We start from the raw sequence: 136182 nt of genomic DNA on the forward strand, positions 1-136182 counted from the left end.
CAACCCCCAAACAAATTATTTGTGGTATATCTGGTAAATTGAAACAGATAAAACCACGTCGTTTCAGGGTAAATTATTTGCTATTTGTTTGGTTTGGTCCAACATTAATTCTGCCATTTTTTTCCAGGTATATGCAATAAAATCAAAGGACTAGATTTATAGAAGAACCTATACATTGCATTCAGAGATGTTTTTGCCATTTCTACTCAAGCTGGAAATGTAGTGAAAACTTGAAATTCTTATGTGAAATATTTCTTCTCTGAATGAACAGTGAAATACATCTTAAACCTTTCCAGTGATGTTATTACTCTTACATTTCAATCTTTCAAATGCTTTCTATTGCAGTTAAGTATTTACATGAAGTTATTTCATTTCAAAGCTTACCATATTAGGCTGTTATAATTTCTATATCCTGCAGGCCTGGTGGTCCTTAAAATTATGCCATATTAACGGCATTGTAATAACTGTATACTAAGGTGTCATATTAATTTCAAGCCATTTTTTCTGTAGAAACATGAATTTATTTTGCATCTGTTTGATAACATTAGGTTCCTACTTAATTCTGTTTCTAAGACCTACAGATATAATCTTCCTTTTCATTTACAAATCAGTAGGATATATATTTCCCACTTTAGTCTTTAATTCCCCTCTCCAATTTAAATAGATGTCAACAGGCAAAACAATATTGTGTGCAACACAACATCCATTTTAACAGTGAGTATCTTTGTCATTATCCCATAATAAAGACAGTGCATTTATTTGATAAGTATACCTAATAGTACTTCTATGTGCTAGCTAAACTGCATTGCTTATTCTTAAAAAAATCAATTAAGTTAAATATCAATAAATAACTGCTTTCCGCTGTTCTTGGGAGAAGACAAAAGGCTCAGAAGAAAAAATAGCTCGAAATTATCAAATCTGGGGAATTTCATACAAACTGGAGCATATGAAGGAGATCAACCTTATGCCCCAATGTTAGGACGTCTTCCCTGAGAAATGGGATATGTTCGGGCACATGTGTGGGATGTGACTCAGTTCTCTCATTGATCCTGGAAGCATCCTGACCAGGAGCTGCTGAATAGAAGGACTGTAGCTGGGTGATGGCATGGGGCTCCCCTCTGTCCCTGCCACCTTATGAATTCATCTCAGAAATCCAAACAATTTGTTTAAAAATATACAGGAAAGAAATATTTCAACATTCCTATAATGCTGTCCTCATTGTTTTAAATGTCCATAATCTTCAGTGAGTGCATTTCAAATTCACAAACAATTTTGCATTGACTGAATGTTTATTTTGGCAAAGAAACAATTTATGACAAACGATTCACTACTAATACATCAATTTTAACATGGCCTTCTGAAGGAGGTGAGCACATCCACCTAAATGAGCCAGGAACGAAAATATTTGCAGCAGGAAGGAAGTTCGGACCACAGCCAAGATCCAAACCTCTCAGCTCAGGCTCATCTTCAGTCAGCAACAAAACGTGATCTCAAACCTATATGGAGCATGAATATTTCCTTGAAATTCCCATTGGATGGAGAGGATGAAGGCTGAGCCCAGAAATCCAACAGATTTGTTTGAGGGGGTCTCTCCATCCGATTTGGTCTGAGCATTTTGCTGCCAGGCAGAGGTGCAGTCCTAATGCTGGAGTCCTAATGACAAGGTGCACCCTGCTCTGAACGGCGAGACAGCACTAGTCTCCTCTGCCTGCAGATGCCTGGTGGCATTCCTCCTTTGCAGCGGGTGGTAAAGGATGTGTCACTGTATTGAAGGGGACCTACAGACTTGCCCTTTCCAGTAGGCAGGGAAGTCGGCTGGGCACAGAGATGGCCACGACAGGCAAGTCACACAGCATTAGGAGCAAGAAGCTGGCTTGCAAGGAAGGGAGTCAGGGAAGTCAGTTGCTTTGCAAAGCAACTTCTGGGAATGGGAAGGAATATCTGAAAGGAAGAGGAGGGATTGTTTTGGGTTGTTGAAAATGAGTAACTAGGACTTATGAGAAGGCAAATGAAAATACAAACCAGCTACAAAAATATTTCTTAAAATTCAGACTGGTCTGGCAATGATGCTGTTGGCTCCAGTGGGGAGTAGGAGCAGTTTCTCTCTCTTATTACGTTGACTAGTATTTACAGCCCAGAGCTCCTGGTTTTATTCTGTGCTTTACACCCTATGGCTATGCAAACTATGGCATATTACTCCACCTTGCCTCTCTCACTACAAACTACTTCATATTCACTGCTGCTCCAGGACCACTAGAAAAGCAATGTAGATGTCATGCAGGGTAAAATCTTGGCTCCCACTGAAGTCAATGAAAGTTTTACTCTCTGACTTTAAAAGCATGTAGTGAACCATTGCCCTTAGCTCTACTTTTCCCATAAAAGAGGGTTTTTTCATTTTTCAGGAGCCCATTGAACAGATGATCTAATGGCTATAGTACAGCTGTTTAAGCATGGACAAATTCCCATCAGCACTAACTACCAGTGCAGCTGAAACAGCTGTGACACCACTGGAAGTGCCAGTAAGGATAAGGAGGGATAATTAGCATGGTGGTAAAAATGCCAGCAGTTTACAGAACATCACCTCCACTTGGGCCCTCATCACTGTAACTCTGGGTTTTGCTGAGCCAACAGTAGCAATGATGAGATAGTTTTTGCTCCTATTCCTCTTTGGAGACCCAGCCAGGACAGGCAGACTGTAACATTATGAGTGCCTCCTTTCCCTCTTTGAACATGTCTGTGCTGAGCCAGCAGGAACTTGGCCTTGAGTGTGCACCATTACCTTCACAGAAGGGAAGGAAATATGACAAATTAATGCCAAAACAACATTATTTCAGTCACATGCAGTATTTTCTGCATGTTTTATTCCGTCTGGTATAATACTGTTTATGTCTTGAAATCCGTGCTATGAAACATACAGAATGTACATTACGGGAGAATTCCCACTGCTGCTACAACCTCAACCTCTCCATTTCCAGATGCTTGGAACTGTACATCTACCACCTGCACGCTGCATTAGTGCCAGGTTTGCATTAAGGAACAACTGTTTTTATTTCACTACTCTTGAAAATAGATTTTAAACTGACTGGCCTCATCCTGCACCCGCCAGAGTCAAATAATACTATGTCCCATTTTTTAATGACAGCAAAAGCCATCCCATATCAACAAAATGTATCTGTGTCTGAAAGACTGGTGAATGCAGGTAAATAGTAAATGCAGTCAGATGCTCCAGCTAGACAGATTTTTGTGCTTGGATGGAACCCACTGATTTCAAATGAGGTTTCATGCACCTGCTTGCCTGGAGCAGCTTATAGGATTGGGGTCAGAGTTTCAGCTAGCAGGGGAAGCCTTCCTTTCACCCCTGCCTCCATTTTTTTCTTATGCTCATCATGTTTATATCATTTTAAATAGCACTAATGCAGCCTGATCCCTCTAAACTATGTCATACTGGCAGAAGGAGAAGAAAATGCCTGTCTGTGCTCTCCTCCTTTCTACTGTCTTTTTATAATTGGCTAGGCATGATGACCTCTGTGAGAGTGCTGCATTTATTTTGGTAGATTTGGCTGCTAATTCATATATACTAGAATTGAAAGACATGATCTGAATTTCAAATGTCTCTCCATTAATAATTTGTTATCTTAATAAATATTTGTGATTTTTTATCTGACATAGATGACATGTTTATTATTACAATTATGCTTATTGTTCATGATTTAGATTGGTCTCTATTATTTTGGACTGTTTTCATTTATCTGTAGGCAGTTCATGCTGTTTTATATATTCTGTCACAGTTGGTTGTGTTTTGCCTTCTTATGCTGATCTCTGTAAAAAACACAGCACATAAGAAATTAAAAAACAAAGAGAACGTTTCCAAAATCATCAGTACCACATCCATCCAGCAGTAATTTAAATGTGTATGAAAGAGAGTACAAAGCTAAACAGATGGGAAGCTTTTAAACAAATGATAATTTAAGACATCAGCATGTAACTCTGGCTACTTTAGTATCCAGACCTGAAACTAAGAAAGAGTCAATGGAAAGAGTGGCACTGCCTTTTGACCAAGCTCCAGGAACATACGGGCTCCTGCACAGTTATGTCCTTGGAGAGAGGACTGTGTCTGCCCGTGTGGCCTCGATCCCTCATTCAGTTATGTGGTGCTGTCTTTCTTCCTCATTACTACATGGTAACAATATTAGGTACTGCTGGAGCAAAGCTGTGCCACAAAGTTATGCTACAGGATGCTGTGAATGCTAAAAGTTCAGACAGGTTCAGGGGGAGACCAGCCAAGTTGACAGGAGAGAAATCTGTTGGGGGTCATTTAATGCAAGGCTATAACCTTTGGCTCAGGAAGTCAGTCTGAAGGACAATTTGGGGGAAGTATCACTTTGTGCTGGTCCCACTCTAAGTCTCTTTCCTAGGCATTTGATTTTGGCCCTTTTTGTTTATTTATATGTTCTGAAAGTCTTACATTGTGGATTTCAACCTCACTTTTGAGTTTTAAGTCTTCCTTTCAGCCATATTCAGCATGTCTCTGTTACACCTATTCGTCCATTCTGCCCTGTTTGCTGAGATGCTCCAGGTGCCTCCTCCCCTCACACCTCCTGCCTCCCCTGCCATTCCTGTCTCTTTACAACTTCCACATCAGCCCCATCTGCAGACCACACACCAGCCCTCCTCCCCTGCCTTGGTTCTGCTCACCCTGGTTACTAGCGGCCATGCTCAGTTCCCTGTTCCTTATCAACTCTGCACCAGTATCCCTCTGTTTCATGCTTCCCAATTCACATCAGGTTCTCTCCTCCCCATCCGCTATTACTGTTTCCAGCTCCTAAGCCCTCCCTCCGGGTTGAAACTTCTCATCCTTCTCCGTTTCTCTCTCTCCTCTCCCAAGGTGAGCACTGCAGAGATGGAAGGAGTAACTGAGCTGTCATCTATGCATGGCATGGAAAGAGGGAGCAGAGCTGCTGTGAGCTGTGGAGATTTATTGCTTCTTCCCCTCCTTTAAAAATGGGTGTTGTGTTTGAGAAGATACTTCTGCCTGTTATCTGCAAAGGCCTGAAAGACTGCTTCTACATAGGGACATGGGTAAACATAGCAGCCAGCAAATCAGAAGGGAACTTCTCTCTGGCCAAGTTAAAATGTTGTAAGGTTTCAGCCACTTGCCTGGTCACCAGGATTGGCTTCAGCCATTGCCAAAATCCCGTCACTTGTGAAGAAACTGGCAAGGCAGAATCACTTTCGCCCACAGCCTGTGTGTAATCACCACACAATTCAGCTCTTAAACTGATGTGCACAATGCAAAAACTAGAGCTGCAGTGTGCCGCTCTCTGACCCATCTCCTGCTCCCTACAGCTGGGCCTCCCAAAAGAGAGCATGGCCTTTTGTGTCCTTTGGAAGAGGCTGTGCAGGCAGAGGTCCTACTGCACAGACTCAGTTGCAGGTATGTGGAGGGCAGTAGCTGTCAGAAGCAATTCCGCTAAGTTTGTCAAAGAAAAATCAGAAGCAAGTTCTTCTGGTTTTGAGTCACAGGATCATTTTTGCCTCTTTATTTTCCCCTTAAAAAAATTTTTTTTAGACACTAAAATAAAATCCAGAATTTTTTATCACAAATCAACATGTCTCAGCACAGGCAATTCTGTTTATAAGCAGATTTGAAGGCAAAGGTTAACCGGAGCAGAAGCTTAACCCCCAAAATGGGCAATGAGAGATAGGAACACATCTGAGCAGTGACCTCTTCAGCATACAGACATTTGGCCTGCCTCTAGTATGACCACACTGTGCATCAGCAAGTCTGAAGGATCACCTCAACGTAAAAGCCAAAAAAATGACCCAAGTTTTGAAAAAAAGGCATCATTTAAAGAGTTCAGTCTGTTTAGCTTGCTAAAAATAATATCATCAGGTGATCTGATCAGTCACCTTCAGGGAGAGAAAAGCTTTAGGACTAAAGAGCTCTTTAGCGTAATGGAGAAGAGCATAAATACTCCTGGCTGGAAAGTAAAAAGTGAGAAATTAAAGTGAGAAACATACTCCAACTTGTCAACAATTACACGAATTAACTGTTGGGACAAAATATCAAGGAAGGGAGTGAGTTCTCTGCCTTTTATTATCTTCATAGTAGTACAAGAGGCATTTCTGGAGATATGCTGTTCTTAAACACAAGTTCCTATTTCAGTAGCTGCATGCGATTATATGGTATGTAGCATGTCAGGCTTGATGCCTTATTGGTTTGTCCTGGTTCTAATTTCCCTGAAAAGCCAGCATCTGCTTGTACCTGTTATGTAAACAGGCATGAGGACTGAAGAAGCCACTCTTCCAAGGTTAAACAGGAGGCCTTTGAGGGTCTGTAATCAGAAGCATTGAAGTCAGTGGCATTGCTCCTCTACTTCACACCATCTTGAACCTCAGCCAAGTCAGTATCTGCTTACCCTTGTTAAGCAGATGGATAAACTGAAGCTAAGACCCAATAAAGTGCATTGCCCAGGATCACACAGGAGGCTATTGAGGATCTGCAATCTTGCTCCTGCACTTCACACGAGGATTGAATAAGGCAAAAGGAGTCCTCCAACATCCTTGTTTTTAGTGTTTCACTGAAAAGGCAGGTGGTATGGTCTGCAGTCTCACCTACGTTACTTAAACAGAGATCTGCAACAGGGTGAACTCACTCCTGTTGGGGCTGTTGAATGGTTAATTCATACTGATATCACAAATCAGGAGCAAAGGGAAAATATCTTGTTCTATAAATCAAACAAAGAGCTGAGATGTGGTAAGGACAAATACTTCAGTTTCTTTCATTGCTTTTTTTTCTTCTGTTCGGTGAAGCACAGCTAAGCTGACATAAATATTTTAAAACAGTTGTTCATCAGTAAAAAAGGTACAAATTCTGTATTGTAGCCTTAGCTGAGATGTGTACTTTTCACACATTTTAAAATCTGGCCTATATTTGTACTGTGCTATTGCAACCTTGCAGTATTTACAGCAAATTAAAGAGGATCGAGGTCCCTCTTTAGAATGCACCTTCCTTTTTAATGTCGCTAAATGTTACATTATCTCCTGTCTATTTTATGAAATGAAGCTTTGCCCACTTAATTGATTAATTCTAGTGAGCAAAAGCTAGGCAGAGACATTTTTTCAGGCAGTCAGGTTTTTGTTTGAACTGACAGTTGTTCAGTCTTTTGTAAATACTGCAGTAAAATGAAAAAATGGAATGTGAGCTTGATTCTCCAAATCTCATCTGACCAGCCCCACTGAATTACATGGGGATTTTCAGATAGGACAAGTTTGTGTGATCTGGGCTTGCATAAGATACAGAGAAAATAAATATATGAAGAAATGGAATAATGTTAACTCTGAACTCATACTCCATCCAGAAGCTTTTTCCACAGTGGCAGAGATCAAATACTGTCAAGAAAACAAAAAACATGCATGAACAGTATACATCTCAGCTGAGGCCACAATATACCATTTTTACTGATGAACAACTGTTTTAAAATATTTATGTCAGCTTAGCTGTGCTTCACCGAACAGAAGAAAAAAAAGCAATGAAAGAAACTGAAGTATTTGTCCTTACCACATCTCAGCTCTTTGTTTGATTTATAGAACAAGATATTTTCCCTTTGCTCCTGATTTGTGATATCAGTATGAATTAACCATTCAACAGCCCCAACAGGAGTGAGTTCACCCTGTTGCAGATCTCTGTTTAAGTAACGTAGGTGAGACTGCAGACCATACCACCTGCCTTTTCAGTGAAACACTAAAAACAAGGATGTTGGAGGACTCCTTTTGCCTTATTCAATCCTTGTGTGAAGTGCAGGAGCAAGATTGCAGATCCTCAATAGCCTCCTGTGTGATCCTGGGCAATGCACTTTATTTGGTCTTAGCTTCAGTTTATCCATCTACTTAACAAGGGAAAGCAGATATTGACTTGGCTGAGGTTCAAGATGGTGAAACAACTCCCATTGATCTGAATAGTTTTGGATGAGGCCTTAAGCAAAGAAGTCCGAGTGAAAGAAGCATTCAGGAGATGCATATTATTTTTTCCATCCATGAATTATACATGAGTACATTATAATTGTCTTGATTCTATCCTCTATTTTGAAATTATTCATCTAATTCCTGCAGAAAATTTTTGGTTTGTAGGCTGTTTGAAAGCAGTTTTTGAGAATCTCTGCTCAAGCAGCTGCTAACTTCCAGAATTGGGTGAAAGAGCCTCAGCTTCCCACAGAAATCAGAATGGAGGGTGTACACCAGACCGTGTTCCTTTCTTCTCCTCCCTCCCAGCTATTACTCTAATTCTGTCTTTTTAATATGATTTGTTTTATACTCCTTTGTGCCTCCATCTTATGAACTGGGTGAGATTGGATCCAGTGGGAAACAATGGATGCAGTGATTTCACTAGTCCACCATGGTTTTAAGAGGGACAGGAAGAAGAGGAGAAAACGTTAGGTTAATTAAAGTTGGTTGGACAACATTATATCTGTCATGCCTTGAGTTCTAAGAACTTGGCTGTTGTCAAGTAATAATAATAATCTTTGTTGTATTTAGGTGTGTTTGTACATAATTCTCATTGTCCTAAAAGAAAAAGAACAGAAATACACTTGTCTCATACAATGTAATAAACCCTTATTATAACCTTATAAACTTACAATAAGATCATAAACTCATAGCTGGGAACGTAAGCTTTATATCTTAAACTGATAGCACTTTAGGTACTGAACTAGCAGGAGAAAGCTGTTACCTTGAAAGGCCTGGGACAGGAATGGGGAGGAGAGGTGGATCAGTGCAAGGGATGGAGAGGAGCCTGCCTGGATTTCTTGAGTTGTGAGGAGCTCCTGCCCAGGAGAAGGAAATGGAGTGCAACTGAGAGGAAGGAAATTCTTTGGAACAGAATTTCAAAGGGAAAAATATGGAAAATCTCTACCTGTCAAAAGGCTGGAGAGATTTGTTGCCATCAAGTTTCAGTAAGCTGTTGCAAATTTAAGAGGGGTTAGAATCTCTCAAAAAGAGATACAAGAACATTTTGCAGTAACACTGTTCTGCAAATGAAATATGTGAAGATGTTACTACCTCCCTGATAGTGTATGCTTATTAATATAGTTTTATTTATGGATTCACTCTACTCTGACTGAATAAAATAGCTAAATAAATATAAAATTCAATCATGTAGTATCAGACCTTTTCGTTAAATCCTGGGGCTTGATTCATTTGCATTGTTTTGTTTCTATAATGCATACTCATTTTAATTATTACTGCTGCACTTTAATTGTAATTGTCCGTGCAATGCCCAAGCACCTTCCTAAGTGGATAAGGGAAGCACTTTATTCCATAATAACATCATTAATCCATTATTATTCATTATTATTTCTCAGGAATGGATTGAAAAGAATAAGGACTTTGAAAAATACAATACCAACAAATTATCTATGGCAAAAATAATTTTAATAGAATTCATACTTTCGTCATCTTCACCATTGTTTCCCTCTAGACACCGTCTCTCCTAAAGAGGGAAGCAGCAGCATTTAATGACCTGAAGATTCGGCTAAATGCCAGAGATGCTTGAAATCAGAGATCTGCCCCCCCCACCCCACCCCCTGCTTCCTGCGTGGCCTTGGACATATCATTTAACCATTCTGTGTCCCTGTTTCCCTATTTCTTTGGCTACAAGAGATGTAGGATGGCTACAATCCTAACATTCACCTTTTACAGAACAGTAAAGCTTACTTCACTAATGTGCAGAGCTTTGCAAATGATATATGCTAGGTATTGTGGCAGTGTAATCAAAGGGACACAATGATGGCTGGATAAAAGAGGAGGCGTTTCCTAGCTATGCAGGATTCTTGCTTATCCAGCTAAAGAAGACATTCAATTTCTTCTAATATCCTTTCAAATCCCTCTTGAATGAATACCCTCTCTTCATTGACTTTTTCTTATTACTGAAGATTATACACCTCTGTTACCTCTTGAAATTTTTAAGTAGATCCCTGCATACTCTTTTGTGTTATGTACACAAGCATTCTGCTGGGTTTTCCTTTGGCACATGCTGTTTGTAAAACCTGGAAGGTCAGGGGCTGATCTTACCATTTTTGGCCACCAGTCACCACACCTGCACAAAAAATTGTCTGGTTTCTTTCTGATTCTCGCAGCCTGTTTGTCACCAGTCAATGGCTGTAGGTCCCTGCCCATTTAATTTATGACAAAGATTCTTCAGAAGAAACGAGGCTAATGAGGCTGGTGAAGCAAATGAAAGGTGCAACAAAAGTGAATGAATAAATTGGGTTCATTCTGCATGGTAAAATTCACACCTTTCAATGGGCATTCAAGCATTATAACACAGGACTTCCAAGCTGTTTTGCACCATTCCCAATCATCCAAAACAGGATGATTTTTCATTTTAGCTAGTATTCTCTTCAGAATACATGCCACAGCCTGTCTTACTATTTCTACATAGGCGAGCACTATGTTTATGACTCTTATTTCTCCATTATTTTTGTCCAGCTGAGCTGTAAAGGAACATTATGTCCACTCTGCACACGGGTAGCCTGAACAGTTAAAACAGCCTTGTCTATTCTGCAAGAGAAGTAATCCCCACCTTACGTCTCTCCTAACAAGGATAAGGTAGCTCTTTTCTATGTGTCTGTGTGTTTGTGTATGCGCGTGCGCGCGTGCATGTACACACACGAGTGTACCCACAGCTATTCCTGGTCCTTTCTCAGCATGTACTAATGCCAAATTTACATTATTTCTCTTGGTCTCCCCAGATTCCATTTCTCTAAGACCAAAATGCTGCTGCTCAGTAATGTCTCTGAAACGAGACAGCATACAGCACAATTTCCCAAATGATTATTTCCACTCTTCCCCCCAAATATATTAGATGCTTTCACCTCCCCTGTTTCTCTGTGCATGCCTCTTTTCACATTCTCTTATGACCATTTTTCTCACCTTGCTAAACAATGCTTGCTCCTGCTTAGTCAGTCCTCCATCACAAGGCATTAATGCCACACTACAGAATGAGATGGAGGAAGGTCTCCTTTAAAATTTTCCAAGTAAAATCTTAAGTGTGTGAGACTTGAAGGCTCTTATTCCTCGGAGTTCACTCCAAGGTCTTCCCCCAACTCACAAGGGACATACGGCAATGTTTCATGATCCCCCAAAGCCATCTCTAACTGCTTGCAAGAGAACTGTGAAAAGCAGCTCTTTTTTGGAAGAAATCTGTGAACAACTTCTAATCCTGGTGATCCTGTTTGCATCAGTTTACATTTCCAAGGCTATCTGTGAACAGAAAAGGCTAGAAATACACCTTTCGGCTCATCTGAAACAGATTCTCTTTTACACTTCTCAGTCCTTCACTTCGGGAAATCCTTGACAGCGGTGCAGGTTTAGCTGATCTGAAAAGGCAAACCCTCAAAATCACCTGCTTAAAAACAGTTGCTTTTCATTCTGTGAACTTGCACTTTTTGTGGGGGCAGTTAAACCTACTGACATGCATGCCTGAAATCAGGTTTGACTGCTTGTTGCTCCTCCTGGTTCTTCTGGGCCAACAGTGATTGGAAAGGATGCTTTCCTTCCCTTTTCAGAAATCGTCAAACTTGTTTATGGATCCGTACAGGACTTCCTGCAAGTAAGTTTATTACTCTTAGCCAGGGTATTTTTTAATGACTATTATAGAAAGCACCCAGATTTCTCAGATGTCCCATAGTTTCTAAGTTTGCGAGCTTTTAAGGCGGTGGATAAGGAAGGGTGAGGGGAAGGTATTTCTTCAGAAATGAACATAATCTGCATGGAAACTAAGACCAAGGGTCCTGCCTGTCTTTTCTGTGGTGTTATTTCCATAGCCTTCTCCCCTCCCTTATGCCACAGTAAGTCTTGTTTTCTTCCTAAGAAGTTAAAGGAGACCAAAGATTCAAAGGAGAGGCAAACTTGTGAGGAAGCAGCACATTCCTCTAACACTCATTTTCCTTGATAACTCCTTCCCTGGGGTGTGTATTTAGTCCTGCCTTCTGCATGTTAACAGGGTGAGTGAAATAAAGGAGTGTTATCTAGACAGCAGACAAAACCAGCCAAAATTATTCTTAAAAAAAAAAAAAAGAAAGAAACCACTAAGTCATCCTGGGGAAAAAAAATTTAAAAAGCATAGTAACATCTAGAAATGCCGTTCAGGGAGGACAGGGGAAAACGCGCTGAAGAGGCTGCAACGAGCCCTGACGGGGCCACGGCCGGGGCGCCTGAGGCGGCGCCCGCTCCCGCCTCTCGCCGCCGCTTCACCCCCGCGCAAGCCCCAGGTGGCCGCAGCGGCACCGTCTGCCTCCGAGGGGCCCCGGACAGTTTCTCTCCAAAAAGCCCCACGAGCAGCCCCGTCCCGAGTGAGACCCGCCCGCGCTCCGGCCGCAGCTCGGCGCCGGGACCCCGCCATTGCCCCCGCCCCGGCTCCCCTCCGCGCCTGCGCAGCACGAGGGGGCGGGGCCTCCGCTGTGGCTCCCGCGCCCCCCCTTCCCCCGGCCTCGCCGTGCGTGGCGCGCGGGGGCAGGGGCAGGCGCGCGAGCCGTCTCGCCACCCGCGCGCGTGCGTGAGTGACTGCGCGGACGAGCGGCCATTGGGCGCGCGCGACCTTTAGGGGCGCGCGGCCGTTGGGCTCGCGCGCCCGCGCGCGTGTGTGTGCGTGCATGGGGCGGTAAGGCGCCTTCCCGCAGCCCGCGCCGCTCTCGCCGGAGCGCCGGCGGCCGGGCAGGGCAGGGGGGCCCGGGCCGGGAGCAGGGGCATGGAGAGCCTGCTGGAGAACCCGGTGCGCGCCGTGCTCTACCTGAAGGAGCTCACCGCCATCGTGCAGAACCAGCAGAGCCTCATCCACACCCAGCGCCAGCGCATCGACGAGCTGGAGCGGCGCCTGGACGAGCTGAGCACCGAGAACCGCAGCCTCCGCGGGCAGCAGCCGCCCCCCGCCGAGCCGCCGGCGGCCCCCGCGCCGCCCCAGGGCCCCCAGCCCGAGCAGCCCCCGCCGCCGCCGGGCCAGCCCGACCCGCTCCAGCACCACCAACAGCTCCCGGCGCAGCAGCAGCAGCAACAGCCCCCGGGCAAGCAGGCACCGGCGGGCCCCGGCGGCGGCGGCGGCCGGGCTCCCGGGCACCAGCACCCCCCGCTGCAGCCCCACCAGCACCCCGCGGAGAAGGACGGCAGGGAGAAGGGCTGCTGCGCCGCTCTGCTCCAGCACAAGCCCCCCCAGGCCATCGGCAAAGGCGTCCTGAGCAGGAGACCGGAGTAAGTGAGAAGGGAGAAGGAGGCGGGCTGGGGGCGGTGGTGGGGGAAAGCAGCACAGCGGGCTCTTTCCGGGCCACAGTCCAAGGGAGAAGTGGTTTATAACCCCCTGCAGCCTCGCACGGAGAGAGGCAGTGTGTGGGTGGGTGGGGAATCCCTCCCTCGATGCATTCTCACGGAGAGCAGACAGAGTGCAAAGAGGAGCCAGGATGCTGCTTCCAAGAGGCATTTGCCTCCTAATTCACCGCTTTTATTTTAATGTGCAAGCGTCTGTGGCCTGTTTGAACCCACTCGGGCTGTTCACCCACGGTGCCTACACACAGCATTATGCCCTACTTGTCTGTCGTAAATGAGTCTTTGATCAAAGATGAGTGTGGTGTAGCCCAGACAGGGAGAAGAAGCTTTGTAAAGGACAGTGGCATTGTGGCAGTTGCTGTTTGCCTTAAATTGCTGGTATCTGACAAAGAAAAAAAATCTTCACAGAAAGGAGTTGGGATTTTCTTACCCTTACTCATGTAAGGGTATAGCATATGCACTATATTGCATGTGATGCATGCATGTTTGTAGAGATACAGATGCTGCACATATGTTTGACATTTAGGATGCATACTCTACTTGTGTTGGTTGTCTTTTCTTTTCTTTTCTTTTTTTTTCTTGTGAGTGGCACCTACCGGTGATCCAGCTCTTAAAAGGACAAAGTATTTTTTGCTGGCCCTTCTTCTTTAGTGAAGAAAGCATGACTACTAGTACTGAATACTGATAATGCTCTGTGTGCATGCATGTATAGTAAACAAGGACTAGCATTCCAGTGCTATAGGGGGTGGAAGAGGCTACTACTGAAGAGTCACATTTTTTTGCATTACTTGTCCTGCATGTGACGTCAGTACACCAGCTGGTAAATACAACTGCACTCAGTATTATATTTGCCTTTGCTTAGGCACTTTGAAAGTAAGGGAATGTTTTCTGGTTGAAAGCCAGAGTTAATGAAGTTAGGAAGAGAAGGAGCACAGTTTCTGATCTGGTCTCTCTTGTGTAAGAGCAAAGGTCATATAAGTAGCAAAGCTAGATCTGCATTTCTTTCCTAGAATGAACTCTATTGTTTTGGCTATAGTAATATCAAAACAAATGAAGAAGGCAGCACACTCTATAGCCCAGAACATGTTCTTTGTCTCTTTCGACACTTTAGATAAAAGGGCCTCTTCTATCTCATGTTTGTTTTGAATACAAAAGCATAGCTAGAACATAGAGTTAGATTTTCAGCTGCTGTAAGTAGAGTTATGCCACTTGATATCAGCTAAGCATCTATCATGATTCTGTGAAAATCAGTGGAAAAATTACTATTGAAAGAAATACTATTAAAGGTATACATCCAGTCCAAGGCATGCTTGAATCCCAAAAGACAGATCCATACTCCTAAAATACTGCACTGCAAGGACTTAATTTTGCAAGTACAACTTAGAGGATCTGAGTGGGCTACTCAGAGTGTTAATTCAAGTAGTAAGCATTTGCAGGATCCGGCCTTTATTCATCACGCAATAGATGAAGTTTTAAAAAGACACAGGGCCTGATCTTGAACTCAAGCCCATTGTTTTAAATCCAGAATAGCTTAGGTTAAGTCACGCAGGTCAAAACAGTAAGAAATCCATATAAAAACGCATAATCAACCTCACTGTTTTTTAAATAGTGTGTCCCTGCAGTGAAGGCACTGTTAGAAATATCGTATCAGCAAGGGCTTTCCTTTCATCTGAACAGAGTTTCTAACATACGTCATTATAGAGGCTGAAGAATCAATTTCTATGCACAAATCTAAATACCTCCTTCTTATCTGAGCCTTTTTGCAGTGGGGTTTGATTAGGGGAATAAAATTGTAGATTTTTTCTTCATACTAAGATGCACAGGAGAACTGTATTAAGAACACAGCTGATATCTGATATATCATAGCATAATCTATATATATCAGATAGATAGATAAATATAGGTAGCCTTTTTGTGGAAAGTCGGGGCTACTGCCAGGGATAACAGAGCAATCCCTGCAGTGATCTTTATTCAGGAAGATTAAAATAGACTGCTTCTGTTTCCTTCTATAGCTTAGGCAAACCAAAGTCTTTGTATAGAAAAGGAAATATGAGAAATGCAAAACAGTCTGCATTTTTCACTCCTGCAGGTTCCTGGGTTTTTTTTTCATTGATTGTATACACTGGGTTTCATCCTCTCTCATCTCTGACTGTTAGAAGGAAATCAAAGAGACCGTAAAATCTAACTTAAAGGCAACTTGGATGTGAAGGATATTTCACCTCCTTTTGACAGCATGCCCAGTATCGCTTATGATCCAACTGGCCAACCTGAGAGTTATGTTTTGGCTTTTCTGTGACAGCAGGGGACAGATGCTTTAACATACCTACACAGAATAGGTGACTGCACTCCCTTCCTCCCTCCTCACATCTATACTCATATTTGACACTGTATTATAAACCCTGAAATTCAACTCTGAATTTTTACCTCTTAGCAAAGAACTTAGGAACTGACTAATAATCACTACAGAAAATGGCCACTCTAAGCAGAACAGAAATGAAATTTTAGCATGTCAGGATGCGGAGGCTGAAAGCAGGGGTTAAAGCAGCACCCACGCAGCACCTGGCTGTCACTGCCCAGCAGTGGAATTTCCTCTATCTCTCAGAAAACAAGAGGTTCTAGACAGCATGTTTAAATGTACGTGTGATGTCCCCTCTCACCTCAGACACCACGCAGTGATTTTGTTCATTTTCAGCCAGGATTGAGGTTTTTTTGCAGCCCAGCTCACCTCAAGCCCTGGATAGAAGTGAAGAGCTGAGCCCTTGGACACATGTGACTATTCATGTCAGCCAGGGCAGTCTTCTGTAGGGGGCTTGCAGGAAAAAAACAACAAAAGCTTCTATTTTTTTTGAAGTTCAGTCTTACTTTCTTTGTTAGTTTTCATAAAACGACTAAATTTTTTTTTTAAGCCTACATTTTTTAAAGAGAACAAAAATCACATGCCTAGGTTATAAGTCCTTCTCTAAAGAGGGAGGAATTCTGGAGTTATGCGGAAGCCCACTAATTGTTGCTACATGCCATTGTGTGAGAAAGGTAGCACTGAGCTTACCTATGAGAGGAAAGATAGGGCAAAAGGTATTTGAACAGATCCTCAGCAAGAATTAGGCTGATTATTATTCCATGGCATCTGTCTCTTTCTACCTTAGGAATCTATTGCATAAGTGCCTCACAGCTTTAAAAACAAAAAATAAGGTCATTCGTCATGGAATGTTTTGCTTCAAAAATACAGGTTGCCAAATTAGCATAGCTTAGATCACCCTTATTAGGCAGCCTGTTATCTTAAGGGACCACCCCAAAGTATCGTCAAATGCTGTGAGTATAAATTTTCCTTTCATTCTTTATCAGAAAACTACCTTCTTTGCCAATCCTCAATACCCTTCACTGAGTATCAGAGAAATGCCACAGGGTTGAATTTAGCAGATTAAGTCTAAATGGCCCAAATCCTGCAGTCATTTTATCAGTGAAACTCTTTAAAGGGGAGCTCTGCCTATGGAAGATTTTCAACCTGTGCATTAGCTGGAAAACTCACTTTGATAAATACAGTTAGAATAACAACTAAATACATTGTAGTTCCTTCCATCAAAAGGCATGGGTGCAATTTACTAATATTCTGTGTGGCAGTAAAGTCTTTTTTTTAACCATGTCACCAACAGTGAAAAAAGGAGTAGAAACATTATTTATCTATCATGACATAAAGAATCTAAGCACTTCCTTTAAATTATTAGTCTGTGTTTGTATTACAAGATCATCTCCTGATGCAAGAACAAACTCTTAAAACTCTTGGAAGACATTTTCTAAAATCACATTTTCCCAGAGGTCTTAAAACTCATTTGTATTTGTACTGGGCTGAAACCTATTTTATTTTATTTTGTATTGGTTCTAGATAACATTTTTTATCTTAGTGAAGAGGGCATGGTTTAAAAGACTTGATGTTAGAGTCGCTTAGTCTCTGTTGTGGTCTGAAGCTGTTTGCTATATTTTTGTTTAATTTCAAAAGCTCAATTATGTAACTTTAAAATGAAGATATTGTATATGCAGAGGTGCCGTTTTCCATAATTTTTCTTTTTAACTATGCATTAATGTTCTATTCTATGGATTATCTCCAGGGTAAAGGCATTAGACAAAATTCCACCGATTTCAATGGGTACCAACAATTACTGTAAATATTATGGCTTGCTATTAACATATTTTGCTGTATTTGCGCATTGCACCAGCACAAAAAAAAAAAAAAAAAAAAAAAAAAAGGCCAGAACAATCGTGAATTGCTTGTGCACCCCCAAATATCCACTTCTTTCACTTTAGATGCACAAGGAACGCTACGTTTGCCCTCTGCTTTCATTCTTTTGGATTCACATTTCCCCCAACCTATTTCAGGGCTTAACTCCTTTGAGCTTTCACATACCAGAAATAGTTGCATTGGTGCTGCCCTGGGTGCTGCAAATCCCTGCGAGCAATGTGCAGTTTCGGCATTAAAAGTTATATGGAGTAGAGTGCTGTAAGCTGGCTTCAAATGACAGAGGTTTGCATTGGCATAGCTACACAGGTGCTAAAGCCCTGCTTAGATCAGATTGAAATAAAGAGCATAGGAAAAGGGAAAAAGAAAGCAGACTGTGACAACCTCCCATTTTAAGTTATATTCATCCATACTGGTTCCATTCACCTTTTAATTAGCTGAAGACATACATTATGACATGAACACACTCGCGTTATATCTGCATCAGGGCCTGTAAAATCCCAGGCAAAGGAATATGGAATTAATGATTCATAACGATATTGTAAGAAATACCAGATGAAGCAGAAAAGGAAAAAGCCTTAGTTTAGGAAGGGTTCAGGATGAAACTGTAGCTGCAAAAAGACTTATAAAACTGCCTATTAAAGATGGAATGAGGAATCCACCTACAAGGAGAGCACCTCAATATGATGCTATGTAAAACCCTGGCCAGAACAACACAGTGTCAATGTCTAAAAGTGGTATTGTGGGAAATCTCACTGGCTGGATGAGAACCTCAGGAAGTAATAACAAGGAAGGAATCTATATGAAATACTGACTAAATGTGCTTTGGACAGATACCATAGGATTCTGTGTCCTGACTTCAGTTAGAGCAGTACCTGTAGTAACAAAGACTCATACTGATTGATCTTTTAAGAAGAAAAGCCAAGGCTGAAAGCAACAGCAAAAAAGGTGAAATTTTTAACGCTTAAATGAGGAGGGATGCAAATACATTTTTTTGTTTTTCTCACAAGATAGTGCAGTTCTTGTTTTTATGTCACTCAGCTGCGTGATCTGTTACAGCCAGGCTGTTCTTCTCTGGTGGTAAGGGTATATTTCTTGCATATGCTTGGATTGGCCCATTTGGTGTCACTTCCCAGGCAGATCTGAGGTTAAGTTGCACGCAATGACTTTAAGAGCAATGGGCTCACATGAGAACACTGTTAGCAAGCAAAAGAATTCATGTATGGCTATTTGGAAATGGTATAAAAGGAAAACGGCCCCAAACGAATGGGTATTAACATCACCTTTGAGAATTCCTGCCAGGGACTCAGTGCCAGGTGACTCTTAGGCCAGCTGTCCTGTTCTTTGCAGCATGTACGGTGTGGGAGGATACCCACTGTTCTGAGATTGCAACAAGTGGCTGATACTTACCTGTCCTTCAGAAAACCACATGTGCACAGGAATATACAGTTTAGGCATATACACTTCAATTTATGCATGCAGCCAGTTGCTACTTATATGAAACACAGGCTGTGTGTGTTCCCACCACACCATACATGATATTATTTACACTTTTGGTCAGGGTAATCCAGAGAAACCTAGTCTTGGGATGCACTTCTAGTCCTTGGATGATGTCAGACCAGAGCCTGTCAGCAAGCAATTTGGTCATTTGTTAATTTTGTCTTCTATATACTCATTCAAAAAAGTGTCTGCATGATAAAATGAAGTATGCTCCTGCAAGCATGAATACCTATAGACACAGAGATGTGTTGGATTGCAGTGATTTCCCTGCCATGGCCTTTTAATATTTTTCCTTCTCTCTTGGAATCCAAGTAGAAGGAGTAAAGAAGAGCTACTGTCTCTCTATCTTAATGTTTCTGAACCTTAAGTTTGTTTGTCCTCTGCTTTTCCTGTTATCTTTCCTGTAAGTGCCTAGTTATGTTGCTTTTTTTCTCTTTCTTTCTTAGTTCAGCAATGATTTATTTCCCTCTTTTTTAAATCTCTAGTATGAAACCTTCTTTTGTTTCTCCCTTAGGAAAACATTATAGAAAGCCAGAAATATTCCTCTGTGCAACAGATGGAAAATACTTCATTTGTTACAAAATTACCTGTAGCCTGTGATCATTACTTAGTCTGCAACCATGGAACCACATAAGAGCAGATGCGCAAAAGAGAAAAGAGACATTTATGAAGTCAGAGCCTGAAATGTGACTTCTTTTTCTTTTTCATGCAAATTTTTGAAATTATATATATATATATATATTTTCCCAAAAGAGATGTGTCCTGACACAAACTAGTTTAACAATATTCTATTATTCATCTGTTTTGGAGTTTGTTATTTCAGCCAGCTAAACTCTAGATGAGAAAATGAAAGTCTCGACTATTGGATTTGTTCTGTGCACTGGCTGTGTTTAAGAGGCAGTAAGATCTCTCAGCTAGAGCATTACACTGGCAGTCTTAAGATCAAAGTTCAGTTCTTCCTCAATGTAATTTTAACAGACTTTTGATGCTGGACAGTCCCTTTTTTCTCTGTGTGTTTTAAGATCTGTAACAAAGCAGTTGAAGATACATTGTTACAGATAAGAGTGGACAGACAGATCATGAACTATCCTTTTTATAAATTTCAACATAAGAAGCAGCATAGAGCCCCTGTCATTACTTGCAATGTGTACTGCAAGGCAGTATGTATATCTGCACATATAAGAGAGAATGTGTTTGCATGTACATTTGTCTACAGTATCTAAGAGAAAAGTGAAACAGCACCTAGTTTCTGTGCTTTTTATGCACAGAAAAGCAAATCTTCAGCTGGAGAAAATCAGTGTATCGTTACTGACGTCAGTACAGCCAAGGCAATTTACATCACCTGAGGATCTGTACCGGATTTTGTGCATCTGTCCTCACACACAAATACACAAACATCCACTAGTGTAAATGAGTGTTGACAATAGCAAAGAATAGCAGCTCATCGCAGAAATAACAGCCAACAATGAGAAAACCATCAAACAACATTTTGATTCTTTGTGTTACAATGTTTTGTTATGGTATTTTAATTTAAGGTGGTAGGAATTTTGTTGCTGCAGGGTTATAAAGACATATTTGTTCTGTTTGAAAATGCTTTTCTGTTCTCTACCTTGAGTACGCACTTTCAGTCTGCTTCTTATGCAGGTATTATTTTTATAGCTTTTCCTAAGATTATGTTCATTTATCAGCTGTTATTTTCATGTGCTCTGAAGTTGTAACTTTCTGAGGGGGATAGGAAGGGTTCAGTATTTTCTGTGGTTAGTTCCATCTAAGAAGCAATATTTTGGCTAAACTGAACTGATTTTTAATATGAAATGAAAGATGGTAAACTTCCTTATCTTGCCTGCCCTCTTCCAACTGAAAACAAGGGGGCCTGTGAGCTGCAGAACTAACAAAGCTTGGCTTCCAGAAGATTTGTGTCATCGCTACGTTTTCTGATGTCAGAACAAGATATGAGTTCTGATCTAAGCTTTTTCTGGTATTGAGGCTTTTATAACATCTCTTTCCAGTATGGAGTCTTCTGTGTGGAGTACTGGTTCAATTCACTCTGCAACCTTTCCCTCAGGGGAGACTCTACGAAGATCTCTCTGTTCTACCCAGCCACCTATTTTCATGGAACTCATAAGAAGTTAATGTATCTGAGATCACTATTACTTTGTTAAACTTTGTTGAAACTACACATTGGGATCCATAGTTAGAGAGTAGGAACCAACATATAGACACACACACGCATAGAAGGAACAAGGAAATATATGGTTACAGAAAACACATTTTCCTTAGGAAACCAGGCAAAAAGACCAAACCCCAGATATTTTTTAAAATTAGCTCACCCATACTCTACTCCACTCCAAATATGGGAATGTTTCATGGAGTTGGCTTTCTGTGTGTAATCACCTCTTAAAAGTCTTGGAATATTAAAGTTACAAAGAGCTGGGAAATGATGGCAGGAATTCAGTGGGCAGCCAGGTGAGTCTCTTGCTCTTTCTGGCTTCACATATGAATTTGGTGGATCATCTTAACCCACATGCTAAAAATTGCATGGGCATGAGCTGCTGCTGAGACAGTTACTACAAGAAAGGTTAATTTATATTTACTGAAACACACTAAAACATTGTGTCATTCTCAAGAGTAGTAGAAACTTGACACTGAAAACATTACAGAGGCTTGAGGTTTTCTTCACCTTTTGCTGCACTCAGATGTGTGTTCAAATTCTGAGCTTTCTATTAAAAAACAAAACCTTCCTATCAATCTGTTAGTCTCTCTGACATCCATTTCCAGGCAGTCCTCCAAAGCGGTTCACACTGCTGTAATGGGAGAGTCGCTCTCACAGCACCTTTTTCAGTGTCCAGCATCCTGGTATTGCTGTGCCCAAGTGGAGCCCTGTTCCCGAGGAACATTCTTGGATCCGTCTCCTGGAGAGATGTGGTTGTGGCCCTGAGGTCCTTAGTTGTCTCTACACAAGATAGCATTTACTGAAAGGCGGGTACCTGTCCAGATTTATAGGGATTATTATCTTTCTTTCTGTTTTGCTTACGGAATCACGCTCAGCCCTTGCTTTTGCTCCTCCATGAAGAACGCTGTTTCTGTCTTTGTTGGGCTGTTCCAGGAAACATTTTAGCTCTGCAGTCAGTTCTGAAGACTCACAAATGTCCTTGTCTTTCATTTGCTGGTTTTTAATTTGCAAATCCATTCCCAGAAGGACACCAGTAGATTGCCTGTGTCTGCCTAGGCACACATATGGCCCCCTTCACCATAGTAACTGAGTATCTGGATTTGTCCTGAGGGTCCATGCTGATTTCCATGTACAGTGGACCACTGACCTTGCCATCTGAACTTGCAAAGGATCTGAGGAATCTCCTGTCTTTTCTCTGAACACTCCATGGTTCCCAGGCCAAAGACTTCCCTTTAAATGGTTTTCTTCTATAATGATTGTGATTATTTGTGATAATAAATGTATATCCAGGCAAACTCCTCAAGTAGATAGACTACATGGACCAGTAATATGCACTAGTTTACAGTCTGTGTAGGTCTAAGAGCCAGATTCTGGCAAACCTGAGCAACTGAATTGCCTTAATTAAGTGGCTTCAAAGTTGGAGAGATATGAGATTACTCCTGTATACAACATCTGATGTTATAGATCTTCTTGAGCTGACTTCTGTCCCACCACTGGAGCTAGTTAGTTTGAGTTAGTTATTAGCCTGTCAGATTCCCTGCATACTTGCAATGGCAGTCATTTGGGATGGCACAGCCAATTGCTGTAATGCTTCCCCCAAGAATTCTTTATTGGTCATTTGGGAAAAGACTGAGCTCCTTGATAGCTGCAGTGACATCCACTGCTGGTTCCTCATTTCTGCCAAGAAAGAACTGAGATTCTCATCTTTGTCAAGCTGAATACATAAATACTGACTTCACTAGACATGCTCTGACTGGAATGATTATTCTATCTTTATTCTCTCATTTACTGTGGCTCTTACACAGCCAAGAAGATGGAGAATCCAGGACCAGATTGTATCCTTGATGAGTAAAAAGAGTTGGCAAAGAATTCTGGTCTCAGACATTTAAAGGTACTTAGCTTCCTGAAGGTGAAAGAACAAATCCATTCCTTTTTAAGGGGTGGTTAGATTTGGGTGCCTTTTTTTTTCCTGCTAAACTCTGTTTGACTTCAACAAGTCATTTTACAGGTAGGCAGGAGACAGGAAACAACTACTGATAGGATAGGAGGGGAAGAAGAGGATGAGAGTCATCTACAGTGTGTCTCCACTTTCTGTTTATGGCAGCCTTCAGGCTGGCCTTAGTTCTATGTTAACCTGCTCTTCAAACCCCAAGCCTGAAAGCATGGCTGTAGTATTGCCTCAGGACTGCATCCCAGGCATGCACACAACTGCATGCTCTCCCAAGCCTGTGCAGCAGTCATAAAATAGAGTGTACCATACTTGTGGGTTCTGTGGGGGTTACCTGTGCAGGGAGATACAGGTTGGTGGAAAAGGGGACAGCAGTGGGGAGGAGTTAAAAGGGGATGGTGAAAGGACCCACTGAAAGCTGAAGAATACATAAATGCCAGGCATCCCCATAACCTCATCCTGCAGAAGTCGTGAAGTGCTTGAATGCCTGGTTCATTTATGTGTGCTACTGTAATGACATTTTAATGTAGTTGGGAGAAGGGAGGGAAGGAATGACAGGGGGCTTTGTTCTATTTTTATGAGCCTTCCTACTCAGGAGAAATTACTAACGAACACCACACACAACATTACCTTTAACAGGTACTGACTGGTTGAAGCCACCTCCCCAGTCAGCAACTCCTGTGCTTGAAGAAGGAGCTCCCTACTGCATGCCCAGAGTGTATGTGACTAGCTCTCATCACAGCAGGATGGCAGCTTGTCAGATCTCATAAACAAATGCAGTTTGGCCTGGTCAGACAGTCTGGGAGATCAAGAAATACCTAGAGTGCTGGGAGAGGACACTGGGGTAGATCTGCAGATACTATCTCTTTCAGAATGTCCCAGCCTAGCATTAACATCTGTTTTTCAGATTACATGTCAGAGACTTAAAACACCTGTGTCCCTTCCCAGAATACACATGTAGAAAGCAAGGACATTATCCCTGTTCAGATGCTGGCCTGAATCTGTTGTCATATTCCTCTCACTGTTTTGCCTAATGACGATAGGTCCCATTCTCTATTGCCTTCCCCTTGTCAAGTTATTTACCCTTGTGTGGCATGGGTTTGAGATACTAGAAAATCATCACTGAGCAATTCACATCCTAGTACCTCAAGCACAAATGATAACATGACTTACAAAACAGTGAAGAATCAGGCCCATTCTTCTGCTGCAGTTTTATACAAGGCTTCATTGCAGGCTGCTATGGGCAGCTGTTGTATCTAACTCCAGGAACGGCTGCGTTTCAGAGATGAGCACATATACACAGTAATGTTACATTTTCTAAAGTGCTTTGGGGAATAATGCACTTATTCACAAGTGAGGTATTTGCAGAGTGTGTCTCTACCAATATCTAAAAGTGCAGACAAGTAGCAAGTGTGTAAGCTTTTCTTCTAACATATTTCTCACCATTGCAAGATCTTACTGCAGCATGGATGACAGAAAAACCATATAAGAAAAAATAATATTACCACTATCTCTTCTACATTACTGTTTATCAGCAGACCCTTCAGTGCTTTACAAAGAAGGTCCTACAGAAGAGGATAAGAGATGGAAAATGTTCTGCTTGAGTTCACCCAACAAGCCAAAGCTGAGAATAAAACCTGTGGCCCAGGGCACTGATCTGTCAAGTAAGCTACAGTGCCTTGAAAGAAGAAGACAAACAGAACAAGAAGTGTTAAATGTTACAAGGTCAACTTCTATGGCATAAATAACATTGCTCTAACTCCTAAAATCTGATTCACTTCCTGGACAGCTTTATGTTAGGAAGAGTTTTGCCCAAATAAAGATGCTAGAACTTGGTCAAAAATCTATAACATCTCTTCATGATTGGTGTCAGTCAGATATACTAGAAAGAAGGAGTGGCAGAGGCTGGAGATAAAGTTGAATCTTGAATTTGAGGGGGAATTGAAACACATGCTCTCAGGTAGACAGGACTGTGAATACGTATTGCACATAAGTCCAGCAAGGTTCGCAAAGGCAGCCAGCCCTTGTACTAATGAGCAAGAAAATATCACCAAATCCAAGAGATACATAAGTTGATGTTGCCTGTTTTGTTTCTTGCAGCAGTGAACCAGTTACAGGTTGCAGAGAATGATGTGGGGAGGGAGTAGCGAGAGGAGGTAGGTTAAGGGTCTACTGTCTCTGCTGTTTTGGTCTGATTTGATGAGAGAGAGCTCAGCAAGCACATGGAAGGCACCAAAAATCATTCCTCTTGTGAGAGCAAAAGGAAAAGCCTCCCACAGAGGTAGGCACTGCATGTGAGCTAGGGAAGTGGAAAGTAATTATCACAGCTGTGCATGTGAATAAGTTGACAGAGTGCCTTCTCCAAAAGCCACTGCCTAGCAAGATGAAGTCCCTTCTTCCCACAGCTGTATTATCCCTCTCCCTTTCTCCTATCAAATATAGAGCCTGCTGTCTCCATCCCCTTCCACCCCAACACAAACACACCAGTACATGCAAACACTAAGTCCTGCGTACAGTCTCCAAATCTTGCTCCGTGACACCCTTCCTGCCTTGGCCAAGGAGAGCTCTTGCTTCACTGGTACGCATGGCTTAATGGATTCTGGATTGAAGTTTACATTTCCAGTAAAAAGAAGAGCATTTGCCCTGTTCCTCCATCCTTCCTGTTTGTTGTACAGTGCCTGATGCTACAGCATGTTTCGCTGGATCAGTCTGACTTGCTGTAATTGACCCTTTGGGCAGGGACTTGTCTCGTAACCTGATGCTTTGATAGGGATCCTCCATCCTGAGGACTGGATTGAGGATTGGCCTCAAATTAAAATGACTCAGCATCTCAGAGGATCAGGACCTCACTCATCTTTCCATCTCCCAGCACCATTTTTTATTTCTCCATTCTTATTTTATTTGCTGCTGTTTTGAATTCCCTGGGGTAAAGAGTAACTGGAAGCACTGTTCCCTTGGGATGCAGTACAGCACCAGTTGGAGATACGTCACAAAAAATAGCTAAAATATTTTTCATGACATTTCCCTATTATTACTCCTTTTGTTAAAGTCATGAAGAAAATTTAGGACCTGTGTGGCTCCTGAGAGCAACAGGAGCATTTGCAGATACTGACCAGAATGAAATTGGCTTAAAGGGAGAGCATTTAGATCCTCTCTCCAAATTTCACTGGCTCCTTCCAGCCAGCACTCTACTTAGCTGGCCCTTGTTCCTCTTTCTGACTGGTAGTTGCACCCTCCTTTTCCCCTGCAACCATCATTCTACAGCTCTGCTGCCCAGAAGCCAGTGGTGCAGATGCCACTGCATCATGAAGGCAGTATAGGAATATAACACTGCTTAGAACAAGGCTTTGATGAAGGTTTCAGCTGCGAGATTCCAAAATGGCTGTTGGTGGGAGGGCTGAGAACATGGCATGAAGAGCAAACAGGAAGGGGGAAGTGGGATGTGAATGATACACCTGTATCCACAAGAGAATACATCTCCCTTCCACACATCCCTTTGACATACATTTGTGTACAGATAGGTGATGTTGGCTAGGAATGAGGGGTATAAAAGTATATAAAAGTATATACTCACTCACTTCTGGCTAGATGAGCAGTCTGAGATGTGCTTCATGTCACATATATCCAGTTTTTATACCTGATGGTTTTTATTCCTGATAGGCTTCAGGAACCCTATGAATTAAAAAAATCAACAGTAACGAAACACTGAAGGGGAGGGTTGCCCAGTGACTTTTAAAAGAACTTATATTTAGTTGTGTTGTTTAGTGGTGTGGTGATGACTATAGAAAAATCAGTTCTTTTGACCTGTGTTTTGTAGTCCAAAGAATAAATGACCACATTCTGAAACTGGGACTCAGAAAGCTGCAGAGATGGCTTTAGAAGAAGCTCTGAATAAGCAGAAAGGAAGTCATGCTGCAAGAAGGAGACAACTAAGTGGAGGCTTCAAGCAAGAGGAAGTCAAGATTGCAAAAACACAGGTGGGAGTGCTCAGGAGGCGAGCAAAATGCTGACTTCTGCACCTGTAACCCAGTTCCTGCTAGTACACAGAAACAAACAGGCAAAGGTACATATTACAGAACTGAGACTGCTGAAATCAAATGTAGGCTTTCTGATCTCAGCCTCAACTGTCAGACCACAGGCCATGGAGCAAAAAGATTGTATCAACATTCCTTGCCACTCCATTTCTGAGTGGCTGTAGCAAGCAATGTGGCAGGTGCTATGAGATCTTCAACAGTTTTGTTTCAATACAAACAGTAGGAGTGTTTTTATGGGAATTAACCCCATAGCAGGGGATGCTCCTATTTCAATGGAAACAGTACATTTTGTCTACAGGACGCACCATGCTACTACCACTACCCTCTGCTAGATGGGAAGAGCTTTGGAGGCAGCAAGTTCATGCATTGGCTGTCATGCCTACAGGCTGCCTTGGATCTGCCTTAAGTTGAATTGCAGTGAGTTTAGTCAGCTTTGTTCACCAGAGCCACTGTGCAAATCCAGAACTGGATTTGCAAGGTAGGAGTTGCTGGGCAGAACTGAGATGATTGCAGGAGGTCTGCATTTAGAGGAAGAGACACTGCGAACTAGAGGAAGAGATGCTGTAGAACTCAAATGCAGGACCAGTGCTGCGCAAAGAACTAGGAGATGCTGTATGACCAGCAATGCTGGTGAAATAGGTGAAGGAACAATACTGGAATAGCATGAGAAAGCATAAATCAGGATTCTAATGCATCAGCAGAACTGTGTGGATGATCCACACCAGAATAACAAGGCAACTTTCTGCATCAGCAGCAGAGCTGCATGAATGAATAGATCTGGGCTAGGAAAAGTCTGGTGCGCTGGCAGCTGCACAGCTGCTCAGGACGAGGCTAGCAGAGGCACTGCAGGTGAGGAGAAACTGCAGAGCTGCACAAAGGAAGTCTGCTTGTGCTCTGCTTGGCACCAGGCAGTAGCCATTAATCTTCCACTTCCCCAAGCACTGATATTCATATAAATTATGAAAAAAAAAAGTTCCTCAAATGCATCAGAAAAGGTTCTTTAGCTTTCATATTTATGAACTTAGATAAAGGAGAACTTGATGTGAATCTGGAAAAGTGACATCTCAATTTTATCTTGCCCATCATGATGATGAGTGCGAGTGTGATCTGATTACTTGCTACTGACCCCTCCCTTTCCCTCTTCCTTTGTAAAGTTCTGCTTCTCAGAGAACTACTTTTCACTGAACAGTTCAGGCTGTTCCTTGTCATCTCAGCCTAGTGATTTCCAGTAGCACCAGGCCAGAAATCGCTTCATTTGCTAACAGATATTCAAGTTAATAATAGCAAGCCCATCCATCCACTGAGGATATTTCTAGCCTGTTTTGCAAGATGGGAATGCTGCTTTAATGGCACAAAGCTGGCATGCAAGTGGGAATGCTGGTGCCAATTGGTGTAGCAGTATGTTGACACAAAGTCCATTCACCTTGAGAACTTTTGATGCTCCACATGGCTTACCAAATCATAATTACAATAATGGAGAGAGCATAGCAATTCCATAGGTAGCGGAAAATCAGGTAGATTTCTACCCGAGTAGAAAGACTTGATGCCTTTCCACAACACAGGATTTCTGGGTATGCATTCATTGACTGTCTGGGGATTAGACTTTGAAGAATCCAAACCAATTTTCTTGATCAGGCTTTTGTTGTTAGTGTTTTAATTATTAACTACAAAAGAATAGATTTTCAAGAAAAAATAAATCAGATCAAGCCACCTCCCAAGCAGCATTCAAACCAGTCTCCAAAAAAGATTTTCTGCAGAATTAACTAACCGTAGATGCAAACAAGAATACTATTCACATATTCTGTCTGTTCCCAATGTCTTCTAGACACTTGGTGTGTAATTCCTCTTTTGTTTACCTTGGAAAATATTGAGAGTAACCATTGAAGGCAATGAAACCAGTCCAGTGGAAGCCCACGGCCATGAAGAGACATAAGTGAGGAGAGAGCAGAGGCCCTTGGAATTCTAATGAGCCCACAGGCAACAGAGGCAGATTTAATTAAACCTTTAGTAGCTGGTTGAACAGTTAATAGGGAAGGCTGTTTCAGTCTTGGTAGAGATATAAGCTGCATTGCTAACTAAAAAATACCTTGAATAAACAAATAAGGAGAAGGGTAGCGCTGTAGTCAACGATGTCTGTTGTCTCTAAGAGAACAATTGGCTGTAGTAATGGACATGGCATGAGTCCCAATGCCACAGCAGCTGTTCCGTGCAGTGCTGCATATCTCAAGATTCATGCCCATTCCAGTCCTATCACAAGCGAGATAAAAATGAATCGAGAAATGATTTTTTTTACTTTTAATTTACCTTTTTAAGCCCCAATGTATTTTTATTTTCCAGACACTCAAAGCATGATGTCTTCATTCCCCCTATTTCCTCCTTTTTGTTGGTGAATGCAGTTGAGAAAGTTGGAGAATCACAAATAGGAATGTCATGTGAAGCTAACTCTCAAAGCACTGCTTTCCTTCCATACTTCAGTATTTCATTTTTCTTAAAAAAAGTGCAAGAAGACCCCCCAAGAAAATGATCATCACCAAAAACCTCCCAAAACAGAACAAAAATTATCCTACCCTCCTCCCCAGTTCCCTCATTATCCACTGTCAAGACCAAAAGCCCTACCACGTTGCTTTCAGTAAAGATCTGGTATATACAATATAAAAAAAAGGTGGTAAGACTGAATAAAAATAGTGAGAGGAAAGGGAGTGTTAATATAAAACCACACAGTGTCATCTCAAGGCAGCTTTCATAAATGCTGAAGAAGCAAAAAGCAAAATGCTTCATTTTGCCTTGCATTTCCCCAGAAAGCATTTACAGGGGCATGCATGAGTGCAGCAGTCAGCCTGTTATAATACATGCATAGTTTTTAGTAAATCTAATCGGTTGCCTTCATTTTATCCTCTCCTTTAACAAACTGAGGGTCTGTCTAAAGACTGTCTAAAGCTTTCCCAAGGAGAGATAATAAAGAGAACATTGATACAAGAACTCGTTAAGACAAATGAGTTTCAGGAAAGTGATTTATGTCGGTGAATTTATGTAAAGGATCTTGTAATCACTCCAACCCTGGCACCGTCTGACAGTTGTTTTTAGGAAGGAAGTTAAACAGAAGAGTGACTGCTGCATAGCCCTCTCCCTCAGAAGGCTGGGTTAATGAAACAAAATAAAACAAAATAAAAAAACCCAGCAAACAACTGGAAAGAGAAAATGAGGTAGAAACTAATGCTATCAACTGATCAGACCTGTTGCATTTCAGAGGTTCATGCCATCCAGAAGTCACAAAGCCTCAGCACATTCTGCAAGATGGCATATGAACCCTTCAAGTTGCTGCTCTTGGGCCAGATGGCAGTATTGCTGGAGCATGTTGAGCAATCTATTCTCAGATGCCAGCATTATTGTTTTATGGAGAGCTAAGGGTGATGTGGCAAGTTTCCCATTCTCAAACGTGCTAGTATTGCTTGGTCCTGGAGGTTCTCATTTGCCTCACAGCCCGTTGTATTTCATGTGGAGCCCATCAGTGGAGGAGCCTGCAGATGATACATCATTCAGAAGCAGCCTCCATATGGGTTTGAATTTCAATTCTATAAGTTTGTACAATTCCCCATTTTCTTTCTTCCTGCCTCTATCTTCAATCTCCTTCTATTATTAACAGTTCCTCATCTTTTCTTTCACTGGAGCACTCCTTGGATTGATGTATAAGCCCTAACTTATTTAGTCACCAAGGCAGAACTGGAACTTCCAAATCACATGATAATACTCCACATCCTATTCTTGTGCTTCCATCATCCTCTATTCCTTTTGTTTTTCTCCTGGCTCCTTGCAGGTTTTTCTTGTTATGAATCTGCCATCAGTCAAAAAGAGCACGTCATCAGAAAGATGGAGGATTTTTATTTCATCTGAGGTCAAACAATAAATGTAAGTGCCTTTCCCTTGATATTTGTGAGACGCTGAGGCTGCCATGGTCTTCCTGGGCCATCACAAGCAAGAAATAGGCTTAGGAAAGGGAATGGAGTGCAGACGCCTCCTAATTTCATCCTGACGCTTGGAGCTCTCAGTACCAGCTGTTACAAAAACATATAAACCAATAGGCCAGAAGGGACCAACTGAGTCACTGATTCTAGTTCCTTGCAAAACCAAGCAACCATGCATTAGATATCTTACAACAAAAATCCACCAAACTTTTATTCTATATGCATCGCAAGCTGCAAAACACTTTCCAACAAACTTGGCAGCCACTAGCAAAAGACCGAAGGCCACAACTAGAAAATGTAACAGAAAGAAATCAAAGGAAATCAAGAATATCACATGAGTCCTAAATTACTGCAGAAGTACGGTACGGTAAGTAAAACTCAATGATCCTAGAAAGCAGGCCATGCTGTCCACTGGAGAGGGGGATGACTAGAGGATAATGAGAGACTGAAGAATGGAGTGAAAGAATATTGCAAATGCTTTGGGTTTAGAATCTCCCCAAAAGAGAAAGTGACACAGACATACTTACACGTAATTAAACTCCTCCCTCCCCAACCACAACACCTCAGGGATCCTAAGATTCCATTAAGGAACCTAAGTCTGTATCTAGGCATTCACACAATTTTGTTCAGAGTGCTTGGCACATAGAAAGACCAAACTGTTGAGTTGCACTGAGCTGGCCTGCATCTGCCATGTCTGCATAGACACTACCAAACAGTGTGTATTGTATGAAGAAAAAAAAGCCTAGAGTGATTCAAAACAGCATCACTCCTTCTCTACTTGCAAGTGTCTCATTAGCACCTCTTGCCCTCAGCTGCATTTTAGATTCCAAAAGTTGAGAAGGAGCTAGTCTAGTTACAGAAATATTTCCAGAGGTTTAGGAGTTTAGCTCTGGGTTATGGAGAAGAGTGTAGGACAGAGGGAGCCAAATAATTTATCTTTCTGATTTTAAGGATCACGAAGGAAAATGTAAGCCTATGACACTGAACTGTTGAGTAAGAGATATTGACGAATATCCTGCCAAGATCTAATATCTTACCCATTCCAGCTAGTCACTGTTGGATTTCCAGAATCAGTGATGTAATGTGGAACTGTGCACACCCGTGAAAGTTTAGCTCACTCCTTAGTCTCTTTGCTATGTAATTTTGCTAAGGAATGTCTGGCGTGCAGTTCCCTTGTGTGCATGGCCCTTAGTAGTGCCCAGCCCTGCAGATCTTCGACAGATCAGCATCCCTTTCACACAACCTTGAGGTACCTCCTATTCCCTAGCCAAAGCAGTCATGAAATTCTCTGCTTCCATCCACATCTTTAACAAGGCTTTTCAGGAATATTTCCCCCCTTAGGCATAAGACTCTGTGAATTAAAGAATTCAAAGGATAAGTAATTGGAAACAGTTCCATCAAATAAGGGTCATAGACGTGGAATTTCCTTCTTGCCCTGAGGGACACTGTACTTCATTTCCAAGTCAAAAGAATATTAATTTACATTTAAAGAACCCTTCTTTATCCTGAGCACTCACACTGATTGTTACTTGCCACTGAGACGCAGTTGCCTCTGGGACAGAAGGCAGCAATGTCCCTGTGATCAGCTTTGCCATTTCTCCCAGAAAAACTGTTGTGCAGGTGTTAGGCTAGACCAACTGATACCAGGGCATTAGTTGGTGCTTATGAGCATAGTGATTTCTGTTAACCAAATGCAATTTGACAGAAGACTCCAGCTTTAGACATGAAAGCACGAAACAATAAAAAAATCCTTTTTGTTTTACTAGCAGATCAAGTGGTCAGGACTTCAGCATTACATCTTGCTGGGGGCCCTGGAAGTTGTAGCACCATGCCACAGCACTGGTTCAGTGGTGACTCAGATGGAAGAATACCACCCACTCTTCAGCAGCACCCCCTTCAGTTTTTCTTGGATGTCTCCAAATCAACTGCAGGCCTAGGCTGACCCACTTAGCTTATAATAGTTGACGTAAGTGCAGCCTAAGGAAGCATAGCTGCAGGCCACAGTGTGTTGCTAAACAGACTCTTGTTTCAATTCAGCGAAGAAACTCTAGCAACTGCAATGAAAACCTGTCACAGTCTGTTTGCTTTTGAATTACCCTGAATCCAACTTTGCCATGAATTTTATCCTCTTAAATACAAGGATCTTGCTCCAATTCTTTTTAAAGGAGAGACGCACACCCTTGCAGATGGCGAGAATACAACACAGGCAAAGCCCAGTCTTCTTCCCAAAACATTTCCACCTGCCAGTCTTGAACCAAATGAGCCTAAATTTATACCTATTTTCAACATTTTCCCCATTTTTCTTCCATAAAGGATTTTCATGCTCCAAGTCCCTGCTGGTGACAGAAAACTAAGTTATCAAAAAAAAGTGAAGGGGTAATTTCCCCTAGTGTAACCAGATCAACGTCAACAATTTAGTCTGAAGTGAAAAAAAAAGCTGGTGAAAAGGGATAAAGAATCAAACAGAATCTTACAGAGGCAAGAAACTAAAAGCAATAGGATGACATACACTTCTGGGAACTCAAATAATATGGACTGTATGCTTGTTCTGGGACAACAGAATTAGCTTAAAGAAACCAGTCATGTTTCCAGGAATATTGGTTTCTGAAGACATGCTGCCATCATTTGTGGGATTTTCAGCATACCTGCAATCCATGGTCGAGCAGGACAGCTCTTCAGTTCCTACCCCAAATGGATTAGTGATCTGAGCACTTTGCTCCAAACCCTGACCCAGGAGAATGGGGTTCAGTTCTAAGGCAAAGGAAACTAACTTCTCAGGAGCTCACTGTGGAGCAGCAAATCTCTGATTTGACATTTGAAGGGCAGCGTTCCCATCTGCTCTGAATGAATGTATATTAATGTAAAGACTCAGGACTTCTAAAGTCACCAAGAGATTTCACGTGCTTAGTTTCCATTAACACTCATGGAAAAGGATCCTCCTAGGCAGACTTGAAGTCCTAGATAATCTTCTAGTACATTTTGCAAAAGTAAGGATTTGTTTAGATATTCCTGGCTCAGAACTCCTCCTTACACAGCTGTGCAGCATACTGACTGCCAAATCCCACCTAAGAGATGGCTAAACATCAATGTCTCTCTCCTTTTCACACCCTCCTCCCCCCATGAAGTACTTAAGGGATTAACGGAAGCATTAAGAAAGTTGCTTATTTTTCCTATTCCAAACAGCTGCTCTGCTTTCATTGTACAAAAAATATCAGTAGTTCCATGCATGGCAAAGCATCGTCGCTGTCTTCCTTGCCCAGCTATGCTCCTTACACGGATTGGGGACCCAAGACATGAGTTTAGCATCAAGACATTAGTTTTTCTCCCTCCAACACATCTCCAGCAATCAGATTTCTAACATTCCCTCCTCCCCAAAGCAAATGCAATCACATATGTATACATGGTCACCACTGCTGCATGAGAAAGAGCATATGACATGTCCCAGATCAATGAATAGTGTTGCAACATCTTCTTCACAGTTACAGTGTGAAAGCAGACATCATAATGCCAGCTCACAGCATAGATGGGGGTTGTTTTCACAGATAGTATTGAACTGTATTAACATCATTTTGCAGAGAGATCATTATCTCAGATGAATTTCAGTCACCCTAAACCGAGCTGGATCACATTACTAAATGAGGAAGAACGTACTGCACTTGTTCCATTATGATTGAATTGTACTACCAGAAAAATTCCATCCAGTGGCTAGCCTCAAAGAAGATAGCTTTTCCTTTTAAGAAGTAACACAGCTTGGTTAGGATTCAAAAGTCTTTTTCACTGAGCATATGCATAAGGAGTTCTTGTAATCCCTCTCTTGCACCATTTGAGGATATTTATGAACACTAAAACTGGCTAAGAAACCACCCACACATTTTCAGTTTAAGATAAAGTCTCATGAGAACCTGTATCTTTCAGTAAAATGTAACACCTAAGAATCAGCAAACAGGCTTTGGTTCCTATTTTTTCCATTGAAAGATGCTTAAAAAAAGTTGACCAGCATGAAAAACCTGGAAGTTTTCCTTCTGGGCCAGAAAAGCCCTTGTTGCCAGGAGAATGTCTGGACTCTAACAATTTCTGACCGGTTGTCATCTGATCAGTTGTCGTTCAGACAGAAACTTGACTTCTTGTGTTTCAACCGGAACTGATGTTGGTCATGGCATCTCTGGAGCAAGCTGTCAGAAAAAGACTCAACAATTATTACTCTAATTGTACCATTTAGAGGCCAAGGAAACTTCCTACTCATTATTCCAATAATAGCAACAATGCCTTTTGAAAGGGGATTAGCTGAAATTTCAAGTGTGCCAATCCTCCTCAGCTCTGAAAGCTCTTCCATTGATGCCAAGCAACAAGATTAGTCTGCAGGAGGAGGGAGCCTGCATAGCAGTGAAGTGGTATAGTGCACACAAGATTTTCAGGATTGATGACATTAGTTGCAGTGGGCTGAAAGCTCCTAGCTATTCAATATGAACAGGCACAGTTATAGGAAGATGGCCTAACTACAGGCAGGCTCCATAGAGGAACCTATGCTTGTGGGATCTGCAATAGTTAACAACCTTCTCAAACTTAACGCCAAAGCAGAGACATATTGTTAGAACAACACAGAAGGAGGGAAAATGACTGCTTTTCCATCCTGCATGCATTGTATGGCTGGTGCCTCTCATGTTCTGTCCTCTTATAGGAAAATGTTTTGGGATCAGTCACAGAAAGGGAGGGGGGCTGTATTTTGTCTATATTGTTTGATTAGGAGAGAATGTCTCAAATGCTTGTATGAAGGTTTGTAGATATTTGTTCCTGTTCACTGGCTGAGCCTTCCATTTTGCTGGGCCTCCATTTTATTTTTTCCTTTCCGTACAGTGGCTATTAGTGATAATCAGTTAGTAAAAGAGATAATATTATTGCCTGTTAGGCCATGTTGCAACTCTTCAGTCTGATTATTTTATTCTTTGTAAAATCAAACCAAATTAAATATCTTGCTTATGCTGTACTTCCCACCTCATGACATGTCTTCCGCCTGAATGGAAGCGGACAAGATGTGAGAACTCAACTAAATTGTTAATGTGTGCCTTGGGGAAAGAGGCAGTTACCATTTTTAATGATCCCATGAAATAGACCCAAATTCTAGGCATGTCCTTTGCCTTTAGTTTTCTTCCTGTATATAAATGCCATCTGAAAAACAAATATGAGCACATTCCTTCTTTGCAGTTTAGTAGGAGAGATGGAGAATGATTGGTTTAAGGAGGCCTGGAGACTGGAGGAAATAAACCCAGCGACACCTATGCATTCTCATGGAGATTCTCTTTCAACTCAGGAAGGAGAGGGTTATTTTTCCAGAGGAACACAATGGGGGCTCCATTTCTCTACTCCCCACATACAAGCAGGTGTTTAGCCAGGTGCTGCTGTGCCCATTTGTATACTGCTGCAAGACTTTTATAAGCTTTAGTAGTAATTTCAACAGAAAGGTGTTGCTTATTTGCTCTGTTGACAAATAACTGGAGGTTGTCACCGTATTAGTGAGGATAGATGTTTGCATTTGAAAAGGAGGAGACTGGTTAGAATACTTGTAAAGTTAGCCTGTTAGTAACAACTGGGCAGTGCAGGTCAGGTCGATTTCTGTTCCTTTGGTTTATCAGTGACATGAGCCATTTCATTCCAGCCCATTTTGTGTTGCCTTCACTACTTGTAACTAATGGTTTGGTTTGCTCAACCTGGAAGGGTCAGGTTTATACCATTCAGGTTCAAGGCCCCTTTTTTGGTTGTGTGAGCTCATTTGCTATTCCAATGACAGATTACATAGCATCTGCAGCCCTGGCAGAGCAAAGATTGTACTCAATTCAGACAGACACAGCATACTGCTTCGGAGACAGACATATTCTTTGTGACCACAATTTAGGTAGGCTATGTAGAAGAGCACCAGGATTCAGGTGCCATTCTTTTCAAGGAAAGGTACTTGCTTCTGTTCCTTAGGGCTGCGATCCAATAAAGGAATTTACAATGACTTTTGGGGGAACATCTGGCCAGGTGAGCTGCTTGGCAGAAGTGACTCACACTATGTTTTCTAGAAAATTTTGCCATCATTTAAAGAGGTTTTTTGCTTTGCAAATTATCACAAATCAGAAGGGAAAGCAGCACAGGAGGGCTAGACTGCAAGCTTTAGCAGTTAAACATAGGTTGTTTCTATCTTTTAATCAGTGCACACATTCCCTCCCTCTCCCCCCACACACTTCTTGAATTTGTTGTGCTTGTTCCTTCCTCCCCAGTGAAATTAATCCTTTTGGCTCCTGCTCAACATGGTGTTAAGTGCCTACTTAAGTCTTTGCAGCAGTTTGAGCTGGTGAATACAGAGGAAGCTTAGAAACCAGGATTGAGGCATAGAAAAGTAGGAGCTTCTTTCTACAGACTTGCTTGCTGTGTGACATTGGACAAATTGTACCACCTTGCTTTACCTCAGCTTCCCCCTATGTGAGCAGAGAAGTGTTACTCACCTCTATGCCTGGGGGTAGCACGAGGTGTCTGCTAGTGGGGTTTTATAAAGAGCTTTGAGACTGCTGCCTTTGAAAGATGAGGGGTCTTGCTACAACAAGAGCTGGATGACTGGACGTGTTTGACAGCACTTTGTGGAGCAAAGAAATGAGTGCGACTGTGCTTTGTTGCCACAAAGAGGAGACGGTTTCAGAGACAGCTTTTGAAGCTGAATTCTATACATCATTTTAATGCAAGAATATAGTTTAATTTAGACACATACAAGACACTACAACTTCAAAAACTAGAATAGAGGCTGAATCAGGCAGCCATGCTGGAACATTCCTGAGCAACTGGCACTGCCCCAGAGCCAGCATTGAGTTTTGGGTCTTGAAAGCCTCTGAAGGAAAGAGACATATACTGTGCCTAACAACCCCATTTCCTCTTCCAGTCGGGTTAGGTGGTGCAGTTTGAGGTATAAACACTGTTTGGTGAGAGACCTCTTGGGATGGTAGTTTTAAATTGCTTAGTCACATTCCTATATTTCTAGCACCTTGAAGAAAGCATAGTGATTGAGACATATAGGTAACAACACAACTTCATACCTCAAGAAGTGTTCTCTTGTAGGTTAAACAAAGAAGGACCTTGAATTGAATTGCCTTGGAAAACTCAAGGAAAACAAAAACAGTAAGAGTGTTCTGCTAGTCTCTTATGGAGAAATAATAAAATTCCCAGTATTTAAATATGTTTTGATGATTAAATCTGTAGCTGGATAAGGCATTCCAAATGCAATAGGACAATTTTCCAGGGAGAATATTAAGAAGAAGAATTGGAAGCTGAAATTCAGAGCCAGCCTAGTGTTTCTGCAGGTAAGTTTTTTGCATTCAGAGCTCATTTGGAGAGGGAGAGAGACATAGGTTCAAGTCCCTGCAGATTCAGAGCAAAGGTTTCCGAACTCTCCAGTCACTCTGAATTAGGTAGAACAGGAACACAGCTCACTCAGTTTCCCACATGGCCTGTCAACAACTGGAAAAGCCTGTTTTGCAGGTCAGTCAAGACAATCAGAGGTCTCCTTTTGGCCTTCTGGCACACACATGGGAGGACAATGTAAGACAAGAGATGAGATAGCTAAACATAGAGATCATTCCTGCTGCTCTTTACCCTTCAAAGGGAATTTAGTCCTAGTGAGAAGTTCAGAATCGACGTTACTGAAGTCTGAGTTTTTCTGTTTACCTCAGAAAAGAAACACAGCACAGTCTGTGGCAGCTCAGGCTTCCACAGAATGCCTCAACAAATCATCTTCAGTCTTCACCTGACGGGAGCATACCTCAGGAGCATGGGGATAGTATCCTTGCAGCATATTACCACTTTGTTCTTTCAAAGCATCTTCAGCCCCAGGATCTCAAAAGGCTTAACAAATTTTCTTAAATGATGTGACTAGCATCTTGAGAAGGTTCACTGATCTCAGTGAGAAGATGGGACAGCTCAGAACCACTGCATTTTTTCTGTAAATGAAACACACACCTACTTCTGCTTCAAGCTGGGCCTATTCTTAGCATCAACTTAAAGGGATACAGTAAGTCATATAGCACTTTGTAATACTGGCACTCAGACTCTGTAGGGATAAGTGGGACAGTTCACACGTCTCTTGCTGTTGCTTCAATCTTTTTGTGGCTTTTGCCGGTCATATGTTGAGGATTATCTGTGAGCCATGGATTTTTCAGAACTGCATGCCTACACACATAATCTCTCTATAAATGCACATTCAAGTAGTATTCAACATAGAACCACCACGGCCTCCGAAAATCAGGCCATTGATTCTGCTACCTGTAGAAAAATGCTCCCATTTGAAAATGTTTAGGAACAAATGTAAAAAGAAATGAGATAGAGAGGACAACACAGGCATTAATAGGGGAGTTAGCTATATGAGAAGCCATATTGTTTACTGATTTTCCTGCTTGAAATGGCAGTAAGTGACATTTCTCATTCAGTAGACAAGAATAGGAAGAAAGAGCCTTCCTTTGAATGCAGATAGTTAGCATTTGAGTCAAGACGTCCCTTAAAAGCTGAATTGGCTAGGATTCACTGCATGAGACTTGAAATCAGATCCTATATGAAATCAGTGGAAAGACTGTTTAGCAGGAGTTGGAGGAGATCCCAGCTGAAAAACAATCAGATTCCATTTCAACCCTTACTCTTGGCCAGCTGCTTCTTTTGTATTAGCTGGGAAAGATTAAAAAGTTTGGAAACAGTATTTGTGTGCCATCTTACCCCAGTTCGGGGGCATTTCCTCGCTCTCTGTATCAGAAGTGCTAACAGACAGTTTAATAAGATCCAGGTCTGGAGGTTTTCAAGAGTGTGATCATGCAGAACTGCATGCTGGCCAGGGAGCAGTCTATTTCAATTAAACCCATTCTGCTTTGAGAAAATTCTAGCGACCAAGGATGATTAGATGTGGAATTGAGGCCTACAAGGAAGTAGGTGTTCAAAGACATTGCAAGCCCTTTTCTAGCTAGCATATTGATAACAGTTGCGACGTGTTTCCTCTGAAAAGAGTAAGAACTACACAGAGGGCTGCCTACTCCTCCTTTATGTTCCAACTCTATAAAGAGGTTCACCTGTGCATCACTGTTTAGCTGTGGGTCTTCTGGAATCCTTCCAAGCTTTTTATTTATGGGGAATCTTCTAGTATTGTTATGTTTTGCTTATGTTTGACTTATAAGGAGTCTTCTAATATGGTTACCCTTCACCAGAATCTCTCATCCTGTCTCAGAACTGAGCGTATGCACATAAATAAGGAAGTACCTATGCGACAACATTGTGTGGAAAGTTCTCATGCCCCTTCTGGGAAAACAGCACACTGCAATACCTCTCTGAAGTGCCTGTACACTAATGCATGCAGCATGGGAAACAAACAGGAGGAATTAGAAGTCTGTGTGCAGCTATGGGGCTACAATCTAATTGGGATCATGGAGGTGTGGTGGGACAGTTTACACAACTGGAGTGCTGCAATGGATGGATACAGGCTCTTTAGGAAGGACAAGCCAGGAAGGCAAGGAGAGGGAGTCGCCCTTTATGTGAGAGAACAGTTGGAATGCATGGAGGTCTGCCAAGGCGTAGGTGAGGGGGCAGCTGAGAGCTTATAGGTCAGGATTAGTGGGCAGACCAACATACATGATGCTGTAGTGGGGGTCTGCTATACAGCCCTGATCAGGAAGAAGAAATAGATGAGGCCTTCTTCAGACAACTGGAAGAAGGCCTCATGTTCGCAGGCCCCTGTCCTTGTAGGAGACTTTAAATACCCCGATATCTGCTGGAGGGATAACACAGCAGGGCACAAGCAATCCAGGAGGTTCCTGGACTGCACTGATGTCAGTTTCCTAATAGAGGTGATCAAGGAACTGACAAGGAGAGGAGGTCTGCTTGACCTCATATTTACAAACAAGGAAGAACTTGTTGGGCATGTGAAGGTTGGGGGAAGTCTTGGCTGCAGTGACCAGGAAACAGTGGAGTTTGGGATCCTGTGAGGAGGGAGTAAGGCAAAAAGCAGGATCACAACCAGATTTTTGCCTGTTCAGGGACCTGCTTGGAAGAATCCCATGGGATACAGCCCTATAGAGAAGAGGGGTACAAGAGAACTGGTTGGTATTCTAGGATCTCCTCCTCCAAGGTCAATAATGGCCCATGCCTACGAGCAGGAAATCAAGCAAAGACAGCAAGAGGCCTGCATAGATGAACAAGGAGATTCTGACTAAACTCAAACATAAAAAGGAAGTGCACAAGAGGTGGAAGCAGGGATGGGTGATCCAGGAGGAATATAGATACAGTGTCCGAGCACTCAAGGATGGAGTTATGAAAGCTAAAGCCCATATGGAGTTTAATTTGGTGAGGTAAGTGAAGGACAACAAGAAGGGCTTCTGCAGCTACATAAGCAGCAAAAGGAAGGCTACATAAAATGTGGGCCTGTTGCTAAATGGGGCAGGGGTCCTGGTGACAAAGGATGCAGAAAAGGCTGAACTACTGAATGCCTTTTTCACCTGTCTTTTCTAGTAAGACTGGCCTTCAGAAATCCCAGGCCCCTGAGACCAGAACGGAGGTCTGGAGCAAGGAAGACTTATCCTTGGTGGAGGAGGATCAGGTTAGGGGACATTTAAACAAGCTAGACATACACGAACCCACGGGACTTGATGGGATGTACCCATAAGTGCTGAGGGAGATGGCCAATGTTGGTGTGAAGCCACTATCACCTTTGAAAGGTCATGACACTTGGGAGAGGTGCCTGAGGACCAGAAGAGAGTAAATATCACTTCCATCTTCAAGAAGGGCAAGAAGGAGAATCTGGGGAAGTACGGGCTGGTCAGCCTCACCTTGATCCCTGGGAAAGTGATGGAGCAACTAATCCTGGAAACCAATTCCAGACATAAGAAGGGCAAGAAGATGACTGGGAGTAGTCAGCATGGATTTATGAAGGGGATATTGTATTTAACCAACCTGACAGCCTTCTACAGTGAGATGACTGACTCAGAGAACGAGGGGAGAGCAGTGGATGTTGTTTATCTTCACTTCAGCAAGGCTTTTGACATGGTCTCCCATAACATACTCATAGACAAGCTGATGAAGTATGGGTGAGATAGTAGATGGTGAGGTGGACTGGGAACTGGCTCTGCTCCCAGGCTCAGAGGGTTGTCATCAACAGCACAAAGTCCAGCTGGAGGCCAGACACTAGTGGTGTCCCGCAGGGGTCAGTACTGGGTCCAATACTGTTGAACATCTTCATTAATGACCTGGATGATGGGACCAAGTGCAGCCTCAGCAAGTTAGTGGATAATCCAAAGCTGGGAGGAGTGGCTAATACACCAGAGGGTTGTGCTGCCATTCAGAGTGACCTTGACAGGCTGGATAGATGGGCAGAGAGGAACCTCATGAAGTTCAACAAAGGGAAATGGAAAGTCCCGCAGCTGGGGAGGAATAATCCCATGCGCTAGGTACAGGCTGGGGGCTGACCTGCTGGTGGAAAGCAGCTTTGCAGAGAAGGACCTGGAGGTCCTGGTGGACACCAGCTTGACCATGAGCTAGCAATGTGCCCTTGCAGCAAAGAAGGCTAGTGGCATCCTGGGCTGCATAAAGCAGAGCATTGCCAGCAGGCTGAGGAAGGTGATACTTCCCCTTCGCTCAGCCCTGGTGAGGCCGTATCTGGAGTGCAGTGTCCAGGTCTGGGATCCCCAGTAGCAGAGAGATATGGACCTACCGGAGCAAGTCCAGCGATGGGCTGTGAAGATGATTAAGGGACTGGAGCATCTGTCATATGAGAAGAGGCAGAGAGAGCTGGGACTGCTGTGCCTGGAGAAGAGAAAGCTAAGGGGTGATCTTATCAATGTGTATAAATATCTGAAAGGAGGGTGTACACTTCTCAGTGGTGCACAGTAACAGGACGCACAATGGCTAAGGTTGGAAGGGACCTCTGGAGTTCATCTAGTCCAACCTCCCTGCTCAAGCAGGGTCTTCTAGTACAGGTTGCCCAGGACTGTGTCCAGACGGCAGGATAGGAGTCAATGGGTACAAATTTAAACACTTGAAATTCCATCTGAACATAAGAAAAAGCTTTTTCACTGTGAGGGTGATCAAATCCTGGAATAGGTTGCCAGAGAGTGCAGAGGTTCCATACTTGGAGATATTCAAAACCTGCTCTAGCTGACCCTACTTGAGTAGAGGATTGGACTAGATGATCTCCAGAGGTCCCTTCCAACTTCAGCAATTCTGTGATTCTGTGACTGTTGATTAGTGGATTGCGTGGAAACATTACCATGGCACCTAGGAAGTTCTCTAATAAAGCTGGACAAACTGATTCTAGAATAAGAAATATTGCAAAGTTCATTGAATACATTATTCACTGATTTTAATTTTTTTTTACTCAGCTAAAGAGTGAATAAGAACAAATTATAAAATGATTCAATTAATGTTATTTGCCTAGCTACTAAATAAGAACAGAATCCCAGTTCTCCTGATATAAAAAGTTGACCTTCCCTTTAACCTGGTTGATTAGATAGGAGCTGCAAGTCTCCAAGCCAGATCTACCTGTGCATAGGCTGTGGAAATGCCATTGATGCCAATAAATTTATAATAGGTTTATATTTTGCCCTGAATGTCCTTTATTCTGACAGGCATTTACAGCCTTGTAAACAATGAAACCTGACTACTCCACATAACATCTTTACAGTGGCACTTAAACCATGCAATTGGGTCATTGCATACAGTACCACCCAGTGGCTGAAGCAGCAAATACCTCTATTTTTCCCGCTTGGTGCCTACTACACAATTCAGCACTGTTTTGCACAGGCTTAAGCTGTCATGTGACAGTAGTCACCATGAAGTGTCAATGAATGCCAGAAGAGAATGGTCCATTCCAAGTGCAACCTAGCCATCAGACTCCAACCTATAATGCAACCTGTTTTTTCAAGATGGGAAATTCTGTGTCCATCCAACTAAGAATGGGTCACTGCATGGAAAATCCCATTAGTGAAGTGGAGCTGTAGCAAGTGGGAATGGAATCAAAGCCCTGCCATCATAAGACCTGAAGAAAAAGACAGCCTCTTACATTTAAGTTATTTGAAGAATATTACATTGATAAGAAATGAAAAATTATTGCTATTCTAAGACCTTGCAAGTTCCAAAATAACATCCCTCTGGAATTTCCCAGGATATTGTTCCAGTGAGCCTTTTCTGTGCTGAGTCAAAACTTTGGCAATTTGATCTTCGTTGTCTGAGTATTATACAGTGCAGAAACAGCTGGTACATGGGGAAGATAATTGTTAATGCAGTGATTGTTCCTAGAGATTTAGAGCTCCTACTAACTGAGTACATAGAAATAGCATTTGAGATATCTTAGGAATTCCAGTTACTGTGTCCATTTACTTTGGAAAAGAGAGATGGTGATGAGCATTATGGGGTTTTCGACATGCCTATAAGGATGGATGAATTGAATTGTTCTGCACAGGCATGCAAAAAACAAGCAAACACACCCTCAGCTCCACAATAACATCAATTACCATGAGCCTGGGTATTTGGAAGCTGTGCTTCAAATAATGGAGTAGAGCAGAGAGAGAATAAATCAGACACAGGCATGTATCACCTTGCCCTTTACAGATAGAGAGTCATGGAGTGATGTAGCAAAGCAGTCCCTCTGCCAGTTACTAGAAGCTAATGTTACGAGAGGATGAAAAAGGCATTAGAATCTGCCCTTTTCTTTGAAAAGAGAAACCTGAAACTTCTTATATACTTACTGCCCCCAGTTCCCCTTCCCTCCCATGCTTCCTTGAATGAGGGAGCCTGGCACCAGCAGAAGGAATTCCACAGCAGCACAATTAAAAAATGCTCTCAGTGAGAGAAGCTTCTGACTTGTAAAAATCAATTCCATTTCTTTTCATTATTCAGATTTATTCAAAGTGCTAATATCTCAGGACTCTAATGCACTGCTCCCTCCTCCCACATACAGATGCACAGCAGTACTTTTAATAATATCTCTTTGGTAATTTGGTAAATAGTACATAATACCTCCTTACTTGCAAAAGCAAAGTCCCTCCCAACAGAAACCACCTCCCAGAGTACACATATTCTGTAGTGACCATTGTTATAGTTGGTCCCTTGCCAAGGTATCTTTTGCTTATGATGATTCAGATCCCAACAAAGTTCACCATGTACTGAACCTCGTCCCAGTTGTATTGCGGGCATAACTGCTGCCACACAGACTTGAGAGAGAAATCTGTCACCTTCAAACTTAATTTGAAAAAATGGCGAGTAGAAGTAGAAACGAACAAATCAACTAAGTATGAGTTTATATAGTTTGAGTAAGTACCAACTAGAGTGGTCGTTGAAGCAATCAATATTCAGCTAAGAAAGTGTATAAACTGTTATGAGAGGTACAACAAGAAGGAAAATAAAATGCTGCATGAAGTAGGTTTAGTTTGAGCCGGGAGGTCTGTTAGATGATGGAGAGGTCAGCTGAGGAACATGGAGGTATTGACAGCGCCATTCTAATCTAGCTTGGACGTGCTGTTGGCAGGTATATTGAAGTAGTCAAGACCAGGGTGAAGTGAGAAAAAAGGAGGTGCTTTTTTAGTTAAAACAGAAGGCAAGCGTATAAAAAGTGAATTTGTTTCTCAGTATTATTTACTTGTTGGCTTTGCAAGTAAAGCAGAACAATTTTTGTCTCAAATGGAAAGAGGATGCCCCTTCCTCACCCCATTCAGAAGTTTTTGTCAGTTTGCTGTGAGGCTGGAGATTATTCGGTATTCTTGCCCTGCAAAATGAATCACTGCTGATGTTTTTTATCAGGTGCTTGCTGACTGTCTAGCAAGAATTTCACTGTATAAATGGTCCCTGGATCTCTGTTCAAAATGGCCTTGGAGGCCTCAGCCTGCTGAGACTATGTAGTAGGCAGCAGCTGCAGCCCAGATTCTACCTTTCTCGAGGGCACACAGGGAGCAGCCCAGGACAGTATCCCTGCTTCTTTGCACATTTCAAGAACATTTTCACTGTGTGAACATGCTGGTCTCTGCCAACTATGTAGGGAATCAGCTACTAATCCTTTAGAAGAAGAAATAGAAGCTGTTGGAAGACAGGAATTTTGCGATTTCAGAGTCAAGACACCAGGCATGAAGGATCTTATTTCTCTGTAGGGTAGGACTGGAGTGGAGCAGTGGAGCAGCATGTAAACAGGGTAGATCTAGATGACCCTGGAGACACAGTACCCCTCCTAGCACAGGAGAGAGGGTATATAGTCTCCATGGCACATTAAACAAGCTCTGTTTCATCTCCATGAAGGAAATCCAGTGACCAATGAATCCTTGTCACAATTTGTTTGCTCTGGAGTCACCCTGAGAGTGCTGTTATGTGTAGCTACTCCCTGGACATTTCAGCTTCAAGCAAAAACTGACCCTTGTAGCCTGGGAAGTGTGCTAATTGCTTTCCCATCTTCATACCTGTGCTTAGGGAACGGGGAGGAAGATGCCTGTCTTTTCCAATCCAGAATTCTACTTCTGCTCTTCTCATTGTTTGACACTTGTTTGATTAAAATCTTATTTGTACTAGGCTGCTTTTCCTTTGAAAGGCTGAAGTGTCTCTCTGCCACCTCTTCTACAGCTCTGGGATTTCTGCATGCACTATACCTCTGTTACACAGAATACCAAAAGTGGAATTTCCCCTACTGCACAACTTCTGAGGCTAAACTAGAGTCTAGGCAGAATGCATTCATCACAAGAATCAAGATATCAACAGCTCCTAGTGTTAAAGTAACTACAGATGCAGATGTTGTGGATAGTGTGTGCACTGCTGTTGCCTCCTCCAAGGATGGAAAGTATCGTCACATCCCAGCATATAGGGTCTGGAACCATCACTGATGTAGCTTCACAGCTGAAGTGTGAAAGCAAAAATAGCACTGCCAGCTTATGCTGAGCCACATGGTGTCAGCTTATGCTAAAGCCCTGTTGGCACCAGGGTACTGAAGCATACTTATTAAATCTCAGTTGTTAGAGGAGATTGATCAGCTGTACTACCACAAGGTTCAGATCTGCATCAGCCATCTTGTTTCAGGAGCAGGAGCATAATCAGTCCCACAGTTTCTGACTCTGGTTGCCAGTAATTGTGTTTGCAACTTCCCTGAAATATCTCAACAGACCTCAGGCTCCTGTAGTATAGAAAACTTTCTTATGTTTATGGTTCCAGAACCACTCCTTAGACAATTTTTCCAAATAGAGGAAAAGAAATCAGAGCTTAAGCACACTGATGAGAAGCTCCAAACTTTATTAAATAGAGAACAATAGTGGATTTGTAAGTCAGATGCTTTAGCAAGCTAAGACTCCCCACAAGGCACAAGTTAGCTGCAGTAAGGCGCTACAGAACAATCCACAGTAGAGAAAGACATGAGCAGCTCATTTAATTCAAAAGTAGCTCTACAGTTGGTTGCAAATGTAGGCTGTAGGTTCCTATGGTCACTACTGACTGAGGCACTGCTTTTTTGGCCAGGAATATGAGTGCAGACTGACATTTGTATCCCAGTACTGAGACAGGGCATGGATGAATAGTTAGTGTAGGCAGAGCATCAGCTTAAGAAGTGATGCCTTCTCAGTTATTATGGTGATTTTTTATCAAAGCAGCTCCACCAGACATAGAGTATTACACAATCCAATTCCTGGGATTGAGAGCAACCTAAACTGTCTGTCATCATCTTGATAAATTTGCAGAGGATATTGACTTGACAGTACATTTTGTGTTCCTATGGTTTTAAATCTCAGGAATTATTGGGCAGTTTAGATGGAGAAAGAGAACGATTTCCATAGCTTTTCCGAATCTTAGACAGCTCATTAATCCCACCTGTACTCCTGCTACCCTATGAAGGCCAGGAATATATGAAGCCGCAAGAGACTTTGAAGTCTTCTTTTAATGCAAAACCATGTATCCATGATGTTCAAATGTTGAACTACAGCTTTCAAATTCCATCCTCTCCCCACCTGAAAGGAAGCTTTTAGGCACAGTTCATTAGTGCCAAAGGCACTAATGCCTTTCCAGGGCAACTACATATGCAAATTCAGCTGCTGTCCACATCAGCAGGCTGCTGACAACAAGCAGTCTTGAACTTTGTCTACTTTCCCTATGCCAAAGCCCTGGTGCAAACACACGGGTGTGCATGGCGGGGAAAAGGGGAAAGTAGCTTTCCCCTGAACCAGTGGTCACTATTCCCTTCTCTTCTATCTGCCACCTGGAGCAGAAGAACCAGCTCTGCAGCTATTTCAACCTTTTTCCTCTGCTTCTCTTCCCACAGCAGAAGCAACTCAGCTCTGATGCATCATCTGCAGAACAGCGCAGTTCAGTCTTGCCTATGCCACAAAGCAGCCTATGTCCAATTCTACATTTCTAATTCCCCTTGTCATGCTTCCCAGTCAGGCAACCACTCCACCTTCAATTGTAGGTGTCATTGGTGTAACGTGGACAACATTCTGCTAGTTGCAGAAGCTGGTAGCAACGGGGTTTCCATAGACAAGGTCCCAGACAAAGGGCCTGAAGCAGCCTTCTGCAAGCCAAGCCAAACCAAGCTAAGGTCTTTCTCACTGTACTCAACTGCACTCCTCTTGTCATATTTTGTTTTGTTGGTGTCAAGCCTCAATGTATAGTAGAATTCTGAGCAGTTCAATAGTAGGCAGCAGGACATACCCCACAGAACAATCTTGATAATCTTTGGTGGGTGGTATGCAGAATAAAAGCAGTATTTAAATATAGTACATCAGCCCAATGGGGTAGTGATAAGCTTTTAAGCACTGCACTGCTGGTGCAATTCACTATTGTGCTAGTCTGGTATCTGGCAGCAAAGACAGAGCTGCCTGTAAGGGCTCAGGATTGCAGAAATGGAAGCAGAAAATCAGGCCATGCATTTCCATGCAGGGGCAAGTCTACAGAAGGCAGTAGTGCTAAGGCTCATAAAGAGCTCAGTGGTGAGCCATTTCTATGTATGCAGTTAATTTGCATGTTTATGGGATTCTGCAGTATTGAACAGTACTCCTTTGTACAGCTTTGTGTCATTCTACAGTGCTGAAGTACAGTTTGATTTCAACCTCTAGAAAGTTCCATGGCTTTCTTCCTGTGCTAAAGGGTAAAACATGAGCCGCATGACTGAGCAGCCAGTGAAATATCTAGACTTGATTAAAAGCAGACCTAAGTCAAAACAAAAATCCTAAGTCAAATTCTGACACTTATTCAAAATGTAAAAATAATTTATTCTTACTGAGGAGGATACCTAAATTTCATTTATATCTCTCAGTCTCAGTAATTACAAAAAAGGTTGCCAATTCCACTAACATGAACCTTAGCTTTTTTATAGCATTCATACATATTAGTCCAAAATGGGAGAGAAAAAAAAAAGGTGCTTTCTCTGCTAGCAGAGTATCCAGGCAGAGTGCTAGTGCTGGATCTCTTTAGGAGGACCACATACTCATTGGTATTAGGCTGACAAACTGTAATTAATATATGAAGAACTGGAGGGGATTTGAAGAATGTTCATCAGTGTAATTAAAAGTGAGCTTTTGTCAGTTACTTTCATTCTACATAGTTATAAATCTATTATTTGAACAGAGAAGAAAGAGCCTTTTTATAGTGCAAAACAGCAGAGATATGAAAAGATGTTTCAAAACTACAGAAGGGCATTATCAGTATGCATTTGCAGACATGTAATTATTCCTTTACATATATAACCTTTAAAAGAAATGATGATACTGAAGATAGCTAAAGTTGAGGGGAAGAAGTGCTTGTATACAAGATCAGATGCTGTCTTGGAAAAGTAGTGTTGTATGTATATACCATCTTTTCATTAAGAAATTAATCAATACAGCTTCTGTTTATAGTAATTATTTCATTGAAAGGATTTAGGAATTTACAGAGGAAAAACCCTCTTCACGTTTACATAACAGCTTCCTATTTGTGATATTTGAAATATACAACTCCTTAACTCCATCCTTACTGCCAGTGAGTGTTTCATTTATCACTAGAGGAGCAATCCATGTGACTGACTGTATAGGCAGAATATCAGGTTGCTCTTTAATACAGTAGCTGCTCTTCCTGGGTACTGCTGTTGACTCCGATAGCAAGGCAGAGCAAATGGTATTGTGGCTTTTCTATCACAGCAGATCATCAACTGTGTCCACCCTTGAAAGAGGATGTAAACAAGACTGATGTTGCACATTGGATTATTGCTTAGTCTCACAAACAGAATTTCCTCCCATCATGGCTGCTTTGCCTTCAACCTCTTAGTGCTAAGAAGGCACCAGTCCAGCTAGCAGACAGCTAGGCTCTGTTTCTGGGGTTCCTCTGGAAGAGAGAAATCCAATTTAAATGGAGTGAATGGGCTCCCCATTGACATGTGATTCAAAAACATCTGCGGGGGGCAACCCTTCAAGCCCCCTCGATGATGTCTGCATAGTCAGTTTGGTTCACTCTCCCTTCCCCACTTCCATTCCTTTGCCTCCCTTGTTTTCTTATTTCCTGCTCCTTTTACACTGCTACATTCTGTCTTTCTGCTCCTCAGAGAGAGCACTTGGACTCTAACTCAGGCTTACAACATGCCTTCCTGCTACCAAGAATTCAAGTCATCTAGCAGCTGGTGACAAACTCTTTTCCACCCAGCAAGTTTGTTTCTGGGAACTGCAATCATTTTCCTCATCCCTGTTCCTACTATGCCTTAAGAAAGAAACTAATGGCAAAAAGAGAAGCTTCAGAGTGAATCATTGCTGCTGGGCAAATGTGAGAGCATGAGAAGCATTCTCCATAAACCTAAAGAGTATTTCCTCAACTAGTAACTCTACAAGAGACACCAACATAGCTACCTCAGAGATACAAGTGCCCCTCACTCTACAGGAGAGCTTTTAGCAAGGCAGGCTTCTCTCAGGCCATCCACATGTCCCAAACCTGACACTTTTGTTCAATCCAAGTTGAATACTTTCTCCAAGTCAGTTCAAGCTGTTGTCTTTTATTAAGACATTGCATGTGTATGCAAGACATTGTTTACTGCCTTAAGGATCAGATTTTTTTGTACAGTAGATATTTCATCTTAAACTTCCTCCTGTGGACAATCGTTGTCATCTAGGCTTAACTCCAGTTATGATGAAGTTAGCCCACAGATAATTGAGGGTCAGTGGATCATCCTTACCTCATTTCATCCCACTGTAGCTGAAACAGCAAGAGTCACAAAAGACAAAAGAGTCACAAAACTGCACAAAGAATAATGCACCACATAGCATGAGAAAGGATGGAAGTGGTTCCAAAAGCTGGCCACAGATTTTGAACACCCTCATATTTTGTGAGCTCCAGATAGAGGCATTTGCTTTTAGATGTTACAAGAGGAGGTTATCTGGCAAGGTGGACACAGAAGCCAGACTACACTCTCCCTCTTTGATTCCAGGGGCCTGTATGAATACCAGCTGCTCCTTCCATTCCTTTTTCTGCTCTTGCCTATTTCTAGCATGTAGGGGAGGTTCTGGCAGTCAGCCCAGCCACTCCTCGTAGGCTTAACAAATGCATTAGATTTCCTTCAAGTGTTCCTGGGTAACAAAATGGACTTGTCAGAAGCAATTTTCACTGAATAAAGTAAGTCTGCAAGTGACATCTTTCCAGTCTCCCTCACTCTTGCTACTGAAGTCTGGCACCCAGGTGCTAGGGGAAGGAAATTTTTGTCTGGTAGGCTGTCACCAACAAACAAAAGAAGAGAGTCTAGGTCCATGGCAGAGGAGCAGACCCCACTGAGCTAGAACACCAGAGGCCACAGTTCTTATTCATTATCTCTCGGGCACATTGCTTGCTCTGACCTTGAGCCTATGGATGCCAGCTCACACTGTCAGACCCCGCTTAGTACACATCCACACACATTTGTCCACTGGTCATGTTCTTCACACTGAAGTTGGTGCAAAACACCCCTACTTTTTTCTCAAATCCACACACTCATCTGCCACCAGTACTCACCCTTATCCCTAAGAGCTTCTTCAAGGTATGAATAGGGATGTACAGGAGGAATGCCTGCCATAGATATGGATGAAAGTGAGCTGAGAAAGCAACTGTTCAGGAAGATACGTCATTAATATCTCTATCCCTAGAAGCAGATGGTGATAAGTGAATGGCATAATTGACATATTTGTTATATTCACCGAACTGGTTAACCAAAAAAAGATCAGATCACACCAGCACTGGCTCAGATTTTCTTCCTCCAAAACAGGAAATTCCGTTTCCTCAACACGGATGCCTTGTGCTTATCCTTCCAAGCTGTGCTGTTCTGAAGAACCCACAATAGCTGAAAGACACACATTTGCGTCAGCATGTCATATTGAATTTTCACTTTCCAAATAATAGTGTTTGCATATGGTATTTTATACTCCTGAGGTGAATTTGTCTTAAGATATTTTATAGAGCCTGTATAATCGATACATTCTGGCGAGAAGCTGAAACTGCTCTGTCAGTGGGCCTCCCCTCTTTGTCCCATACTCTAGCCCCAGAAAAGCAGATTTACAGTAATGCTAGAGAAGGATAACAACACAGAATGTATTAACTTAAGCTAAATTTGTACCAAGAAATAGTATGATGATTAAGCAGGTGCTAAATATGTTTTAGAGAATGAGCTCTGATCTTTTGATCTTTGAATTTCCCCAAAAAATTATGGAAGAAGATATTCTCTCCAAGAATCATGAGGCATTCAAGGCAGGCCAAGTTCCAGACTACAAAACATATTTGATTTTTCATTTGTCAGGCAAGCAGAAAGGATAGGTGTTGCTGGTGAGTTCAACCCTCTCCCTCCCCCTCAGCTTCACTTTGAGGGGGGTGGAGGAGAGAGGAAGGAAGACCAGCTTTGAAAATGCTAAAGAAAGAGTCATAGAACAGTAAGCCCTCAAGTGGACTGAAAGAAGAGCTACCATGTCCCCTGGCAAGGCTGGGCATATATGTGTATGTTATACAGTCATCCATCATGCTGAAGCACTCAGGGGATTTCATCAGCAATTTGTTGTTGTAGACAGTAGTTGCATGCTGGCATCTAGACATTACTAAGATCCTTCCTTAGCTTTCCATACAATTCATCAGATATCTAAGCCTGTGAAGGGTTGCAGAGTTGGACAATCTCCAGACTGAAATACACAAGTTAAGTCCTATATTGAGATGATGTAGCTGTCACTCAGTACATAGATACAGTATGAGCATCTGCCCCTGGATGCATGGACCTGAAAGCCAATGACAAGTATGTGGAACAGGTATGAAGTGGTTCTGCATAGACTGTGTTGGCATCTGCAAGCCCTTTACAAACAAATATAGCACTGACTTTTCAGATAGCTGAAGGGCTAAGGATGGTCATTGCCACTTGAGAGGCTGCCTCTGATGAGAGTGGAGGCAGTGATGACTCAAGGAGCAAAGGAAATCACCAGTCATAAAGAAAAATAGATAGTAAGTGTAGTATTAGATGAGGCAGAGGCTAAGAACTTACGGAAGGGGAAATACAACCAAAGTAGCCCAGAAGCATCAGTAGGTGCTTGATGGGTCCACACACAAACACAAATTCCAAATCATCTTCCTATTATCCTTTACTCAAATCTTCTCCAGTTTCATCCTCAGCCACCTACCCTGCAAATCTGACTCCAAACAGATGCAGTCTTGTTCTGTTCTTTGGGGATTAAGATTGGAAGATTTTTGGACTGACTCCAAGGGCTTTGGGCAATTTAGAGAGGAATACTAGATCAGTCTATTCCCAAGATGTATCCCTGGGACTGTCACGTTGGGACTGCTGTTGTTATTAGGAATGTAAAATAAAGCAATGATTTCAGCTATCTTTCTTTGCACTCCCACAGTAGTTAGACAGCCACTGGCCGTTTAGCTTCTTTGACAACAGGTGATTAAACCAAGCATTTTTGAGAGACAGGAGTTAAGACAAAATCTCTCAGATCTTTAATACCTTGGCTACTAAACCCCTTGCCCTCTAACACAGGATTTGTTAGTGTGGTTCAGTCTGGTCTGTGTAGCTGTCTTCCAGAGATGGCCACCATCAGATGCTCAAGAGGAAGAGCAAGAAGAGTAACAGTGAAGAGCTATGGGACACCCATAAAAGCCTTCTTCTAATGCTGAAAAGTTTGAGTCCTAAACATTGACTTTGAGAAGGATGTAAAAACTCATCTGCATTAACTGTTCTAGTAGGATAGTCTTACCATTCTTTTAAGTGTCCAGACCCTCTCTGAATCTTTCCAAATTCTTGTCATCAACAGTATCACATAACAATGAGGAAGCCATCAGACTTAGAAAAAGTTGAAGAACTTAAAGTCTGGAAATTAACTAGAATTTATTTTTAAAGATACATGGTTCCTCCACAAAATAAACTCTGGCTGTACTCAACTCCCCCCAAAACATCAGTCTAATGACCTATGGTTGAGACCAATAATTAAGACAACTAGAAGGTTTTAGCCAGGGTATTTCAGAGAAAAGGGTGAAGGGTGTTAGGGCAAAACAGCCAGTTATTTAAAGGTACTCTTCTTTTTAAAACACTGCCTCCTTCAAATCTCACCTATGCTGTTCCAGGCAGACTGCAATCAGAAATAGATCTAACACAGGAGGGAGATGCTAAAATGAGTAAGGTCTACAGCTAATCTTAGCTAGGTTATATTGCAGCTCTGGAGGTAGTGGTAGCATTGAGCAGCACATTTTGGGGGAATAAGAAGTAAGATTGTGCGACCATGTTTTCATAAACTTTGTACTACTAAATAGATCCTGTTTGCAGTTCTCCAGCTGTCATCTTAGGAAAGATAACAGCCAGAAAAACCTAACCTGAGATGAATTCAGTTCTCCTTCAACTTTTTCTGCCTTTAATCTTCCACTTCGAGACTGTACTTTTTTGTGACTCTATTTGTTCTCATGGCAGTCATCCGAAAAAATGCAAGATAAAGACAACTAGCAAAAGGCTCCAGGAAAGCTGAGCTATCCAGCACTACAGACAATGACTTTTGGTCAAAACCTCTAGCATTTCTCCAAAAGGTGGAGCTTTAAAGAGAAACCAGAAAGGTTATGAGAGTTGGCCTAGTTATTTACTAAGAGAATATTGCTTGAGGAAGGAGCATTTGCCTGTCAGCATTGTCAGATTTCTAAGAATTGATGTGCATTTGGACAAAGGGCAAAGCTACTGAGCAAGAAGGCTGGTAGGGCCCAAGCACCAGGCTACAGAGTTTAGGCAAGTACTGGTAACTGGAGAATTCAGTGATCTTCACTGTCCTCCTTGCATTGGGGGCTATTACAGCTGTGCTACATAAGTGGTCAGGAGAGGAATCACAGGGCAAGGCAGGGTGATGCAGCATGTTAGAGAGAAGCATGATCTGTACACTCACAGTGAGACTAATTTTCATTCCATCTTGATTTAGCATTTCTTGTAGTCTAAAATTATTCAGGCAGAAAAAAACAGAGCTGTTCTTTGTCTATGGGAACAGGCCACCTTGGGTATTTGTTTAATTAAAGCGGACTACTGGAGAGCAGGGAGCATGACAGCTTTCCATATGCTGACTGGGTTGGGGGTTTGTTTTGCTTTGGGGGAGGGAGAAAAAGAAGGGGTTAGAACACATGAGTTGTTTCCTCAACCCAGCTTTCAGCAGACAGGCATCTCTATTTTAGGACAGCTATGATCAGTGCCAAATTTACGGACACTGATGCCCTGGAGGGGCAACAAGACTGAATGAACACAAAACTCCAGGTGCTTATCTTAATGAGAGATGCAGCATTAAGGTAACATTAGGAAAGTCTGCACTCTTTAGGCCCTGTCGTGTGCAGCCTAGACTGCTACAGAGACTTTAGGTTTTTGGAGCTCAACTCAGGTACTTTCTACAACATCAGATTTAAGAGAAAAGATGCTCAGCCCTTTGGGATCCCTAGCTGTAAAGCCAAGGTAATAGTGGCAGAGGGCCTCTTTGAAGCACAGTCTAACTTTCTAAGAAGCCAGAAAGGTCTAAGAAGCTTTGGTCATGTCCACAGGCAGAAATTTGCCTCCAGGGCTTTTGGGAACCTTGAGTCCAGGGCCATGATTCCCAGAGAGAAGTCATCAAGGAGATTGTGCGGAGCAGGCACTGCCTGATGGAGGGAAGTGTAAACTCCTAAGCCAACTAGACAGCTCATGTTAGCCACAAGGTTCAGTACAGGCCTCTCTAAAGTTCCTCACAGAATAGAAATTGGTGTGGCTGGATAGTTCATTCACCAGTATCCCTACTGAGCCTGCAGGCAGCTGCCTGGAGGGTACCTCTTGTCAGGAGCAATGTTAAAGACAGCTGAATAAAAGTCAGTCATTTTTGCTCAGAGGAGAAGAGGCTAACATTTCAATTGACAACAGAGGTTGCTACTGGGCCAAGCACAGCTTTCCCTGCATTTAAGATAGGTCTGGACTGTCGAATCCTTTCCTCTGGAGCATGTGTCCCAGCCAGACAGAGCAAGGCACTGACAGGCTCAGGCTGTTCACGGTCCTTCTTTTGCATCTATGCTTACCGTTGTCCTCTGCTGCTCACGCAGACACAACTGTCACACTGCTGGCAGCATTAACCTCAAAAGACCCTCCACCATGCTTCCTCTCTGCCTGCGAGTGTCTTCCTTTTTTGTACCACCTACCTCTTATTCACCTTCCCAAAACACCTTCTCTTCTGGCTTGCTTTTCTCTTCCAGGCTTCAATCAGGGCACAGCCAAGGAGATAACCATTTGTGTATTTTTAAAGCAACTGATTTGAAACAGAACAGTTCAACAGTATCCTGGCAGACGGGAGAACTCCTCTTTCTTCCTGATTGCCTGCCTGCCCTGCCCACCACAGTGCTTGTTCAGCTGTTCTCTCTGAAACAGTTGCAAGACTGGGGAAGGCAAGCTAGAGGCAATAGAGGAAAAGACAGAAAGGCAAAAAGACAAACCATTGACCTATCTTTTTAAGAAACCATTACCACCCACCTGAATTATTAAAAATAAAAATAAAATCACACAACAGATCTGCACCCTAAAGTGATGAGTCTGAATTCACCAGACTGAAAACACCCTGCCTTCCTCCCTGTTTTTCAAAGGCAAAACAAGCCTTGTGCTTTCTGATGTTTAACTCCTCAGAGGCAGCACATTTAAACTTAATGCAGCCTTTCTGACTTATGGAATAAGATTTGTGTAAAAACAAAATAAAAAGAAAGCACAGAGAGGGAAAAAAATCAGAAATTTTACACTGACTTCAGGAAAGACAGTAAATACCCCAAGATTCTCTCCAGAGCTGCAAGGGTTGACAAACCCACAGGGAAATGCAATCCAGGTAGCTACCAGCCATTACCACCCTGCCAGGCTCAGCAACAAAAATAACATCTTACCTGAAAGACTCCATACAGTTAAAGAGACAGCTGTTTTCCTAGATTACTTACTCTCAACTCAGAAGTGAGAGTAGGGCCCTAGGACACTTGCTTTTTTGCCCAGATAAGAGCTGCTTTATCCAACTGGCAATTACTACAACCTCTTTAGGGTGGTCTGCCCTGGTTAACCCCTCCTCTCATAGTTCCTCTCTGGGCTGTGCATGCCATGCTGCAAAGGCCAGGGCCTTACCTTCCTATAGGTTTGCAAAACATCAGGCATATGGGGCATGAGGGGTTGGAAAGAGAGAGGAAAATTAATAGGGATAGTCTCCAAGATGGAACCTACCCCCTGTGGTATATGTCTGGGTGGGACAAAAGAGAAGATGCAAGTTTTAAAAGAAGCAGGTAAATTGACGGAGAACTCCAAATGCTTTTGGGTATTTGGGGAACTCAGATATCATAGGATATTCCCCAGTTTTGGGAGGAGCTTTTGGTACAGTCTTGGAATACCCGTTTACACCACATGCACTTCCCTCCATCAGGCAGTGCCTGCTCCCCACCATCTCCTTGGTGACTTCTCTCTGGGAATCATGGCCCTGGACTCAAGGTTCCCAAAAGCCCTGGAGGCAAATTTCTGCCTGTGGACATGATCAACATCTGGTAGTAGTATGTAAGGTTCACAACTGCTCTAGAGACCTTGGGCTCTCAGAGGTTCAAGAGGACCCTGGTTTGGCCTCAAAACACCTGAGGTTCATGTTAAACACCCAGAAATCATGACAAACAGTCAACAGCTGACTGTGCAGCTGCAGTGCTTAAAGCATTTCCCTTTCTCAGTTTTTTGTCTGTTCTTGTTCTTCCTCTTTTTTGCTCTGTCTCCCTTCTTTGTTTTTTGCTCCATTCTTTTCAAGTATAATTAGCAATATTATCTGAGTGGTGCATCTAATATTAGAAAAAGGGTAAAGAACAGTGGAGTTCATGTAGGGAAGTGTTGAGATTAGAACTGGCTGAAATTTTGGGGTTCCATTTTTTGGAAGATTCCAGTATTTCAAAATGTGTTATTCTTATCTGGAAGTAGGCCCTTTTTTTCCCAGCAGTTCCTGTGGACACAGAATTCTGAAAGGTTTCTGTAGGAAATGCCAGCATATAATTCTTCTGAAACCAAATCCACTCCTCAGAAAGAATGGTGGCTGTTACTGAAGCAGCTGAGCGCCTTCTGCATTTCCACACTGCAGCTGGCAATTTCTGCTACTCCAGGGCAGCCCTGCAGAGCTGACTGCCTTGGCACAGGTGCTCCACACCTCTTGGGCTAGCCAGCTCACAGGACTGCTTCTTTGAGAGTTGGGCAGAACAAAATCTTGGGTGGATGGAGAGACTGGAAACCCTATGGTCCCTGTCCAAGGCGCTGTTTATGTGGCACGGCTGTACTAGAGATTTAGAGTCTGGAAGGCTGGCCCTCCAGCAGCCTGACAGGAAATTCAGATAAAACTCTGGGATTGAAGAAAGTTTGTCAAAGTCAAGATGTTTTCTCCAGACAGTTTCAGTTTGATGAATCAGCATTTTCTGAGAAAACAAAATTTTGTCAGAAAACTCCTGATGGAGTCTATCTGGAAGCAGAATGACAAGATGTAGGAGTTGGAGTATTTGTGTGAGCTTCCTGGAATGTAGGCTCAAATGTGATCCCCCCCAATTGCTTTGGTAAAAAGACAGAACAGGTAAATTCTGGACACACCAGACGGACAGCTATCTAATAAGCTTAAATTACAGACAACATAGTAAGAACAAGCAATAACCAGGCTGGCAGGAGAGAAGGGATGTGAGCTGGGTAGTTACCAAAATGGAAGACCAGGAGATGAATTTGCTGAGTCACACAAACATGTCCCCTCTTTTCCAGCAGATTGCGTGTCATAGGCAGGGACAGAGGACGTGGGCAGAGGTCAGTGAGTTAATGCTAATGCTTTCTTTCATCCCTTTCTCTCTTGCTCCTGCTAATACTGTTGCTTCTAAGCAAAGATTCCTTTTGAGAATACATTGGAAACACAGGAAGCAGAAACGCTAAGCAGTTTGTTACATTAAGCTAGCAGGGAAGGCTGAAAGAAGTGGTGGGGAACAGGATCATTGTTGTCTGTAATTTAAATATCTCTGTGGCCATGTCTGTCAGATTTTGACAAAGAAAAAGGGGATAAGCTTCACATTTAAGGGTGACAGAAAGTGTGGTAGGGCCTTTGGAAGAGCCTGAGACCCTATGCTAAGCCAAGAGACACAGCTTTGCTGCTATCACTGGGTTAGAAGCTACAAAATATTTTTAAGAGGAGATGTCCCCATCTGAGTCCTGGGTCTCAGCAGTAGCACTGAGAACAGAGTTCCAAGTGCTCTTCCACTGATTTGGAGACAGGGTGATTTGTGCCACCTGAGGATTCAACTTACTTTATTTCCCTTGCCGTTTTCTCCTCTTTTCTATTTTCTTTTCCATTCCCCTACTATTTTTTCCCTGCCTCTGTGTCTCTTTTTAGTTACTCCTTTTCATTGACAAAGGTCAATGTGTTCAAAATTGGCCACTGATTTATGCTGCCTCTAACACCTTGAGGGCCTGCATAGAAGTATTTTTAAATGATCTCATTTCCAGAAGTGCTGAGCAGCTCTAGCTGGGTACCAGTAGTGTGATAAGTGCCCAACCCCCCTGACTGCCACGTTCCTTGCAAATGTTTCTAAGCAAGGGCCCCATGAGCCAATCACTCAAGATTAGTGAGCAGTTTTGGAAAGCTCAGCCTTGGCTTTCTTCCTCTGAATGAATTCTTTCACCCTTCCCATCTAATAAACATCTTTTTAGTTGGTTGTTTTCCTCAAGTTTGTTACTTCATACATTTTTGTTTTTCTTTGCTGTGATCTCTTCCTTTATTCTGTTTTCCTCTTCACCTCAGCACCTCCACTTGTGCTTGTCCTCTTAGTTTTTCACTACTATTTCTGATAACACCCAGTGCTGGTATACAGAGGCCATTTCTGCCCTTTCTTCAGGAGAAAAGTCAGTGAAATTAATTCAGCCATTGTCATGACAAAAAAAATCAACTTCTTTACATTAAAATGTATAGGAAATCACATGTAAGCAGATGTTACTGTCCCAAACTACGTAAAAGTTAGAGACAAGCAAAACTGTTTTTCATAAGAGGTATGGGGTCATGAGACAGATGCTGACAAGAGAACTTTCATTTGGCTCCTTTTGCCTTGTTCTCTACAGCTTGACATTGGTGGTGGGACAAGTGAGGGAGGGGGAGAGAATTGTGAGCTCCCTTCTGTCCTGCTCCCCACCATCTTAGAGTGCAAAGCATTCATGTAATAATCAGATTTCTCTTTCAGCATCACTGGAGAGCCACTGTCCCCTTGGAACAGTCTTGGGAAGGGCAGTGTCTGCTGAGTGAGCTGAACACTGACCTGCTACTGTTTGTTTTTTCTTACAGGAATGAAACTGTTTTACACCAGTTCTGTTGCCCAGCAGCTGATGCAGAGCAGAAGCCTTCCTCTCCAGACTCCTCACCAAGGTGGGAAACTGCTGCCAGCAAGGCTTTTTCTTTCCCATGCTCTCCTGTTCTCTCATCACCCATCAGTGATCTTCCTGCCCCAAACAAAACTCACCCATTATATGCCTCCATCCTCCTCCATCCTCCTTTGTGTCCCATGTCCCCAGCACTGCTGTCCCTCTTTTTTCCCTTGCAGAGATGTTACCCCTTCAGTGTTATTACTCACAACCCTCCATGGGCATTCACTCACGCACATTCCTGAGACTCTGAACACATACTTTCAGCCTCTTTTCAAACATCTACTTCCAACTCACATCCACACTTGTACCTTTTCTTACTCTTCTGTGTCACTTTGACACCCGTATACACATGCCTCACTCTTTTTCAGATTAGTTCCTCCACATTATAGTGGTGCCCAGACATACGCTAGTATAGACCCATAACCTTTAAGCTACAGCAAAAATCACCAAAGAAAATCAGGGTTCTTCTCTCACATCAGTGTGCAGACACTGTTTCTTCTCTCTCTTCTACACACACCTGGGGCCAAAGTGACCTCTCAGAAACTGGTAGGGCTGAGGCAGCCTGTGCATGTGTGTTGGGGGGACAGTTTAACACAGCACACAACTGAAATGATCTGAGCTTGACACTGAAGTGCAATTACAGACTGGTACTATTAACTATTGCCAGCCTGCATCCAATGAATTCAGGCTTGGGCACATCAGCAACAGACACAGCTCTCCCTCATCAGTAAATGACATCAGTGCCAAAACCAAGGGGTCCAAGGAGCCTCAGAAATACCTGAGATACACATACTGGATATAGCTTCTGTGCTTTGCCTTGTCTCCCTGTTTCCCATTCTCACCATCTCCTTCTCACTCATAACCACTTCTGTTTCACAAACCTGCTTCTTTTTCTCATGCCTTATCACCCTGCTGTCAGCAGCAAACAGGTACCTCTGTAAAGATTTCCCTCATCGCACTGCTAGACTTTTACATCTGACCTTTGCCATCAGTATAAGAAGCCTGAGTTACTGGGGAGGGCTCTGAACAGAATCGGGCAGCTGAATTGCAGTAATGAGGCTGGACTGTTTTTGAAATGCTTTTTCTCTTGTTTGTTCTGCTCACTGGAACAGTTTCTGGTTTCTGATGTCCCTGCAAGGAAAAGGAAAAGTGTGAGTGCTGGACATCTGTGAAAAGAATAGACGTGTGTGTGTGTGTGTGTGTGTGTGTGTGTGTGTGTGTTCAAAAGTGGGGTTCAGCTGCACTTGAAGACAGGGGAAAGGAGTGGGACTCCTCCTGCCCATTTGTGTATGAAGATGGAAGGGTTAACTCTCGGTGGTGTCCATGTCAAGGGCTCTCAGGAACTGCTAAGGTTTGTGTGATGGCCCTATGGAACGTCTGTGACTGCACCTCAATGGCAGATGCTGTCATGAAGAGGAGGAGGCAGCAGAGGTTTCTGCAGTAGGGACAGCTCCCTCTCCCTTGCATTTCTGGAGAGAGTCAGTTTTAATTCATGTGCTTTGTTTAGTCTTTACTGAGGCTCTGTTTAGCCACGGCCTTCAATCTTAACACTCTGATCCTTGGCCCTGCCCCATTCCTGTCCCAGCCTTCATCTTATTTCTAAGGGTTTCCTTGCCTTACCTTCTAGCATTTTCTCAGTCACTCCTGTTATGTCTTAAAGTCTAAGGTAGTATGTGTCACCCTCATGCTCTAGGCCTTCCTTTTAGCACAGTGACTCTGAAAGGCCCTGCGTATCCCTTAAACCTGAGAGTGCCTGTGCTCCTTATATTGGGAATGACCAAGTTCATCATCTGGGGTCTGGCAGGTAAATGGAGGAGAAACTGGTCACTCATTCCAATAATTTAACAACTTGGCAAGTTTTTTCCAAAGACGAATCCAAGTCAGGGAAGTCAAAAGTGAGGATGAATGACCCTTACAGCATGTTGCATCTGGGCTTCCAGTTAAGGACCGTCCATACTGATCTCTGCCTGCCAGTTTAATATTACCTAATCTGTCTTTTGTAGCTTATCCCACTGTGCAGGCCACCTGCTTTCCATACTTTCTTTCCAAGACTTTCTCTTCACCTCTTTGTTTCCAGTCCCTCCCGCCCCCATCCAAATAGCAGTTCTGAATCTGTCTCTGTGAGACACAGTATTCTGTGAAGATACAGAGATGGTTTAAGCCACCCTGGCTTTTTGAAGGCTAGAAACAGGTACACAGACTTTTTGCTCTTTGAAACAGAGCAGCCTTTAAATGTGGTCTGTGTGACTGCCTCAGGTGAGAAGAGAATCCTTACTTCCTATACAGTGCCAGGAGAAAGACAGAGCACATGCAGGACTATTAAACTCACTGATCAGCTTTTTGCTGACCAGAAAGCACATTCCACCCTCTTCCAAGTTCTGCAGTCAACAGTGGGCATCCTTTTGTTCCTGAAGTGGCACATCCGGTGCAGTGAGGAGGGCAAGAGAAATAACAGATAGGGAAAAACACAAGGTCACCATGGGGCTGATGTCCATAGCTGATAGCTATGCTGCTCTGGAATGCCTTGATATGCTGCTTGGAGAAGTTCATCAGATCATTATGGAGCCTGTCATCCCACTCAAATCCCGATCAGGGTCCCCATTGAACCAGTGCAGTACAAAAGCTAAGTCAATCATGACTGAAATATGTGGGTCAGACATCCTGAATAGGCAATCAGCTCCTGGGTGAGCCAGGCACATTGCTAAACAAGCTCATCAGGGCTCCTGGTGGAGCAGCCTGGGACATAGCGGGTCCCTGTGCAGTTCTCCTGAGTCCTGCTGAGGGGACAGCTAGTCACAAGCAATGCTGTGGCGAATTTGATAAACCAACTTGGGTTTATTCCTTCTTTTCCCCCTCCATGATCAGGCATTTCCCTAAATGAGATAAATCCTGTCAGAACTGATGCCGCTAATAACTGTCAGCCGTCTAGTTTTAATTAGAGTTTGCTTCATTAATGCCCCAACTCCTCTCTGCACAGCAGATTAAGTAATGTACTTGCAGCTCATTTACACAAACCCCCAAACTGCAGGGCTGAGCTGCAATCCTTTAATTAAACATCCTGGCTGATCCCTACCGCTGCCTCGGCTCATCAGTCTAAGCCGATTAAAGAGAATAGGGACTAATAAAGAGCATAAACAGGGAAGTGACTCTCCTCTCTTCAAGGGACTTGGAGACTCCAGCGGCGATTGGCTGATGGCTCCTCCTCTGCCAGGAACCTTATGTCAGCCCACATCACCTGCTTCTGGGACCTGCAAGAACAATTCTACTTTTAGCTCCCCAGGAACCCAGCCTCATCTTGTGGAAAAAAAAATAAAAAACAAAAAACTTGGGGGACAGAGGAAACATGGGCAGCAAGGAAGGTGAAGCGGGGTATCTAATACAAGGAAGTCAGAACAGTGATGGGCAGGCAGACTAGTGAAAGCAGCCATGCAGCTCAAGTGTGAGACAGAAGGACAAGGACATGCAGAGTATAACTGTGGGAGGTTGGCAGTGAGGTTCAGGCTGGGGCAAAATTTGTCTCTGCTTGTGTTTTGTGGTGGTCAGTGTACAATGTCCTTGTGTGGCCTCCCCTACTTTCTATCCTGAAGGATTTCTGGCTCTTTTCTTTGTTGCCCATCCAGCTGAAAAGACCTTGGCTTCAAGTCAGTAGGTATCGATTAGACGCATATCAGTGTCTAACCATTAAACAGAAGCCAATTCAGTGAGGCAGTTGCGATAATTTCCACTCATCTTGTTCCCACTTGCTTCAGTGACTGCCATAAGCAGAACTAATTCCCTTTTTTTCTGTCTCCCTTCTCTCCTTTACCATGTGAGTTCCTGGGGGATTAGAGCTTCATAAATTTAACAATGCAGATTGCCCACCTTGCTGCCCCACAGGGGTTGTGCTAGGGATCAGCAAGACTGGTGCTGCAGGGCATGAACATCAGGAGACATATCTGTTCCCAGAGTCTTCACCCAGGAAGCCCAGAGCCAAAGTACAGTGTCAGGTGATGGCAACAACAGGCAAATTCCTGTCATTGGGCTCTGTGTAGGGCTTCCCCATCTCAAACTACAGTGCAAAGTTTGGGCCATCATTTTCTGCATTGGACCTGTACAGCACCTGGCACAAGGGGAGTCTTACTGCATGATCATAGTCCACCTTGCAGGTTGGGCCTGCACCAGGAATGCCAAAGATCAGGCTGAGGGGAATGAGGAGGCTCCATGATGGTGGTAGTAGGAACTAACCCTGCTCTTTCACTGAGGTGCTGATTAGACTCTGATTTAGCCAAACCCTATAATTTCATATAGGAACTGCTCTTTTTCTTGCTGTTAACAGCAGGGTTTCATTCTGGGAATTTGAATACCCTTAGTAATTGCATTTTCAACTTCTCCCAGCCTTGCACAGTGGAGACTAGCACCCCAGAACAATGTCCTTAAAATGTGTTCAGCAGCAACCCAGCTCCAACAGGATTACATACCATTTGCCTTTGTGTGAGGTAATGGGATTGAGACGAGAAACATTTGTTTCTATTGGAGTAATGAGAGGAAATGATGGAGTCACAGTCTAAGGGAACAGTATATTCATTCAGTTGCCTTTCATAAGCTTTTCAGAGCCTGCCTCTGGCTTGCCTGCAGTGCTGAATAAGAAATCGGCAGAAAAATCACCTCTGCTCCAGTGATGGGAAAAGTTCTACAAAAATTATTAAAAGCCTGGGGCAGGTCTGCTTTGGTAATGGGCATGGGGATAGCACTCGAGGGCTGAGGGATCACATCGCAGAGGAGACTGGATAAGATCCAGCTATCTTTGTGGGAAGGGCAGGATAGACCCCAGAAAGCACTTTGGAAAGGGAGGATGTTCCAACTGTGTTTGTGGGAGAAAGAAGGTCTTTCTTATCTGGAAGAAGTGCAAATGAGACCTGACCTGCTTTGAGGTCTTCACAGGAAAAGGAGAGGTCAGGGTTCTGAACAGCATTGCCTGGAAGGGCTTGGATATGTACTGAGTAGAAAGACTGCATTCTGAAAGGTTTAGGGAAAAGGTGGGCAAGCTCTGCTCATGATATTTGTACATAATACATCCTCATGAGGTTTAGCTTTCCAGTATGGAGAATGCTTCTTAGATCAGGGTTGAAACATTATCAGTGCAACTGGCAAGTGTTTACTTCATGATTATGGGCCAATTAAATTGTAACTCAATATAGTTTAGACTTCAAACAGCTGCGTACTTGTTTCTAAAGTACCTTCTGGATTAGTCACTGTCACAGACTGGTTGCTGCCTGGCATTACTACACCAATTAGTGGAAAAGAGACTTGTAATTGGATCCTCTTACCCATTGGTTACATCTCTAAGCCAGCCTTCTTTGCACTTCTGGTGAAATTCCCTCTTGCCCCATTTCTGACTTATTAAACCACTCAGATGGAATTATGTGTCCTTGCTGGAAGTGGTCTTTGTGCTTGTCAACCCATTGCTGCATGTGGGAAGGTGAAAAGTGGGCGGACAGATTTTGGACAGTTCTTTCTTTGAAATCAAACCTTCAATCAGTAGAAACACATTTTCCTTCCCAGCTCCCTGAGCTGGATAAGAGCATGCTACACCCTAAACAGCACACTGTTAAAAACCAAAATCTGATTTCCTTTACTTCTGGAGGTCTTTTGTCTCTGACTCTTTGTGTGTCTTTACCTGAACTGGCTGTTTCCATTGCACACATACTAGCAGTGTGCCCTGGCAAGTCATGCTGAAAGGCACTGGCAAGACAGCCATGAATATTACCCACTGCACAGTCACAGCATCATGTCCCCCTTGCCTGTACTCTGCTGTATCCCAGGAGCACCTCTCCTCACCGTACAGCTCTCACTTTGCCCCTAAGATGTCCTAGGACCTCTGCCAGTCAGATCCTCCTAAGAGGTCCACAAGATTTTATTTGACTTGCTAATGCAATACTCCCTAAGGCTGGAGCCCATGAGGTTGATGGGAACTGATCCACTCTCCAAATTAATCCTCCTTTTAGCTACCACCAAAGTATTTTAATAAAAAAACTTGGAGTCAGGTAGGGAATGATGATTTTCCACCAGTATCCATCACTGTTTCAATGTTTCACGTTACTGAAGACAACTGAGCTACCCAACATTATGTCTGAACTTGTGGAGACTGACCTTGCCTGATAGAAAGCAGCGTAAGTCCACTTCATGAAATGAGAAATTAGCCTTTTTGGCTTAGGATTGCTGACAGGATATTGAATCTGTAACCTGGAGGTCAGTGGTTCTTCTCAGCTCAGAGGTACTCAGTGGCTCTTGGTCCAGGTGCGAAACATGACAGTAATTCTAGCCTATATCACATCAGATGTATGACCTACCACACAAAACAGCATAACAGCTTTGACTAATTGGCACCCAGCTGGCAGTATCAAGTGCAAGCTCCAAGAATAAGTGGACCATGGATGCTGAATTCTCCTCTGATTCCTCACTGAGAACCCTTCATGTCAGGGTTACAGCAACTGGACATGCCAGTTCAAAGGAAGCCTCCATGCCCACAGTCTATGCTCGTATGCCCTGAGGACAAGTGACTTCACATACAGCGCTCTTCACTCTGGCTTCTTTCATTCCCACAAAAGTCTTCCACAACACTGTTTTGGAAAAGGCACAGAAGTTTCAGCAACATTTCTGCTTTGCTAGCATATACTGTTTGTGCTTCTTTTCTCATTTCTTTTCCTTATTGAGGTCACAGACATGAAGAGAGGATTTTTTTCTGCATCTTAACAGCTCATCTACTTCTTATTCTTTCCTCCCTGTAGATTTAATAATCCTCTGTTCAAGATATTACAGTTGGAGGTTGTGGGGATGCTGCAAAGAGAAAGGGCTGGGTCAGAAAAGTTCACCTAAATATTCCCCAGGCTCACAGTTGTCAGAACTTTAATTTCAGTCTAACACAGAGATGTGGGCCAGGAATAACGTCTGGACCTGGATTTCAACTCTTTCTAAACTTGAAGGTGAGTAGATCCTCTCTTTTTAAGGGTGTTTTCTATAGACAAGACTAGCAGCTTTGATTGCTTTGCAGGAGCTTAGGTTCAGAACTGCAAAGGTATTTCATGCATGTAGATTTAGGGGAAATAAGGAAGCACATATGATTATAAGTAAAAACTAGACTATGGTTTTAGAGAACATCCTTAACATCATAGTTACCAACAACCTCGGGAATCTTTTACATGGAAGTACTGCTGGCAATTCTTCTGGCACTATTAGCTGGGAGAAATGGCTTTTTCTGGAAGCACATGAAGAAACAGGAGGTGAGTTTCAGATGCAGTAGCTCAGTCATGTAAAGGAGATCCACCAGGACTGAACATTTTGACACAATTTCCTATACAGGCATTTCTCTGCTCCTTCTCTCCAATAGGCGGTGCCACCACTTTCAGTCAGGTTTAGAGAACATGAAGATGGGGAAGTAAAGTAAGGAATAGACTGGGTCTTCAACAGGAAAAGAAAGGTATCTCTGAGAGCAGCTGGAGCCTGTCTGTCATATTGGCTTCTTGGTTTGTCCTCTATCAACGCCTTACTTCAGGAATGAGAAAGCTGGCAGAAGAGAGAGACCAAAAGAAACCAGTATGAAGCATCTCCTTTTAAAACTCCAAAGATATCTGTCAGACAGGAGTTCCCTGAAAGCTTGAGGCTGTATCCAGCCATTGCATGGCTGTATGTCCTCCATTTATTCCTTTGCCCTTGTTGCTTCTGTTGACTGCATGGTCCTGCTCTAGAACAATTCAGACTGGGATTCAGGCACTCTTCTCTCGAGGGCAACAGCACTTGCCATCTCTTGGGCTGGAACAGTGGTAAAGTGAGAGAGAGTCAATCGCAGCCAAACCCCGCAGTTGTAGGGGGCACTTCCACCAGCTATTGACATCAGTTAGTTGCTTTCATACTGGGTGACTCATTCGTGGCTTGCAAATGATCCTGATGTTCTCCTCTCTGTGTTGCAAAGAATCCCCTGTCTATAACACAGCAACTGCTTAGTACCAATAGAGCACAATCTCAAGACTTTCCTTCCTTTCTTTGCGACTTTAACAGCTGCTACATCCTGAGTTTTCTGTGCAATAACACCAGAGAGCTACTTGAGAAGAGGCAATGAAGCAATGACAGCTTTGGAAACAGTCTTACATCTAGCACTGGGAAATGGGCACAGACAGTTGGTAAGGTAATAGCAGATAGGCTTTGGAGGAACTGACACCGTTCACCCTGATCATTGCTGGTATCATTTGACCTTCTGAACTGTATCAGTCAAGATCATCTGCAGACCCCCCAAAATTGGAGCGCTCCAGATCTTTTCTGCAGTAAGATGTCTTCTGTTGAACTCACCAGGTGGTCATGATGGACTCTCTGTCCACACACGTGTTCATGGCTTCCAGGGCAGAGATATGGAGCAAGTATGTACTGAGAAATTGGCAAAGAAATGGAAGAAGAGCCACTGAGAAAGAGAGAAGGGGGTGGTTTCAGCCCAAGAGAGAAAGAAGTGCTGTTGTAAGGGAAAAGGCCGTCAAAAATGCTATAGACAGAAGGAGAGTGATGGGAGAGAAGGGAACAGAAAAAGTAGGAAGTTAAAAAATAGCATAAAAGAAATAAGAAATTGGAGAGAAGAACAACATGTGAACAGGGGATAAGTGAGCAGGTCCCTTGGCTGGAAGATTCGTGTTTGTGCCAGCATTCATTGGCAGTGACAGAAAAGAGACTCTGGCCTATCATTGCACATTTTCTTGCAGTCAGATATCAATATAAAGGCCTTTTCTTTTTTTCTGTGCTCTGCAATGCTAGCTCATGCCTGTTCACATGGGAAGGTTAATCTGCAGGTCCATTTTCCAACCATCTCCATGGGGCAGGCTCTGTGTTCAGATGCAATAGGGTCTCCTTTCGGAAAATCCTGGCTATGCTTCACCCCTGCGTGTGACCCTGCTAGGCTTTCAGCTCCTCCAAGAAGAGCTGAAGAGCCTAAGCAGTTGAAGAGGAGCATACTGTACAACTGCTCAAGCCACTCTTGTTGGGCTCTGCAAACAGCTGATTAGCTGAGAAAAAGAGGATGAAAAATGTGTTGGGACTGTCATCCTGCCTGTTCAAATATCACAGAAGAGCTGGAGACCACCCCATCTTCTGTGAGGAAAGAGCCTTCTGAAAAAGAGCATCAAGATATAACCAGGAGCTGAGATTCAGTTAGATCTGGGTGCCTAACTCCCTCAGGCTTCATTCAGAGTCCGTGGCTGCAGTTGCTGGATGGTGCCCAGAAGGTGAACTGCAGTGCAAAGATGCTGCTATTGAGAATGGCGGAATGGAGGATGTGATTAAGGTGGCAGCAAGTAGGACTCTGAGAGCAAAGAGGGACTTCTCATTTCCTGCCAGTACTTGCCCTAAAATGGAACTTTCTGCAGAAATCCCCATTTCCTAAAGCCCTTTTCTTGCTGCTTTATATGGCGATTTGCCATTGCACTGGCTAGATGGAAAGTTAGTGCAGTGGGGAGACAGAGAAAAGAGGCTGGACCAGTGACTAACAGGAAGCTGGTAAAATGTCTAATCAGGACACTGAGGAGGATGACGTTTGTGTGGAAGACAGCAAGACTTTACTTTTCCTTTTTCCCTGCAGCATGTCACAAAGCTGTCCATGTGAACATGCAGTACAACTGCAACAAGCCCGCCTCAGATACTGCCAAAACGCTGTACAAAAGCAAGCAGAAATGCTGCTCAATACTGGGCTAATTTCACAAATGTAAGCCCCACTTCCCAAGAGACTTCAATTTTATGTCCTGGAGATTTGAAGCCAGGTTACTATGATGATGCACAGGTTACTAAGTCCATATGTAGATGAAAGTGGTCTGGTCTTCAAAACTGTGGAGTCTGCATAAACCTCATTGGGGCCAGTTGTACATTGAAAGCCAGCTTGCATAATTTCAAATGAGGCTGTTTGCTCTCTAGATTGAGAAACCTTACTCTGGCAACACAGTTTGGAAGTGTGTGATAGTAACTTTTAACCATCTCTGGTTAATATTTTGGTTGTTTACACATACAGAGTGTGCCATCATGCCACAGGGAATTGTATTTGCCTAGTGGTGAGAGCTATGTGTTGCTTTTGTCATGTCCTAGGCTGCTACGTTGTGGCTTTCCTGTAAACAAGTTATGGTGCTGTTATCATTGCCTGCATATGAGGGCTGATTGCAAGCTCTCTCTTCCCATCTTATGGAGGAAGAGGGAGAAAGGTGGTAGGTTGCCCTATATATACATGGCTAGTACTACTTTACACATGTATCTTTTGGGGTCACTGGTGAAATGAAAAAACTGCCTGGAATTTCCCAGAATACAGTAATGTTAGAGAAGTAGGTGAAGGTGCACAAAAATGGACTGTGCATGATTGCACTCTAAAAAATGCTGCTGGGCCAATAGAGCTCATCTGGGTCTGATGGGCATGATACAGGTTGACTTAAAAAAATACAGCATATAGGACTAGATCCTCCACTGACTTTGATGGAGTCCACTGGTGTGAGGCCATTCAGCACCAGCCATGGCTCTGCCCAACAACACAATGGACTTGACTGTGTAAAGACAAAGTCCTGTTTTTCTTAGATGATCTTCCCCAGAAAGATCAATATTTGACTACAAGGTATAGGATGGGAATCATTTTCATCCCTCATAGGGAAGGAAAGTTGAAGTGTCCCTTGGGGCATCTGAGCTTGTATAACAAGATGTATAAGCTGCTATGACATCCTGTTTTTCAAATGGAAATGAAAAAAGGAAAAGGAAATAAGGTGTAAGGGAAGAGAAGTGGCATGAAGTTGACCAGGGTGTGAATAAAGCAGCAGCAGTGAAGGTGGGTTGGAACTTGCAAGAGTATAGCTTTGTGCCTGCAGTGCAAGACTCTGGTGACAGTCCATGGATGGAGGAAAGGAAGAGGTGATGCTAACTATACGTTTTGTATACTGGTCTTCGGCCATAGGCCAACCCCAAACCATGGATCTGAACAAGCTGAGTAAGCTAAAATTTGGATCAGATCAGCTTTTCCAAGGCTGGTGAATGGTGTTTGGACTGTTTGTATTGAGTGTGGTGATCTGAGGCTCTGTTACTCTTTATGTTGAGGATGGATGGGCTTCCTTCTCCTGCATTTCACACAAACAATGGTCTTCTACTGGGCTGCAATGATCACAAGAGATGGAATATGTGAGATGCCTGAGACCAGAAACAAAATGCATCTTGGTTACACAAAGGTCTTCCTGTGACATGGCTCCCTTACTGCCCTCAGTGATCAATTACCCTGCTCCTTCAGGAAAGAACCCAGAGCTGCAGTCCAACCGAGGGTCTATCACAGCATGCTGAAAAAAGAGAAGACCATACAAGTCCTTGCATAGGTCTGTCCAAGAGCTGTGTCCCTGACTCAGCTCACAGGCAGCCGGAATAGGAAAGAATGAGCTCTCCTATTGGAGAGGAATGAGGGGATATACAAGGCTTCCTCTCATTGTGGAGGCTCTGCTGCCTCCCAGCCCTGAATTCATCTCATTTTAGCAGTGAAATTCTATCTTCTGCATGATTGCACCGGCAGGCTTTTGTCAGCGAATTCGGTGATGTTCACATCTGCCTCGGGGATGAGGAGCCAAGAGATCTGAGTCAAAGTGGCAGAAAGACTGCTGCTGAGAAGCCAAGTTTCTCTTTCCTGGGGTGCTGAGCAGGCAGTTACACTAATGCAGGATGCCATCTGTTTTTTCCTCCTCTAAAAGGTCGTGTTTACCAAACATTGCAGAGGCAAGAGGGGTCTGGGGTTAAAGTAAAAGCAATTAAACCCTGCAGAGCAGGGGCCTCCTGCCCCTTCCCTGTACACTCGGTGCTTCTAATACCTCAATGGTAAGCGCAGGTGTGCTGTTTGATGTGGCCATACATAACCCCCTCTGCAGTGACAGGCTGTGGGACCTCCTCGTGGTCTAACCTGCAGAGACAGCACAGCTACCACAGCCTTGGGCATCCAGTGCTGAGGTGTGCTGGGCAGCTGAGAAAAGGACTGTACTTCCTTGGCTGAGCCCTGTGCTCCTACAGCTGGTGAAATAGGAGGCATGGCTATGAAGGAAGGAGAGAGGAGTATGCCAGAGAGATGGCCCAAGTGTCATCCTGAGCTGTCACCTGGGCAGACATAGGAACTATAAGAAAATCTGTCTGAAAACCACACTGCCTGGCACTCCCAGCCTTACACCATAAATATCACTTCTTATTCAGTGGGAGTCGCCTTAGCTGTTCCAAGTCACCCTCTGGAGGAGCCTGTCACTTTCTGTGAAAAAGCAGAGATCCTAGTCCTCAAGTGGCTGAGGTCAGTCTTGGTCAACCTGGCCCTCAGACAGGCAGCCAGCCCAGACTGACATCTGGACAATCATCTTTGCACCATGAGGGCCTGGAATGCATCAGAAAAGCTTAGCTCTTATAGTGCCGTTCTGTAGCAGGAGAAATAACAATATAATGATGTGGGAATTAAGCAGTTCATGGGGATCAGGTTTAAATTCTAGATCTGAAGTAGGGGCCCTGATTTTAGCATGTTAGACCTGTGGTGCCTGAGGCGCTTGTTATTATTACATACTCCATCCACTTAACATACATCTCACTAGGTCCGCTTTAAACAATGTTGGAAAGATGATGCCTGGCTCAGTCTGTTCTTAAAGGATGTTAAATTGAATTGATTTCCAGTATATTTACTGTACTGTACTGTCAAATCTATTGCACAGGTGCGTGTGCCAGCTTTTTTTATGAAACAAGTAATATATGCTGGGATGGATAAAGAGCTTGGTTAATTATCATTAATTCCTCTTGGGTAAAACTAGTGTGAAAAGATGGCTCGGTGCCACTGCTTTGCAAGGTGTTACGGGAATGTAGACAAAATCAGAATCTTGTTCCTATTTTTGTCCATGTTGGGGGAAACTGTCTGAGAAAGCTGCAGCTCAGTTGTCAGGGCATGATTTGCCAAGATCAAATTCCAAGTTCCCTGCCTCTCTGGCAGGAGGGATTTTTGCCTTCCATCATTTTCTGCATGCTCCCAGAGAGTCATGCTTCCAAGTCACCCTAAACCCCAAACTTTAAAGCAAATCAGTAACAATTCTTTTGAGCTCGGATCCCCAGCACGTCAGAAATGTCTGAACCTTGAAAAGATCCCATAATATACTACCAAGCCTGCCTCAGCCATTTTTCATTGAATTCTGATCAACCCATTCACCATATGTTATTGGTATCTTCAGGGAACACTAAAATGAAATAAACTGAGAAGGCACTGTGGACCCTGCTAAGTCAGCTTTTTTTCTTCCTTTCTTTTTAGTTAGTTAGTTTGTTTGAGCAAGGAGAGGAGAGAGAGGACAGTGGGATGCTGAAATGTCTTAAGACAGATGGAGGACACATTCTTGCAGACTTGGGGCGTGGACTTCATATTCTTGGCTCTTGCTAGTGACCTCTTTTTCTAATTCTCCAAATGGTGCTTTCTAAGGGATTTTATTCTGACCTCTTTAAAGCTTTGAAGGCTCATATGACTCTCAGGCAGTGGTAATGCTAATTGCTTACAGTACTTTAGAGCAGCATATAGACAGTAACCAACTGATCTTTGTAAGAGGCTCTGTGAAACACATTCATAAATTATTATGATCCTTTACAGCTAGTCCATGTAATTAGTCTTTGTCTCAGTTACAGGGCACCCCCCCTTCACCACTGTCTTCTTCTGCAGTGACACAAAGAGAAAGTGAGCTCAGCCTTTTGTAACATCTCACACCCATAGCTTCCTCCCATCCAATTAGCTGGATCTTTGCATCACCAGTGCAACTGCCAACAGGGTAGCTGAGCACCCTCTTCTTGAGTGACTGGTTGCTTACACCTCTACCCAAGTCCAGAGGAGTCATTACTGTTTTTGTTAGTCTTTTGTTGCTCTTATTTATCTGCATTATTTTTTCTTCTTGTAGAACAGGAGCAAAGATATGTGTTTTGTGTCTTGACCACATGGGAGTTGTGTAGCTATGGAATTGTCAATGAGAAAGCTCAGTTTTCATTTCTCATAGGTCTAATGTTTATTGTGAAGACCTCTCTTGTCCTTGAGAAGAGTAGCTCTCCTTGCCTTATAGCCCCATTTATTCACTCAGCTACCCTGTAAACATCTCTTCAAGAGCTCTGAAAATTACTGCGCAGAGCATGACCTGATTCTGGTATTTGACAGTGAGGGCAGTGGGATGTAATGTCTGGAGCATCCAAGTTCTGTACTCCTGCCTGTGGGTCTAGCTTGAAATTGTGTTGAAACATCTGGGGGCGGGGGGGTGCTGCATGCTCTTTCTCAAGCCATCAGGCATGGAAATGCTCACACCTTACTGTCAGGATCCTATAAATAACCATGCTCCAGCTCCATAGCTGGTAGTTGGAAGCAAGATACCTGCCTAGCTGAAAATACGTATTTCCAGTAAGATGGAGGTGGGAAGGAGGGTCCTAGGTAGCGTACCATCCTAATTGTGTGAGAACTGAGAAACAGTCAAATCTCTCCCAGGACAGAGGATGACACAACAGCTCTGTACAGATACAGGGAGCTGATGCTATCAAGAATGGGCTGGTGGACATCTCTGGCTTAGAAATCAGGTCTCATTGATTTGGACTTTAGGCTTACATAGTACCAGCAGGGGAGAAAAAAAGGAAGTCTGAAAAAAACCTCTCCACAATACCATTTTTCCTCCTTCTCTCCCTGCATGCTTCCCTCATTTTCCTCTTTATACGAAATCTTCCTGAGAAACCTGCACATAGAAGCTAAATCTTGAAAGTCTGATTTACCTGTGCTGGACATCATTGACAAAAATATGTATTGGTACCCAGATGAATAGTCTCAGTGAGAGCTTTCTTACCATTGTGCTTCCTGGAAACAAACACTAAGATTTAAACCAGAATCCTGATATCTCTGTTTTGAAATATGCTTCATACTAGATTAGCTGTAGTGTTTCATTTAAGTCTTGAGCCAGATTGTCTGTAGCCACCATCTTTGTTAACAAAACTGTTTTCTGTCTACAGCAGGCATACAAGATTTAGCAGTGCAAAAGCAGCAGCAGATACCTGAAACATTAGACAGATGTGTTTTCTACAGCAGATGAAATCCACTTGTAATAACAACTAAGCTAGTTGCTATGGGTCATAAAAGTCATGTAGGAACATCTAGAAAGAAGAAAACGGCTGAATATGTAGTCTTTGACTTTTATCTGTTTGCAAGTGATTTACATCAGCATTGCAACTTTCAGTCAAACAGAATTCAAAGCACATTGCCAACCTTCCCTACCTGATTGCACAACTGGCAGAAAATTGCTTCATTTATCATGCAAAGGAAGTTGTAAAAAATGTGAAAGACAGTGGCATATGATACTTTAGGACAGCAAGCAAAGAATTCTGATTACAGTTGAAACTGCAGGGGTGATGCTGGGATACAGAACTAAATTAACCTAGTTGGAGTTTGGCCAGGACATTGGGATTCACACCTTAGACTCTGCATGGGGTTTTTAATAATTGCAAATGGCTAGAAAATTTTTCTTATCCAAGAAACAGAACATGCAATAACTCCATGTTTCTCCCTTCTACCCACGGCCAGGAGATTTGATTATACATTGACAAGAGAATAGTAACAGTATCCCCATAATTTACTCATAACAACATCCTGAAGCACCTCAGATTTTGCACAGAGATCTTACATGTTGTAGTTTCTATCCTTGCCCTGCTTATTTTTCTTACTTTCTTTTTTTATTACTGTGGTTACAATAGTCCTCAAGACCCTGACTTATTCACAAAAGTTGTGTTCTACCAATACAGATCAACTGTGTCACTGAGGGCAGGGAAAGGATCAGGATCATCAAGGTTTTAGCCTGTATTTCACCGCAGTACCAGTTTGGATCTTTAGCAATGTGCTGTGTCTTCCATATAGGGGCTTCATCCATTACTGCTATTGGAGAACAGAGAATAGGCCTCCCCAGAACATTTCTTTGGAAACAGATTTAAGATGGGAGTGAACTTGGGAGGAAAAAATGGTTGTTGCTGGAACCACAGGGTTGCAATGCTAACATTCAGGCTGCTAAGCAAACTGTTTTACTCCTTTTTCTGTTGCTTATAAGTCACTGAAGTTTCCCAGACCAAACTGAAATTTCCTGGGTTTGGTCTCTGGCCCAAAGGTGAAGTAAGTTTGTTTTGTTTTGGGGGCCTTTTTTCCCCCCACTAAATAAAAATGATTTAGCCACAAAAAGGATGGAGATACTATTCCCACTTTAGCAAGAATATTTGTATTGCTTTCTGAACAGCTCAACAGCTAAACCAGCAGGGAGCTAAAAAGTTTATATTTAGCATAGAAACATCTAGCTGAAAAATGCCTTTGAGTGCTTCAGTGAAATCTGATTTTGATTTGACCGAGTTTTAACCCTCAGAAAATTCCACGCTGCATAAGCACAATACAGTCTATATGCGTGTTTTCACTGGGCTCAGAAAGGTGGAGGAGGGAGGCAAGGTTATATATGTATGTGTGGTTAGCTGATGTCCTTATCCTAGCAAAGTGTCTTTAGGGGCTTCACTTATGCAATGTGAACAGAAGCACTGAGGTTAATGGTTCTGTTCAGACATATGTAACTGAAGGTGTTCACTTAGTGCTTGCAGTCTCAGGGCCTTTCTGTGTCTTGAGGAATATCCTGTATGTCTAATGAGGTTAAAGAGGGCTTCTGAGCATTTTGGGTTTGTCCAAGGCTCACTTACAGAATCTAGAGTTCAGGGGGCAAAGGATAAGGTCTTTCGTAAGGTTGGAAGGAAGGGCTTCAACACTGTTGTGCTTCAAATGCTGCAAATTCGTGGAGAGATCTCTCTCCTTTGGATCCCCTGAAGGCAGACAGGGATGAAAGACCAGCCCTGGGAGCCCTCTGTGTACAGGGGCACTTACAGGACTGGCATCCAGTTTTCATTTTGCAGGTCACCTGAGCGCACACTACTTACAGATCCTGTCTGCCCTCACAGTAAGCTGTGACAAAGCCCATCCTGGGATGGCCTCAGGGCCATGCAAGGGAGGATGCTAGGTTGTCATTTCTACATGATGCTGTAACTGCAAGAGCAAATGGAATCTGGGAGGATGTGCAGAAAATGGGGCTTTGCTCACACCGCAGGTAAGTGTGCACCAGAGGGTGCTCTCTGTGCACTGCCTGCACGTGAAGTGTCCACAGAAACATTAGAGTGTTGAGCTAAGGTGGGCCTTGATGGATGTCATGTAGCTAGGTAGATGTTTTAGCCTCTTTAGCCTCTTTAGGCTGCCCTAAAGGCTCTTCTACCTAGCAGCATTCATACTGGCCTGGTAGCTAGCCAGATTGATCACTTTCTTAAAATTGGCCCACAAACATACCCATCAGTAGGACTACAGTCCTGGAAAGTGAAGCTCTTTCTTCAAAGGCTTCAAACAAACACCACCTCTAGGCACTGCCAACTCCTGAATAAAGGGAACAAGGATACTCAAGTTTCAGGGCTGAACATTCAAACTTTGAGTTGGATGTATGGATTCAACACTACCCACTTCAGTTCATTCTTCATCTAAAAGATGTGCTCGTTCCTGACAACTCTGATTTTGAAAAATAGCAATTTGAATTTATGGCTTTCTCAGTTGTAAGCCCAGCAATCATTGGTGCTGTTAGAATATAAACACTATGACCTTGACCTTGTTGTGTTTCAGAACAGGCATCCTAGAACAGTACAGCGCCGCCCCCCCCCCCCCCCCCCCCGACGATAGGAGAGAGACTGACAAACTCAAGTGAGTCCAGTGGAGAGCGACTAAGATGGACAGAGGTCTGGAGGGAGCTGGGTTTGTTCAGCCTGGAGAAGAGAGGAGAAGAGGGATATAGGGATGATGGAGGCAGATTCTTCCCACAGGTGCACAATGAAAGGATGAGAGGCAATAGACACAAGCTGTAACAAGGGAAACTCTGTCTTGATGTAAAGAAAAAAAAAACCACCTTGAGTGTGCTGGAGCACAGGAACAGCTTTGTCAGGGCACAGCAAGGGCCAGCTGCTCTTCGTGGGCCATGGTGCCAGGAGCTGCTGAGGATCCCTGAGCTGGCAGGGCAGGGCCTCACCAGCTGGGGCCCATCCCACTGCCCACAAGGGAGCACAGCACACTGTGGGGCAGCTGGGGGCAGCCCCAGGCCTGGGCATGAGGCACCTCCATTAGGCTGGGGATGGGACAAGGCTGGACCAGGTGGTCAGCCTGCAGGTCAGAGTCTAGATCAGGCCTGGTGAGGGTAAACAGGGTCAGGCACAGCCCCGTGATGGCTGGGCAGGGCTGTGGTGGCGGGCCTAGGCCAAGGCCAGGCCAGGCCAGGCTGTTAGCCTCTGGGTTGGGATCCAGATTGGTGGGGCCCATGGCAGGGCAGGGGCAGGGCCATGGTGGGGCTGGAGAAGGGCACTGCTACAGTGTCATGGGGCAGGGACTGACAGCTCTGGACTGGGCCTGGGGCTGGGCAGGATAGGGGGATGCCCAGGGGGAGGCTAGGCAGGGCCAGGAAGGCCCAGTAGTACCGTTAGGGCCCTGACTACATTGTCCAGAGAGCCTGAGGAGCCTTCATCTCTAGAAACATTCAAAACTTGATAGTACAAGGCCCAGAGCAACCTTACCTGTCTTTGAAAATGGCCCTGCTTTGACAAGGAGTTGGAGTAGGTTTGTCACCTCCAACCTTTGATTCTGAACTAAACTATTCTATGATTCTATAAAGCCTACTGTTTTTCCTTCTATATTAGCTGTGCATGCAGGATATCCTGCCACAATGAATGTTACTTGCTCAGATTCTAAACTCCATGGGACAGGAAACCAAACAGGTAGCACACACTAGAGCAGACATAAAGCCTCACAGAGCAATAGGTCCCAATCCTGCAAAATCTTGTGTACACACTTCATGTTCTACCATGAGCACTCTGACAGCAGTTGTTGGAGGCCCTCAGAATGGTATAGCTAAGCACGTGCGTGAGTGTTTAGAGGGCCATCACATCAGGGAACATTTTCTGGCATTTACAGTCCATTCATGCTCTCAGGGAAGTCAGCTAGCTCTCTAGTCCACTGCATCAGGTCCTGACCTGCCCTAAAGAAAGCATGATGTGCCCTGTGGCCTTGACTCAGCTAAGCAGTTTGGGATATGCTGAAGTGGCTTGCTGAATCAGAGTTTGAGTCTAGCTGAAATTGCTTTGTAGGGCACAGTCCAGTTCCTACTGAAATAGTTGTGAGGTTTTTGGTATGCACTTCAATGAGAACATGATCAAACCTGTGTTCACCTGGTCATCTCTTTAGCTGAACATGAAAATTACTGCACTTCTGGTTAAAATGAGAATGAATAGAACAGAGGCTTCCAATAGAAGTGTTACAGTGTGAGCTGTAAGGGGAAAGTCTGTTATTAATGTTGCCTGGGATGTGGATGGACATAGAACAAAAGGAGTTAAAAATGGATACATGGTATACATGTGCACGTTTTGGGTTAGAAAAAGTAGTGTACAGAACAAGGAGAGGTTTTATACGGTGTGCAACATAAAAGGACAGTTTTATGCCTCATTATAAAGGGGGTATTTTCTGATTCATAAGTATGCAACTATGCCACTTGACAAAGTTGTTTATGTAGCATTTATGCAAGAGACTAGTTTCTTCTGTGAATTTGTTTTTCTAACTCTAACTGGTGACTACATGAGTGTGTGTAAAAATAGAAGCTTTCTACCTTTAAATCCTCCTTCTTCCTTAGTTCTGAAGTTGGGATTTTGTGTTTGGCTCATCAAAGTGTCCTTTCAGAGAGAATATTTATAAATTTGATTTTTAAATCTTTTGAAAGGAAGAGGAAGAGCTGCCATTGGAAAGAAAAAACTTCATTTTAAATTACTAGTAAGTATTCAAAAGTGCTCTGAGGCTTAGGATGTAAAGTCCATTTACCATAAGACTTGGACTTTTATGTGCCTACAGCACTTTTGAAAATGAAACTTAAATGCTTCTAAGTGATTTGGGCACTACTGAAAATTGTATCTAATTTACCTGATTTTGCTCTGACACCAACACTGGTCATGAAATGACTTTGCTATCTAAATGACAGCAAACTGATCCTATATGGAGCAAATCCAAGAGGAAGAACTGAAATTCAGAAGTGAAGAATTAAATAATTTAATGGTGCTTAAATATAGAAGGCAATACACATCCATGGCTTCAATGGAACTAAATGCATTGATTCTGTAGTAATTATTTCTGAACCAGATGCTGCTTTCAGCTAAGCACCAAACCCCTGGCAATCAATGGAACTGTATCTGATTTATGGTGTGCAGGAGAACCAAGAGTCCACTCCAACTGGTCTGCACACTCTTGGAAATCACAAATTATTCCTCTGTAGCCACTGAAAGGAGATTGATGAAACATGAGAGGAAAGACCGAACAAATGGGCTAATACTTCAGACAGTACCCCAGAATACCAAAATCTTTGAAACTGGATGATTTCACAAAACATTTGGCAAGAGTGGTTAACAAAAGAATTCCTCACCTCCTCAGTATATCAGACATATGCTAATCATGTCAGCTTTCTTAGAGTGCACTGTTAGACACTGATTTCACACAATTACTCCTGTGGCTGACAGGAAGAAAGGGTGTTTTACTTTCTCCATGATATTTCAGTGGCACAGCAATCTGCCCTGTCGGTCAGAAAGAAACAGCTTCTTTTATAGAAGCTCTGCAGCCTGCTATGGCTCCGTTGCAGACATGCTTTAAACAGTCAGGATCTCAGGGCAGTCTGGATGTTTCTGTTGCATCTTTATGCTCTTAGCAGTCCAAAAGTTTCTGTGGAAACTTTGCAACATTCAGCTGCCCCTGTACTATTTCCCTCGTGCCCTTAGAAACTCCAGGGGAAAATTGGATTCTTGGGGTCCAGGCTCCATGCCAGATGGGACCCCAGGACACACAGGGAGTGGGCAAGTGAAGCACAGAGGTGACTGCCAGCTGCCACCTGCTTCAGGGAGCAGGAGAGAGATCCTTAGGCCATGACACCCTCTTTGGCCCCTCACCTTCTACTGCAGTACCTTGAGTGGACGTAGCTGTGCAGCTCAGGCAGTTGCAAGACTGGTTCATGCAGTTTGTGCAGCACAGGTGCCTGCTCTTTGGGAGGGAGGGATCAGAGCTCTGACTGCATCAATGTACAGTCTTGATTCATCTCTGAGAGAGCCTTTCCAGCCCCAGGCTCCCTAAACATTTAAAATGCAGATCAGTGAATGAGTATAGCAAACAATAATAAAAATAATCATAAATAATACAAATAATAAAAACAAATAAAAAAGCAAAAACATTGCATTTTGTTCACAGTGATGATCCCTGCGGTTCCACAAGCAAGAAAGCCAGGTGTGAAACGGAGGATCCGAAGGAGACCGGCAGACACAATGGCCAGGAAGGCAGGTCCGACACCCTGACGCTAAAAGCCCAGCATGCGGAGCTCCAAGAAGAGCAGGCAGCGGGGTGTTCCCCTCTGGTGCAGAAGGCGAGCCTCCACCACACGGGCTCCCCAGTGAGAGTGCAGCACAGCAAAGGGACGGCCTCGTGTTCCCATGCGGCTGCCTCCGATTATGAGCTCTCCCTTGACCTAAAGAATAAACAGGTACAGAGGCTTCCTACTCAGGCTATGGGAAAAGGGGATGGGGTGGGTGGGACTGCATTCACACTGTGGTGGACCATATCTCTGCAAATACTTTAGCCTCCCATTTACCTTGAGCATTTGCCCCACCTGAGCAGGCCTGGTCCTTTGGCTATGTGGGGCTGATGGAGGAAATAACTTTCCCACCTCTGCCTGCCACAGTCCTTCACCCAAACCCCCTGGGCTCTGCTCCTCACTGCCTGTGTTCTGCGGTCCAAAATGGACCCAGTTACTCAGGTATGATTGTAGGTTTAGACATGGGTTGTGGGCAGCCAGATGCATGGTGCTTGTATGGCTCCTGGCAACTGATTGTCTCAGGTCAGAGATCTCCAAGTGCTCTCTTGTCCTCTTGGGTCACTCTGGGCAGGCCCCATGTGCTCTTCCACATTAGCCTGGTCAAACCATGAGCTTTCTGGGGAAGCAGGGTTGACTGAACAGGTGTCCTGCACAGCATCTACCATGGTGTCAGTGTATCACTATCATCACCTCCTTCAACAGATCAATGGATATTTGAGAGACAGGCAGGTTCACCAGGCTGAGAGAAAATGATTCAGTCCTTCAAACTGCAAGCCCTTCCTCCTATGCCTGAGGCTACAGTCTGGCTCCAGAGCACTGTCTGCCCATCTCTAGCTGGGTCTCCTGACATAGCTTTTGGCAGGTGGATAGCTGGACTGGGGCTAATGACAGCTGGCCTCCTCACTCAAAGGCAGTGATGGAACATGCTCCCCCGCTCTGCATCTCTGCAGATTACAGGCCAGGAGAACTGTTCTGCAAAGAAAAACATAAAGAATTGATTCTGACTTTTCCCTGGAATGGCAGCTCAAGCAAAGAGTAATATAATATTAATATACAGGCCCTGCAGGATGGGAGATGGGGAGTACAAACAAGCAGTAGTAACAGTGTCCAGATTATGTTCAGTGGTAGAATTCAGAGGGAGCTGTGCTATTGCAGCTGAAGATGAAGAAAGAGTGGTCTCAGCTAACAAGGTTCCTACAGAAGAAACTGCTACTCCTGGGAGATCTCTGTGCCATTTCCCTCAAGGTATTGCTGCTGTCCCAAAACAGACATGTCAGATCAGTGGCCCGCTAAATTTCTGAGCAGCAAAAAGGCCTTAGTTCTTTAGCTCTGTCTTTCTCAAGTGCTGCATACCCAACTCGACTTGGACAGAATTCTTGCTTCACACCAGTGAAACAAACAGGAGAGACTAATTAACTGACTTCACAAGCTCATGTGACCTATCCTCAGGGTGGGCCAGATCTTGGCTGGTATATACAGGCTGAGTCTCCTTGATGCCCTAGAGCTGCACTGATTTGTCCTGAGGAGTGTCTGCCCTGTGATATTTTAAGGTCATGTTGTCCTATGACTGTTCTTGCAGCAGAGGCCAGACCTGCCCTGGGTGCATGTGAGACAGAGAGACATGTTAGCTGCTTGTTCATTATGTTTTGGTGCCCTGTAGTACTGTCCTTGCAGGGACCTTGCCTATCTCATAGATGGAACTGCTTTTCTCACAGCTAAGGGGGATTATAGGCTGTATGCTCCTCCAGCCTGATGGAAATCCTCGGTGAATTGCCTCCTGCTCTGGAACGGGGGTTTTTCAGGGAGGGAAGAGTATTAATTCTTCCACTTTTACATTCTGTTGTATCTGCTTTCATAGATGTTCCTATTGACTTACTTGTCAAATAGGTTCTCTTGAATGGGAGCAAAGGTGGTAGGATCCTCACAGCACCGTCCCAGTGTTTACGTAGTCATAGCCCAAATTTATTACTTCCTGTAAGTACTGTTAGTGTGTTACAAACAGGTGGAAGGAGAATTTTTAGTCTTGCAGTGCAGCTGAAGTCATATTTAGCTTTGGGAGAGGGCCGAGTGCTGGTAAGAAAGGAGGGCAGCGTACAGCTTCCTCTGCACCTTGGAGGTGCAACTCATTTACCAGCCATTGCTTCTCAGCACAGCACTAGAAGGCTGGTGAGTGAGGTCATGACTCTCCTTGCTGTTCTTCCCATGAGACAGAGAGTGCTGACAGTGCTCAGAACAGAAGCACACCATGCTGGGAAGCTGGAAGGGTAATTCAGGTCCTGAAAGCTGTTTTCCCTGAGTTTATGTTCTGCTGGAGATCTGGGAGAATGGAGAGGACCACAGAATAGAGCAGCATACTTTCAGTAAGTACATGATCCCCACTACTGCTGTGCTGAAAGGCTGACAGATGTCCCTTGTATGAAGGAAAATATCCCATTAACACATGGTCATTATAACAATGTTCTTCAGTTGTGAGAGGTTGGTGGGATGGAGAGGAGATAAGAAGAGGTGATAGAGTAGATGTATTCTCTGTTGTTTTTTTTTTGGGGGGGGGGGGTTGGTTTTTTTTTTAACACTGCATAGTTGACTTGAGCAACTCAGATTCTGTCACTGAGCCTGATTCTCCTCAGTTAACACTGAGGCATGTAGCCTCACTCAGTAGCAGCCTGTGTGGAAAACTAGTGCTAACTTAAAGTAAGGTCAGGCCCACTGTCTCCTGGAAGACTGTGGTTTTATGCCTAGCCATGGGCTTTATGCCAGCGAAGCCATGGGGTGTGCATCTCAGATTTAAGGCCACATCCAGGTCTGGCACTTGGGCTTGCCTTGGGCTGGACTTGTTAAAGCTCCCTCCGTGTGCCATCCCTTACGAGAATGGGTATTTCCCAGTCATTTCTAATTCAGCCACAAGGCCTGAATTGCTTAGACTGAGTATTCAGGTTGAGGCCCAGAAACTTATTAAGCTAATTATTCTTTAAAACCCTCCCGTATTTCCCCTTCTGCTTTTTGCTTTCTTTGGCTCTGGCCGTCAGATCATTCCCCAGAGAAGAGTAGTTTTAAGTAGGCAATTACTCATGATTCATAGGATTTATTAGGAGTAAGAGAAGGCCAGTCTTGTCTGGCCTTTCTCACCTCTCAATTGGGAAGAGAAAGTTCCTTCAGCAAGCCAGAGATACATCTCGATTACCTGTGACTGCTCCGGTGTGTTAATGGGTGCCCTTCCCCTCTTGAGAGGAGAGAAACAGGCCAACAACTGTATTAATTCCTTAATTCCTCTGGGGTGTCAGTTAGCTTGGCCTGGTAGCAAATGTGAATATCTCAGGCTTCAGTAAACAGTATAAATGTCTGAGAGAGACATTAAGGTGAGAGAGACAGAGACCCATCCCTAATGAGCAATTGCTGGGAGGGCAAAGGGTGGAGGTGCTGCTCCTTACCTTGCTAGTCATCTCAAACATCCTTTGGGCCAGCCCCCAAGTCCTTCTTACCCCAGCTGCAAGACATTGTAAGATTCCCCCTGCTTTGGACAGGTCTGGATGGGAGCACACTGCATACAGAACATGTCCTTGTGCTCCTGGTATGAGCTGGAGAATAGACTAGGTTGGGAGTCCTCTCATTTTACATGTTGTTGTGCTGCTTGATGTCTTAGCTCTTTGGGAGGACTGAGATAATGGACTGCAACAAGCTGGTGATTGTACTGACAGTTTGCACCATTCCTTTAGATTCTTAGAAGGGCCTTTTCTCTTAGTAGTTATTAAAGTCTGCCTTTTTGGGAATTGTCCTTGCAGGAGAGAAACCTGCCTTTTACTTCAGATCAGCAATGACATCTTGTCCTGGGCTCTAATAAGATCAGAGCATATGAATTTCACATTTCCAGAATGGCTGTCAACTCCTTGGAAACCTCAGATAATTATAAGGCTGTTGCTTCTGCCTTATTTTGTATCTTACTATTATTCCATCCCTCAGATAGCTGTGTCTGTCCCTCCCATTTGTTCCTCTTTCCCTCCCAACACAGTTAGCTCTACATTTTGATTAACCAGACCATTATATTGTGTTCACGGTCAGTTGCCAGTAAGAACTGTCTGGGTTGGGTTTGTGCAAGTTAGTGGCTTAATTTACATGAATCTACATGAGCCTTTCTCTTGGAGGGAAGGGCCAAAAGGTAACTCAGACTCTTTCTAAGGAGTCTGCCTTTGGGTGTGTGTGGCAGGAGTGTTGGTTTTATGGTGGGATTTAAGAAAGATGGTTATTTTGGAAGGAAGGACAAAGAACCCTGGCAAAACTCTTCTGCTGGCTACACAGAACCTCTTCTTGTCTCTGTATTCCTGCTCCTCTTTCCTGCCACATGAAACAAACAAACTTTGGGGATACACAGACACTTTGTTTATCGAAAATGCTGATGAGTCTTGCAGTAAATGAAGCTGAAACTACAATCCTTGTGTGGGTGATTTCTAGCAGCAGTTTTGCAGGCCCTTTCTGGAAGGGCAAATATTAGGCCAATATATTCCAAGTCAGGAGTAAGCAGAGCTCTGAGCCAGCTGTCTCTACCAGTGCAGTGACCGACCCCATTGCTAAGCAAATTACTAGTATTTGTCTGTGCTAGGCTTTGATGCTTGCTTTATATAGATGTGAATTCAAGAGCAAGGCAAACCAAAAATCGTACCTTATGGCTGAGCACAAGGTAAAGGGTCTCTGCTTCATTCCCAGAAAGGGAAGCACAAAAGTATGTGCTCCTCCTACTCCCTCCAAGAAATAGCAACTTCCCACCAAGTGCAGCAGGACCCCTAGAGCTACTGCTGCCTGGGAAGATGGGGCAGTAGAGGTCAAGGCTTTCAGTACCTGCTCCAGCAGCTGGGATACCTGTGCAGGAGCAGAAGGCCTGGGCTCATGTTACTCCTCTTCTGCCGTCTCCCAAGGTCATATCAGCTTCTATATGCCCTACTTCTAGAGCAGTTAATATTGGGAAGATGACAGAGGTGATTTCCACTTCTCTCAGCTGTCATTCCAGGCCTTCACTTGTAGCTAGATTACTCGCCAATGCTTTTCTCTGCAATTTACATATTGTTACAAAAAAGGGAAAGAAGAGGGGAGGAGATGAAAAGACATGGCTTGGTGAGCTGGGGCGCATGGCTCAGTCTGGCTTTGACTATACAAAAACAATTTGTATTTAACCTCAGATCTTCTGTGAGCTCATTCTTTCACCCCATCAATATTGTGCTAGCAAGGCATGGTGTGAGGGGCAGGTGTATATATCTGGCAATGAGAATGCCTCAAGTAGTCAGCAAAATACATCTTTACTTTAGATCTGCTAATGAGGTCAGACTCACTACATGAATGATGTAGCAACTCTTCTGTTAATTAAGGACTGAATTTCCCAGCACTCCCAGTCTTGTACTTCATCTTTTTCTGGGCTTCTACACACACAGATGTATAGACTGCAGTCTGTCTGCAGCTGTGCTCTGCAGCATGAGGTCCAGACAGTGGAGAGTTTAGCCAATTGTTCAGCCATAATCTCAGTGAAGATAATTTGAGTTTACCCAATTTTTTCCCTCAAACTCTCCATCCATTAATATCCTCACACCATCTCCCTTGTCCTCTGTCAGTCGGTCACTGAGACATCAAACATCCTCCTGTAGCATGTTAGTGAAGTCCCAGTTGCACAAGGAGAACAAAGAGGTTACTAGGAAGTATAAATATTAGACTGTGGAATAAATACCTAGTTTGTTGAAGCCTGTTAAGATGTCACGTAGCTCTGCGTGTATGTATTTGCATGTGTGTGTTGTTAGCAGCTCAGGAAGGAGTAAATCCTGCTGCCACTTTTTTTGATATCTTCTCTCAACATTTAAAAACAGAATTTTTTACCTTTCAGAACTGATGGTCTTTTTCTTCTTGAATTGTTTTCTTTTCATTGCTGGCTAATGCCTGGAAAACTCAGAGATCGGAAAGGAAGACACTTTGAATTTTAGAGTGCTTTTTAAAGGGTACTGAACAAATCCAACCCCCATTGGCTTCTATGGAAGTTGATGTTACTAACTCCTATGACCAAGCTAGCATTTTCTATGTTTAGAAATTGACTTTTACTTACTTTTTCTGAATAGCTTCTCCTTTCCCCCGAGAGTATTTCCTAAGGTGACTAAGGAAGGGAGGAGCATTAGTAACACTCTGGGACAACAATTCATGCTTGACATTGCCACAGCACTGCTAAGCAAGAATATACGTTGCCAGAATATTGTATTTGCAGTGATGAGCCTGCTCTAAAGACCATCAGAGGTGGGAATGCAAGGCAGGGCAAGCTGCAGGCTTCAGCTTGTACACCTGGTGGTCTAGGAGGAGGCATGATAATGACACAGCCATGAGTAAGCTCACAATGCTGATGCTTCAGCCAGCCATGCCCAAAGGGGTGCCTTCTGTCAAAATCGAGGGTATGGCAGTGCAGGAAAAGGCTAATTCAGTGCTAGAAGTTCCTCTGACAGTCATTACTGGCTAATCAGTGTAGGAACTGGGGGTCATGGAAAGCCATCAGAAGTCGATTAAGAAAAAATAAGCCCATTTGTTTGTATGTCTTTCAGATTGAAATGCTAGAGCACAAGTATGGAGGTCACCTGGTGTCTCGCAGGGCAGCCTGCACCATCCAGACCGCTTTCCGGCAGTACCAGCTCAGCAAGAACTTTGAGAAGATCCGCAACTCACTGCTGGAGAGCCGCATGCCACGCCGTATCTCTCTGAGGAAAGTCCGGGTCCAAAACTCAGAGAGCTTCTCTGCTGAGAAAGCCCTGGTAGAGGGATACAACTTTGTGGGCATTCCTTTGGTGAGGTCCCCATCTTTGCCAGCCACCATCAGTGGGGCACTGACTGAACTGGAGGACTCCTTCACAGAACAAGTTCAGTCTCTGGCCAAGTCCATTGATGATGCCCTCAGCACCTGGAGCTTGAAGACGATGTGTTCTCTGCAAGATGGGAGCTCATACCAGATCAGAGAGACCTTCAGTGCCAGCTCGATGCAGCCAAACCAAGACTTAGAAGCTGAGCTGCAGGATAAGGAGAAGGAGGAAGGGCTCCTGCCAGACACCCTGCCCAAGAGCAGCAGCACTCTCATGATGGCCTTCCGGGATGTCACTGTCCAGATCGACAACAAGAACATCTCTGTCTCATCGTCTACCTCGGTGTCCATGGCAAACTGCCTCAGCAGCAATGCCCAGGCTGGGCTCTCTCAAGCCACCAAGACTGAAGAACCCTCAGGAGAAGGGGAGGGAGAAGTCAGTGAGCCACAGACTGCCCCAGAGAGCTTACCTGAGTCCAGAGCTCTCCAGAACAGTCACACTTTCACCGAGGTGAACATCAGCACTAATGGCATGGGAGACAGCAGTGCTGAGCCCGGACAGATGGCAGTGCAGAAGCTCCAGTTTGATGCTAACAACGAGACGGGGCAAAGCAAAGGCTCTGAGTCTGAGAATGTGGACAACTCGGAGCAGCTGAGCAGCAGCAGCACCTCTACTTCAGCCAAGTCAGCCTCTGAGGTTTCCTCGAAGGAAGCACTGCAGGCAATGATCCTCAGCCTCCCACGGTACCACTGCGAGAACCCAGCCAGCTGCAAGTCCCCCACACTTTCCACAGACACCATGAGGAAACGCCTCTACCGCATTGGGCTGAACCTCTTTAATATGTAAGTGTCTCTTTCATCTTCTGTTTTTCCCAGCCTACTTCATGCCTCACAGGAATAGGTGATGGCAGGCTCTTGGGCTAGATCCATCTCTGGGGAAATCCTTTCGTATTCAGGGGTGTGACCTTGTGGGTATGCAATGCAGACCACAGGCTGGCTGCCCAGAGGCTTTGTCCCTGAGGTCCCCCAGGTGCTATCCTGATCTTCTATCAGAACAGCGGAACAAACCAGTGCCCCAAGCTCCCCTGAGTCCCAAACCTTCAATGCCAGTGGCTGTCCATTTGGCATCCACCAGCTGAGCTTGGGATTTAGACCCCTGCTCCATCCTATTGTCAAGGCACAAGCGTAGCTGGAGATGTAATCTCCATGCATTAGGCATGCCCCATGCATGGGGCATTTCCAAGGAGAAAGAAAGAGAGGTGTAGAGCTGAGCTTAGCTAGCTCAGTGTAAGTGCTCTGGCTGCCATTTTCCTTTCAGTATTTGGGTAGATTTTTTTTTCACCTGACAGACCAGCTTTAGTCATCTCAGTCTCTCACACATCTGAAGCTGATATTGTATGAAAATGCTGTAGATGTGAAAGCAAAAGAAGAGCAGCCCAGAGATTACAGTCAGAAAAGGTTAACTCAGGGGGTCACACACAGTCTATTTTGAACTGGCAGAAAGCAGCTGAGCTCCTATAAGGAGCTTTAGATTTGCTCATTGCCTTTAGATGAGACTTTCCTGATCAAAGTGAGCCATGAGCAATACTGTTCTTTGCCCCATCATCACACTCTCATCTCATGCTGTTAAGTTTTCCATTTGAGTCCCCTGATGAGGATGCTGGGGGTGTGATGCTCCCATACTAGCAGAATGTTTTGCCACATGTTTGCATGGGCCTTTTGGCCAAAGCGAGGACTGAAGATTACACGGTCCTGGACAGCAGTTTTGCACAGACAAGGCAGCAATGTCCATGACTTACATATGTGTAGTATGGAGGCTGTGGGCTCAGGGAGGGAGGAAGCTGGATAAGAGGTTTGTAGAACTGGGCTCACAGCACATCCAGAACTGAAATGAAATTTTAGCAGACAGATTTGGGAGTCATACAGAACTGAAAAGAACATTTTACTAGGTCTGAGATCAGGTCATGAATGGGTGGGTCCACATGTATATATCAAAGTCAGGCTGTGGGTGTGCACAGATTTGCCTGATGAATACCCAGTCTGGAACTGAGAGAAAGTAGGTACCAGGCACAGATAGGGACTGATTATGATAGAGATAGTTCCAGGTCCACACAGATGTTCTGGTGTTTGTGTTGGGATAGGTGTCCTTCTGGAGAGGGACATGGGGCTCACATCTTTGCAAGCTCAATGTTTCAGTATTCTCAGCCGTGCTTGGCAGGAGTCCCTCCACCCAAAGTGTTTTCCTTTGGTTCCTGCAGAGCTGACATGAGCACTGACGTGACGATAAAGCAGGAGTGAAAATGCTTTTTTCCAGCCTCTCCTTCTCCCTCAGTCCACCTGGCACACATTCATGTGACGAATTAGTGGTGCTAGGTCTGTTTTGGGGAAGCAGCTTTGCTGTCTTCCTTCATTCAGTGACCCAGGTTCACTGCACCTTGCAGGTCCCTGTGGGACGGAAGTCTTGGTGATGCTGCAGAGCTCAGAAACATGACTTTCTGGCCAGGCTTCCTCTGCAACTAATTGATGAAATAATGTGCCAGTAACATGTAAGGCTTAGTTTTCTTGACAAAACTTTGGGAGACAGAGAGACAGGGAACTGGCTTGTCAGCTCTGGGGAGCGAAACCTTCTCTTTATTCACTGAACAGGAGCTAAGGGCCACATAGCTCCCCTATGACAGCATAGTGCACCCCAATCCCAGAGGCTGCAGTTCAGCCATTCAGCCTTTTTCAGTTATTTGTTTGTTGGCATCCCTGCCAATTTCCAGCAAGGAGCCAGTTTACCGTTGTAAGGGTTTGTGATGTGGGCACCAACCTGTAGGGTGTGGAGCTGAGACGATGTATGCATGTGTGTGTGCGTGTGTGCATCTTTTTTTGCTGACTGCTCCCCTGGGCCAAGAGGTGAAAGCCTCCAGTTCCTAGCACCGTCTACCATAATCTATGTTGCCCTGAACTGTGTTTTCAGGAAGCAGGGCTCTGGCTTGGAGCAGGCCCCGGGAACGTATTGATCCTGCGCTGCTGTGGCACTTTCCCCATTCCCACTCCACAGTGAGGGGGAGGAATCCTTGGAACAGAGATTGCTTCATTATGCAGTGCTGCTCTAATAACTCAGCGTGTGTGTGGGCAGCTGGCTGTGTGGGCAGAGGGAAAGCCAGCAGGACGTGAGGAATCCCACAGCATTTGCTGGCCATGCTGAACACCTCTGCAACACTAAGAAAATAGCAGGGACCAGGCTCAGAAAAAATGGAAGCGGAGTTGTGTGCTGCACACCTGGGTAAAAGTCACATACTGCAGTACATGAGGTATCTGCAGGTGTTCAGTGGCAGAGGTGCTGTGTCACTATCGGGATTTTGTGGGGAACAACTTGAATCCAGGGAAAAGCTGGTGAAAGGCTATTGATAGTGAAAGAATAGTGTGTGCATGTATATTTGAGTTTTAGTCTGGGCAGTGCAGAAGGGCTGTCAGAGATGGGCTGTTTTATCCTACATTGTCTTACTTTATGTGTCATCCCGCCTGAAATCCACACGTCCATGCCAGTGTGTGAGCTGCATTCTCCTGGCCACATTCAGCTCCCAGCTCCCCTGGAGTGAATCCAAAGTTAATTCAGCAGCCTTAGAGTCCCAGTAGTGTAGCTGAGATCATCCTCTGGCCTTGAACACCACACTGTCACTTGCAGGACACCAAAATATGCACATGGAGGTGGGTTTTATGAATCTCTTCGTTGCTGAGCTTGACGTCAACCCAAATATATGATCCTTTCACTTAGCAGAGAAGTTTACCTGTGTTCTTCAAAGGTCAGCCAGATTTGTGCAATAGCACAGAAGGTGCATTGTGACCCTGATGCTTTTCCTCAAAGAAGATCTCACTAGGCTAAGCAGTCCTAGGATTTTCAACAGCAGATTTTGCAGCTCTTCTGTTCGTAAATTTAATGGGCTGACTTGCTCTCCCCACCACTCTGCCCAGGGATGCCCCATTGCCCAGTGTATTTTCTTTGTGTCATTAAAAAGTAAGCAGAACTTTTCTGGCCCATCTAGTTTTGGCATGCTGACAGGGCCCCTGTACAGAGGCCCTGTACAGAGAAGAGCATTGTCCTGAATGCTGATCCCCTTACAGCTAGACATATGTTGCTCACCCACATCCTTCACCACCTGACAGTGTCTCAGTCTCTGCCTGTGCATATCATGCATTCTCATGCTCTGAGATCTCATGCTAACCTTTCCCCACCCAGGGAACCATCTGAGCAAACTCACTACTTGGGCATTAACACAGATCTCTGAATTCAGATTAATGGTGGAAGTGTGGCACCCCTTCCATTTCTCTCATTAGGAAGCAACCCTTTCCCCAACCAACAGAATTTGGAAATCTTCCTGGAATGCACTAATTCACCTCAGCAAGAGGGCATCACAACTGACACCCTTCAGTGGGGCAGACTGAGACATAGGAAGAAAGCCTCCTGCACAGCATCCACATACATACTCACTCCTGTGTGTACCCGGAGGAACAGGCACCCACATAGACTCACAACCACTCCTAGATACATAGAAACATGCTTATAGAAAGAGACTTCGGGAGAAAGCCAAAATGTGCACACAGGCAGCTGGGGCTGCTCTTAGGAACATGTATGGTCCAAGAGAAATCTGCATGATGAAGGGGACACACACACAAGAATGTGTGCACTTGTAAGCACACACATTACCCCCAGAGACATGCATACACAGGCATATACGCGGGCACACTAATAAGCAGAAAAACATTCCTGCAAGCAAGCATTCAGGCTCACTCAATGCCAGACTTGTTCTCAGAGAGGCACTCACAGCCGCAGAGTGAGAAACACCCTCTGTCTCAGAGCCTTTACGCAGCTCTCCCCCAGGTCTGCTAAGGCATCCTCCAGGTGCATGCTCTTATCCACCCACACACAGAGATTTCTGTCTGGGGGGAGTAAACCCATAGAGAAAGGAAGAACAGCATGATGAAGGGTGGGGGGGAGTGGAGGAAGAGATGCACAGATCTGAACATGGGATTTCTACTCAAGCAGCCAGCATCAGGCTTGAGTAAGGAGGGTAGGAAGTGTCACTCAACACTGAGCAGTAAAATGTAAGAAAAAGGGAATAAAAATCTTTATGGAAAAGGGTCCCACCTTTGGTTACCACACTCTGTGTCTTGATATTTATTTGGCTGTGGCCATACAGTAGAAATGCCTTCTAAGTCTCTTTTGTACCTTTGCCTTTTGTCTGTCCTACACAAGGTGCAGCTCAGCTTCCCCAAGACAGTTGCAAAGTCCCCAGCTCTCATCCTTGGTCCTTGTGTATGGCTCTCTGTGGGGTGCATTTGGAGCAGTTGACTGTACTGATGTTGCCTGTGCTGTCTCTGGGGGACCCCACAACAATGGCCAGCAATGCCTGTCTGGGTGTTATGCTCTCACAGGAACCCTAAACAAACCCAGCTGGGGGATACAAGAGAATCGACCCTGCAGCAGAGACCTAACAGAAGAGAGTCACTTATGAGGCTGGTACTGTGTGGCAGGGTCCTTTGTGGCAATGGGATGGCACTTCTGCTCCCCAGGTGGCAGCAGATGCTGCAGGTGACACAGCAGGTCCTGTGGCATCCATTTGTCGTGAAGTCAGTCGCACCTGTGGAGGAGTCCTCACAGTCACTTATTCCTGTCCTCACCAGTCCTGTACCTGCCACACACAGGTGCCTATGCATATGCCAAGGGCTGCATTGCTGGAGGCCATAAGATGAGTCAGAAGTAGCAACACCTCACAGAGATCATCCCCACTCACCATGTTTCTGTCCTTCCCTTACAGCAACCCAGACAAAGGGATCCAGTTCCTGATCTCCCGAGGCTTCATCCCAGACACCCCCATTGGGGTGGCACACTTCCTGCTCCAGCGGAAGGGCCTCAGTCGCCAGATGATTGGGGAGTTCCTGGGCAACAGCAAGAAACAGTTCAACAGAGACGTCCTGGAGTAAGTGTGGAAACCTCTTCTCCCCCCCCCCCCCCCCGCCCTATGAAGGAGCCACCAGCCCTCCCTGCTCCTAGCTGTGCCAGCAAGCACCCCCTCCTCCATGCCCCTCCATCCCTACTCTGCAGGAGCTTCATCATTCCTCACCTCAATCCGGCACCTTTCTTTGCATTTCCCAGCAATGTCTTTGCTCCTTCATATCAGCAACCTGTTCATTTTGGCTTCTTCCTCCCAGAGTAGCTGCAGGAGCTCAGCACTGGCAGGGGGTAGAACTAGTGATGCTGAGAGGTTTGTGGTTGGGTGGCTGTGTGTCTGGGGAGCCCAAAAAACAGGTCTTACCGCTCATCCAGGTAAAGCACCTGTGACACTTTCTGGGAAGTACTAAGACAGGCGAAGGGAAGGAAAACATTCACTCCTTGCTGTAATACTAGCAGAGAACAGAGAATGCTGGCTGCTCGTATGGCTCCTCAGTGCTCAGTTCTGACATGGGTAGCCTTTTAAGTTTGTCTGGCTGTATTATGGGTATAAGAAGAAGGGAGCTGGTCCTGTTGGTGCTAATAAAGTGGCCCGCATGACGAAGCATGCTACTAATGGTTTATTATTAGCTCTGTAACCCCAGAGCACTGATGAACATTCCCACTCCAAAAGCTCCTATGGGCTGAGCTGTCCCTTATCTGAACAAAGCCCAGGTTTTCTCCCCAGTTATGTTCAGTGGCTGGCCTTGCTGGATCGTTCCCTTCAGTTCACTCACTGTGACCCTCTCCTGGTCCCACAAGCCTCACCATCATCTCTCACTCTATACCTCTCTCTTTCAGCCTTGCAATTTGGGCTGCAAAATCCTGGGAACACTTGAGACCCATACATGCTACCTCAGCATCTGCCTGTAGTTCTGCTTTCCACAAAATAACTATTGTTAACCTGTCAGCATCCAACTGTGGGCATCACAGGAGCAGGGCTGAGGTGCTGGGAAGAAAAGTGTCTTACCTGTTCGTCTGACCATTGTCCAAGATGACAGGCTTTCTGCAAAGAGTGGCCTGGGGAACTGAGACGAGCCTTCATTTCCTGCTTGTTCTTGATCATCTGCTTGCCATTCAGATGAGAGAAGAAGAAAAGGCACAGCACAGTATGTGATAAAAAGGAGATATCAGAGACAGGAAACACTGCCTCTCCCACCCTGAGAAATTCCCACAGTGAAAGCAGAGGAAGTTTGTGCTAGGTTGTGAGTGTGAGTGCTACCCTACGTGGGCAGTGGGAGCACCAGTGCTTCTTGCACCTCTTTGCTCACGGAGCCCTCATGTAGTGATGTGACATGTGGAGCTGAGGGCAACAAGGTCATTCAGAGCCCAGTTTTTGGAAATGATCAGCACTCAGCTAGGCTTTTCCTTTATTAGGCAGCAGCACAGCTCTTGGTCAGAGCTGCCTTTCCGTTAGGATCCATTTCCACCGGATCCATTGTTATTTTGGAGATGGGACCCATCCTCCCAATGTTAACCTCGTCTCCCTTGAATTTCACAGTGGCTTCTATTGAACTGAGGCAAAATGAAATCCTAAATCCAACACACAGACCCCTTCAACTTCAAGGAAAGGTTGGAAGATGCCAGTTCAAGAGCCAAATCTAGGCCCAAATTTTAAAATCCATCCCTGCTGCAATTGCTTCTGTTTATTGCTTCAGGTACGTGACCATTGATCCAGCCCTGTTTTTAGTATACTATATGGATATTGATCTGGCCAGCAACAAGACACATGTTCTCTCCAACCTCTTCTTGCTGAGAGCTACAATTAAAAGTAATTGCTTCTTCTTCTGCAGCAAGCAATGTGTGGGCTGCTTCCCCTGACAGATACTCTGCTGAAGTCCAAACCTAGCCTCTACACAGACAAAGAGATATTATTGCAATAGCAACGGGCTGACACTTCCTTGTAGTCCTAAATTCGGCATCATCCCGACAAATGACCATGTTCTTCTGCCTCATGCCTCACTACAATCTCTGTGTCAGCAGCTCTTGGGAACAGTCCCTATTGCAAAGCTTGGTCTCTGCCTCCCAGTCTCAATCCACAGGAGCTGCTGTGCCATAACTGCCCTCTGCATGTTGCAGTAGGGCTGTTAAAGCAGGTGGCTCTACCCTATCATCCCTATTACTCTCAGTTCCTTCTGTACCTCTAGTGGTAGCACTCCAAGTATTCAGTGGAAGAGTGTTCTGCCATCCTGTTTACACATGGGGAAAGCAAAGATCAGAGATATGAAGTGAACTGTTGAGGCTGTGTCTACATGCTGCAGTCTTTAAGCAATTGAGTTTGAACTCAGGGCTTGAACTTGTGTCTGATTCCTCCAGGCAACAGATGATATTCTTGCACTAACAGTCCATGCTGCCATGCCCTCTTCACAATAAACTGCTGGCTCATCTTTCTTAAAGGCAAAGCTAAAAGTAGACATAAAATATACATAGATGTCCTAAAACAGCAAAGAAAAAAAGACAGAAAAATTGCCAAACACACATTCAGCTGACTATAGCTGTGCTGTTTACAGGTACTTTTGCTCTCTTCCTGTGTCAGTTTTGACTCAGGGGATAGCAATCATTGGTGTTTTTTGCAAGCAAATTTTCATTGGCCACTTGTGAGAATTAGCTGGACAGTGGCTGCACACCCAGCAGTGTGACATTTGTGGAAACAAAGCATCACCAGGAGAAGTACTGGCCCAGGACTGCCATCCTGGCTATTTTTCCTGTCCATTCAGTAGCATGCAGAGGGCTAGCAGTGTAGTTTGGTGTGCTGGTATTCCCAGTGTGTGCGTGACAAGTACTAGTCACAACTTCTGAGCTGCTTGTGTGTGGACATGAGGCAACTCAAGGACCTTTTGGTATTTTACAGCTGGCTAAGACCTAGCCTGGTTCTTGTTCCCCATCCATTGGTGTGAATAAGGTGCAACTTCCATGAAGTTAGCAGAAGAACAGTGACACAGCTTGGGAGAATGGAGTCTGCAAGGGCTGCCTCACAGTCCGCACATCTATGCACACCTAGCAAGCCAGCCTTAGGGTATGTTGTATTCCCCAGGGAGCATGTAGCAGTCAGGATAGCTCTTACAGTAGCTTCTGCCCAGCCTGCCAGTGCCACACTCCTCATTTTTGTAATGCAAATGGCCCTTCCTCTGCCCCTCTGGCTATGGGAGAACAGGCACTGCTGGTCCTGGCAGACTCAAAACTGCCAGACAGCATGGCCATGGCCATTGGACAGGCACTGACTATGTGCAGTGAGCAGGCCTGTGTGAAGGGGGGACACCTGCTCCTTCACATTCCAGACTCGGCCCTGGAGCCTTCCCAATCTGCCCTCTCCCTTCTGAAAACAATTTCAACTATTAATGCCACTTGCTGTGTTAGTTTAGCTTTCACTCGATGTGAAAACTTGTGTTAGAAATGTGTACTGTAAGCATTGTTTTTCTTGCAGCCAGGTTGAATTAACCCAACTACATGAATAAATAATAGGACAGATTTTAAAACATCTGCAGAAATCGCAGCCTCTCTTGTGCATTTGGATGTTGGGCAGAGCTGCCCAGGTTACAAACTTCAGGCTCAGCACCAAATCTATACTCTGCAAACTTCTCCTGGCTTCCATGGGTGTTCGTGCTCTTAGAGGCCCCTTGCCTGGAGCTGTCGTGGCTGACAAGCAAGCCGAACACTTCCCATGCCTGGAGGCAGGGAACAGAGCTCAGGAGTGCACAGTGGCATTTGGCATTGTGAAGATGATCTCTCTTTACTGCCCACCTAGTGAATACAAAACTCCAGAGTCGTGACAGGCTGATTGCAAATCCTCTGATGTGCATGGTGGGGCATGAGTGAGGGTGAGCACAGGATGAGGCTTGAGCACTTTGATGTGCTATTTTGCCTTCCTGTACCAGAATTTCTAACCTCTAAAAGCCCTGAATTTATATTCCTCCTTCCACTTTTCTCCTCTGTCTTTCAGCCTTTAACTGATTTTCTTGGAAACTAAAAAAGGTATCTGATTAACACACAGGAGATTATACATACTAGCCAGAAGAACAAGGAAGAGTCAGGCCCAAAGCATTAACACTTATTTTGATTATGATGCATGCTGTCATTCTTAACATCCTTTCTTACCTCCTTTCTTTTGTATTAAAAACTCAGAGGTATTTGTTATTTCTGCTTGCGCACTCTTCATTCTGTGTTTATTTTTTGCTTTTGTTCTTCTTCATTCATCCTTTCCTTCACTGTAGTTCTTTCTTCCCCTCCACCTGTTTCTGACTCAAGAATTGCTTCTATTTATAGTTCATTCATGAGCAAGATAATGTGAATGATGCTGTGAATGAAGCTGACTGCGCTGCTGGTGTCAAATGGTTTGTGCTCAGGTCATGGGACTCTGGGAAGGTCTGTCCTTATACATTTGCTGTCAGAGGAGAAAGGGGCAGGGATTCAAGCAGAGGTGACATTGTGCAGAGTGGGAGGCTGGTTGCTGTTAGACTGTAAGTGCAGCTGTAGTTCTGACACACTCTCCTTGCGGGTGAGCAGCTATCCCGTCTGTCAAACATATATTGTCTTCTCTTTCTCTAATGGGAAGTCAGGGAGAGAAAAGCTGCTTCTAGGAGTGTAAATCCAGAGCTGGACACCCAGCAAAAAGGCTGTCTCTCAAAGAAGTGTTAGATTCCTCTTGAATTGGCAGAGTGAACTTGACAGGTTAGTCCAAACTAGCCTCCCTTCCCCTTCTCACTAAGGACATTACAGAGAATCAGTAAGGAACTTGCTTTACAGGAGTGTTTGAGCAGTGCAGTGCTGCAGCTCATGCTGTGGAGCATTAGATAACGATGAGAAGGAGGTGGAGGAGACAGGGTAGAATACGTCGCAGAGCTCTGACCTCCTGCTGCTGCACCTGTGCCACAATCTCCCTTATGCAGGGAGCTGTGTGCACAGCTCAGCCTTGTGAACCAGAGCAGCCTTCCCATGCCAGACTTGCAAGGGCTTAAGGCACACTTTGAACCTGCACAGGTGCCCAGGGAAACTGTAGGTTCGCTTGTACAAAGGCCCTTAATGTCCCTGGAGGGGAAGATGAAAGCTGGGCAGAACTTTCTCCTGCATGGCCAACCTGCCTGGAGTGGGAACAGCTCTCTACCTTGGAAGACAGCTCTGGCTCAAAGCATGACACTCCAAGCAATTTCTCACTTGTGAAGGAGTGGGTGCCCAGGCAGGTAGCCATGTGAGCTACCAACAAGCCGAGGAAGGCTAGTAGGCATGATTCAGCCCCAGAGAAAAACAGGCTATATATGTAGTGCACCAACCCCCAGAAAAATGAGACTGGTGTATGCCATGGTCTCCACTGTAGAAGCTACCCTGGCAGATAGAGGGCAAAGAGATGTGCTGTGTGGAGTTCAGGACTGGGACACATGGCTGTGCTTGCTGGTGCAAGTGAGCCCTGCTTACTCTTCATACCATGGGCTTCACTTCACATATGCAGAGCAGCCTCCTCCCAGGGAAATGAGCTCTTCTGCAGCCCACCCTGAGCTCAGTTCTTGTGAGAGAGTGCAGGGGTAGGGATGCTGAGAAGAAGGGTGGTTTTTATTAGTATCTTTGTGCCTTGTGGTTTTCAACTTTCCACCTGGCTGCCTCCCCACTTAACCCCTCCCTAAGAGTGGGCTGCAGGTTCATTACAGATGCTTTTAGTTGCAACCCAGCGCCTGCTGCGTTGTCACCTAAGTGGAAAAGCTGGAAAATAGGTCATTATGCTCGGGCGAGCAGATCCCAGCCCCACACAATACAGCTGCTTCCTGCCTTCTCTGAATCCTTTTGCCACAAGGCTCTTTTGCCATGCCTAGTCCTGTGCTGAATCTTTGCAGCCCTGATGCCCCAGTGTCCACCCCCTTTTTGGCGGACCCATGCCCTGTAGCTCAGGAAGCAGCATGGCCATGACATACATAACAGTTGGGCAAAATGATCCAACTAGGCATCCTCCCTCTGGGTCACATCACCTGGCAGCTGGAGCCCAATTCTTGGCAGTTGTGAGATGCCTGTCTGCTGAGTGCCTCAAGACAGACCATGCTCCCTGTGCATGCAGCTGCCACAGGAGCCTTTAAAAGGCATCACCTTGTTTATGAAGCAAGGTGCCAGCACCTTTCCTTTTCACTTCAGCAACATGTACTAAAAATCCAAAGTCCTGTCCCTGCAGACACTGGGCTAACTGCATGTCTGGGTAGTCTGTGAGCTCAATTTACTAGGCTCATAGCAAGTCCTTGGGAAGGAAGGGGCTGAAAGGAGATTTTACAAGGCAATTACTCTGCCCCCTCCTTCCTTATCCTTCCGGCCGCCTGGTGGTCCTGGAGCAGGCCTCTCACAGGCATGCTGCTGTTAGTGGAAAAATGAACTCACGACTAGTTTTGGCACATACACATAAGCTGTTGGCTTATTGCTTGCATGCAGAGAGCCATCCGCTCTCAGCTCGACCTTTGTCTCTTACATCCAGTTCTGGGGAGAGACAGCCTCCTCATGCATGCGGTTGGTTATACTGTCTTTTACATTGCAGCTCTGGAGGCTGATGAGGCAAATGTGCTTTCTGCAGTACGTTTGCCACAATATCCTATATCAACTTCTGGAAGCTCTACCTGTTCTGGAAAGAAAAGACCTCCTTGCTCTTGTTTCACAAAGAAAAGTTGCATTGCAGTTCAGGAAAGTTCTGATGGGGACACCACAGTGTACACTTCAGAAACTTAATGCGAGACTGTAAAAAGCCTGACCTGATTGGAGGCCAGACAAGTCAGGAAAACTTGTAGCCACCTAGAACAGGAGCAGGCACATGACAGCCCCATGGCACAAAGCTGTTTGCCCATTTGAATGTACTTTGCTGTGTCAAATCAGCTCACAAAAATTGTCAGATAACCATGACCAAGCATTCTTTCTACTTGTCTAGCATAGACAAGCAGCATATCTGAGGACTGCTCTAGGAGCTATTCCTCAGGCCTTTGGCACTGTCTTTGCCAGATAGATAGATCAAATGCCAGCTCAGGCTGACTTTGCTTGAGTCAAAATTTCCTCCTAACTTGTCCTTTCTACCTGGTCAACTTTTCAGCTCTTCACTCAGTAGGGGAATGCAAGAATGGAGAGAGCGCTCTGAGCGTATGAACCCAGTCTGTCCCTCATCTGAGACATCATGCAATAGACTTTTGTTCTAGCAGAGCTGCATGTGATGTTCGACAGCCTAGTTCACAAAACACTTCCCAACAGCCTGCAACAAACTGCAAAACTGTAAAGCAGACCAACAGTCACATCTCTAGGGTGTCACAGAAAGGAAGCAGGAGAAACTGATGGCAGCACATCCCTTTATTAGCAGAGGTTTATTCTGTAAAGTTTCCAGATGAGCCTAGGAAATGAAAGGATCCGGAAGAGAGATAATCCCTTCCCCCTTTATTTTCCCTTTACTATTCCCTGTAAGGTCCCAGACAACTTGTCTTGGGAAAAATTTCCTCCTAACCCTAAATTGGAGGTCAATTTGTCCTTTACAACATGAAAAAGGCAAACCAACCACAATACAGAGAAAGAGAAAAAGGGAGGAAAAGATAAAAACAGTATCCAAAGAACATGAAAACAGAAAATATAGAGTCGTTGGATTTTTAATATACTTGTAATGTCCAGGTGGTGCCATGTGACAGATTAGCAAACTAGTACTTTGTATTTAAGAAAGGCTTAAAGAAAATGGGATTTTGGCAGCTGTGGATTTCTTGGTCTGTCAGATAGTATGTCAGATTTAAGAATTTACTTTAGGGGAAAGAATAATTGCAGACATGAAGGTAAATGGTACATACTGAAGGCAGTGGAGAGTAGATTAATTCAATGTATTTCTTTGATAAAAACAACTGATTTTCTGGACAAGGGACATGCAGAAGATAATTCTGGACATCATTTGACATGGGAAATTGCCAGTTGAGACTGGAAGAGGGAGAAATTAGCAGGGGAATCATAAATGTGGTGGAGAATTGGCTAATGGAGAAATTAATGCTAATCTACTGTGCTGAAATGGGAACTGTTGGACTTAAGGGAGGTTATGAGTAAAGTTTCCTGAGTCCATTTTAATTAATGTTTGCAGTAATGACCTGGGCACAAATAGTAGGAGTATGCTAACAAAATGTGCTGAAGCCACAATAGGAAGGCATTGTCATTAGAAATGAAGACCAGAATATCATGCAGTAAGAAGAAGAACTAGATGATTTGGCCAATACAGACAGGAAGAACTGTCACAGTAGATTTTGGAGAGTAACAGTAGGACTTCTATAAGCTAAGGATACTTTAGTGGGAGACAAGAGAGAAGGAAAAAATATGGGGTGTATTAGAAGATCTAAGGTGGTTGTGAACTACCAGTGTGTAATGTATTGCTGTAAAAAGAAAAGCAATACTAAATATGTTAGATGAAGGATTTCCAACAGATAACAGGGAAGCATGGCACTGAAATGTGGTAGAAATGGAAAGGATAGTGTGGAATGGGTAGAAACATGCAAAATGAATAGGGATTGGGATGGAATGAATTGTTGGAGACTCCTGGTATTTAAGTGTGTGGGCAGAGTTTTACCCAGTCTTGGCCTGATGTTACAATGGCATTCCTGTACAACAACTTCCATTTCCTATTTTCTTTGAGTTGGCTATGATCTCCAAAGACATAAGTCTCCAAGTGAGCATTGCTGCTACAGTAGTTGGATGTGAGTGAAGAGGGATGAAAAAGCTGTGGCTTGTGAATGGGGATGGATGCCTGACTGAACGGAGGGAGGGTGGGGAGAGGACAGTGCAGGAACAACTGGGTAAATTCAGATGAAAGAAGGATGGATAAGTAGTAGTGAATAAATGCATGTGCTGGGAGGGAGGAAGGAATGGGTAGTGTGTGAAGGACTGCCAGATGATAGGAAAGGCAGAAATAAATATATGTATATATCTGTATCTAAATAGATCTATAGAGGGATGTGTAGATATCTATATCTATATAGATAAAAATATATATCAATACAGATATATACCATATATATATATATTTATATACATACACACACACATACATATATATATGTAAATGTATATATGGTTAGGTATAAGAATTGCTCACCTGCTATAGAGTCCAGGAATGGGTTGTCTGAAATCGGTGCCCTATTCCTGTCCCATCTGGGTGGCTGTAGCAATGTCTCAAGGCCTCTCCCATGGTAATTCCTGTGGGAACCTGGCCTTGGCACCGAAGTAAAGGAGTCTGCCTGGCCTTCTCTCTGGGAGGAGGTACCGACAGAGGCTGTGTCCCTCTCCTGCAGCTGCGTGGTGGACGAGATGGACTTCTCGGGCATGGAGCTGGATGAAGCACTGCGGAAATTCCAGGCCCACATCCGCGTGCAGGGGGAGGCACAGAAGGTTGAGCGGCTAATTGAGGCCTTCAGGTAAGAGAGCAATCTCTGTGGCCACCCTTTTTCCACTCTGCTGCAATGGGGTGGGAACAGGGAGCACACTCAAGGCAGAAAACATGAAGTAGCAATGGAGTGAATGGCAGGGGACCTCCCTTCCAAAGGAGCTGAATATGGAGGGGCAAGTGAAGCACAGAGTCCCCCATCCCACTGCTGCTGTGGAGCATGTCCTTGCTGGATGTTCAGTGGCATGAAAGGCACAAGATCCAGAGGACTGTATGACTTCACAGGGCAGGGTGACACCAGCCCTGATGTGCCTGCCTGCAAGGGACTCCCCTTTCACTGATGACTCACAGGAGGAGCAGTACTGGGGCTTGTAGGGGTGCTGGGTCTGCTCCCTTTGTGCACTCAGAGGAGTGTTTCGTCCTTAGCAAGGCAGGCTGGAGGAGACACCTCCTGCATTAGCCTTGTGTAATGACACCACCCTGTGTAGTCTCTCTGGTCTCGCTTGTTCTCTTGGTTCCTGAGGACAAGAAGGCTGAAGTTTCAATGGTCTACTTCAGCCACTGGTGGTTAAATTGGCCTTCGGACAGCAGTCCATTCCATCTCATTTTTGTGAGAGGTGGAGAGATCCATCTGTGATGAAGCCATTGCCCTTCTGGAGCAGACTGGACTCCAAGGTCTCCATATTAAGTGTGTGCATCCCTCCTGCTACAGCCAGAGGTACTGCATGTGTAACCCAGATGTGGTCCAGCAGTTTCACAACCCAGACACCATCTTCATCTTGGCCTTTGCAATCATCCTCCTCAATACGGACATGTACAGCCCCAACATCAAGCCTGACAGGAAGATGATGCTGGAGGACTTCATTCGCAATCTGAGAGGTGAGGGTCCCACTTTGTTTTGTTTGCTCTCTTGTTGTTCTAAAACCCACCTAGGAGGAAGCTGCAGTCAAAAGCTAGTGGAGCTGCCTTTTTCCAGGGCCTCTCTGCTCTCTGTGGGCCAGAGATGGAGGAGGGCACTTTCAGGTTTCCTCTAGCTTGACAGCCAGGGCTGAGGAAGAGGGAAATCTCAGCTTTGTCCTCTGCAGAAAGCTGTCCAGCTGTCTCAGAAACAGCTCAAAACATAAGAATTGCATTATTTTCCTTGCAAGATGGTTTCATCTTTTAATAGATCTCACTGTTTGGAAGCAATTCATCATATTAAATTTTTCTATTGCTCAGCTCTGTTCTTCCTAGACCCCGTTGGATTGCGCTAAACAAGCCCTTCCCTTCCTTGCTGCTTCAAAAATATGAACACATTTTCCTTCAATTCAGGCTAAATTTTCCCTTTCTTAGTTGCTCACAATTACTTCTAATAACTGTTGGCCTGACCGAGTTTATGCATACATTATCTTTTAGCAATTTCTGATACATCAGTTCCCCAAATCAATTTTCTTCTCTTTTTCAAAGTCCTTCTTGTCTTGGTAATAGGTTGCTAAAAGCACTTTTTTAGATGTGATCACCACATACCTATATGTAGAGCCACTGCCTCCTCCTTGTTCTCAGATCTGCTACTGCAGCTTAGTATTGTTTGGCCTTTTTGACATCATGTCTAGACAAATTCTTGTCTAATTTCCCAACTGTGCTCAGTCCTAGGTCAGTCATCCTCCAAATGTCTCTTATTGCACATCTGTGATTCAGATTATGTTCCCTCAGAGTTTTCCCATTGTGAATCCCTGTCTAGATTTTAAATTCCTGTAGGTTCCTTTGTCTTGTTTCTTTGTCCTCATGGCTATTCAGACAGTATCATCCCTGCCTCCTACACGTCCCCCGATCTGCCATAAACTTCAGAGTGGAATAATATGCTGCTGAGGCCCTCTTTGTAGAGATACTAAATGCGACCGATACCTGCCATCATTACCTTTGGTATCGTGGTAGATAGCCCAAACTGAAAAAGTTTTTTTTTTTTTTGTTAACTTGCATTTAGAGTTGCTCAAAAACTTTCATTTCACATCACAATGAATTCAGCCACCATGAGTATCACTCACCTCCAGTTTGTAACACACCACATCTCATTAGAGCCAGGCCCCTGTATACACAAAGGGAGACAATTCATCCCAGACTGACCTTCAGCCCAAAGTCCAGGTCAGGGCTTCACAGGCCTGTGTTATAAAAACCTGAGAGTAATCAGGCTACATTTGCAAGGACATGAATCAGGAAGCCAGGAGATGACATTGCTTCTTTGTTCCTCAGCAGTTCTTCACCTGCAGAACAGCACTCAGGGTGGTATATCTCAGACCAGGGAACTGGAGGGAAAGCATAGAAAATCAATATAAAATGATTGAAAGAATTCAGTTTAGGAGAAAAGACTGGCAGTTTAATTTGTAGTGTTTGGCTAAGGGAAGGGCGAAGGACAACTTTTCTGCTAGGCTCTGCAAGGACTGGACGGCAAAATTTGGAAAATTATCTAAGGAGACATAAAAGCAAGAAAGGACAGATCCAAGACAGAGACATCACAGACAGTGTAACAGGGAGATATTAGGCCAGGGGGACATCACAGAAGGAAAACGGTGGAGGCTACCAAGCAAACAGGAGAGCTGAGGTTTGCATTGTCAAGCGGAGCAGCTAGATCCCATCATAGATCTCCTCCACCTCTTGCAATTGTGATAATATGAAATCAGTGCTGGGGTTGCTGCTGAGTGGCCCAAGATATATGAATATGAAATTGTGGCTATAAAACTTCAGGGAACACATGGAAAGGAGCCACCATGCAGAACAATGGAATAATGAAATCTTCTGCATTGGCATTAGAGGTGTCAGTCTCTCGTGCTGGTGCATCAGGTATGTTAGAGCAAGAGGGAAGACAGCCTTAAGAAAAGGATTGCTCTTAGCCTTCCCAGTGCTGCTCAGTACAGAGGCAGTAGCTGGTGTCTGTCAGGTATCACCAGCTCTTCCCTTTCCTTCTATCCCTGCCTAGCCTGCCCTACATTTTCTGTGTTTGGCAGGGGTGGATGATGGTGCTGACATCCCACGGGAGCTGGTGGTGGGGATCTACGAGAGGATCCAGCAAAAAGAGCTAAAATCCAACGAGGACCACGTGACTTATGTCACCAAAGTGGAGAAATCCATAGTTGGAATGAAAACGGTGAGCATCCGTACCCCTGCTGGCACCCACTCACCTCTCTCATCTCTACCTCCCTCACTGGGCCCTCTTTTCTGCCTTTTTCCTCTATGCCCCTTCTCTTCCTCTTCCATAAAACCTTCCTTGCCTGCCTTGATGCATCCACTCCTTTTTCTCCAAAAATCTTCTTCCTTGCTCTCTCATTCTTTCTTTATTCTTTGGGTTTTCCTTGGCCAGAGTTTGTCTTAGCGGTTGCAGTAATTGTTTGCCCAGAATCTCATTGCAGGGCCTGCCTGCCGATGCCTCAGTGACAGCCCTGCAGTGCTGCAGATTTTCAGGTCTTGTGAGATGTAGGAAGCAGAAGGGAAAGTGAGAGAAAACCATTTTACCCATCTCTCTAATGAATTCCCCACCACCTGCTGGGGTTAAGACAGCCCCAAATGCAGAGACACTTTCTTTAAGAGCAATCAATGTGTAATGCAAAAACATACTGTTTACCCAAACTGAGCTGAATAATCTCTCAGGAGTCAGGAACGCCACAGTTGTCCAGGGGGAGAGGATGAGCAGTCACCCAGCCACGGAAAGTCAGAGATATATGAAGATGGAATCTATGATCAGTACAGTTGCCTAGAGCCTGCTCCGCTCCTGTGATTTCTCCAAGTCACAAAAGCACAGGTCTCTCTCTGCTATTGGGCCAGCAGGAAAACTGATGATGAGGAGACAATCTGAGTGGGCAGAGCTGGCTTTTGCCACTGCCACTGGGCAGGTTTGTGAGGGAGGTGGTGGAGACCCTCACTGGATCATCCCTTCAGCGCACGCTCTTGTGTGCCTTTTGCAGGTTCTCTCTGTGCCCCATCGCCGGCTAGTCTGCTGCAGCCGCTTGTACGAGGTAACCGATGTGAATAAAGTGCAGAAGCAGGCGGCTCACCAGAGGGAAGTTTTTCTCTTCAATGACTTGCTGGTGGTGAGTGAGTTCTGGCAGCTGGGCACCACAGTGATAAAACTAGCCCCACTATCTATAAAGAAGTCTAAAACATACATACATCTCCCCTCTTTCCTAAGAACAAGCCATCTCCTGACCCATCAACACTGCAAAACAAGACTCTGGATCCTTTGCTGTTAAAAACAAAACAAACCTAAAATTTCTCTGATCCTTGAAAAAAACAGATCCATGTCCCTCAGCCATCCAAGCAACATCATTTCTCTCTCTCATCTCTGCAACCAGAGGAGGTTCATTTCTTGCACTGTTTGTACCATGGTAGACAAAGCATGCACTTCAGATCTTTCCTGCCAGACAGTTTAAAGCCACTGCCTTCTACCGGCGTGAAGGTAATAGCTACTCTCTGTGGGAGAGTAGATATTACTGGAGCCAGGAATGTGTATAGCACTTTAAAAGTGTGCTTTCCCAGGGACCTTGCAACTGAGTTCAGACAAGTACAAGGGAGGGCACAGGAAGACTGGGACTGAGAGCAGGCAGAACAAGGGGAACATTCTGCATTAAGTACTTGAGGAAAAGTCCTGAGTGCTATGGCAAAAAGAAACTGTGGATATTGCAAGTATCTGGCCAAAGCCAACCCCTTGTGTAGCAGCAGTCACAAGAGATCTTTCCCCACCTCTTCCTCTGCACCCATTTATAGGTGTGAGGATGGGGAGATGGTCTGCTCCTTGCTACTAGTCTGCCTCACAGGGTAAATCATATCCATGAGACTAGTACTGAGGGACTGAGGGCATCACAGCACGCATACATTTGTGCTGGTTCTCAGCTCTAAGATATTTCTGACAGGTTTCCCTTAGCCTTCCAATCTGGTCCTTGGTGAACAGAATGACCCTTGCAAAGTCAGAAAGATGAGCATCAAAAGGCCAGCATCCCTGGGAGACAGAGAGCTGAGTGGGCCCCAGGGCTATGCAAACAGAATTTCCGAAGTGTTGTTACAAGTGCAGCATGCCAGGCATTCATCTGGGGAAAGAGCCTGTCAGTCACCAAGTGTTACTCCCATGTTGCAGTAACCAGGTCTGCAAATAAGCTTTTTTGCTTAGTGCTTTGAGCAGTTTGCATTGGTCTTGCCTCCTGTTGCCCAGCACCTTGCCCAATGATACATCTCTCCCTTCAACAGATCCTCAAGCTTTGCCCCAAGAAGAAGAGCTCCTCGACCTACACATTCTGCAAGTCAGTTGGCCTGCTGGGGATGCAGTTCCATCTCTTTGAGAATGAATGTAAGTCTGGCAGCCTGGAGGAGTTTGACAGAGAAAAAGGAAAAGGAGGGAGTGGCCTGTGTCACCCAGTGTGATTTTGCATCAGACAAAGAATTCCATCAAGGTTAAAAGGGGAGGCAAGAAAACTGAGGCTTCATACTGAGGGGATAGCTATGCAGGTATACTGCAATGAGAAGAGGCTCCTGGTCCCTCTCTCTAGGCCTGAGCACCCACAGAAGTGGTGAACTTGAGCTCCTTGAAGTGGGCTGACTTGTCGTGGTGGCAGGAAGGGTGCCGGTGGGGAGGAATGAGGGAATCAATCTCCAAATATATCTCACTTAGCTCTCAGGAGCCAAGCGCATGTGGAGAATCTTGTTGACAAAACTGCTGCCGCTGCCTTTAGCCCTTTTCCCCTTGCATCACAAGTCACAGCCCCCAGCTCTAACTGAATTAGATAAAAGCTCAAATGCTGCTGCCACCTCCTCCCACCGTGCCATGCCATGCCATGCTGAAAGCTTTCTGAGACAGAAGTAGAGCCCTTGGAACAGCACCTACCAAAGCATGGTGAGAGGCCAGCCCTAGTCAGCCTGACCTTGATGGTCTGGGAATAGAGCCATGATGTATCGTGACTGAGGCTGGCTATGTGATGGAGGTATGCCAGAAACATGCAGGCTCCCTGCTGGCACAGGCAGAGGCACTCCATGGTTGTCCCAGGCCAGTGTGGCTAATGCCTGCTGTTTTTTTTGTGAGCACCTGGAGAATATACTGCAGAGAAGGAAGACTGTAGCAGTACTGTGCCTATATTGAGCTATTCACATCCTTTCTTTACCCTACTGACAGCATGAGTCATCCTCTCAACCCCCCTACCCTCCACAGCGAGCAATAGGTTTCCTATTCCATATTCCCCCGTAGGGGTTTCCTATCCCTCTGTGTACAAAAGAGGCAGTCAGAGCTGAGCATCCAGCAGGCACTGTCAGAGCTGGGATCACCTTTCTGGGTACTGTAACTATCTGGGGAGTTCTGAAGGATCTTCTGTCAAAGGCATCCCATTGTGTATCCCCTGCACAGATAGAAAAAGAGATGTCCCAAAGAGGTTGTGATCTAAACAGATGAGACAGACATGGTGGGAGAAGGGCCCTGACATGTAAACAGAAGGACCAGTGGGCTGGCAACAAAAAGCAAGTTTGTCCTCTGACTTGTTTGGAAAAGACTGCTTAAGTAAGAGGATGGGGAAGGCAGGCAGGTGCAGGACCAGGGGAAGGAGAAAAGAAAACAAGACAGCTGAAGAAAGAATTTAAATGTAGACAAAGGAGAAGGGGGAAAAGGGTTGAAACCACTGGCCAATAAGTAAAAGACAGAGAAAGTCTGGTCACAACTGCAGCAAGTTCTCTGCACACCCAAAAGCCCCTGGTTCTCCTGCTTCTGTTGACTGGATCTCCAGCTGCCTCCTTCCTGCACCCAACCTAATCTTTAAAACACAAGACCTTTTGCTGTGATATTTTCACTGCCTGGGCATGTCCTTCCATTTGCATTCCTTACAATGTCTTTTGCCTATTGGGGAGTACTGAGCAGAGACCTACAAACCCACATGCTTCTCCTTACCACGCTCTCTGCACAGCACAATGAGCTTCCCACCCACGTTGTGCTAATGCCCCTGCCATGTTCCCTGATGGTGAAAGTGGAGACCAGGGAGAGGTCCTGCCTCTGTGGATGTTAATGGCTGTTCTGTCTTTGACTGCAGGAGCGAGCCTCTCCTGTTCCATCTGCCACAGGAGAAAAAGCTTTGCTGGCCTCTTATATACACTGTTTACTCCTCCACAGTTTCAGGACTTCATAGTCCCATCTCTATGCTCAGGTTCTCTGAGCCAATGTTACACTAAGTGTAACTAAGTGCAAGAGTTTTCTGGTCATGGCACCACTGTGCCTGCACACAGCAGAAAAGATGCAGTTTCATGGTGGTGATGGTACTTGCCTTGCTGCTGCAACTTGGCCACTATGTTTGCTCAAGGTGCTGCAATGCTGCAGGCTCCCACGGTTTGCAGTGTAACAAACTCAAAGTGCACCATTCCTCTAGACTTGTGTTAGAAATTTTCTATCCTGGAGAGGTACCAAAACAGCCAACTTCTCTAGCAAGAATGCCTAATGCCTTTTTGTTGTGTTGACACACCTTCTTTCCAGATTACCCCCATGGCATCACACTGGTGACTCCAGTTTCGGGCTCAGAGAAGAAACAGGTACTACACTTCTGTGCTCTGGGTGCTGAGGAAATGCAGAAATTTGTGGAAGATCTGAAAGAATCAATAGCAGAAGTGACAGAGCTGGAGCAGATACGAATTGAATGTAAGGGCCTCTAATATGGTTCAGACCTCAATGCAATCACACTGCGTATGTCTGCAGGGGGAGAAAGGGCAAATGACGTAGGTTCTTCAGGAACAGGGCCAAGGAGTATGAGTAGTAGAAGTCTGCATATGATCGTCCTTGTGTTCACCAATAGAAAAAGCAGTCAGGGTCTATGACCACCCGCCAGTGGGAGAAATGGAGGAATGTAGCTACTTACGATGCTGTGAAACAGAGCCCACTTTATGGTGTCCTGAAATAGCGAAGCCTGAACTGGCTGACCAAAAAGGCTCTTCTCCATCCCCATATTTGTTTGACTATGCAAATATGATTCACAGTAGCTAGGAAGTGCAGGGAAGGTCTGATAGTCTTAGGAGAGCTGTCGTCTCCACGAATGAGAGGACACTCATGGACGATGATGATGTCTGGGGGACAGGCAGTCTGCATTGTACCCATCTGTGGAGCACATATTAGATATTCATATAGCCCCTGATGGCCTTACCATGTATGAATCGATGAGCCAAAGTAGCTCAGCATTAGTGGTCCCCTTCTGTGCAGCAATAACTTAGCCTATATGAATGCAGGTAATACACACAGGTGTATGGAGATATTTAAGTGCCTTCACAAGTCAAGTCCTGTCCAATTTCTGTTTCTCTCTTAACTGATCCCCTCTTCGTCCTTTCTTACCACTCTGTAATCATTTCCTTGCTTTAATTCTCCTTGCTGACTTCACACATCGCTCCTTCAGTATGTCATTGCTCTTCCCTTCATCCCTCTCCTCATTCATGTCTACACTTCTTTCTTGCAGGGGAGTTGGAGAAACAGCAAGGGACAAAGACTCTGTCATTAAGGACCAACGGAGCCCAGATGGAACCACAATCTAAGCAAGGATCTCCAACAAGTAAGAGGACACCCACCTTCTCTTGCCCAATTCGTGCTACCTTTGCAAATGTGTTCTCATTGATCCCTGTGGGAATAACTGCTAAAAGAAGTGATCAGTTTTGCATCCTTTGGCCTTGAGTGAAAAGTGGAAATATGAGAACAGTGTACATTCTTCAGATATGCTGGAAAAGCCATTAAAATCTCATTACCAAGCCTGTAGCTGTAACATCCAGCAAAGAGGGGTTACTGATGGAGCAAAGTGCTATATGATAACTCCTGGAGACCCTGGCCTACTTTTTCTTCCCTGAACTGGTGCCACACAATAACTGCACTGTCAGCTTCCTTCACAGTCTTCATCAACACATTTGCAGGAACATCTTCTGTGTAGCTTCAGGTGTGTGTTCTGTGGCTTTGTCTCCATTCATGCTTTGGTTTGTATGCCAGTGAAAATCAAGGGCAGTGGTGAGTGGCTACCAACTCACTAGAATGGTACTAAGATCAGGACCTAAGCGTAGGACTATCAGGTTGCAAGAGGGCCTGGATTTGATCTTGCGACTGAGAGTCTTGTTGGGCCCTATACCTCTGCTTTGAGGTTTCCAGTCCACAGTATGAGGGCCAGCTGTTGACTTGAGGTACGGACCTCGTAAGTGAAATGTTTTGTTTTATTTCAAAGGCAAGAAGGATTTGGGAGAGAAGGTCTCGGACAGCACAGTGGAGGTAAGTAGAGTGCAGAGCAGCTGAGGTAAGTAATTCCCTCTCACTTCAGCTCTTCTCACATTCTCTGTTGTTTCTTTTCTCAGGTTTTAATCAATGCCTCCCCAGCCAGACTGACAATTTTACCAATTTCCAGAGATACAATTAAAAGTTACTGCTAGGACGGGTAATACAACTTTCAAATCCAAACTAAACTTCAAAGCATTTTCAATCCGTTTTTATAACTGTAACATCCCTCATGGACCAAGCTCTCAAACGCTGTAGACTAACCCACCCTACTGCTTAAGGGGAGACTGAGAACCCCACTGAAGACTTCCCTGACATGCTAACTCCATGCAGCATCACATGCAAACTCCTCTGCAGCCCAGGTTCCCTTCACAGTCTCTGCAGCTCTCTCTCTCCATCCCCCCTTGAAGGGGATTAAGCATGACCTTTGTATATCAGAGACTTGCCCTAGACCTTTACCTTCCTAGGTAGGGAGCTTGGCTGTCCTGTGTGCATCTATCTTTGCAGGGATGTCTCACATCCAGTGGGTTGCCTGTTTCTTCACAGGCACCTGTACTCCTACTGCCTGTGAGGAAACAGGAAAATGCCATCTTTACACAGAAAAATCTTATCTCCTACTTTCTGCTCTTTCCTTGTCTGGAATATCCCCATTGCCCCAAATTTGCCATTTTCTAGGATAGTTCTTTCCCCTCTTGTCACAGTGTATTTATCTGAAGAGTTCAGCTTCTCTGTGGGGAGTGGGTGCTTCTGCTTTTCCGTTCAGAGCACCCCATTTTCCTGCACACTCACCCTTTCTGGGGCAGGTGTCTCTCCCAGCCAGCTTCCAATTCCTGCTGGGATGACTGTTTCCTTTTGGGAAACAGCTTCCATGTAATGACATTAGCACTTCATGGCCCAGCAACCAGTTTTTCCCAGTGGTGATCCACTGCCTGAACAAATATTGACACAGCATTATGTCTTGCTCTGCAGTGAGCCTGAACAACTTCTACGCTTGAGTAGGTACAAACAGCTCTTCCTTGTCCCACCCTTGTGGGAAGTTTGGCCACTCTACAAACTGCTCTTTCCCACTGACACCACGACTCTTCCCAGCCACTGGCTCCACCGCCCAATGTACACTGTATTAGGGGACAATTGTGCCATGTACACCTGCCTAGCTGGAAGTGCCCTGCCAGCCTTCAGACACTTGTTTCCCATGTAGGATTTGTCACTTGACTGACATCCTGTTTTGAGTCAGCAATCTTGCTCTGCTTTGGGGTCTCCATCAGCTCATGTCCTTGCCAGCAGGAACTATGACTTCACCCACCATTTTCCTGCTGTGCATGCCCCCTGGGGACCTCCAGTCCAGACCAGCTCCCCTTTCACAAACCGGACTCAGTGAGCTCCCTTATTTGGGTGACTCCATTATTGTCATCTCTTTGCAGGGACCCTGATGACCTGCTCCTTCCCTTCCCCCTTCCAATTGCCCAAGTAATACTCCGCCAGCAGAAAAGCATTTCCATTTCTTTGATATTATCTAATCTGCTACCATTTCATCATGAATTTCTTTTATCATTGTATGAGCTAGATGGGCATTTTTTTCTTTCTTTTTTCTTTTTTGAAAATCATTTCCTTTCACTGACAAACCATCAAATGGATCAGAGGGAGCTGCCTTTTGCTAGAGTATGTCAGATTTCTGCCTTTTCCTTTGTAAACAGATTAGCCGGTCATGTGGTGTACCTTCCTACTCAGAAAGGCAGGGAGCTGGGAAGGGTTTGAGTCTCTCTGTCTCTCTCTATCTCAGATTCAGCTACCAGCATTTTGCTGAAACATACAATCTCAATTATCTGAAACCTTGTTCTCCAGTTCCTCCTCCTTTCTGCTGCTGGGGACAAGTGCATGACCTTCGAGGTCTGTTCATTAATATGAGAATTCACTCCTCCACTTGCAGAGCTGATTCGTGTTCCCTGTGCCGTTTGGATAATCAAAGTTGTGTTGCATTTGGGAATGATGGCCCTGCTGCCTTTGATGTGATGGAAAGGACAGGGGCACTTAGGCCTAGATGGGGTTAGTGGGGCTATTGGAAGCGGGGAGCCGCCAGGGGCTGTGCCTGTTCTTTTTTTTTCTGAGGAGGGAGGGTTTAGTGCATGTGAGATTTACTGGTGGGAAGGGTTCAGGGCAGCCAGTAGCAGCAGATGGGAAAAATGTCTTGTAACATTTAATGCTTCTTTGACTGTTTCTAAACTAGGTGTCAATTCACAACAGGCTTCAAACGTACCAGCACAACTCCGCCCTGGGGCCCGAGAGTGGAATGCAGCCCAGCACGCGTCTTAATATGCCACGGGAGCGGCTGGAGACAGCACTGGTGGCCTCGCACCCCGCCTCAGCGGGGACACTTGTACAGTGCCAGCAGATTGTCAAAGTCATTGTCTTGGACAAGCCGTGCCTCGCTCGAATGGAGCCGGCCCTCAACCAGACTCTGACACGCTATGTCACCTCTGATTCCTGCAGCTCCACCCCCTGGCGCAGCACAGGCAGCGAGCTCCCTGGGACCCCCATGAAGCTAGTCCATCAGCCTCCCCTCCCACCTCCACCACCTCCTTACAATCACCCACACCAATATTGCCCCCCCAGCTCCCTGCTTCAGAGGCGCAGGTACTCCAGTGGCTCACGCAGCCTTGTGTAGCCACACCACCAGCACCAAAACAGCACAGACTTCCTCCCTTCCCTTCCCCACCATCTTCCTGGAACCCCTTCTGCCTACAGAGATCTAGTTTGTGATTTATTTTTTAGTAAAAGAAGAAGAAAAGAGAAAAAAATTGCCAACCAACCTAACTCTTACCCAGTCTCCCCTTGAGATGATGCTAATTGTGAGGAGCCATCTGTAGAAACTGCTGACCTACATGCTCACACATCCTCACACCCTACCAGCCTCCTGCGCTCATGCCCTCCTCATGTAGCACTTTGTTGCCCTGTTCCTGAGAGGCTTGATGACCTGCTGCTTTCTAGGCACTGTGTCTTCCGTTTGCTGCTCCTCGACCCCCTCCCCCTGCCTTGCATTTACCTGGCCATAGGTTTATACCTACCCCAAAACTTCAGCAGCCTCAGAGAGGGACAGACTCACCCATGCCAAGGCCCAACCTTGGGTCACTTCCAGGGCTGGAGTTCCCCCTGCCACTGCTGCTGTTGCTGCCTGCTAAGCTGGAGCTGAGAATTTGTACCACTTGCCATGCTTTCTCTTCATCGCTCTTCAATATTATCTCCTTCCTGCAGCAGATGGTTCAGAGCGAGGGAGTGCACTGAGAGCATGAGACGAAAAGAGACTGTCCTAAGCTGCAGTACAACGCAAGGAAGGCCTCACTCTGAACATCAAAACTGTTTCTGTTGTTATATTGGAGCATTGTACCAAGAGACCTCTGCTGAGACCTAGCAGACCTCATCACATGTAAATACACCTATATGGTAGAGTATGTACGGAGCATGCTTACTAAAGGAAACACCAAGCAGTTCTGAGGGAGCAGAAGAGGGACATTAAACCCAGGGACCTTCCTGGGATGGATGGGCACTTTTCCAAAGAGATGGCACCAAGAGGTGCCCTCCCACCCAAACACACACACACACACACACACACACACACACACAAAAGGATGGTCTTCTCTGGCATGAACGGTACCCACCTCTGCTTTCCCCCTTGTAGCTGGTTTGTGTTTCCTTCCCACCTGATTTTTTATATTCTCAGAGAAAAGCCAAGTGTTATGTTCACCTTGTGGGATGGATGATCCCTTCTCTTGGCCTCTTCCTCCTGTGTTAGAGGGAAGGGGCTTTTTGGAGCCCACCCACGTGAGGTCCCAGCTGTATCCCTTACCTGGCTATATACCCTCGCCCCATCAGCCCTTCCTGTAGGAAAGCTCCATACACACTAGGCTCCAAGGCCTCTTCTCCTCCCTCGCTCCCTATCACAGTTTCAAAATGAGAGGAGGGGAAGATCCTGAGACAGAGATGACAGCTCAGTTCTACTGCTTTATTGGGGACATTGATGTGCAGGAAGAAGGCATTAAAAATGGGCTATTTTTAGAGAAAAAAAAACCCTGAGAAATAGGGAGGGGAAGGTATTAATTAGCTTAAAGGCTTTGGTCTCACTCACTTGCTCTATCTCCCTTCGAGGCTTAAGAAGATCAACTTTAGGATTTTAAAATAGGACAGAATGCCTTTTATGGCCTTTAGTCTTATTTTAGAGGGAAAGAAAGAAATGCTCTTCCTTCCCGTGTGAGGCTGAGACATGGGCGCCAGGTGCTGATGACACAGCTGTTGCATGAGGAAAGATAAGGGTTGTTGGCAGTGGTGTGGATGTGCAAAATGTCAGTGAAAGGAGGACAGTGACAGGCAGATGCAGGAAAGATTTTTTGACCTTATGGGGTAAAAGAAAGCAGCAATTTTCTTAACCGATGTTCCACCATGCTCATCTCTGGGACTATTACCAGTGGCCAAAACCACAGTGCATCAGGACCTGGCCTGCCTCAGTGCTGTTTGGATGCCCTCTGGCTCTGCTGAAACATTCAGAGGAAAGCTCATGTATTTGTCCTGGGCACAAGCCCAGCTGGGGTTAGGAAAGCAGAGAGGGGCTGGAGTGAAGGGTTCCCTGTGCTTAGCTAGCCCTCCAGGACAGAAAGCCTGCTCACCTCCAGCTCCTCTTACTTCTGAGCTTGACCCATATACCCAGATGTGCCAGCAGGTCTGTCCTGGCTGTTTGCTTAGCTGCGTGGTACAGGACATTAGGCTGCTGCTGTTATACGTAATAGCAGATGTATTGACCAGGAACCAACAGGCACAGCCCCAGGGAGGCCTATGGAAGCAGGAGACTGAAAACTTGTAGAAAAAAACCCTGGATGAAAGCCCCGTCTCCCTCCATACCAGAGAAGCTTTCTTCTGCCAAGTCCCCAGGGCACTGAGGATGCTCCACATTCACAGCCAGACCCACAGAGAGGTCCTCACCATCTCTGCAGGACATGGCCTCGGCCAGGGCTCAGCCCCTTGTCCTCCAGCTACCTGAGAAATATGGCTCACCTAATTTGCCACTTGCTCTGTCCAGGGTGGCAACCCGCCATATTTGTGGTAGCCAGGATCTCATCTGACATGCCTATAGCTTCCTGGAAAAGCTTAAATGTGGCATCCACTGTTGTCCAGTCTGCCATTTTATTTTTGCTCACTGCTGAGGTAAAAGTGATGGTATGCAAGGAGCACTGGCACTGCTTTTCCTTCTCAGCAGTCACTTTGCTGTCTGAAAGGAACAGCAGTGCTCATTTGCTTATTTTTTCCCACAGTACAGTGAGCCATGGAAGGGGTGTGTGTGTGTGTGTGTGTTTTTAAATAAATAAATTAGATTTTACTTGATATTTAACACAAAGTGACAACAACAAAAACCTTAAGGTACTTGATGAAATAATTTTTTTAGATAAAATATTTATAACAATGCCTAAGAAGTTCCTGCAAAAGAGATTTGCTGCTTTAATAAATGATTGGGAAATCTACAAGAATGTAAAAAAGAAATAAGGAAGCTTCCTTGAGATTCCTGTCTTAATGCTGGATGGAGGATGGAGGCGCATTAAATAAGTGCCGAGATACCTGAGGCACAACAGTTTCTCAGGGCAAGTTGGCTCCCTTTCCCTGACCTTGCAAAGGATAATTTTAGCCTAGAGCTTTGGACAGAGAAGCAACCGTAGATAACCCTTGCTGTCTTCTAGCCTGCTGGACGCAGCATCTTCTGTAAGGGTCAGTTGGAGAGATACCAAATCATTTTATTCCAGGTTCTAGTAAAAGAGTTTGCTCTAAATCCTATTGTGTAGCTGAACCCTTCAGACTTCACTTCAAAATATGGATTTCTCTTTTCCTTTGAAGGTTGGTCTAGAAGGATAACAAGCACTTTAAAGCATGTCTACATCTCATCTGGTCTATTGTATTGTCTGCTCCCACAGCCCTCCCACATGCGAGTAAGCCCACAGACTCAGTATACCTGTAGTGCTGTGAAGACACCCTTCACACAAACTAATCGTTGACAGGGTGCAAGCTAGAATGAGTACGTTAGTGACAGCCTAATGAAGGGCAAAATGTACACAGCAACTCACCGTGAGGGATCGGCCCAAAGAAAAATCATCAGCAGCTGGCAGCAGTGATTCTGATCATGAGCCTAGCATGATCTTTCAAGTAGTGGAATCAGGTAAGAAGCTGCTGCAGAGATAAGATTGACCAAAATGAACCAGTGGTTTTTGTTGCTGAATTCATATCCTTCTATATTAGAAAAGGAGGGAGGAGGAAAGAAAAGACCAATAAAGAGAATTTTGCAGTAAGTGTCCAATACTCAGTGGCCAAACAAAAAGGTGGCTCTGCTGGAAGGTGGAAAAGAGCAAAGTGCTACTGAGGTCTAGACAGCTGTGTCAGGCAAATCTTCAGACTCTGTCCTGATTCTCTCTTGCTCATGCTGGTGCAAGTCCAGTGAAATTAATTTGTTTACTCCAGCAGCAAAGCGATGGAAAAATGTGACAGAAGCATCAAACCTAGCACAGACAGGTTGGGTTTAATGCAGTGTTTGGCTGCTGCTGTAGTACTTCTAATGCTGTAGTTTGGGCCAGTGCTGTAGCAACCTTGAGTACATCCTGCAAGACCTTTGAAGCATTCCATCGTGTATGTTTTATCCTCTTCCTGTAGGTGGAAGGTGTGGGTATGGTCTGAAAGCAGTATTTCATCAATACTCAGACTTCCTAATGGAAAAGTACCACCAGATTTGGAAGTATTTGAGAGCCTCTAAGCTATAGGAGTTTGAGTTTTGTTTTGTATTTTTTCAGAAGGCTTGACCTGCAGTTATCTGAACATGTTTGTGAGGTTTCCAAAACAAATCTGAGCCCTAGATTGAGGAAGCTGCTGCTTGGGAGAGTCTCTGCTTTGAAATGGGAGTTGCTGTCTGACCCTGCTGAGTGAGATCCCCTGCTTCCTGCTCCACCAGCCACCCACTGTGCTAGTGTAAGCTCCAGGGATTGCCGGCAGTGTTTCGTGAGCTAGAGCTGCCCTTGTCCTGCCCGCTCTTCCACAGCCATGCCTGGGACAGCAGCTTTGAAATCACCCAGCTCTTCAACACTAGTCACAACTCCATCTGAATGTGTCTTTTTAAAAAGCAAAACTAACAACAGAAGTGTTACCTGTGTGTAGGCTTTTGAAAGCACCTGTCTGTCTGTCTGTACCTGTTTCCTGCTGTAAATATCACCAAGAAAAGCTTCCTCCGGGAAAAGTGGTGCGGTCACACCTAGCAAAGAATCCAAATGGCTAATATTTTGTAACAAAATAACAAAAATAGATCAGAAGTATTTTATCTGTTCAATTCATAGAGTTTTAGAAATTATATTGAGATATGTCACTTGTGCGCTAATGTCTTCTTTGCCTCAGCCCTGCTCCCTGTGTCCCTGGGCTCCGTTGGTGCGCGCAGGCGCACGGGCCATGCACGAAGGGTGCTCCCAAGGAATGCCGAGCAGCCTCACTTCCTGCTGGCTTCAGGGCAGCCCTCAGCAGCTACTGCTGATTTTTCATCAGTGCAGCAGGAGCTAACTCAGTGCTCAGGCTCTCTGAGGATCACACCCAGAGGAAAGCAGGAAGAAACAGTCTTATCCAAGAGAAGGCAATGCAATATAAAAGTCCCACCTGCAGTAAGGCAGAGAGGAAAATGGGGGGGGAAAGCAAAGCCCTTCCATGCTGCAGCTGCTTCCTTTCCACCCTGCTGGCACGCAGCAGAGCCAGCCCCAAGCCCTCTGATCATGCTTGTGTAGCTCTGCACCTCTGGGCAAGGAGGCCCATGCACACATGCAAACTGCATGCTGCCCCGTGTGTGTGCAGTGGCTAGGAGAGCAACTTCACATACTGCATGTGCCGATGCATGTGTTGTACGCTAGCTGGCTGCTGAGAAACTCAGGCACCCAGAGACATCGGTACATACTGTGTGTGAATACACACGCCATCTGCCAACATTAAACATGTAAGGCTACATGGCAGATGACATGGAGGCACCTCTACTATCTCTGTGGACAAACATGCCATACAAAAATATCAGGCATACGCAGCCATACACTGCCATAGCAGGACAGCTGTGCTGGCTGCAGTTACAATCAAAGCACATCTCATAGGCTAAGTAGGCTCATGCTTGGTTAACACTTGGATGGGAGACACATAAGGAAAATGACATTTCCCATGCAAATCAGAGAGACATGCATATTTACACAAAGTGTAACCCCACGGTTAATGAAACTTGGCCTTTGCAAAATTCTGCATAGGGATGAGAGACGTGACCATAGACAATCACATGCACACAAAGCAAGCTCTCTTCTCTAATAGATGGGTGAAGGCAACTGACTGTTTTGCAGCCGAGACTCGAACAAATGACAGGGTGAAACTGCAGCTGCTGAAAAGGCTGTGTATAGGTTGCAAATTCTTTGCTGGCTTCAAAGAATCGCTTAGATGCCCAGGCCCAGTGAAACACTTAGGAGGGCAGAAATCCCTTTGAGACATAGACAGGAAATTTCCCAGGACTGTGAGGCTTCCATTTATGTTTTTGTGTGCCATGGGTATATTATCAATCAGCCCATCCCAAACACATTTATTTTCTAAGATGTTTTGAAACAGGAGATTATCTCAACAAGTTTCTGCCTGATGTTTAGATCACACACCTGGCTGTAAAGACGAAAGCAATAAAAACAGATTGTCTATATGTGGTATACTCCTACCTTGCTCTGATGTGCATATACTGATTATTGCTAATGAGAAGATGGCATGTCCCTTTGTGACAGACACTACACAGGCAGAGATAGGTAGTGCCTGTACAAAGACTTTACAGATCAAAAAGCATATACTATGGCTCTCACACTGCATCTCTATACTACTTTCTTTAAATAGTACATATAATATACAGTAACATGTACATAATACATTCAGAGCTGATCAAAATATGCCACTGCTTTCCACAGAGAATTTGTAGGTACAATTTTTTCTGAAACTTTAAAGATGGGCGTTAAATTCAGCACATCCCTAAAGTGCTTTGCTAAACCTGGATTCCAAGCAAGCAACCAAGCAAGATGCACAGATGTTGCTGCTGAATTCAGCACTAGGTAGCCTGCTGTCTCCTGCTCTGTGCAGGCATTTCCCTTAGGGTTAAACACTCTTCCCAAGGCCAACACAAACAATGGGACCCTTGAGGAGCAGCATGGTGGCAGCAGGGTTACCACAAACCCAAAGCTGTTGTGTCATGGTCCCGTATCAGGGACTGCAAGGGAACAGTGCCTGCAATGTCACTATTGTGTGCAGGGCACTATGGCCCAATTTCCATGTCATTTGGGGGAATCTGGAAAGGTCCTGCTGGTGCCTCGGGGGTCCCCGGGGAACATCTGAAGGCAGAATCAAGCTCCATGGGTTCCTGCAGGTTCAAGTTTCCCATCATAGCCTGCTAATGGGGGGAGAAGCATCCCTCAAGAAAGTCTCTGCCCAAATCCTGATCAGGGCATCCAGGAGTCATGCACATACTCCTGCCTGATATGAGCAAGATGACTGAATATAGGCAGGTGCCTGAAGGACAAGGACAACTCGGTGAGTAGGGCTGTAGGATTTAATCAGTTTGAGAGCTCAGTCACACTTGGGAGGACTTGGAGCATCTTTCCTGTAGCTAATGAGTGCAACTGAGGTCAAAAGCTGGCTGTGGAGCTGTGTTTTTTGCCTAAATCTATACAATCCACAAGCTGGGATAGTTCCCAGCCACGTAGTGTAGGATGCCATTTTATGCAACAACCATACTCCAGCCTCGGGGTCTGACAGTATGGTGCAGTCAGCAGTGACTTCTTGAAAACAAGAGTCCTGATTTCCTAGCCTTTCTGCTCTTGAAGGGTAGATGCTCCTGAAAAACATCAAGTTCACATTAAAAAAAGAAGGTGGCAAAAGACAGATGGAAGGATCTTCCCTCTGCAGAACTGTAGGGCTGAGATTGTAGAGACAAAGACTGATAGAGAAATGTGCCCATACTGATATTCCATATACACCTTGCTATTTCCTGATATTACAGAAGGCTTGATTTTTTTAAGTGCATTTCAGTGCTTCCTCTTGGATGTTCGGAAGCCTCACACTCAGTACTCAGAGGCTTGCTGATCAAACAGGCCTCACACAGTGCCAGCAACAGAAAAAATCATCCCTCTCATCCACTTGCCCAGCTGTGTACCCGCCACTCAAGGATTTCCCTGGGCTGGCTGACCACTCTCTGCTAATCTCATACGTTTCCTCCTGCTAATTCAGACAGAATAGGGCAGCCCTTCTCCCACACCCCACTGCAAACAAGTATCCACATGCAGGGTGTTAAAGCCATCTGTGTCCTCACATTGCCGTCCTGTGCCATTTCCACAGCTCACTTGGAAAGAGCCAGTTCAGTCTGGAGGGACGTGGTCTGAAAGACAACTGCAGGGCTCAGTGGTGCCAGCAGCCGCAGACATGCTGACGCTCCTTTGCACAAAGTGCAGCCCAACGACAGCAGGAGGGCTGCTCGCTTCTCCCACGAACACAGGCTCATTAATGCTACGCCCCCGCTGCAGTCACACTTCAGTTTGCTGATCGCTCCTGCAGCTGCCTCCGCACACCTCTGGGTTTCACTGCTGCCTGAGATGGGGAAAGGCTCTTTCCCCTTCCACCCCTCATCAGCTTTTCAGAAAGAGCTATTATTGTTTTTCTTAAAGAACTTGGAGCAAAGTCACTGGGAAGTGTAAGAGAAGAAGGACAACATGTTCCCTTGTATGAAAATACAAATCCATATATTCTGAACAGACATCTCTGTGCTGGCTCCATTTAAGCCCAAAGCTTGAAACACGACCAGGACCGAATCCCCAGTGCAGGCCATGTTAGTGCAAGGGCAGAGCGCAAGGGGGCAGCCAGAGGGGCTCTGACAGCAGCTAGCGGGATGCCAGCTCTCCTGGGACACTATGAGCAGGGCTCTTTTCCTGGCCAGGACAAGCAGCTCTGACAGGAATAGGAGTGACCCAGGACAGCTGATGTTAGGGCCCTTGTAACTATCCAAGTGAAAGATGAGACACGCTGCCAAAATTCTCTTCAGCTGCTGAGGCAGGGGGAAATCAGGGTCGGGGAAAATGAAACAGAGCTCGGCTGAGTGTAGGTAGGATTCACTGCAATAATTTTCCAACAACCTTCTGCAGATTCTAAGGTCTTGTTAGCTATATTTTTCCTTTTCAGAAAAGTCTCTGCTGTTTACCTTTCCCTGGAGCTAGCAGAACCCCTGCTTTGCAGGGAGATACAGCCTGTCATGCAGCAGCCCCTGCCACGCTGGGAACCCAGGCCTGTGCTACCTCCAGTCCTTGCAAAGACAGGCACAGCCTAATAACTCAGGGCTAGTGCTACCAAGTCCCCAAGATATTTGGCTTTGAAAACCCTTTAGGAGAACCAAGTGCAGAAAAAAGCCTGTGAAAGGCATAGCAAAAATGCAAGGAAAAATAGTCACTGAAGTGAGCCAGGCAGTATCAGGGCCTGGTGATGCTATTGCCTGGCATCTTGGTTGATGCATTGCCACAAGGCAGCTGGTGCAAAAACCCTCCTACTGTTCCCCGGCTTTCACTCAGGGGCAAAGGGAAGCTCTCTGTAGATCTTGTCTTTCTTATCACAGCTCCTGGAGCAGGTCCAGAAGTGACTGCATCCTCAGGCATCCCCTTCAGACCCTGGGAGTCAGCAACAGGTGGCAGCAACCGCAGATTGAGCTTTCCAAAACAAAACTCTGTGCATCATTTCGGGGACAGGGTCCTGTGCAAGGAGACACTGCAGCAGGAGGGTATGGTGAGCCCTCCCTGTGTGCCTGCAACCCTGGTGCCAGCCGCCCATCCTGCTCAGCTCCCAGCGCTGAACACCTGCCAGTATGGGCACGGTCATGGCCATCACAGCCTCAGATTTCATCCACGTGGCTTGCAGGGATGACAGCCCAGGCAGACAGGCAAATGTCCCATGCCACTCCACGGTGCATCCAGGGCAGTCTCATTCACTGGCTGGCTGATCTCTGCCACCATGAACCCTCCCTGCTTGCCCAATCCCAGCCCGGCTGACCCTCCGCCTAGGAAAGAAATCACCTCCTTTGCACCCAGCAGGTCATAGCACTAAATGGACAGGGGAAACCAAAAGGCAAATGTTTCTCCCATGGGTAGTAAAGACCCACTCTGCCTGAGTCCATGGGGCTGGGGCAGGCTGGTGCCCCTGCAAGCTTCTCACAGGGGTGAAGGAATGTGTGCCCAGCGAGCAGTACCTCTCCAGCACCCTGCAGAGCCAGGCTTTTGCACAGACTGGTGCTATGGGGAGAGCTGGGGCAGAGAGGAGTGGCTGAGCCGCCTGGCACTGCCAGCACTGGGGGACCTTCACCTGCCCCATGGTGAGGGATGTGGCTGATCCCCAGGCTGGGAGCCAGCAGGATCCAGCTTCACTAATGAGTGATGCCTGGTGGCCATTTTGTGTACTGGGTCTGCCAAAACCACCCAGCTGATGCCAGCCTCAGCCAGAGCACCAGCTGCTCCCCGCAAGCCCAATTTCAGCTGGTGTAAAGGGGCAGAGCTCTGGCTTCAGCCGTTGCATTTGCTTTCTGTGCACTAAGGATCTGCCCTGTAGCAGCCACTGTTTGACACAGTCCTTCTCACCTCCATGTGGGTCTAGTTCCCCGTCACATCATTTTGTACGGAAGGAGGGAGAGCGTTACTCAAGACAGGCCGTATGAATCTGGGCAGAATTAGCCTCCCTTGCAAAAAAAGAAACAACCCCCCCCCCCCCAACCCTTTGGATCTGACCTCAGCCTTCAGCCCTCTCTCACATCTTCCAGCCTCCCCTGAGAAAAGTACAACTTATCCAGAAGCTCAGGACACGTGACCAGGAAAGAAATGTGCAAGGGAAAAGCAGGAGCCCTTATTAAATAGCTTGTTCAAAGATAAAACCCAGGCCATCTGTCGACTCACCGCAGCACAGGCACCACTGTCATAATTAGAGGAGGGAAAGGGGACAGAGATGCCAGTGGAGAAACAGCACTTCTCTACCATTTCACATAGGTCTGCAATGAATACAATGGAAAGCAGGACCAAGAGGAAAAAAATCCAAGGAAAGAAAGATCATGTTGTCTTGCAAGGGCAGAGACTGCCGGCAGTGCAGGGCAGCCCTTTCGATGTCCAGGAGGTTGCAGGACGCTCTGACCTGGTACTATTTGGCACTTGCTATCTCAGGAGCAGCTACCGCCGTGGGGACCGCTGCTGGCACTGCAAGTGCTCTGCTCCGTAGCAGAGATCAGCCCAGGCTCTTGAGCAGGCAGCAGCAGCACAGGGCAGAGCCGCTCCCTCCAGAAAAGGCAGTCCCTTAGCCAGAGAGTCGTGTTTCACCTCCGAGCTGTCCCCTCGTGGGCTGCGGTGCTGCAGGACCAGGGGCTGGCTGTCTGCGGTGCCTGGTGGTGGTGGCGGTGGCGGTGACCCTGCCGCGGCGACAATGCTACGGCACACCTATCATGGTGGCTCCAGCAGCATTTAAACTGTGATGTTTAATACAAACTCTCCCCCTGTTGCCCGAGGAAAAAGTCCTTTCTTTTCAAAGCCCGAAGCATCTGTGAAGCCCAGAAATGCCACCTCATGCCCTCTTCATTGCAGGCTGAAGGAGGGTTTGTTCCTTTACCCATAAACTAACCCATCATGGAGGGAGCTCCCAGCAGACCTCCTCAGGGCCATGGGACGCCCCAGGGGATGCGGCCGTGGGGCTGGGCAGCGAGCTGCAGCTGCTGCTGGCATGTGGTTGGGATGCACTCAGCGGTGCCAGGCTGCCAGAGATACCCCCGCCCCAGGCGGCAGGGCCTCCCTCCCTCCGCTGACACCTTTCTCATGCCAAAACGTCACTCAAAGCAGCTGCTTTTAGAGCCCAGAGAGCGCTGCTAAACCACGGCTGACACCGCCAAGATGTCCGCAATGGAGCATGGCGGGAGCTATTACAGCCACACTGTCACCGCACTCCCCGAAGAGCATCATGCTGAAGTTCCCTGCGCAGAGTTCAAAAGCTGCTTTAAAATGCCAGTCTTGGATTGTAATTCCTAATCTCCTCATTTACAGTAAGCGCAGGCAGAGGACGAATACGTTGACTCTCCTCCGGCTCCTGCAGAACCAAACGCATGTCAAAAACTCATCAAACTCCGTGGGAGGGGGGGGTGCACCACGAAGCCAGAGGGGTTTGGGGAACGTGGCCGGGACAGCCAGGGGCTGCAGCGGGCCATGCTCCTGAGGCCATGCCATGTGGGTACGGACCAGCAGACACTGAAGGAGGGCGCCTGGCTGTGGTAAAGCTGGGCTGTTGCCACTTGCAAACCACCTCTGTCCTGGCCCACCGCCACCTGTGCCGGGACAGACAGCGCTCCCCGTGCCCCAAGAAGAGCCCCCGGGGAGAGTGGTGCTCGCCAGATGCCCTTCCCCAGGCAGGGTGCCCCCATGCGTGAGCCTTTCGGGGAGCGGCGGCGGGCGGAGCTCAGCTGGCCCGTCTCCTCGCCCGGGGCTTTAGTGCATCGCCCCGGAGGAGGCTCTGCTCCTCCAAGCTGCAAATGCGTCCGAGTTATTTTTAAAGGCGCGTCAGCTCTTGCGTGCGCGGTGAGGGGGGCTGCAGCGGGCAGGGGACGGGTGTTCTGGGCTGAGCGCGAGCACGGGGCAAGCTGTGGCGGGAAGGGCGCCCTGGGTCCCCAGGGATGGGCAGCAGGACCGGGGGCGGGCCGGGGGCTGGCGCTGCGCGGGAGACGTGGGCCGGGGGAGGAAGGGCATGCGGGAAGCGGACGCGGGAAGGGGATGTGGGAGCGCTGCTCCAACGGCGTGGCGCAGCGACCTGCCTCCCCGGACCGTCTGGGCTGGCTGGCAGAAGGCAATGCAGGGATTTACTTTCAGGATTATGTGCGAGGCTTTTCAACCACGGGGCAAACCAAAGTGAGGTCCCATCAGGCTGAATGCAAAGGCTGTGATTGCATTTGAAGAGCCATATATATATAAAATATATATATAAAAAAAATAAAAGGCAGGTTTCAGCTGGAACCACATCAGCCCAGTAGCATCAGTACAAAATATTTTAGTGTTTTTCTTTACAGGGTCATTGGGGGAGAGCGCTGTATTTTCCCAGCCAACATGGCCAAGAGTCTTTTTTGACTCAGACAGCCTTCAAAGAAAGAAAAATGTTCAGACAAAAGTTCGTGCAACGCTCCTGCCATGGCTCCTGGCCTGGCCCAGCCCCGGCCTCACGATGCTGGCGGCTGCCTGTGCTGTCCTGGCCCTGCTCCAGCCCTGCTGGTGGGGATGCCCGGCTGGCTGCTCATGGGGCATCGCTGCCGGAGGCCCTCTGAGACTGTCCCCCACCCCGCTATCATTGCACCAGTGACTTGGGGCAGGACCCTTCCCGCTCCATTTGCTTCGTAGACAGGAACACCAATGTGCACCCTCAGGAGAGAAGTGCGCAAAGAGGCGGCAGGAATAAACCCACTCCAATGCTTTGGGCCAAGTCTGCTTTACGGCCCTTGCCCACCTGGCTGCCACGCGGTGATTTGCCCCAGCCGGGCCCCATGAGGAGTGGCGGGTTTGCACGGCCGCCTTGGTTGGTCCCCGACCCGCAGCCAAAGGCTGGGACCATTTTCCTGGCGGAGTGGTGCTGTCAGGCTGCATCTCTGTCAGCGTCACGGCCGTCAGGCATCAGCGCGGGGAGCGCTAACCTCTTCTGAGCCTCGCCAGATACGGACGCGTCTCGGCTGACAGTGCCACGGGGCAGGCGGCTGGCGCTTGGCACAGACCCTCGCTGCCCGCCGCAGGTCAGGCGACATGATGGCACATGGTGGCCGCTGTGGCCAGTCCTTGGCCGCGTCCCCAGACCCCTGCAGGGGGACAGCGGGTGGCTGCGCCGGACCAGCAGCCTCGAGCGCTTCTGTACGGCTGATCGCCTCGTGGGCCTGGTGGTGCAACATGTAACCCATCAGCCAATGAGTTAGCAGCAACACGCAGGGCTGAGCCCAGTGCAACCAGTGCCTCTTGGCATGCAGCAAAACAAGCTTCAGAGACAGGGAAAAACTCAACGCAGCCCTTCCCGAGGCACAAACAGCATCGCATGAGGGCACGGAAAAGGGCCACGCGAGTGCTGTGTTCGAGACAGCACCCGACCCGATATGCTGTGAGAAGGGGAAGGCATCTGTGGGGTTACTGCTGATGGGATAAATAGACCCTGAGAGCCTGGGGTGTTATGTGACCCTGCCATCATGCGGCTCGGAGCAGCACACAGCTTTGACGCAAACATTGCAGCCCGCTCAGACCTCTAACCACAAGCACCACTTTAACATATTATTAAAGATATAGCAAGTGAAGGAAAAAAACCTGTTAAAATGTCTGGAGTGCAAAGCGCTGTGGCTTTCACATGGACGTCAGCACTCATTCCCCTTCTTCTGGCTATGGAGGGCTTTCTGTAAGGGAAAGGAAATCCTACTTCATCTGACAGCCTTTGGCAACAAAAGAGTATTAACTTCCCACGCTGGGCAAAATACCACTAGCACAGGTGATCTGATGGTATCAGCAGGAGTCGAGCCCTGCTCCCCGGGAAAGCAAGCAGCACGGAAACACGCAGAGGGGGAGGCTGGAGGAGCAGCGAGGAGATGTGTCCCTGCCTCCACGCAGAGCCTTTCCTGCCGCTCACTGCTGGCCCCCCGCGTTGGCCGTCACCCCTGCCTGGCAAACCGCATGCTGCCCAGTGGTTCGGGGCTCACCGGTCACGGGCACAGCAGCGCTGAGCAAAGAGGAAAGCTCTCACGGCCAGGTAAAGCAGCCTCTCACTGAAGAGAAAAGAAGGGCCAGGAGAGAGGAAGGCAGTAAAGCAGGATGAGAAAGAAAGCAAGAGTGATGGGTACCTCACGCAAGTGTTGCTCTCTGCCTTAATCTGAACAGGTCTCCTTTCTGGATTAGGCTGATAAAGCCCAGTTAAGTCCCAGGGTACTGGTGGGTCTCAGGAGACCATGGGAAAGGCAGGCGAGATCAGAGAGCTCAGGACTGGGTGAGGGTAAGCAGAGCAGACACCACCCTCGAGGTCCTCAACATTATGGGACAGAGGAAAAGCATCTCCTTGATGGCTGTGGGAGCCCACATCTTTCAGGCCTCCCTTACTGCCCATTCCTGCCCTTTTGCAAGAGCTTCAAAGGAAAGCAATGGGCAGAATAGTCTGTGCACTCATTTTTAAAAGCTAGTGTGTCATCAGTGTGTTTCAGAGTTAAAGTACTACAACTGCATAAGAAGAAATGACATATTGCAGAGCTCTGTCATTCCAGGATTTTTCTTCCTAGCCGTGTGATGCTCAAATGACCTCTAACCAAAGCTTGAACTCTGCAGAGTCAGAATGAGACATCAGGAGAACATAAATAAGTCAGATGGATGCACCACGTAGCCTTGAGCCCCAGCGCCAGCTTCCACTGTTGAGCACTGTGCTTCATGTGACCAGCTCCTGAGGACGGTTCAGTGTGCTTGGCATGCTCCATTGCCACAGGGAGCTGGTAGCCCATGGGCCAGCGTGCTCAATGCAAGGCAAACAACAGTGGGCAGGTCCCTTCGTGGCCCAGACCTCCTCCCCGTTTGGCTGTCGGCACCAAATGCACCCACGGGTGCCTTTTCCAGAGAGAAACCTGGCCTGGGACTGGAGATGAGCAATGACAAGTTGGTCATTTCACAAGTTGGTGACTTTTAAGCTTGCTGCTCACCAAGGCTGTCAGAAACTGGAGTACCAGTCTTCCCACTTCCCTGGAGGACTGCGCTCCTCTGCCTCCATGCCCCACTGCTCCTGGGCAGTGACGTTAATGGGGGCTACTGGTGTAGCGAGGGGGCCTGCCTTGGTGCTAGACAGGATGGGAGACCCCACCACCAACTCCTCGTGCATGTGGCGTCCCTGTGTTGCCCAGCAGGGCCAGCGGCTGGGGGGACAGTGCACTGTGCCCCTTCCCACCCTTTTTCCCAAAGCACAGCACGAATGCGCCCAACACATTGTTTAATGGAGAAGCTGAGAGACTACAGACTACACAGCGACCCGCTAGCTGAAGCCTTGCAGAGCCACACCACATCTGTATCACGTTGCAAATGTCATGGGCATTTTTGTACAACTGCTTGCCAGATGTTGGAGCACATCTGGGAGAGCAGCAGGAGGAAGAGCACTCCTCTCCCAGGGGAGGGGATACCATGCATATCTCGTGAGGGAGTGGCATTTGAGCAGCAAGAAGCAATTCTGCTTTTCACTTCACCCCCTGCCTCCTGCTCCCCATGCTGCTGCAGAGGGTGGGGGCAATGGCATTTATTTTATTTTTTGCAGCCCTGAGGAAAAAGAGGATTTCAGAAGGATTTGAGAACAGCTCCCTAAATAGCTCCTTAGAATTAAGCGATTTCATGGTGGATTATTTCGGCTGGCTTGAGGGGAGGGAGATGCTGGGAGATGCTGGGGAGCCGCGAGGGCAGAGGAAACTCAGCAATGCTGTAGGTGAGTGTAGCAAGGGCCAGGGCATCGGGATCTTGTTCTCAGCCACAGTATGGGGAAAGAGGAGAGAAATCCCACCCGCCTAGCCATGGAAACACCTTCTCTACTGAGGGACCAAGAAAATTTGGGAGTGGAGGTGAAGTCACCAGAAGTAAGTGAAGAAACTGCGCTTCAGCCAAAGCAGCTCTTGCAAAGGATTTAGTGTCACCTAATGCGGCATGTGCCCTGCAGCTGGTATCAGACAACTGAAGTCAAAAAGTTGATAAGCAGATACGGCTGCCTAGCTGCACCTGCACACAAGTGGCATTTCTGAGGCATGGGGTGAGGTAAAAGGGGTCATCCCCATCCCTGCCTGAAAACTACACAGGAAATTGGAGTGTGATGGAGGTGAGAAGAACTGCTCAGCATTTAGGGTTAGATGAATTTGAAATGCTGGAGAAGGATACTGGTCAATAAGGCAGAACTCAACTATGGGCAAATGCCTCCCTGCAATACTATAGATGCCAGACTTTGCAGATCCAAACATTTGTGGTTAAAAAAAAAAAAAGTAGTGCAAACCCAGGAAAGGCCACAACATCTTTCAGAACAGCCACAGCTATGCAAAAGCTGGTGGAACATGGTTTGGAGTACCTTTTTTACTAGTATCAAGAGATGGTGTTGCTAAGAACAACTCATTGTGGTGCAAAGAGGAAGAGCAGACAGCAGGAAATTCATTTGAGATTTGATACTGGGACAGGTATCTGTCTTAGGGACTGACTTAGGGACCGGATCCTGCAAAAAGCTGAACTCCTCCATGAGGTCCTGAGCTCCTCCAACTTCCAGTGCGCAGAAGGGTTGACCACTGTTGCAGCTAGTGGCTGCACTACAAGCAACCACAGTAAGAAATAAGACTGGAAAGACAGCGAGTGAATGAAGCAGGGAAATGAAGCTGGTAATAAAATACAGAGACATGGGGAAAGAATAGAAGGGAGAAGGGAAGGGAAAGTGCTATAATATGACAGTAATGGGAGGAAAAAAGCAGGAAGAAGCTAGCTGAGGGAGATAATTTCCACTGGATGAATAATAGTGAGGCAGAAGTGAGGCAAGAGAAGGAAAAGGAAGCAGGAAAAAAAGAGAGAATAAAAGACAAGGACAGAGGGAGGAAACTGAGCAAATGGTTATGTCTCATTGAATACTATTACCTTGAGAAGGCTGTGTGCAGGGTAGCCCCTGCTGCCACACCTGGAGTGATGTTCCACATGCACCACACACAAGACCACAAGCCAGAGAAATGCTGAGACTAAAAGCTTGGAAAAAAGGAATTAGACACTTAGGGATTTCCTTAGCCATCAGGGAAAGGACTTTGGTTTTCTGGATCACTTTCTTCTCCTCCCTCTATGGAGGAACAACCCAGGTGCTGCAACCCCTTGAACACAGCTCTCCCAGCAACTGAGCTCTTTGGCCAAGAGTTTCAAAAATTGCTAGTGATGCTGGGCTGTTCTACCTGAGACTTGAACTGCCCCATGAAAAATGGAAAAATCAATCTTCCATAGTTTTAAGGTCTCACGTGAGAATTGAGACCTTTTACCTACTACCCACTTTCAAAACAGCCTACATGTAAGGGGAGGGAGGTTATGCGACCTAGATACACAAGCAAAAGCAGGTTTCTAATAGAGGTCATTAATGCAAAGATCGGAGAGTAACATCTGTTTGCAACATATCTCAAAGGATATATAGATATATAAGGAGTGGTTTCCCTTATGACCCAGTTTATCAAAACAGGTGAAAGTGGAATAGAAAATTTCAGAAATACTAGTGCTTGAAATTTTAGGGCAAGGAAAAATGACACTCCTGTAACCAGATGATATCTAATTGTGATGAACTATGGTCCCAGATCTCAGCATCTGGCTTTTGGCTTTACAGGACCAAGCCTGTAAATTCAGAGCTGTCCTCGTGTGTATTTAACAGCTGTGATTCTTTGATGCAAATATCCTAAAAATTAGATCTGGGATAGGGCCTGATTTCAGCTTGTATTTTTGGAGCCTGCAGAAATTGCACTTACAAGGGCCTCTGTGCTTCAGCTGCTATTCACGCGACCTTCCCCAGGGAGCCAGAGGCCTCCTTGTGAGGGTCACAGTATCACAGAGGCAACGAAGGGGCTTGCAGCCATGAGCGCATGTGCCACACATACATGCACAAATTGCCTACACATTTAAAGCAAAATTTATCAAGATGCATTGCTGAGATGGCAGGGAAGCCACACCAAGGGTGACCGACTTCAGCTTTAATCACCAAATGACTCCTTTCCTTGTTACACTATTGATCCTTAGGCTAGAAGATCAGTGGCAGTGCAGGCTGGTGCTGTGCAGTATGAGGCCAATCTGCATCACTAGTTTCCTGTCATAGCTCCTAACTGGGCACTGGGTAATTGCACGAAGGTTCATCGTTCGGCCAGTGCCTACCTCAGTGCTCGTGAGGGGGCCCTGAGGGAGCTTCGGCAGGTCACACGCCAGACCAGACCCCTTGGAGGGAAGAGTGCATGGCCACGTACCTTTCCCTGGATGCTTATTTATTAACTAATTGATTCAGAGCCAAACCTGGGTATGTGAGTTAGCGGGAACGCTGGCCCAGGAAACCTTGCAGTGCTTCAGTGTGCCAAGAGAGGGAAGAGACGGTCCTAATTTGCCCAGAGTTACACAGTGTGTCCACACATACAACAGGTACTCATCAAACACTCTGAGTGCAGAGATATCTCTACAGGGGGTCATTCAGGGGCTGTCACAAACAAGAACATTACTCTCACACCTGACTGAGAGCCTTATCTACCAGGCAAGCACTTTGGAAAATTAAGGTGGGTAAAAGAGCTGTACAACGGCACTATCACAAGCCACATCCTTTTTCAAGCCTTCATAAGCAAGAAGTATACTGCTGCTTTAGGACTGCTCTGAAGCATGCTCTTGCCTCCTTCGAGGTGCTATACAAACCTCTAGCACCATCTACAACAACTCAGTGTCCTGGTACTGTGTGTGCTGGAAGTCAGGATGTGCCAGTGTCAGGAACTGTCTGCACAGAGACTTTGTAAGGGAAATCAGTGCTGGCTCACAAGGGCAAGTTTAAGCATGGTAGGCAAGTCCTACCAGCACCTCCAGGAACTCCTGTCTTCCACAGGCTGGGATTTAGACATTATTGCCACTTCGCCCAAAACGTATAAGCTAAACTACCCTTGGGCACTACCCTGCATCTTACTGCTTTCTACATAGGGACTTAGCCAAGGAGGCTGTTCAACAGGGGCTGTTTCATTCCAGTTAGGGGGGGCAGCTTTGTACCATGCTGGAAAGTCTTTCTGTGACACAGCAGACCTCTTGCCTGAGCACAAAGCTGATTGCAGCAGAGCCTGGTCAGAGACAGAGACAGGTCAAGCCTCCAGCAAAAAGCCTTCCACTTACCCTTATAACTGCATTTTAGGGTCAGGGAGTGGCTACTGCACAAAGCTACAAAGGGCAGGTCACTCCGGCAGAAAAGGCTGCCTCACATGCTTGGCTCTGACTCACAGTGGCAGCCCCAATGGATTCGTGATAATGGCTGGAGACTGAGCAGAGCTGAAGAATGTGAGCAGCACATTACTGCCCTGGTGCCCTTCTCCAGTTTTCAGGGGCCATGTCCTACAGCTAGCAGTACGCTGGACTCCTTACTGGAATCGCTTCTTGTGCCACATCCTCTCCAATTATGCATTTACTAGTAGTGTTTTATGCTAGATGAATTGATAACAATCTGGAATTTGAACCCTGGTGTCAACTGGCTTTATAAGGGACAATGTGGCTGTGCACTACAGGGTACTCTGCAGAGTTTCACATGAGAATGAAGATGA

At 45.3% G+C, this 136182-nt stretch overlaps 1 protein-coding gene across 4 annotated transcripts; it reads left to right on the forward strand.

Annotated features, from left to right (window-relative positions):
• The first annotated feature begins 12467 nt into the window (after nt 1-12467).
• IQSEC3 (IQ motif and Sec7 domain ArfGEF 3) lies at nt 12468-121191 on the forward strand. 4 transcript variants are annotated; one of them, XM_026116961.2, is made up of 15 exons: nt 12468-13242; nt 60925-61005; nt 82318-82606; nt 88999-90092; nt 95054-95215; nt 104490-104612; nt 105294-105460; nt 107563-107702; nt 108517-108642; nt 109793-109892; nt 112050-112211; nt 113017-113109; nt 113764-113807; nt 113891-113970; nt 116035-116165. In XM_026116961.2, the coding sequence occupies exons 1-14, from the start codon at nt 12746-12748 to the stop codon at nt 113963-113965; spliced, it is 3153 nt and encodes a 1050-aa protein (XP_025972746.2). In that variant the 5' UTR covers nt 12468-12745; the 3' UTR covers nt 113966-113970; nt 116035-116165. The 4 variants fall into 4 exon arrangements, with proteins under 4 accessions (XP_025972746.2, XP_025972747.2, XP_025972745.1 ...); XM_026116962.2 differs by having other exon boundaries at nt 116052-116150; XM_026116960.2 differs by lacking the exon at nt 113891-113970 and having other exon boundaries at nt 116035-121191.
• Nucleotides 121192-136182: the final 14991 nt, after the last annotated feature.

The sequence above is a fragment of the Dromaius novaehollandiae genome, chromosome 1, assembly GCF_036370855.1.
Source record: "Dromaius novaehollandiae isolate bDroNov1 chromosome 1, bDroNov1.hap1, whole genome shotgun sequence".
NCBI classification, from domain to species: domain Eukaryota; kingdom Metazoa; phylum Chordata; class Aves; order Casuariiformes; family Dromaiidae; genus Dromaius; species Dromaius novaehollandiae.

What these genes read in the sequence shown, in the direction of transcription:
- IQSEC3 (XM_026116960.2), top strand. Translation starts at nt 12,746, where the DNA reads ATGGAGAGCCTGCTGGAGAACCCGGTGCGCGCCGTGCTCTACCTGAAG. An exon ending in CCATCTCTTTGAGAATGAAT is followed by an intron (nt 109,893 to 112,049) that starts GTAAGTCTGGCA and finishes CCTTCTTTCCAG; the next exon opens with ATTACCCCCATGGCATCACA. An exon ending in TAAGCAAGGATCTCCAACAA is followed by an intron (nt 113,110 to 113,763) that starts GTAAGAGGACAC and finishes TTTATTTCAAAG; the next exon opens with GCAAGAAGGATTTGGGAGAG.